The following is a 141,380-nucleotide window of genomic DNA, read 5'->3' as shown; positions in this document are numbered from 1 at the left end:
CGACCAGGGATCGAACCCACGATCCCTGCACTGGGAGCACAGAGCCTTAACCACTGGACCACCCAGGGAAATCCCTACTTTATATTTTTAACAAAGCATTTTATGTACTTTCCTGCTCCAAAGTTTTAAGATGTGAAACCTCAGATCTGCGAATTAAGACCCCTCCCTACCACTGATTTCAAGGGCAGAAGTCAACAAGACACACTGTAGAAATATACATTCAACTTTATTTCATCAGAAAAATTTATGTAAGCCACACGGTGGCCAAAATGCCCATGTCCTGAGCAGGTGCTGTCATCCCACTGCCCTCTTCAGACCAATACACACACACATACATGCTATGTTGGAGGAGTGACTTAAAAATGTAAAACAATGAGAATGGGACATAGAATACTCCACCTTCCCCCTTCCTATAGCCAACCCACAAACCTCTTCAACTGTTATCCGCACACAGAGGAGCTCTCATGGAAGAGAAACTTAACACCAAATAAACTGACCATAAGACACCCAAGCACAAAGGAACTCTTGGCAGATGCTTAGAAAGTAGGGTTGAAAATAACACGATCTCCCAACAGCGGAAGTTGCAGCACAAGTCCCCATCTAAGAGAAGACAGAGCCATGCTGCCAAGGACAGCAAAGCATATGGTGGACTGGGGAGAAGAGTGAGATCACTCCATTCCACAGCCACAGGCGACCCACTCATATCTGTGTATTAAACAGGCTTTTTCCAGAGCAAGGAGTATGCAGGTGGAGAGGCCCTTCAAGGGCCTAGTAACAGTTAGTTCTCTGATAACACTGATGCTGAGCTTGCCTATCCAGGAACTGGTAGAGCTGGACGTATTTAGGCCAGTGTTCCAAGGTTACAGCCGGTGGAGGGAGGTCTTATCACACCCCTCCGGATGGATGGTCTGGAAGGCCCCTGGGGACTCTGTGTTGGCTAGTTGACCTCTGGTGGTCCAGGAGCTCCCAGGAGATGGGCTCTCCAGTAAGCCCCCCAGGGACTCCATCAGTCTAACGAAGATGGAGAGCAGGGTCAGCACCACACCTAAGAGATAGAGGTTCAGCATATGCTTCATGGCTCAAAGGATCCCACTCCTTTGTAGAGCAGTAGAGCTGCCTTCTGCTTCTGGAAGGCCTCTGGATCCTGAGGAAAGAGAGCGAGGTTAATCTCCAGCCTTTTGGGATATGCGTGCCTCTGACCTTGACCCTGGAGCTAAGCAGGAGGCTCAGCCAGCCAGGGGGACAAGGACCACAGCAGAATCTCCAAGTATATTTACACTGTAAACTCCATGGCTGGGGAACTAGTCTAGCTTCTTGGACTAATTCAAGAGCATTCCTTAAAACTTTTACTTCTCCTGTCGGGTATGCACAATCCCTGTTCCACAGTCCAGGGACCAGAAACCTTCCTGAAGTAAAAACCCAGTCCTTTTGGGTGAGGGTGGGCGGAGGTGGGAATATAAGACGACGCCCTTGAGAAAGCAAAAGCAACCTGCCTCGAAGTCTCCCTCACACCTCAGTCAGGTTCGAGTTAACCATAAACTTTTTGAAAGTCAAAATAATTCTAAGGGAGTCAAATCTATCAAGTTCACCTACTTAACAAGCACACCTTGAATACCCACAACGTGTGAGGCACCTTGGAAGGTACTAAGGCCACCGGAGGAGGCCCTGCAGACACGAACCCGGCCCTCATGCGCCTAACAGTCCAGGGGCGACAGGCAAGAAAACAGGCAGTTACTACAACAACCCGCCAAGGGCTGTGACAGTAAGGAGATGCTAAGGGTGCTCTGGGAGGGCATGGCATGGGGGCCTAACCCAACGCTAGCGAGAAAGCAGGGCTGGGCGGCTGAGTGGGGCCCCGGGTGGCGGCGAAGCGAGGGGGGACGCTCCCGGCAGCGTAGTCCCAGGCGGGGATTGCCAGGCGGCGCGCGGCGCAAGCAGCCTAGGGGATGGGGGCGGGCAGCCGGGAAGCCCACAGGGCCTCTCACCTCCAGGAGGAAGGGCCGTGAGTGGCCCGCTCGCTGTAATATCTGGTAGTGCGGAGTCGGAAGGAAAGTCGGCCAACCAGCAGCGCGAGATGACAACCCAAAAGCCTCTCCGAAGACAAAAGCTCAGCCCGCAGCAAAGCGCGGAACAGCACGCACACCACGCACTTATAGCCGCGGTACGACCCGAAGCCCGCGCACGCGCACTGGAACCCTGACTCACGCAAGACCGCCGCCCCGCCCCTAGGCGAGGGCGGTCTGGGGTCCGGGGCTGTTCTTTGAGCTTGTGGTCTGGGCTGTTTCGAAAAACACACGTCCTTCGGCTCTGAGTCATTGAGGTGGGCAATGGGACTAGACGTGTGGGTTAACTTCGACTGTCTTTTCTTGCTGCAGGAAACTTTTGAAGGAATCAGAAAGGTCATTTTTCCCTCATACCAAGTCGGTGGAAAATACACCTGAGACGCCCCAATCCAAGGGCCCGCATATTGTATGGGATGAAATCCGGGCGGCGGGGGATGGGTTCTTCACCGGAGATTTCAACAAAGCACAGATTGTCAGAGGGCCTCAGACCTCCACCCTACCCTCTGCTCCCAGTTTTCTCCATTCCAGGGACTGAAAAGCCGACTTTGTTTCACTTCCTAGAGGTACCAGGATTCCAGACGCCACCCCCTCAGCCTCCAAGCCCTGAGGTTTAATTTGCCATTGATATCTCTGGAATGGTGAGACCTTTTTACAACATAAATTCCGTTTTCTATGAGTTTGTCACATTAAGAAAATGTGAATTACTCACCTGGCCCTGGTGCCTGCGCTTAATTGCATGTGGCTGAGTGAGTCTGTTTGCACGCACTGAGTCTCAGTTTCCTCGTCTAAAATGTGGCCACTAAATTAAGTTTGAGGATGCTTTGCGATTGAACCAAAGAGCTAGGAGGTCACAGTCCAACTTTATGCCCAGATTTGGGGGCAGGGAAGCCATATTAAGCACCACCCTCCCAGCCCAAGAAATGTCGATGTTCTGTCGTGAGAGCACCCAATGGTGGATCTCAGGAAATAGAGTGCTGGGGACACGCTGGGAGTGGGGAGGCCCCTGGGGAGGCACGTGCACGCGGAAGGCTGTCGGTGGTTTCACTGCCTTCCTCCTGGGGAGGAGGAGGGGAGAGGGCCAAAGCTCGGGGGCTGGTGACTCTAGCAGGTCCCCTGAGCTCTAGGACTGTCGGTTCCGCGTGCCTGGACTGGACGAGTGACAATCCAGGAGCTCCCTCGTCTCTGCGGGCTCCGCGGGCTCTGCGGGAAAAAGACGGAACGAGTCGGCAAGAGCCAAATCCCGGCTGCGACCTTTAACCTACTTTCCTGGCTCTGTCTGCTGTCAGAGGAGGAGGGGCTGGAAAAGCGGGAAGAGAGAACGTTGGAGATGGAGACGTGCAGGCAGGCAGGCAGGCACTTTGAAATTAACTTTTCTACTCAGCCCGCAGGAATTTTTGGCTCTTCATTGTACTAGAGTTTCGTCTCTTTTTTCGCTGGACTCAGTGGCTCTTCTCTTGCACTGTTATTTAGGAGAGGCTCCAGCTCTGAAATCACATTACCCGGTGTCCCCCACCCTTGCTAGTTAGGGCCCTTGGGCGAATCCTTTAACCTTTAGGTACTTTAGTTTCCTCAGTTATTATATGGGATAATAACAGTCCTCACCTGGAAATTAAATGAGTTAATCGACATAAAGCACTGAGAATGGTGCCTGGCACATAGAAAACATTGTGTATGTGTTAAAATTATCTGTATCCTGTACTGCAAAACTCCCAGTGAGGGACTTTGCTCACAGTAGACTATGTTCAGTGAGTGAAAACAGGAATTCCACAATAACCCTTTGGGCTCTGCTTATTGGGAGCTCTAAAATTTTATTTTCACATAACTCAAAGGAAGAGATGGGCACCTCTCCAACAATTCCGTCCCCCATATTCACTGCCATTGTCTAAACATTATGCCAGATGGAAACAACCAGAGTTTGGGTGAATGTAGCCCAGTGCTTTCCCATCTATCAACTACAAATATTATTGACCATCATCTCTGGGTAGGTATCGGGCCTACCTATATCAGGATTCTTGTCCTGTCTCCACCACCTTGGCCAAGTTAATTAATCCCTTTGAGCCTTAGTCTCCTAATCTGTAAAATGGGGGAAATAATATGTAAAAGAGTTGTTGTGAGGATTTGAAATAATGCATGTAAAGTATGTGTCACATAGTAGATGATTAATAAATATTAGCTCTTGCTTTACTAAAAAGTATAAAGGCGGGTTCTTATCCTAAAATAAGCTTGTCACCTAGTTGGGTAAACAAGACCTAAGAAAGATAACTAGCAACCCAAGTCATGGTAGGGTAGTGGTTAGAAATTAGTCAGACTTGAGTTTGAATCCTGCTCTGCAATTTGCTAAGTATTGTCCTTGGGCTCTGCTTGCCTCGGTTTCTTCATTTATAAAATGGGAGTAGTAATAGTTCTTACCTACTAAGATTGTTATGAAGATTAGCTTAAATAATGGATGTAAAGTACTTAGTGTAGATTAGGGCAAGATAAGTGGTGGTTATTAATCTTATTAGCTTCTAAGGTGGACTGTTATAGATGTACTGCAGTGCTTGGGAGCCCAAAAATGGAGGAAGAGAGAGAACTGGCTGGTTGAGAAAAATGAAGAACATAATTAGGGTGGCAGTGCTTTGCTTGGGGGTCTGGAATTTTAATATTCCTCATGACTGAATGGAACAGTGGGAACAAAATAAGCATTCTCCAAGTAACAGACATGCTAAGCATTTTGCTAAATACAGCACATAAATTATTTAAGTTAATTTTCATAACAACCCTATGAGGTTGGTATTATTACCTCCTTTCTTTATGTGTTAACCATGCTTTTTCCACCAAAAGAAAAAGAGACTTCCCTCTAGCTAGTCTTTTATTCATCCTTCATATCTCAATTCAAACCTGTTTCCTCTGGGAACACTTTGCTGACCCTCAGACCCTTGCTACAGGCTCCAGTAGCATGATATACATTTCACTCACTGTTTGTTACCTTACTCTTAGTTGTGTTAATGTCTGCTACCCTTCAAGAACCTGAAAACGTCAATGCAAGGAGTATCTGGTCTGATTTTGTTTCCATTCCATCCTAGCACCTAGCACCACGTTGGAGGCTTTCAATAAATATTTGTTGATAGAAGGAATAAATGAACAAATGATTATATTGCCCAGCATCTTCAGGGAGTCCCCACTGTTCCACCAAGGAAGGGTGGGTAGAGCTCCAAGACAAACCCGCTTCAGGGTCTACCTCCTCCTTGGGAACTGCTAACCAAGGAAAGCTCCATATGAGGTGTGTCCTTATCCCCAAGCCCCTCAAAAGAAGTGATTCAATAGTTGGCCAACACAAGAGTACATACCAAGAATACATTAGCTTCAGAAATTTGATCTTATGATCCTGGGTCCATTTAAAGAACATGTGCCCACATTGCTGATGAGTATAAATTGGTACACTCTCTATGGAAATCAATTTGGCAATACCTATAAAAATAAAAGAATGCACATGCCCTTTAATCTAGAATTCCACTTCTAGGAATGATCATTACAGGCAACTCCTGCATGTGAAGAAGAGAATATGAGGCAGCCATTGCAGCACTTTTTGTAATAACAAAAGATTGGGGAAAAAAAATAGAACAGCGAGCTTATCAGTAGGGGACTGGTTAAGTCTATGACCAGTAGCAGAATTGCACATTCATACAATGGGTTACCATGAAGCCAGCAAAAAAGAATAAGTAGTTCTGCACATATGAACATGATTTCCACAAAATTAAATGGATAAAGCAAGTGTATAGTGGGTGTAGAGTATGCTACAGTTTGTGTTAAAACAAACTCACAAGATAGGATGTACAAAATGAGATACCACCTCCTACCCAGTAGGATGGCAGAAAATAAAATTACAAGTGTTGATGAGGATGTGGAGAAAATGGGACACTTATACATTGCTCTTTGGAATGTAAAATGGTGCAGCTGCTGCTGAAAACAATTTGACAGATCCTCAAAAAGTTAAACATAGAGTTACCGTATGAGCCATCAATTCCACTGCTAAGTATATACCCAAGAGAATTGAAGACATGGGTTTACACAAAAACCTGTACACACGTGTTCATAGCAGCATCATTCATAATAGTTAAAAAATGGAAGCAACCCAAATGTACATCAACTGATGAATAGGTAAATAAAATGGTACAATGGAATATTATTTAGCCATAAAAATGAAGTATTAATACATGCTACAGTATGGAGGAACCTTGAAAATGTTATGCTACGTGAAGAAGTCAGACACAAAAGGACACGTATTGCATGATTCCATATACATGAAATGTCCAGAATAGGCAAATCCATAGAAACAGAAAGTAGGTTAGTGGTTGCCAGGGACTGGAGGGAGAGGGGACTGGGAAGTGACAGCTTTTTGGGGATGATGAAAATGTTCTAAAATTAGACCATGGTGATGGTTGCACAACTCTGTAAACCACTGAATTGCACACTTTAAAAGGGTGAATTTTGGCATGTGAATTATATCTGAATAATAGGTGTTATTCTTTAAAAAGAAGGACAAATTAAAGACATCTTCACAGACTCAGATACAGAGAACAAACTAGTGGTTACCAGTGGCGGGGGTGTGTGTGCAGTATAGGGGTTGGGGAGTGGGAGGTACAAACTATTGGGTGTAAGATAGGCTCAAGGATGTATTGTACAATACGGGGAATATAGCCAATATTTTGCAATAACTGTAAGTGGAAAGTACCTTTTTTTTTAGCTTTTTATTTTATATTGGAGTATAGCCTATTAACAATGTTGTGATAGTTTCAGGTGTACAGCAAAGGGACTCAGCCATACATATGCATGTATCCATTCTCAGAAAGTAACTTTTAAATTGTATAAAATTATTTAAAAAGATATCTTCAGATGACAAACAAAAACAGAATTAACCATTATAGAGCCTTTAAAATTTATTTATTTATTTTGGGCGCGCCACACATCTTGTGGGATCTTAGTTCGCGCCTTCACAGGGAAACGCGGAGTCCTAACCACTGGACCACCAGGGAATTCGCTATAGACCCTTATTAGGGAAACTTTTGAAGCATGTACCTAAGAAGAAAACTGAACCTTAGAAGGAAATAGTCAGATGCAAGAAAACGTGAGTAGTCATTTAGAAAACATATGAATAAATCTAAACAAATAATGACTACTTAAAACCATTTTTAATGATAATGATTACTTTGGCAAAATAAAACCAGCAAGATGAACTAAAAAAAAAAAAAATGGTGAAGGTTTAAGATAGGACTGGTGAGCAGAGAAAGTTGAGCATGTCTTCTTATATAAGAGGAAGGTAGATGTTGATTAATTTTAGACCTTTGAAGTCTTTATTAAAATGTTAAGTGTGGCTTTTCCTTAACCTTCCCTTCCTGAACAATTCAGTCTTCAAGCCATTGGGTAGAATAGAGCAGGTGTCTTGCAGTAAAGAGAAGGACCATGGCCCAGGGTGGAAAGTCTCTCTTATTTTCTGCTGTATACTCAGTGTCTAAAACATCATTCGATGTATATCTGTTGAATGCATGGACTCACTCTCTCCCTCCCTTCTGGACCCCGTCAAATGTCATTTCTCAGGGAGGGCTTCCTAATCACCCTACACAAAGCAACACCCCTCACCCTCTCCATCTCCCTGACTCTGCTTCATTTGTTCTTCATAGTACTCAACACCACCAAACCTATTTTATATTTCCTAGTTAATCGTCTATCTTCCCTCACTAGAAGGTAGCTCCTTGAGGACAAGGACTTGAACTATTTTGTCAGTTAATATATACCTAAACCCAGAGCAGTGTCTGGCATATAGTAGGTGTTCAATAAATATTTATTGAATGAATGAATAATAATTTTTGTATATCAGATATTTGACATTTTAAAAAAAAGAACAGCTTCTCAATGATTGGTTCTATTTATTTGTATTTATTGTGCAACAACATTTTAACAATGATCATTTCTGGATGATATGGTTATGGGCTTCTTTTTTCTTTTTTTCCTCAAATTTTCTCCCATATGCAACTGTTATTTATACCATTAGAAGAAAAATTTTAACCTACTAACATTTTGTAAATTAATTGCTTATGCAGCATTGTGACAATGACACATATGCAATGAGGGGAAAACAGCTGAGTGAATTTGGATGGGGAAATCAGGGCAAGAGCCCCGGGAGCTGTAGGAAGTGGGAGGGCATGGGAGGGCTATGGCAGTGCAGAGCACCAGAGCAGGGTGCCCATGGAGGGGAGAGCCAGCCCTGAAACATGGACAGAGGGCACCCGAGGCAAACAGTGGCTTCTTCACCCCTATCTAGGCCAGGGATCTCAATTCTGAGTCTGCTTCTGGCACTAACTACCCACTGACCTGGGGCAAGTCACTTCACCAGGCCTCAGTTTCCTCTTCTGTGAAATGCAGGACTAAGGGAAATGAACTATCTCTACGTCTTTCTACCTCACAGGTTTGTGGTTCCAGAACCTGCACTCAGAGGCTGCAGCCTGGATAGTGTGTGTGTATGTGTCTGTGTTATATATATAGAGAGAGAGTCCTGAAGGCACAATAGACCTCTGTCCCCAGTCTCCATTTGGGAAATGCTGGATGAACCATTCACAGTAGGAAAAACAGTATTTAAAACTATAGGACTTCCCTGGTGGCGCAGTGGTTAAGAATCTACCTGCCAATGCAGGGACACGGGTTCAGCCCTGGTCTGGGAAGATCCCACATGCCACGGAGCAACTAAGCCTGTGTGCCACAACTACTGAGCCTGCACTCTGGAGCCCGCGAGCCGCAACTACTGAGCCCACGAGCCACAACTACTGAAGCCCGCGTGCCTAGAGCCCATGCTCCACAACAAGAGAAGCCACCACAGTGAGAAGCCCATGCACTGCAACGAAGAGTAGCCCCCGCTTGCCACAACTAGAGAAAGCCTGCGCACAGCAATGAAGACCCAATGCAGCCAAAAATAAATAAATAAATAAATAAATAAATAAATAAATAAATAAATAATAGAATTTATTAAATAAATAAATGAATAAAACTATAGGACTTCCCTGGTGGTGCAGTGGTTAAGAATCTGCCTGGCAATGCAGGGATGCTGGTTCAATCCCTGGTCTGGGAAGATCCCACATACTGTGGAGCAGCTAAGCCCGTGCGCCACAACTACTGAGCCCACGTGCCACAACTACTGAAGCCTGCGCACCTAGAGCCCATGCTTCGCAACAAGAGAAGCCACCACAGTGAGAAGCCTGCACACTGCAAGATAGAGTAGCCCCCGCTTACCCCAACTAGAGAAAGCCCACACGCAGCAACAAAGACCCAACGCTGCCCAAAAAATAAATAAATAAGCAAACAAATAAATAAGTAAAACTATATGGGCCATATAAGTTAACAGTGAAAAATTTATATATATTGAGAGACTGATAGGATATACTCTTAAATATTAACATTAACAATATTTTTCACTAAGCAGGGCCTTGTATCCATTAGTCACAACAGGCACAGTGCCTGCGGCCTATAGACTTTACAACAACTCTCAAAAATATTTCAGATGTGAAAATTGGTTCAAGATGGTGGAGTAGAGGGACATGAGCTCACTCCCTCTTGTGAGAGCACCAGAATCACAACTAACTGCTGAACAATCATTGACAGGAAGACACTGGAACTCACCAAAAAAGATACCCCACATCCAAAGACAAAGGAGAAGCCACAATGAGACAGTAGGAGGGATGCAATCACAATAAAATCAAATGCCATAACCACTGGATAGGTGACTCACAAACTGGAGAACAATTATACCACAGAAGTCCACCCACTGGAGTGAAGGTTCTGAGCCCCACGTCAGGCTTCCCAGCCTGGGGGTCCGGCAACAGGAGGAGGAATTCCCAGAGAATCAGACTTTGAAGGCTAGCGAAATTTGATTGCAAGACTTTGACAGGACTAGGGGAAACAGAGACTCCATTCTTGGAGGGCACACACGAAGTAGTGTGTGCATCAGGACCCAGGGGGAAGGAGCCATGACCCCATTGGAGACTGAACCAGACCTACCAGCTAGTGTTGGAGGGCCTCCTGCAGAGGCCGGGGGGTGGCTGTGGCTCACTGCGGGGCAAGGACACTGACAGCAGAACCTTTCAGAAGTACTCCTTGGCATGAGCCCTCCCGGAGTCTGCCATTAGCGCCACCAAAGAGCCTGTAGCCTCCAGTGCTGGATCGCCTCAAGCCAAACAACCAACAGGGAGGGAACTCAGCCCCACCCATCAGCAGACAAGCAGATTAAAGTTTTACTGAACTCTGCCCACCAGAGCAACACCCAGCTCTACCCACCACCAGTCCCTCCCTTCCTTGTGCAAGGAAGCGTGCACAAGCTCTTAGATAGCCTCATCTACCAGAGGGCAGACAGCAGAAGCAAGAAGAACTACAGTCCTGCAGCCTGTGGAACGAAAACCACATTCACAGAAAGATAGACAAAATGAAAAGTCAGAGAACTATGTACCAGATGAAGGAACATGATAAAACCCCAGAAAAACAACTAAATGAAGTGGAGATAGGCAACCTTCCAGAAAAAGAATTCAGAATAATGATAGTGAAGATGATCCAGGGCCTCAGAAAAAGAATGGAGGCAAAGATCGAGAAGATGCAAGAAATGTTTAAAAAAGAACTAGAAGAATGGAAGAACAAACAAACAGAGATGAACAATACAATAACTAAAATGAAAAATACACTAGAAAGAATCAACAGCAGAATAACTGAGGCAGAAGAATGGATAAGTGACCTGGAAGACAGATGGTGGAATTCACTGTTGTGGAACAGACTAAAGAAAAAAGAATGAAAAGAAATGACGACAGCCTAAGACACCTCTGGGACAACATTAAATGCAAAAACATTCGCATTATAGGGGTCCCAGAAGGAGAAGAGAGAGAGAAAGGACCAGAGAAAATGTTTGAAGAGATTATAGTCGAAAACTTCCCTAACATGGGAAAGGAAATAGCCACCCAAGTCCAGGAAACGCAGAGAGTCCCAGGCAGGATAAAACCAAGGAGAAATATGCCGAGACACATAGTAATCAAATTGACAAAAATTAAAGACAAAGAAAAATTATTAAAAGCAACAAGGGAAAAACGACAAATAACGTACTAGGGAACTCCCATAAGGTTAACAGCTGATTTCTCAGCAGAAGCTCTACAAGCCAGAAGGGAGTGGCACGGTGTATTTAAGGTGATGAAAGGGAAGAACCTACGACCAAGATTACTCTACCTGGCAAGGATCTCATTCAGATTTGATGGAGAAATCAAAAGCTTTACAGATAAGCAAAAGCTAAGAGAATTCAGCACCACCAAACCAGCTCTACAACAAATGCTAAAGGAACTTCTCCAAGTGGGAAACACAAGAGAAGAAAAGGACCTACAAAAACAAACCCAAAACAATTAAGAAAATGGTAATAGGAACATACATATCAATAATTACCTTAAACGTGAATGGATTAAATGCTCCAACCAAAAGACACAGGCTTACTGAATGAATACAAAAACAAGACCCATATATATGCTGTCTACAAGAGACCCACTTTAGACCTAGGGACACATACAGACTGAAAGTGAGGGGATGGAAAAAGATATTCCATGCAAATGAAAATCAAAGGAAAGCTGGAGTAGCAATATTCATATCAGATAAAATAGACTTTAGGGACTTCCCTGGTGGCACAGTGGTTAAGAATCCGCCTGCCAATGCAGGGGACACGGGTTCGATCCCTGGTCCAGGAAGATCCAACATGCCACAGAGCAACTAAGCCTGTGCACCACAACTAGTGAGTCTGCGCTCAAGAGCCCGCGAGCCACAAATACTGAGCCCACGTGCCACAACTACTGCAGCCCGTGTGCCTAGAGCCTGTGCTCCACAGCAAAGAGAAGCCACCGTAATGAGAAGCCCGCACACCGCAACAAGGAGTAGCCCACGCTCGCCAGAACTAGAGAAAGCCCGCGCACAGCAATGAAGACCCAATGCAGCCAATAAATAAATAAATAAATAAATGAAAAGAGGGAGAGGACTCAAATCAACAAAATTAGAAATGAAAACGGAGAAGTTACAATGGACACTGCAGAAATACAAAGCATCATAAGAGATTACTACGCTCTTATGAGCGTTGCTCATAAGCAACGCTATGCCAATAAAATGGACAACCTGGAAGAAATGGACAAATTCTTAGAAAGGTATAACCTTCCAAGACTGAACCAGGAAGAAATAGAAAATATGAACAGACCAATCACAAGTAATGACATTGAAACTGTGATTAAAAATCTTCCAACAAACAAAAGTCCAGGTCAGATGGCTTCACAGGTGAATTCTATCAAACATTTAGAGAAGAGCTAACACCCATCCTTCTCAAACTCTTCCAAAAAATTGCAGAGGAGAGAACACTCCCAAACTCATTCTACAAGGCCACCATCACCCTGATACCAAAACCAAACAAAGATACTACAAAAAAAGAAAATTACAGACCAATATCACTGATGAATATAGATGCAAAAATCCTCAACAAAATACTAGCAAACAGAATCCAACAACACATTTAAAGGATCATACACCATGATCAAGTGAGATTTATCCCAGGGATGCAAGGATTCTTCAATATATGCAAATCAATCAGTGTGATACACCATATTAACAAATTGAAGAATAAAAACCATATGATTATCTCAATAGATGCAGAAAAAGCCTTTGACAAAATTCAACACCCATTTATGATAAAAACTCTCCAGAAAGTGGGCATAGAGGGAACCTACCTCAACGTTGTAAAGGCCATATATGACAAACCCACAGCAAACTTCGTTCTCAATGGCGAAAAACTGAAAGCATATCCTCTAAGATCAGGAACAAGACAAGGATGTCCACTCTTGCCACTATTATTCAACATACTTCTGGAAGTCCTAGCCACAGCAATCAGAGAAGAAAAAGAAATAAAAGGAATACAAAATGGAAAAGAAGAAGTAAAACTGTCACTCTTTGCAGATGACATGATACTATACATAGAGAATCCTAAAACTGCCACCAGAAAACTACTAGAGCTAATCAATGAATCTGGTAAAATTGCAGGATACAAAATTAATGCACAGAAATCTCTGGCATTCCTATACACTAACAATGAAAGATCAGAAAGAGAAATTAAGGAAACAATCCCACTCACCACTGCAACAAAAAGAATAAAATACCTAGGAATAAACCTACCTAAGGAGGTAAAAGACCTGTACTCAGAAAACTATAAGACACTGATGAAAGAAATCAAAGATGACACAAACAGATGGAGAGCCATACCATGTTCTTGGATTGGAAGGATCAACATTATGAAAATGACTATACTACCCAAAGCAATCTACAGATCCAATGCAATCCCTGTGAAATTACCAATGGCATTTTTTACAGAACTAGAACAAAAAATCTTAAAATTTATATGGCGATATAAAAGACCCTGAATAGCCAAAGCAATCTTGAGGGAAAAAAGCGGAGCTGGAGGAATCAGACTCCTTGACTTCAGACTATACTACAAAGCTACAGTAATCAAGACAATATGATACTGGCACAAAAACAGAAATATAGTCAATGGAACAGGATAGAAAGCCCAGAGATAAACTCAAACACCTATGGTCAACTAATCTATGACAAAGGAGACAAGAATATGCAATGGAGAAAAGACAGCCTCTTCAATAAGTGGTGCTGGGAAAACTGGACAGCTACATGTAAAAGAATGAAATTAGAACACTCCCTAACACCATACACAAAAATAAACTCAATATGGATTAGAGACCTAAATGTAAGGCCAGATACTGTAAAACTCTTAGAGGAAAACATAGGCAGAACACTCTGTGACATAAATCATAGCAAGATCCTTTTTGACCCACCTCCTAGAGAAGTGGAAATAAAAACAAAAATAAACAAATGAGGCCTAATGAAACTTAAAAGCTTTTGCACAGCAAAGGAAACTATAAACAAGACGAAAAGACCACCCTCAGAATGTTGGAAAATATTTGCAAATGAATCAACAGACAAATGATTAATCTCCAAAATATATAAACAGCTCATGCAGCTCAATATTAAAAAAACAAACAACCCAATCAAAAAATGGGCAGAAGACCTAAATAGACATTTCTCCAAAGAAGACATACAGATGGCCAAGAGGCACATGAAAAGTTGCTCAACATCACTAATTATTAGAGAAATGCAAATCAAAACTACAACGAGGTATCACCTCACAGCGGTGAGAATGGGCATCATCAGAAAATCTACAAATAACAAATGCTGGAGAGGGTGTGGAGAAATGGGAACCTTCTTGCACTTTGGTGAGAATGTAAATTGATACAGCCACTGTGGACAACAGTATGGAGATTCCTTAAAAAACTAAAAATATAATTACCATATGACCCAGCAATCCCACTCCTGGGCATATACCCAGAGAAAACCATAATTCAAAAAGACACATGCACCCAATGTTCATTGCAGCACTATTTACAATAGCCGGGTCATGCAAGCAACCTAAATTCCCATCGACAGACGAATGGATAAAGAAGATGTGGTACATATATACAGTGGAATATTACTCAGCCATAAAAAGGAACGAAATTGGGTCATTTGCAGAGATGCTGATGCACCTAGAGACTGTCATACAGAGTGAAGTAAGTCAGAGAGAGAAAAACAAATATCTTATATTAACGCATATATGTGGAATCTAGAAAAATGGTACAGATGAACCAGTTTGCAAGGCAGAAATAGAGACACAGATGTAGAGAACAAATGTATGGACACCAAGGGGGGAAAGCGGGGGGAGTTGGGGAGGTGGAGGTGGGATGAATTGGGAGATTGGGATTGACATATATACACTAATATGTATAAAATAGATAACTAATAAGAACCTGCTGTATAAAAAAATAATAAAATAAAATTTTACAAAAGAAGAAAAAAATATTTCAGATGTGGAAAACACAATATATTGCCTTCAAAATTTTTAAAAAGGCAAAATTAAAATGAAAAAACATTTAATCAAAAGTCTCCAAAATATGAAATTATCTCAACTAGACAATTTCAACTCATCTCGATAACCATCAATGTGGGATGTGGGTGTATTTTAATGTGATGGGGCATCATATGAAAGGCATGTCGAGGGCCTGTGGAAGTTCTTAAAGTGGGTGGATGGTAGATTATGGATTCATTTTATAGTTTCCTATAGTTTCCAATTTTCTACTATAAGCATATATTGTATAATAATAAGAAAAAAAATCAATGCATGTTTTGAAAAAATGTTAATGAAAAAGCTTAGGAAGGATTTGGGGTGAAGAAACCCTGTTTCCTCATCTCAGTAAAAGCTTGTGGACGGTCTAGTCTTCTCTTCTGCAGGTAATAAGCATCAAAGGGGAAACTCACTCAAAACATGTATTTAAAAGTGTTTTCTCTTTCTGTGCTATCTACCAAACTATGTCCATCCAAGAGTTTGGGGCAAATCTGTGTGTTGACACTCTGCTCTCGCCTTCCTTCATAGAATCATAAAATTATTACGCGTTAAGACGAAGTCTTTCCCCCTCCTGTCCTCTTGTCTTGCGATCAAGGTGGGCTCTCTGAGAGCAGGGGAGCCCAGGCCAGCTGTGACCAAGCCAGGCATGGAGTGAGCTTCATGCCACCTGGCAAGTGGCTGCGGGAGCTACAGGAGGTGGCAGGTGTCCTGCCATCTTATCAGGGAGCTGGCAGTTGGGATAGAGAACTTGGGAGGCAATGGGGTTCTCCTGATTTCTGTGCTGTTTTCATTCATAGTTACAATAACACTTCCCCCTCTTCTGGGTGTGGCTACACATACATGCCCTGTATTGCCATATATGTGCACCCATGGGCGCATTCTTCCTCTTCCTGGCTGGCTGGCACCTTTCCCCCAGACACAGATGCCCAGCCATTTCTGCTGCCAGCTGACTAACTCCTTGGCTCTGTTCCAAGTCGGCTAGTGAACATGTGGGCTGCCCTGCCGCCTCTTATCCCAGCCAAGAAGGGCAGAAGCTGCCGTGGGGAAACACTGTCCAGCCAGAATCTGCCCCTCCATTCCCCTCAACCAGGATGGCCCAGTCCCTCCTGAGCCTGCCCCCACCAACCCCCTGGCCTGACGGATCCTGAAAGGCAACTAAAACTACTCAGTATCTTAGGCTCCCAGCTCTCTTCTTTGGCCCTGGAAACGTCCCCAGACCGTCACCAGTGGTTCTTTTGCATATTCAAGTATTGCTTCCTGATGTCATAGCATTCAGTGTTTATGCCTCTCAATTGATAAGCATGTTCTGTCTAGAGAACCTCTTGTACTGTTCCTAAAAATTATCACAAACATTTTGCTTATTCATTTCTCTCCACTGATAGATTGTAATCACTTTGAGAGGAAGAGTTATTTTAAGACTTAAAGATGTATTATCTCCTTAGTCTATGCCTTGTGCAAACCGGATGCTCAGTGGTTATCTGTTGATCAATCTCCTATCACATGCAAGCACTGAAAATCAGTAAGCCCCCTGAGCTCACCAAACCCTTTAGCTAGACTGAACCTCTACTCTCTCTGCCCATCCCACGCATGTCACCAAACTCAGGCTCAGCCCTGCCCAGCCCAGAGCAATGGGCCAGTCTCTTTCTCCTTGCAGCCTCAGGGTCCTCACCAATAAAACAAATGGACCGAGCTCTGTAATGTTCCTTCCAGCTGATTAGATTCTATAACTCAGTGCTTTTATGAGGTCCTGGCAGCCTCCCATTCTCAGCCTTCTGGAATGAATTCATAGCTGTCCCCTGCCTCTTCGCTCTCTGCTAAACAGGGAGAAGTCAAGAAGAAAGAAGAGTAGAGGGTTGTGGAGAATCTCCTTTCACAGCAAAAGAACCAAGCAGCTTTGGGACTTGCTCAAAATGGGGGCCACCCAAAAGAATGAGCTTGGTGTGTAGCGGGATGTAGAGCTCAGGGGGCTCTGAGTGTGCACACCAAGATGGGTGTGTGTGCTTCAGGGCAAGCGTGTGCACACTAGGAACCTTTGCACTGTCAGTGGCTCCAAGCCTGTGGATGTTTTCATTGTCAGTGTGACTCCTGATGCCCGGAGTGCCTGGGCGTGTAGCTTTCGCAGCCTCCTTGTGCAGGTCACTTAGTCAAGGGGAATGTGACTATTGGTGATATGTGTACCTGAAACTATGTGCTGGGCTCATCACTGCAGGAAGTTGAGGTTCTTTAGTTGGATTAGTGAATCACCTGATAAATAGTGGACATGGGCTGCCTGAAGCTCCCTTACTTCTTCCAAGCCAGGAAAGGAGGGAAGTCCCCCAAGCTCCAGAGGCCAGCACACCTGAACAGCCCCTTTCCCACAAAGGGTGTGCACTGTGAAAGTCACCCTTATCTCCTGGGGATGAGTTCTCAGTTATGAGACCCCTAATGGGAAGGGCATAAAGTCAAAGTCATTCCAGGATCTGGAGACAGGACTAGGGCCTGGAAGCAAGCTCAGTAACCAGTCCTGCACTTGCTAAGCCCCTGAGTCACATCGCTTCACCTGGTTTCTCACAAGGAAAAGACATTTTCACATGCCAGACACGTTGCTACTATCATCAGAGCCCAGGTTCCAACTCACCCTGCTCCCAAGGCTGGGCTCCTGTGACCTGTCAGGGCAGGACAGAGCTGGCCCTGCCCCTCCCCAAGCACTCTCCCCAAGACTGCTGTCCACCTGCTAGAGTTGAATTTCGTCCCCGGAGGGTGAGCTCAGCCTCCAACCCCTTCCCAGTAAAGCCACATTCCTGCTTCCAAATATCTCTGATTTTTCTGGCTGCTTTCCCCAATTTGGGACATCTATTCACCCTGTCAGTCCCCAGAGCAATCCCTCTCCTGCTCTCTCGCTTGTCTGAAAGAGGTCTAACCCAGCTCCCCTGCTAAGCGCCATGCATTTTCTGATTACTTGCCTCTTCTCACATTCCTGAAGTCCACTTGTCCTCATATGGTCCCCAATGCTCTCTTGCAAAATTAAGGTGCTAACTTCCAGGAGAGGCATCTCTCCAGTAGCTCCAAGCCAACCATTCATTCATTCTTCATTTATTTGGTGTTTTCATTTTTCTATTAAAGATTTCATATTTTTTGTATCAGTTTTCCAAGTTCTTGATATATTTTCCAAGTTCTTGATATATTTGAGCCCTTCTTCATATATTGAGCCCTTTCTTATTGTATTTATGAAAATATTTCCCCATCTATTTGCTTTTAATTTTGTTTATGATTATTTCCTCCTTTTTACATGCATTTATTCAACAACTATTTATTAAATGTCACTACGAATAAGCATTAGGTGAAGCATTTTGGAGACTAAACTACTTGCCTTTAGGACTCTTCCTCCCTCCTACCACAGTTATTCAACTTATAGATCTAGAAGTTTAATAGTATAGGCATACTTTTAGTTGATAAGGCTCTGATTTTCTTTAAGGTTTATCACTTAAATTTATATATAGCTCACTTATATCACTAATAAAATTTTGGAAAATTAACTTAAAATATAGAGTTAGTTATTATAACTCAGTATTAGTAAAACTCACACGAAATTGACATAAAAATACTTATTGATTGACTTCCATTTATTAAATCACAGCGAGGAGTGCTTTCTTTCCTCTGTACGGAAGTCTATTTGGGGATCCAAAACATGACAGATGGTAGCTCGGGGCAGTAGAATCAGAGCTGGGGGAGCTGGTGGGGCATCTCGGAGGTGAGCATCGCCAAGCTCCACTAGCCTGCTGTCCTCACTGTGCCTCCACGAAGAGATACAACAGGACTGGATTTCTCATGTAGGTGTTTCAGGGTTAAGAGCAGTGGCCTCCAGGAAAACTGGACCTGAGTTGAAACTCAGCTCCACTACTCAGTGACTAGGTGACGTTGGACAAGCTCCTTAATCTTTCTGAGGCTCAGTTTTCTCATCAGTTTTCTCTCAGTGGGATTAATGATGCCTACTCCAATAAGACTGTTTCTTTTTGTTTTTCTTTTTTTTTAGGCCGCACCATGCGGCATGTGGGAACTTAGTTCCCCAACCAGGGATTGAACCTGTGCCCCCTGCGTTGGGAGTACGGAGTCTTAAGCACTGGACCGCCAGGGAAGTCCCATGTTTTGAAGAATAAATGAAATTATGCAGGCAAAGCATTTGGTACAGTGTTTGGCACTGATGTGCTCAACTGATGTTAGTTATATTTTGTTATTATTATCCTTATGTTATGTGCCTGAGGCTGTACTGGGTGCTGGGGATGCAGCAATGAACAAGACAGGGTCCTTGCCCCATTCTACCCACAGGGATCTAATACCCTGATTCAACTCCCACTGCCACACTTGATCAAATGAGATTTGAGTTTTCCACACCAAACTCAGATAGCCTCAATTATACACGTGGCCTCGTATCCCTTCCTGAACTGCCTTGTTGAGAAAAGTAACTTTAAATCAAGTAAAATCTTGAATTATAAGTTCTTTGAGGGCAGAAATTTAAATTACTTGTTCCACTGAAGAGCACAACAATACATGTTTGGAAAATTAATGAATTGTAATCATCCCTTACATATGCAGAGGACTGTTAGTTGTCAAAGCATTTTCTTTTAATTTTTAAAAAAAATTTATTTATTTTATTTATTTATTTTTGGCTGCATTGGGTCTTTGTTGCTGCGTGCGGGCTTTCTCTAGTTGCGGCGAGCAGGGGCTACTCTTCGTTGCGGTGTGTGGGCTTCTCATTGTGGTGGCTTCTCTTGTTGCAGAGCACGGGCTCTAGGCATGTGGACTTCAGTACTTGTGGCACACAGGCTCAGTAGTTGTGGCACGCAGGCTCAGTAGTTTTGGCTCGCAGGCTCTAGAGCGCAGGCTCAGTAGTTGTGGCACATGGGCTTAGTTGCTCCGCGGCATGTGGGATCTTCCCGGCCCAGGGATCAAACACGTGTCGCCTGCATTGGCAGGCGGATTCTTAACCACTGTGCCACCAGGGAAGTCCTGTATCAGGGTTTTTGAAATATTAAAAATAGCCCTGGGGAAATTTTTAGTGTGGATAAGGCTGATTTCCTAATTCTGAAGGGTGAACAGAGAGCAAATTTTTTTTCTAACCTTGTGACCCCTACACAAAGATCACAGACCCTATAATACAAATAAAATAAAAGCAAGATTTATGCCACTTCTCATAGACCTTCAGACCCAGAGGCAATAACAAAACAAAACAAAACAAAACAAAAAAGAGGATAGCAAGTGTTGACAAGGATTTGGAGAAATAGGAACCTTCATAAACTGCTGGTGGGAATGTAAGTGATGTTGCTTCTTTGGAAAAAAGTTTGCTAGTTCCTCAAGAAATTAAACACAGTTGCTGTACATCTGAAACTAAGACAACATTGTTAACTATACTCCAATACAAAATAAAAATTAAAAAAAAGAAGAATTACTGTATGACCCAGCAAATGTATACTTTAAAAGGGTGAATTTTTGTATGTTGTTGTACCTCAATAATAAAAACAAGGTTTCCAACCCATCTCTGTGCTCTATCCATGAATCTCCCATCTCCAAAGGCAACCACTTTCAACAGTCTCTTGTGCATACTTCCCCCAAAACCTAGATATCTATGGATATATAGATTTGCAAAGGTGTAATTTAAAAATTCTATTCAAAGGAATATTATTCTGGATATTTCATGTAAATGAATCCTGCAGTTGGTGATCTTTTGTGTCTCGCTTCTTTTATTTAGCATAATGCCTTCAAGGTTCATCCATGCTATAGCATGTATCAGAATTTCATATCTTTTTTTAACTGAAGTATAGTTGATGTACAATATTATATAAGTTACAGGTATACAATATAGTGATTCACAATTTTTAAAAATTAGAATTTCATATTTCTTTTAATGTCCAAATAATATTCCATTTTATGGATATACAACATTTTGCTCATTCATTCATCAGTTGATAGACATTTGGGTTATTTCCACTCTTTGGCTGTTATGAATGATGCTGATATGAATATTTGTGTACGGGTTTTTATATGGACATATGTTTTCAATTCTCTTGGGTGTATAACTAAGAGTGGTAACTCTATATTTACTATTTCCTGGAACTGCCAAACTGTTTTCCAAAGTGGCTGCATCATTTTACAACCCTACTAGCAATGTATAAGGGTTTCTCCATATTCTTGTCAACACTTTTTATTGTCTTCCTTTTTTATTTCCATTGCCCTACTGGTTGTGAAGTGGTATCTCATCATGATTTTGAGTTCCCTAATGACTAACGATGTTGAGCATCTTTTCATATGTATATTGTTTATTTGTATATCTTCTTTGGAGAAATGTCCATTCAACTCCTTTACCCACTTTTATATTGGGTTATTCGTCTTTTTATTGCTGAGTTGTAAGAGTTCTTTATATATTGTTTATACAATTCCCTTATCAGATACATGGTTTGCAAATATTTTCTCCCATTCCATGTATGTTCTTACTTTTAAATGCTAATTTGGCTAAGTATAAATTCTAGTTTGCTAGATATTTACTCTCAGACATTTAAAAATATTATTCCTTGATACAGAGAAGATTAGCATGGCCCCTGTGCAAGGATGACACGCAAATTCGTGAAACGTTCTATATTTTTATGACCCTAGAAGGCAGAAGCGCCAAAGTCAGCTCGGGGTCTTGGGAGCTGTAGTCAGCTGGGTCAGAAGGGACCCCGGGGGTCTGTGCTGCAGCTGTCTGTGGGGGAAGGGACATCATTAATTCAGATGTAAAATTCTACAACTCTCGGCTGGCCAAGTTACCCTCATTCTATCTATCAAAAAAATTTGCTAAAGCAAATTAATGCTATGAACAAAAATTACAGGGAACCAGCTTAACCAACTTAAGAGGACAAACTTTCCAAGTACTTTAAGTAGGCACCAGTTGTTTGCAAACAGTGTGCTAATATGCGAGTGACTTGTTTATTAAAGGAGACCCATAGGGCCTCTTACTGGCAATCCTTTGCTTTGAGTTACAGTATATATGTGAATGGTAGAAAGTGGCATCTTCTAGGGTTATTCTATTAGGTGTTTGGGGGTTTTGTAGTTCCCATGCTAGTTCTCCTGCACACCTACTCTCTCTCTCAACCCATTCTCCCTTCTGTCCCCCACTCCCTTGACGGAGCGGGATAGATAGATCCTGGAATGGGATCTCCCAGAGCCTCTGTCCAGGCGGTCTGAAAACCTTCCCCAGCCAGCCTGGTCCAGGCAGGGACTCCTTGGGTCCTGGCTGTGCAGGTGCCAGGAGGGTGGGACGAGGTGTGCACACCTGCGCACAGGTGAGTGGGCGTCCTTTCCGCCCTGTCCCCGTGGGGCCCCGGGGCTCTTGGGGTTCAACACTGCTCAGCAGTGGAGGAGGTTTCTCCACTGCTTGTCCCAGATGTGCCTTTAGTGTCATGTAAGAAGTTTTTAAGTTGTATTTATTTTGTCGGGTTTTTTAATTGCACAGAACACTAGGTCTGAGAGGCTGCATTCTGTTTCTCCTTTAAAGCTTTGCCTTCTTTCTGAACTTCCTTTTCCACCCAATGGAAAGAGCCCAGATGCAGCCCTGGCCACTGCCACCCCCCCTCCCCTCCTCCCCGCCCCGCTCCAGGGACTCTTTCCATGGTTAGCTGTATTTAGCTTTGAGTTTCTCTGCGTCTGGTCAACCCCCGTGTGTATATAACCCGGGCCATTGCTTGGGAAGAAGCAGGGTGCTCACCCCCTGCCAGTGCCTTTTTCTGGAGGAGAGAACTCCCCTGAGCATCCTCCTTCCTTCTGCATCCCTCTCCCCACTACACCTTTGGAGAAAACTGAGCTGTTACAAACCCCTGCACGGTGCCTGTCAAACAGACTGCAGGTGCTCTGTACCTTCCTGAATAAAGGCCCTGGAGACCACGGTGAAAAATAATATATATATATTATTCCTTTGTCATCTAGCTTACATTAATCATAGAAGGTAAGGATTCATGTCATTCATTGCTTCTGGACAATCCTCAGCCACTATCTCTTGGCCTCTTTTTATTCTATTTTCTCCTTACAGAATGCCAGTTCGATGAATATTAGTCCTACTCATTTCTGATCGTCATGTCCCTTAATTTTTCCTTCATATTTTCCATATTTCTGTCTCTCTCTACTACATTCTGTGTAATTTTTTAGATTTTTTTTTTTTTTTAGTTCACCAATTTTGTCTTCCATTCTATCTAAATCTTCTGTTTAACTTGCCCATTTAGTTTTTTTTTAATTTATTTTATTTTTTAATTTTTTTTTATTTTTTTCTATTTCAAACCCCTGTGTCGAGGGCTGACTTTCAATAGATCGCAGCGAGGGAGCTGCTCTGCTACGTACGAAACCCCGACCCAGAAGCAGGTCGTCTACGAATGGTTTAGCAGCCCATTTAGTTTTTAATTGTGATTATTATGGCTTTCATTTTTAGATGTTCAATTTGATTTGTTTTTCAAACCTCCTTCATCTTTTTTTGGTAGCATATGGTCCTTTTCTCATGTTTTCAGTTTCTTCTTAGTTTTCTTTAAACATTAAAAAAAGGTTTGTTTTTTTTTTTTTACTCTGTACCTAATAATTCTATTATCAGAGTTGGAAAGGCTCTCATGCAGCTATTTATTGGGTCTGCTGACATTTGCTCATGGAGATTTTTTCTATGTTTTTATAGATTTTTTTTTTGGTTTTTTTTGGCCGCGCCTTGCAGCTTGTGCGGGATCTTAGTTCCCCAACCAGGGATTGAACCCTGAGCGCAGAGTCCTAACCACTGGATCTCCAGGGAATTCCCTAGATTTTTTTTTTTTTTTTTTTTTTTTTTTTTAATTTGAGCTCTGCTTGTCCAAACTTTTTGTGTGGGAATCCTATGTAGCCTGGGGTGAGGGGGAACTCCTCCAGAGAAGCTTTGTACAAAGCTCCTTCAAAGAACCACCAATCCATTTCCAATTTTTGTTAATGTTCCCTTTTGTGTCTTCCCAGACCACAAGTAGTATACATTTTACTCTCAAATTCACCGGAAGCACAGAATCGCAAATTCTCACTGGAAACTGTTTATTCAAGTCAAGAATGCAGGTAGAGACAAACACATATCACTGACCCCTCCCTTTGCTGGTGGCCAGATTTCTCCGGGCCCACCCTTCCTGGAAAGCATAGCCTTGAGGGCCCTGCTGTACACCTTTCAGGATTGGTCAGCACCCTCAGGACAGCCACAGCTTCACTGACAACACCTACAACAGCACACGTTTTGTTCTTTGCTTTGTATGTTTGTTTGTCTTTTGCCCCTATAGATTCCCCCCCCCTTTTTTTTTCTTCAAGCTCTGCTACGCATGTAAAAGAATCTTTGCTATGTTTTAGGTGTTTTGTATTGGGAAGATTGTCCTGTTATCTAATTCTTATGTTTTCTGACATAGAACTCCTAGGGAAAAATGCACAAATTGACAAACACGTGATTTCCAGTGTTCACAGCCCCACCAAAGCCCTTTATGGACCCATTTGCTCCAGAAAATGGGTTAATCAGATAATGGAATTCTCACTGCTATTAAATATCTAATGTATGATCTCTCTGGGTAACCTAGAACTTTGACCCACCAGAATGCATCACCCTTAAGAAGGGTTTGAAGAAGTGAAATCAGTGCTAAATCTTTCAAGCAGTCAGGAGGAGAAAGATTGGAGACAAAGGTTGATCTTTCTGAGACTCTTAAATCAATCACCCTCCACCTAATTCTCCTGTGTGGGACTCTAGGGGAAGGCGCGTGAAGCATGATGCCTGGCACATAATAAGTGCTCGATAAATACTTGCTGACAGAATGTTGAATGTATAACTGAGTCATTGTGTCACAAGACAGCTCATTGATTTCCTGCAGTAAACTTCCTTCGCTATTGATGTGACCAATTCCCCAGGGTAGTGTTAGAGAATGAGTTTGTTAAAATGTTGATATCCAGAAATGAAGTGCATTTGGGTGGTATGCAACATATAGGCATTTCAGATTAATCAAAGAAAGTTTCTTGTATAGGGTGTACTTGGGTTGAATGGTGAAAGAAAAAGGTGGGCTGCTCCAAAGCTTACATATGAATTGGGAATAGTAACATCTAACATTTATGAAACACCTACTATGCACCATCACTGTTCTAAGTTCTCTCCATATATCAACTTATTTAATCATCCCAACAACAATAGGAGCTGGGTATTATTACTATGATTCTATTTTATAGATGAGGCACAAAGAGCTTAAGTAACTTGCTAATAAGTAATAGAGCTGGAATTCAAACCCAGGCAGTATAGCCCATGAGTTCACGTGCTAAGCTCTTATGCCATAGTGCCTCAGCCGGGACCGAGATTCCTTTACACAGAGCCGCATATTATTCCACAGAACATGTCCTGGGAAGCCTCTGAGCCTTGCCTGTGCTCGTCTCAATACTTGAAATGCCCTGTTCTTTCTTCATCTGATGAACTCTTATTTATCTTTTCAGACTCAGCTGAGATTTTTCATGCCTCCAGAAACCAACTCTAGATTAGACAACGGTAAGTTACAAGGACAAATGGGAGGGGAAGAATCTATACTCTATGATTAAAAACCAAATATCAAGTTCTCTGTTGGCCTAGTGGTTAGGATTCCAGGCTTTCACTGCCATGGCCCGGATTCAATCCCTGGTTGGGGAACTCAGATCCCGCAAGTGGCGTGGCAAAACAAAGCAAATAATAGACTGATTGTATGAAGCCAACATGGAGACATCTACATTGCCTCTTGGCTTGTGGTTCTGGGGGACTGGGCTGAGACCTTGTGTGGGGCGGAGGGCGGGGGGTAGGGGTGGGGAGTGGCAGATGGGAGGATTGGTCGTTTTAGGAGTTTTAGGAAGCACTCTTTGCTTCCTAGTTCCTAGATGCCTTTAATTAGGACTGTTTTTGTTACCGAACCAAACTTAGGTTCGCTTGCCCGCGTGCAGTAAAGCCAATCTACTGACCCCGGTTGGTGGTGTAGGAAACTGCAGTTTATTGCAGGGCACCAAGCAAGGAATCCAGGGTCGCTAGTGCTTAAAAGACCTGAACTCCCTGAAGGCTTTCAGGGAAAGGTTTTTAAAGACAGTGTGAGGGAGGGGGATTGTGGTGTGTGTGATCAGCTCATGGACATTCCTCTGATGGGTTGGTGGGAGTGGATATCTTCAACCTTCTGATTCCAGCTGGTCTGGGGTCTCTGTTCTTGTGGGTGGCATACAGTTAACTTCTTCCACAAAGAAGTTTCAGTATCAGCAAAACAGCTCAAAGGACCTGGCTCAGAATATTACCTATTGCCCTTGAGGAGGAACTAAAGGTCCTTGACTTTGTCTTGCTTGACTGTTTTTCTTTCTTTCTGCATTTTCTCACCTCTCGGATTAGATTTATTCTTTGACTAGTTTTTCTACAGACGAAAGTCAGGCAGAGGACATGGGGGGAAAGAGGGGGAGTCCTGTTCTGGGAAGGCCCCATAGGGTCCTGCTAGCTTACATTTCATCCAGGACGGAAACTGAAGTGGCTGGTGGGAAACATGCTGTAGTCTACTCTGTGATTTGGGCGGCCATACAAAACCTGCCTGCTCAAATATATTTTCCTTTTGTGTGAAATCCCCACTCTTTGGGATGAAGTGCTGTCCAATAAAAGGCACATTTTACAACCACGTACTGAGTTGGTACTATGTGCCAGGCACCGTGCTAAGCGTGTTCCACGTTTGTCTCATTTAATCCTCACAGCAATCCTAAGAAACAGGTGCAATAAGAATTATTATACATTTTGCAGATGGAAAAACTGGCCTCTGAGAAACAACAGAAACTCACCTTGGGTGACACGGCTCAAAAAATGGCAAAGTCAGGACTCAAACCCAGGTCAGGATGCTAGAATCCATACTCTTAACTATTCCTTACACTCCCTTTCATACTTAAGCCTCAGGTGTCTAGATATCTTTTCCTCGTGCTTCTTGAGAGTGGAAGGGGCCATCAGAGGCAACAACTTCTTCCTTTTAGCAACAATAGTTACTTTACTAGGAAAGTCCTGACCGGGGAAATATCACTCTTTAACGCAAGCGCCTGGAGGATACTAAGTTTGTCCCAGGTGGGAAGGGAAATCTAAGCAGGGCCCCGACTTGCTGGCGTCAAGGAGTCCCTTCTCTGGCTGGACAGCGCCCGCTTCCGGCAACCCGAGGGGCCCAGGACCCCGCACTCGCCCACCTGCTCCCGGCTCCCCTCTAGCAGGCTGGTGCTCGGGGCTCCCCCGCGGCCGTCTGTCCATCCGCCCATCCACCGGCCAGGGGCCCAGGGGCGCGCCAGGGGCTGCCCAGCGCCGGAGGAGGGGAGTGGGCAAATCCCTGTTGGCGAGCCGAGCCCTGAGCTGGCCTGAGCCGCTCTCCCCGCGAAACTGACTCAGCCGGAAACTGCTCTGGGCTGCCCTAAGGGGAAGGAGCCTGTCCTCACCTTTACCCTGAACAGAGACGTCGAGGCGGGGAGAGTCCCGCCGTCACCGATCTACCCATCTACCGCAGGAACCAGTATTCCTGCTCGCTGGGCGGGGCAGGGTAGGAGGGTTTGGAGGTTGTTTGGGGGCACCAGGTCTGCCCGGGTCCTGTAGACAGGGACTCCAAGGCACCTCAGAGGCCACCCTCTTCTGGGTCTTAGCAGAGGGGTCTGTCTGTGAGTGCCTTTGGGTGCAGTCTTAGACTGTCCTTCTCGTGGAGGGGCCTCCAGCAGGCAATGGTCCCAGAACCCAGTGAGGCAGCTGCTCCACCTTCCTGAGGATGGCCACACAGCTACCCGTGCCCTAGGGAGCCCCCCCAAACCTGGGTGGGCCAGAATCATAAATCTCTGTAGGGTGGCAGAGTCCTGTCAAACTCCTGTCCCCGGTCCAGCACACCATCCTCCCCTCCCCCTCTCCAACACACATCAGAGGAGTCAGGCTGTGTGTGACAGGTGTCTGCCTGCACTCTGTAGGGACCTGGCTGCAGCAGGGAAATGAGTGGGCAGGAAGGAGGTGAAAGGTCCTCCTAAGCCTCCACCTGCACCCATGAGGTCAGCAAAGCTGGGCTAGGCAGGCAAGGCCAGAGTGACTGAGTCTTTCCAGAAGCTGGGAAGGGCATAGGTCTTGCCTGGCTACAAGTAGGTCAAGGACTGAGCAGCCAGGCCTGAAGCCTTCAGTGGCTTCTCAGAAGGACTGTCTCCTTGGGGACCATTTCTATCCTGACTGATTTTGCTTATAATTTTTTTTCTTTTTAAAGATGGTGAGTTTGGTGTTTTACAAAAGTGGTGAGGTGTGTGTTTTAGGTACTTGGAGTCGAGGGTGGGGTGGACATCAGGACTGGCCCAGGACATCATGCCAGAAGCTACCACGTGGACATGAGTTAGCAAGCATGTTGAGATTGGCTGTTCTGACAACACCCCAACCTTCTGCCTTGCACAACCTGGGAACTCCAAAGTTTTAAATAGAATAAGCCAAGTCCTCTCCTCAGCTGTGGTCAGACTGCTGGCGTCCAACCCTCAGCTACTTTTGTAAATATCACCTTTGCCACCTTTCCCTGTGTTTAAGTTTCTTTTTTTTTTTTTTTAATCAGTCATCAATTTTATACACATCACTGTATACATGTCAATCCCAATCGCCCAATTCAGCACACCACCATCCCCACCCCACCGCAGTTTTCCCCCCTTGGTGTCCATACGTTTGTTCTCTACATCTGTGTCTCAACTTCTGCCCTGCAACCCGGTTCATCTGTACCATTTTTCTAGGTTCCACATACATGCGTTAATATACGATATTTGTTTTTCTCTTTCTGACTTACTTCACTCTGTATGACAGTCTCTAGATCCATCCACGTCTCAACAAATGACTCAATTTCGTTCCTTTTTATGGCTGAGTAATATTCCATTGTATATATGTACCACATCTTCTTTATCCATTTGTCTGTCGATGGGCATTTAGGTTGCTTCCATGACCTGGCTATTGTAAATAGTGCTGCAATGAACATTGGGGTGCATGTGTCTTTTTGAATTACGGTTTTCTCTGGGTATATGCCCAGGAGTGGGATTGCTGGGTCATATGGTAATTCTATTTTTAGTTTTTTAAGGAACTTCCATATTGTTCTCCATAGTGGCTGTATCAATTTACATTCCCACCAACAGTGCAAGAGGGTTCCCTTTTCTCCACACCCTCTCCAGCATTTGTTGTGTGTAGATTTTCTGATGATGCCCATTCTAACTGGTGTGAGGTGATACCTCATTGTAGTTTTGATTTGCATTTCTCTAATAATTAGTGATGTTGAGCATCTTTTCATGTGCTTCGTGGCCGTCTGTATGTCTTCTTTGGAGAAATGTCTATTTAGGTCGTGTGCCCATTTTTGGATTGGGGTGTTTGTTTCTTTAATATTGAGCTGAATGAGCTGTTTATATATTTTGGAGATTAATCCTTTGTCGGTTGATTCGTTTGCAAATATTTTCTCCCATTCTGAGGGTTGTCTTTTCGCCTTGTTTATGGTTTCCTTTGCTGTGCAAAAGCTTTGAAGTTTCATTAGGTCCCATTTGTTTATTTTTGTTTTTATTTCCATTACTCTAGGAGGTGGATCAAAAAAGATCTTGCTGTGATTTATGTCAAAGAGTGTTCTTCCTATGTTTTCCTCTAAGAGTTTTATAGTGTCCAGTCTTACATTTATGTCTCTAATCCATTTTGAGTTTATTTTTGTGTATGGTGTTAGGGAGTATTCTAATTTCATTCTTTTACATGTAGCTGTCCAGTTTTCCCAGCACCACTTATTGAAGAGACTGTCTTTTCTCCATTGTATATCTTTGCCTCCTTTGTCATAGATTAGTTGACCATAGGTGCGTGGGTTTATCTCTGGGCTTTCTATCTTGTTCCATTGATCTCTGTTTCTGTTTTTGTGCCAGTACCATATTGTCTTGATTACTGTAGCTTTGTAGTATAGTCTGAAGTCAGGGAGTCTGATTCCTCCAGCTCCGTTTTTTTCCCTCAAGACTGCTTTGGCTATTCGGGGTCTTTTGTGTTTCCATACAAATTTTAAGATGATTTGTTCTAGTTCCGTAAAAAATGCCATTGGTAATTTGATAGGGATTGCATTGAATCTGTAGATTGCTTTGGGTAGTATAGTCATTTTCACAATATTGATTCTTCCAATCCAAGAACATGGTATATCTCTCCATCTGTTGGTATCATCTTTAATTTCTTTCATCAGTGTCTTATAGTTTTCTGCATACAGGTCTTTTGTCTCCCTAGGTAGGCTTATTCCTAGGTATTTAATTTTTTTTGTTGCAATGGTAAATGGGAGTGTTTACATAATTTCTCTTTCAGATTTTTCATCATTAGTATATAGGAATGCAAGAGATTTCTGTGCATTAATTTTGTATCCTGCAACTTTACCAAATTCATTAATTAGCTCTAGTAGTTTTCTGGTGGCAGTTTTAGGATTCTCTATGTATAGTATCATGTCATCTGCAAACAGTGACAGTTTTACTTCTTCTTTTCCAATTTGTATTCCTTTTATTTCTTTTTCTTCTCTGATTGCCGTGGCTAGGACTTCCAAAACTATGTTGAATAATAGTGGTGAGAGTGGACATCCTTGTCTCGTTCCTGATCTTAGAGGAAATGCTTTCAGTTTTTCACCGTTGAGAATGATGTTTGCTGTGGGTTTGTCATATATGGTCTTTATTATGTTGAGGTAGGTTCCCTCTACGCCCACTTTCTGGAGAGTTTTTATCATAAATGGGTGTTGAATTTTGTCAAAAGCTTTTTCTGCATCTATTGAGATGATCATATGGTTTTTATTCTTCAATTTGTTAATATGGTGTATCACATTGATTGATTTGCATATATTGAAGAATCCTTGCATCCCTGGGATAAATCTCACTTGATCATGGTGTATGATCCTTTTAATGTGTTGTTGGATTCTGTTTGCTAGTATTTTGTTGAGGATTTTTACATCTATATTCATCAGTGATATTGGTCTGTAATTTTCTTTTTTTTGTAGTATCTTTGTCTGGTTTTGGTATCAGGGTGATGCTGGCCTCATAGAATGAGTTTGGGAGTGTTCCTTCCTCTGCAATTTTTTGGAAGAGTTTGAGAAGGATGGGTGTTAGCTCTTCTCTAAATGTTTGATAGAATTCACCCGTGAAGCCATCTGGTCCTGGACTTTTGTTTGTTGGAAGATTTTTAATCACAGTTTCAATTTCATTACTTGTGATTGGTCTGTTCATATTTTCTGTTTCTTCCTGGTTCAGTCTTGGAAGGTTATACCTTTCTAAGAATTTGTCCATTTCTTCCAGGTTGTCCATTTTATTGGCATAGAGTTGCTTATAGTAGTCTCTTAGGATGCTTTGTATTTCTGTGGTGTCTGTTGTAACTTCTCCTTTTTCATTTCTGATTTTATTGATTTGAGTCCTCTCCCTCTTTTTCTTGATGAGTCTGGCTAAGTGTTTATCAATTTTGTTTATCTTCTCAAAGAACCAGCTTTTAGTTTTATTGATCTTTGCTATTGTTTTCTTTGTTTCTATTTCATTTATTTCTGCTCTGATCTTTATGATTTCTTTCCTTCTGCTAACTTTGGGTTTTGTTTGTTCTTCTTTCTCTAGTTCCTTTAGGTGTAAGGTTAGATTGTTTACTTGAGATTTTTCTTGTTTCTTTAGGTAGGCTTGTATAGCTATAAACTTCCCTCTTAGAACTGCTTTTGCTGCATCCCATAGGTTTTGGATCGTCGTGTTTTCATTGTCATTTGTCTCTAGGTATCTCTTGATTTCCTCTTTGATTTCTTCAGTGATCTCTTGGTTATTTAGTAACGTATTGTTTAGCCTCCATGTGTTTGTGTTTTTTATGTTTTTTTCTCTGTAATTGATTTCTAATCTCATAGTGCTGTGGTCAGAAAAGATGCTTGATATGATTTCAATTTTCTGAAATTTACTGAGGCTTGATTTGTGACCCAAGATGTGATCTATCCTGGAGAATGTTCCGTGCGCACTTGAGAAGAAAGTGTAATGTGCTGTTTTTGGATGGAATGTCCTATAAATATCAATTAAATCTATCTGGTCTATTGTGTCATTTAAAGCTTCTGTTTCCTTATTTATTTTCATTTTGGATGATCTGTCCATTGGTGTAAGTGAGGTGTTAAAGTCCCCCACTATTATTGTGTTACTGTCGATTTCCTCTTTTATAGCTGTTAGCAGTTGCCTTATGTATTGAGGTGCTCCTATGTTGGGTGCATATATATTTATAATTGTTATATCTTCTTCTTGGATTGATCCCTTGATCACTATGTAGTGTCCTTCCTTGTCTCTTGTAACATTCTTTATTTTAAAGTCTATTTTATCTGATATGAGTATAGCTACTCCAGCTTTCTTTTGATTTCCATTTGCATGGAATATCTTTTTCCATCCCCTCACTTTCAGTCTGTATGTGTCCCTAGGTCTAAAGTGGGTCTCTTGTAGACAGCATATATATGGGTCTTGTTTTTGTATCTATTCATCAAGCCTGTGTCTTTTGGTTGGAGCATTTAATCCATTCACGTTTAAGGTAATTATCGATTTGTATGTTCCTATGACCGTTTTCTTAATTGTTTTGGGTTTGTTTTTGTAGGTCCTTTTCTTCTCTTGTGTTTCCCACTTAGAGAAGTTCCTTTAGCATTTGTTGTAGAGCTGGTTTGGTGGTGCTGAATTCTCTTAGCTTTTGCTTGTCTGTAAAGCTTTTGATGTCTCCATCAAATCTAAATGAGATCCTTGCCGGGTAGAGTAATCTTGGTTGTAGTTTCTTCCCTTTCATCACTTTAAGTATATCATGCCACTCCCTTCTGGCTTGTAGAGTTTCTGCTGAGAAATCAGCTGTTAACCTTATGGGAGTTCCCTTGTATTTTATTTGTCGTTTTTCCCTTGCTGCTTTCAATAATTTTTCTCTGTCTTTAATTTTTGCCAATTTGATTACTATGTGTCTTGGCGTGTTTCTCTTTGGGTTTATCCTGTATGGGACTCTCTGCGCTTCCTGGACTTGGGTGGCTATTTCCTTTCCCATGTTAGGGAAGTCTTTGACTATAATCTCTTCAAGTATTTTCTCTGGTCCTTTCTCTCTCTCTTCTCCTTCTGGGACCCCTATAATGCAAATGTTTTTGCATTTGATGTTGTCCCAGAGGTCTCTTAGGCTGTCTTCATTTCTTTGCATTCTTTTTTCTTTAGTCTGTTCCGCAGCAGTGAATTCCACCATTCTGTCTTCCAGGTCACTTATCCATTCTTCTGCCTCAGTTATTCTATTGATTCCTTCTAGTGTAGTTTTCATTTCAGTTATTGTATTGGTCATCTCTGTTTGTTTGTTCTTTAATTCTTCTAGGTCTTTGTTAATCATTTCTTGCATCTTCTCGATCTTTGCCTCCATTCTTATTCCGAGGTCCTGGATCATCTTCACTATCATTATTCTGAATTCTTTTCTGGAAGGTTGCCTATGTCCACTTCATTTAGTTGTTTTTCTGGGGTTTTTTCTTGTTCCTTCATCTGGTATATAGCCCTCTGCCTTTTCATCTTGTCTATCTTTCTGTGAATGTGGTTTTTGTTCCACAGGCTGCAAGATTGTAGTTTTTCTTGCTTCTGCTGTCTGCCCTCTGGTGGTTGAGGCTATCTAAGAGGCTTGATGGGAGGCTCTGGTGGTGGGTAGAGCTGACTGTTGCTGTGGCGGTCAGAGCTCAGTAAAACTTTAATCCACTTGACTGTTGATGGGTGGGGCTGGGTTCCCTCCCTGTTGATTGTTTTGCCTGAGGCAACCCAACACTGGAGCCTACCTGGGCTCTTTGGTGGGGCTAATGACAGACTCTGGGAGGGCTCACGCCAAGGAGTACTTCCCAGAACTTCTGCTGCCAGTGTCCTTGTCCCCACGGTGAAATAGAGCCACCCCCCGCCTCTGCAGAAGACCTTCCAACACTAGCAGGTAGGTCTGGTTCAGTCTCCCCCAGGGTCACTGCTCCTTCCCCTGGGTCCCGATGCACACACTATTTTGTGTGCGCTCTCCAAGAGTGGGGTCTCTGTTTCCCCCAGTCCTGTCGAAGTCCTGCAATCAATTCCCACTAGGCTTCAAAGTCTGATTCTCTATGAATTCCTCCTCCCGTTGCCGGACCCCCAGGTTGGGAAGCCTGACGTGGGGCTCAGAGCCTTCACTCCAGTGGGTGGACTTCTGTGGTATGATTGTTCGCCAGTCTGTGAGTCACCCACCCACCAGTTATGGGATTTGATTTTACTCTGATTGCTTCCCTCCTACCGTCTCACTGTGGCTTCTCCTTTGTGTTTGGATATGGGATATCTTTTTTGGTGAGTTCCAGTGTCTTCCTGTCGATGATTGTCCAGCAGCTAGTTGTGATTCTGGTGTTCTAGCAAGAGGGAGTGAGAGCACATCCTTCTACTCTGCCATCTTGGTTCCTCAGGCCTGTGTTTAAGTTTCTGATAGGAGCAATGAGATGTCTCCAGGCCTCTCAAGCTCAGAATGGGTGCAGTGCCACCTTGCTTTGTCCCCTCACTTCTGACCCACTGCCTCTGGAAGCTGAGGGGTGAATAAATACAAGCCCTGCCTGAGCCTGGAACTCTCTCATCAGGGCTGCCAGAATGCAAAACATGTCCATAGCTAGGACACATGAGAACCAAGACTCAAACCAGGCCTGCCATCAACGTAGGATGCCAGCCTGGGATCATGAGAGTCTTAAGGAGGTGGTGTCCAGACGTGGCAAGATGGGGAAGGTTAATGTGGGGCTCCTACTGTCGTGCTATGTAGGTTTCCTCACATACACACACCCTCCCCACATCAGCGGAGACTCTTTGCATGTGGTAGGAGTTCAGTAAATAGTTGTTACATGAAGATTTTGCCTGGGTTTGGACTTGAAAAGACTCAAAAGCAGGTCATAACCATGTCCCAACCCTTTGCACAATTGTAGGCACCTAATTCCCACTACGCTTTTCTATCCCTGGACCTTATCCTGTGTACTCCTGCTTTCTCTACCTGGAATGCTCCCCACCTTTTTCACTTGGCTAACTCCTTTTCATCCTTTAAGTTTCAGTCTAGATCTCACTTCTTCCAGGAAGTCTTTGCTGATTCTCTAAGTCTGGATTCTGTCCCTCTTATGTGCCCCCATATGCCTATACTTCCTTCCTGTATTAGCGTATATCACATGGGATTTGTAATTACCTGTTTCTTAGTTTGTGTCCTTTAGACCATAAGCCTTGAGGGCAATGACTGCACTTTGTTCATGCCCATGCCCCTGTGCCTACCACATAGTAGATGCTCACTAGATATTTATGAGATGAATGTGTTTGGGACACTGATTCTTCTTTCACTTCCTCCCCAGAAGCTGACCTGAAGTTTAACCACCTGCCAGGTGGGACATAAGAGTTACCTCTTACAGAGAGAGTTCTATTTTATAAAAAGCCTTCAAGCCCAAAGAAATAATATCGAAAGGTGAAAGCTCAGGTACCTTGGCTGGTTGTAGGGGTTTCCTCCTGTGAGTAACATGTTGGGAAGGTGGTCATCTGTTCTGGGGCTGACACTGCTAAGAACCAATGGCGGGAGGGTGTGTGTGTTGAGATGAAATGGAGGATGTTTTTAGATCCTGAGCAGCCCTTTGGTCCAGCGTCACGTACAGTGATATACTGGGCAACTGGAGAGGCAGGGTGGCGTGGATCTAACTGAGTCTGCACGATACCGTGGGGCTGGCAGAGGATCTCTCCATAGCAGTAGCTATCCATGGAGGCCATGCGGAGAAAGGGGAGTGAGTTCAAGAACTTTATTTGCTTCGTTGTTCTGTCAGTTTATTTTGTGCTGATTTAATCGCCAAGGTGCTGTGATTATAGGTATATATGTATGTATATACAATGTGCTTGAGGTTGACGATTGGGCACAGGCAGATGGTTAGATTACATGTGTGTGTTTCACACCTCTGGGGACACTGGTGTGTCCCTCTGCCTCCAGGTCTGTCATGGAAGTGAGGAGGGAAGAAAGGGAAAGAACATTTATTGAGTACCTGTTCTGTACCAGATGCTTTATGATTTTTATCTTGTTTAATCCTCACAACAACTCTGTAGTGTAGATGTTGCTATCCCCATTTTACAGATGAGGAAACTGAGGCTCAGGACATTCTGTAATTTGCCAAAGGACATGGTAATAATTTGTGGTCCTGATAGTAATGTTCAGTTTATGTCTGTTCTACCATTTCCAGGCTGACTCCTAACTCAGTGTTTAAGGTTTGGCATCTAGGACAGGACACAGAAGTAAAGCACTGACTGAGCCCAGTTAAGAGGAGAGGTTATGGACTTCCCTGGTGGCGCAGTGGTTAAGGCTCCACGCTCCCAATGCAGGGGGCCTGGGTTCAATCCCTGGTCAAAGGAACTAGATCCCACATGCATGCCGCAACTAAGAGTTAGCATGCCACAACTAAGGAGCCCACGTGCCACAACTAAGACTCGGCGAAACCAAATAAATAAATAAATAAATATTTTTTATAAAAAGAGGAGAGGTTAAGTGTTCAGGCTCTGGGTCAGTTCAGACTGACCAAATTCAAATCCTCCCTCTGCATCTTCACTGTGTGACTTTGACATTAGAGTGGATGCCCTTGGTGTGTCAGTGCCTTTTTTCCCAAAATGCCGCAAATTTCCCTTTATTAAGTAGTCAGGTCCGAACAACTTAATACATATTTTTGTCCTAACAGCATAGCCATTTGAAAAAACGACACAAAAGTTGAAAGAGAAAATATTTTAATTCATTCTTAAATTACCACAGTTACTAATGGGATATCTATGACTCTTGGGCATTGCCTTGCTTCTCTAACTTTGGAATCAGAGTGAACACCACCAGACTGATTTCCTGTTCCACACTGATTTCATGTGGAAAAATCCAGTTTTGCAAAAAAAGTGACGTCATTGGAAGGCATGTAGCGCCATCTACTGTAGAAGCGGTGAGTTGCCTTGAGCTAGTAGTGCACATGATGCCTGACAGATGACGAGTATTTATCCCTGAAATTTTTCAAATATCCTGTGGAACCTCACTGTGGCAACTTGGAGCACCGTGACACACAGTTTGGGAATTGTGGTAATAGGGACTATCCAAGGTGAGTTGGGCAATTGACTTATCCTTTCTGTGCCTTGGTTTTCTCACCTGTGACGTGGGTAACAATACCTAGCTGATGGGATTGTAATGAGGTTTAAATGAGGTGTTTATAAAGTACCTACACAATGGCGCGTGACACTCTACATTGGAGTCACCTGGGAGAGTTAATGAAACTCATGGATGCCTGGAACCCTACCCACAGAGTCTGATGTATTTGGTTGGGGTGGTGCCCAGGCATGGGAATTACTTTTTAAAGTAGCCCGGGGGATTTTAATGTTCAGCCAAAGCTGAGAATCACTGACCTGTCACATCGTAAATAGGCTATTTTAAAAATAAAAGTAATATTTTTATTATGGTTAGGCAGAAAGAACACAAACCTAGGTAACCAAAGTCCTGGATTCTAGAACTTTTTCCCATTTAGAGGTAGTGTGATCTTAGGCAAATCACTTGCCGTCTCTTAACCTCTGTTCTTCCATGTAAAATGACAAAAACTTTTGTCCAGTCTTAATTCACAGGGTTATCATGACGTGTGAAGTAAAGTGCGTGAAACTGCTCTTTAAACTGTACAGCACTCTACCAACGTATGGTGGGGAAGTAGAAAATGTGATCGCTTTCCTCAACGAGTAACAAAACCCCAGGAAACTTGAGGGCCACTGTGTCTGCTGTTCTGTGCAGCATGGTGAGACCTTTAGACCCACAGCTGAAATGATGGAAACACATGGGCCCCTTCTCAGCTGGGGTGGAAGGCCCACAGCCTGCCTCTTTAAGGAATCATTACAGTACTGGAAACTTCCAGAAGGGGGCAGCCTTGTCTCAGCCCCAGACGGGTTTGAGTATAACCATCAGACAGACCCATTTTGTTTTGAAAAAGTTGAAGTGAATGTTCACAGATTTTATTTATTTTTATTAGCCACTGTACCATAATATATAAAGTTTCAATAATTACAAACTCAAAAATTAAAACCTGAACAGCAATGTAAAAACTGTAAAAGACATGAAAGCTAATTTTTACTTGCTTAAGGCTCTTTGGCAGTAGATCTTAGAAAAAGTTTCTCTAGATTTCTTTTTAATCACCATTTGGACTTTTGCTAACTACATCTCTATTCATACTGGGCTTATAGATCAGCCATGCAAGTTAGGTGTGCACATGTAATGAAAACAATAACAGTGAAATAGTTATTTCAATAGTTAGGAGACAAAGCACTAGTTTTAACCAATTAACAATAATACTCCATCCTTTCACTCTAAGCATACCCCAAGGTCAAGGGAAATCAAGTCCCAGTCCCCAAGAACTCACTCACTGCAGCGTCTGACTGAAAATGCACAGAGCTTCTATTTAGCTCTAAGTATCATGGTGATAATAGCTACCATTTATTAAGCAAATACTATGTGCCAGATGCTTCATTTACAAACTGTTCCTCATAGCATGTTAACAGAGGTCATGATCTTCCTCATTTTCCAGATGAAGAAACAACTCAGAGAATTTCTGCTCATGGGCACACAGCTGATGTGGGGGGAATGAGGGAGGCCTTCTGTCTGCCCAGCTCACTGTAATTCACGTGAGCTGTTCTAGTACTCACACTCAGCTGTTCTAATCCCCGTAGCTTTGGCTTGGAGACTGTCTGAGGTCTAGTCCAAGGACTTAGGCAGGACCATGTAGAGGAGGTATCCTTCCCCACAGCTCCCTGCTCTAGCACACCTGAGCTGCCCTATAGCTTTATGACCCTGAGGCTCAGAGGGTACCTGGCAGCTACTCCCAGAATGAAGGGCCTTGCCCATAGTCACAGATCAAGGGGAATTAGGGAGTGGCTGGAATAACAATATGAATCTGAGAAACAAAGTAAGGGGCCGAAGGGTTGGATTTTCAGTCCATTGCTGGGCCTTAATGGAAACTATGTTTATAAGCCATGTGGGCTCTTCCTGAATCCAGGGAAAATATTAGCAGGAGGGCCTGCCTGTGTAGTGGCAGGGCCTCTGCACCCAGCGAAGTCTTTCTGAGGCAACTGTGAAAAACATGTTGAAAATCTTGGATAAGACTAACCTTTAGGGGCTTCCCTGGTGGCGCAGTGGTTGAGAATCTGCCTGCCGATGCAGGGGACACGGGTTCGAGCCCTGGTCTGGGAAGATCCCACATGCCGCAGAGCAGCTGGGCCCGTGAGCCACAATTACTGAGCCTGCGCGTCTGGAGCCTGTGCTCCGCAACAGGAGAGGCCGCGATAGTGAGAGGCCTGTGCACCGCGATGAAGAGTGGCCCCCGCTTGCCACAACTAGAGAAAGCCCTCGCACAGAAACGAAGACCCAACACAGCCATAAATTAATTAATTAATTAATTAATTAATTTTTAAAAAAGGCTAACCTTTAGAATAATGCGATGCTTTATATGAACCCCTTTTCATTTAGCGTTACCTTGCATCTTCTGAATGATCAACAATTATCTACAATACATATAGTAGGTATTAAGGCTGTTCACCAAATTTTTCCTCTTCTCTGCCTTCTGGCCACATGCTAGGATGGCATTGCCTGGTCCCTGGTCCCTAGTGATTGGGGGTGGCCATAGACTAGGTATGGCCAATCTGGTGGAAGTGGAAGTGATGGTATCACTTCCAGGCTGAAGCATTTAATCGTCTCTGTGAGCCCTTCCGAGCTCTCTTCCCCTCTGCAGAGCAAGTGGTAAAGCTCCAGCTAGTGGCTGCTCCATCAGCCTGAGTTTGGAGTGAGGAGAGCATGGAGTAGAGGTCCCATCTGACCCACAGAGGATACGCAGAATAAATGAGAAAGAAACCTTTGTTATTTGAAGTCACTGGGGTTTGGGTTTTGTTGTTGTTCTTACTGCAACGTGACCTAGGCTATTCTGACTGGCAGAGTGGGTTTACCAGCTACTTGCTCTGAGTCAAGGTAGAGGAACTGGATTATTTAAGGAGCAGTATGTGTAGAGGAAGGGAAATGGATTTTGGAGACAGATAGATTACAATTAAATATCAGCTCTGCCACTCACTATACGTATGATTTTAAGCAAATTTTAAAACCCTCTTCATACATACTTATTAGAATGGCAAAAAAAGCAAGCAAGCAAAAACCCCTGACCATACCAAATATTGGCAAGGATACAGAGAAACTAGAACTGGGGATGCAAAATGGTATGGCTACTTTGGAAAATAGTTTAGCAGTTTCTTATAAAATTAAACAACACTCGCTGTGTATCCCACTCCTATTTGCCCAAGTGATATGAAACCTTATGTTTACATAAAAACCTGTAACCCTCGTCCCTCAGTATCCTCAGGTGATTGGTTCCAGGACCCTCAGCAGATACCAAAATCCACAGATGCTCAAATCCCTTATGTAAAATGGCATAGTACTTACATGTAACCTAAAACACATCCTCCCATATACTTTAAATCATCTCTAGATTACTTATGTTACGGAATACAATGTAAATCGTTATAAATACAATGTAAATGCCATGTAAATAGACTCCACATGGCAAATTCAAGTTTTGCTTTTGGGAACTTTCTGGAGTTTTTTTTTTTCCAACCAAGCTATCTACCGTTGGTTGAATACTGTGGATACAGAGGGCCGACTGCCCGTGAATGTTTTTAGAGGTTTTATTCATAACTGCCAAACGTCCTTCAGATGATAAGTGGATTAACAACCTGTGGTTGAAGGAACTACTGATATAGGCAACAGTCTGGATGAATCTCAACTGCATTATGCTAAGTGAAAAAGGTCAGACTTGAAGGGCTACATATCGTATGATTCCACTTATAGGACACTCTGGAAAAAGCAAAGTTATAGAAACAGAAAACAGATTAGGGGCTGCCAGGGACCAGGGGTGGCAGGGGTACAGCTGGCTACAAAGGGGCAGCATAAAGTAATGCGGGGGCTTCCCTGGTGGTGCAGTGGTTTAGAATCTGCCTGCCAATGCAGGCGACACGGATTCAATCCCTGGTCCGGGAAGATCCTACATGCCATGGAGCAACTAAGCCCGTGCGCCACAACTAATGAAGCCTGAGCACCAAGAGCCCGTGCTCTGCAACAAGAGAAGCCACCACAGTGAGAAGCCCACACACCACAACGAAGACTAGCCCCCGCTCACCGCAACTAGAGAAAAGCCCGCACGAAGCAGTGAAGACCCAACGCAGCCAAAAATAAATAAATAAAATTAATAAATTTATTTAAAAAAACCCCTTCCTCAACCAGTTTCCTCATCTATAAAATTAATATTTCTGCCTGATAGTTTGTCGTGTGGAATGATTTAATATAAGTAGAGTATAGCATAGTGTTGGACGCTCAGTGGACACTTAGCTCCTGCCAGGACACTAGATCTGGCTGAACCCCTCCATGTGGTCTTGGGAAGACCACTTCACCCCTCACATTTTTCGTCTGCAAAATGAAAGAGCTGGATCAGATGAACTCTCAGATCCCTCTGAGTCTGGCAAGGACTTAACGACACTTCTTGATGGTTGGAAGCACTAAGAATAATAACGTGTATGTGCAGCTCTTGACATTTGTCAAAGCTCTTTCAAGTAACTTACTTCATTAGTTACCTCACCTTTTGTTTAATATCTTCCGTCACAATGACAATCAAGCTTCAGAAAAACAAATGATGAATTACCGGAAGCAGAAGCCAAGGTGTGATGGGCCGGGGAGTGGACACACACGTGCAGAGAGGCCCCGGTTCAGCGTGGCCGCAGCAACTCCCACCTGCTCGCGATGTTAGGGACACACTGCCCAGGGCTGGGGCCAGGTGCCAGGAACTCACTCCCCATGCCAGCCCCATGCCAGGGTGGCAATGGCAGAACTGCCAGTGAGCTCGGTGGTCTTCTCACAGACACCCCGCTCCAGGGTCCCTCCCCCAGCTGGCTCAGGTTTCTAGGCTGAAGGTCAGTGGTGATGTAAGCTTTCCGAACCACTTCCTAAATATGCTCTCGGTCTTGGGAGAGTTCTTTTTGTTAGCTGGAAGCTAAACAGGGCAGTATCTCCCAGCATTTTAGGACTGCAGATATAACGCCCTTTTTCCTTTCTTCAGTGTATGTAGGGAGAAGGAGCCTAGGGCATCCCAGCGCGATCTCACCCTGGCCTGGGCATCCCAGCGCGATCTCACCCTGGCCTGGGGTCCTCAGGCCCACCTCTGTACCTTTGAGGGGGAGAACTGTTGCCTCCCCACCTCACCCCCAAGCTGCCCTTTCGGGTACTTTGGTGCCTTAGCCTCCCCCAGCGACTCTGGGCTGAGGTCCAGCTGCACCTAAGGGAGGGGAAGCCAGTACTGTGGGTACAGGGCCTGCCTGCAGGTAACCAGGTAAGGCTGAAGCCTGCAAGGGGCCCTGGGGATTTGCCAAGAGGCCCAAGTCTCCAGCAGGGAGCCTGGGCAGCCCTCACCCTGAGGACGGAGTTGGGGTCGGAGCTGGAGGACTTGGGGGCAGGGGTGGAAACAGGAGAGCAGATGATTCCTCTCCAAGCATCCCCTCATAGTGTCACAGACTGACTGGGTGGGGCAGGAGGGAGTACAGCCTGTGGGAACCAGCAGGGTCTCAAGGCCTGGGAGCAGGGGGGAGGTGACACTCCCAGTTGTACCCTTGGACGGATTAGGCAAGTGGGAGGCTATGCCTGGGGGTGGAGGGAGGCTTGGGGAGGTGAGGTGGGCATGGGGCTATCACTCCTGTGACTGGGCCCTCCCCCTTGTCTCCCCCCCCCCAACATCCAGGCCTCCAGTCCAAGGAGGAGGTGGAGGCCCCATTCACCTCTCTCCACTGCCGTCTGTCCCACTGCCCACTGTGACCTGGCAGGAGGCAAGAGGCAGGGGCTGGCAGGCATGGAGGGAGGGGGGCTCTTTCCAAACTTGGGAAAGTTGATCCCCAATGACCCTCCCTCCCTGGATGGGCACATCATCCCCTTCCCGCCTTCAGTTCCCTCGGGGCACCCTGGGGACTGAGAAGCACCCACAGTAGCCACTCCCCAGGCCACACCATGCAGTGACCAGGGTGGGGGGCCTGCCCTGACACCCTGGGCCCAGACTGGCCCCACCAGTGCCCTGCGTCCCTCTGCTCAAGCCCCGGGCAAGAGGCAGGAGTGGGTTGGGGTGAAGGCCGGGGTTTGTTGTGGCTGTGATAATGTCAGGGCCTCCCAGGCAGGAGAAAAGTGCAGTCTGCACATTGCTTACATTTTTCTTATGCAGCCAGGCTGGGAAATGGTTGGAACTAAAAGCGTGGGAGGGTGGACAGACTGTTCTCAAAGACAGGATTTTGGTGCCACCTGTGCCCCTGGGGGTGAGGGGAAGGGCATCTCCGTGGGGATCCAGTGCAGAGGATGCTGTGGGCGTGGTCACAAGGAGTTGCTGTGGTCTTGGCATAGATGTTTCCTGGACCAGTGATCTCCACCCACTGCCCCAATCCATGCTCCACGCTCACCCATGCACCAACCCTACATGACCAGAGCCTCATCCTCACTGGAGATGCAAAAGCAATCAATAACTGGGTGACACATGGCAAAGCTATCAATCTATTTAAGCCCTGGAGGCCAGGGCTGGGATAAGGAGGGGTGAGGGAGAAGAGTCATGAGGCCGGCACCGGGGTCCCACTTCCTCCCATGGACCCCATCCTTGGATGTGGATGGCCGGCAGGCGTGGGAGTGAGACCCAGGTTTGGGGCTCTGCCTCCCGCAAGACCTCTAATCTAATCTCCAGGGTGCTCCTTCTCCTCTGACCTCACCCCCCTCCTCCTCAATGTTTAGGGCACAGGTGAATGATTCCTTGACTCTGTGAAGCCTGCAGCTGCCCCTGGCAATCCACTTGGTGCTTTTCCCAAGTCCCAGGCCCCGCATCATCTCAACTAGCCTAGAACACCTGCCCTTTGTTCTCCTTTTCACCCTTTTCTGACCCTGTTCCCAGATGCTTTGCCTCCGGGTCTTTTCTTCCCTAAATGTACACTGGAGAGGAAAGACTCCAGGTGGTCAGAACAGACTCGGGAAGGGGGGTTTGTGATGGTTCCCCAGGACCCTGGACCCTTCCTCCTCAGATCAGCATCGGCCTTTGTCCTCACAGCACCTTGGTCTAGTCTCCTCAGAGTGTCTGAGTGGGAAACTCCTGGTTCTCCCTTTCCCTCCACCAGGTGAGATTTTCTCCCCATTTCATCTGTTCTGGAGACCTACCTAAGACCTACCTGTCCCCGCTCCTCGCCCCCCCTCCCCCGCCCCCCCTCTCCCGGGCATGGTGACCATGTGACAGCACCACAGCCAGCCAGAAGCTGCTCTGTTTCTATTGAGCAACTGGCTGCTCTTCCCCCAGCTAGTCTGTTGACTGACTATTAATTTTGAGTTAGTGTTCTTTAGAACGTGATTCCATTTTCTACCAGCCTTTCTCTCCATTTCTGGCTTGAGAAGTGTGTGAGTGTGTGTGTGTGTTTAGATTTCTACAGGGTGTCCTTTCAAATAAAGAAATAGTGATCTTCCAGAGTAGGACAGCTGGATTCAGGACAGAAGGAAGCTTTTGTTTGGGTGATGCGTCTCATGGCAGATACCGGTCCAGGGTGGGACCATGGCTCAGGTGACAGGGACTACGGTGGAGAAAGCCCAGGGCCCGGGCAACAGGAGGACTGGCTTCTTCTCCAGCTCAGAGACCATCACAGGATCTGCTCTCAAGCTTTCTGTGCTTTGGTTTCCTCATCTGTCACCTGGAGATGTGACACCACCAGCCTGACCCAACCCACAGACTGTGGAGTGGAGATAATGCTCCATCCAGGATGGCCTGCTCACTGTTCCAGAAACCTCCTAGTTCACCTCACCTCAGCACTTTCGCCCATGCAATATTCCCTCCTCGGAATGTCCCCTCTAGGCCCCCTCCCTTCCTAAATCCTAACTCCTTCAGAGACCCAGGCAGGTCCTTTTTCCTCTGTGAAATTGTCCCTGATTACTCCAGCTATAGCATTGGGTCTCTTCTTGCAACTTCTATAAACATAGTTGGCATTACCAATGAGAACGTAATTGCTTTATATTGGGGATTCTCAACCTCAGTGCTATTGACATTTTGAGCTGGATAATTCTTTGTTGTAAGGGGTTAGCCTGTGCATTTTAGGATTTCAGCAGCATCCCTGGTCCGTACCCACTAGATGCCCGCAGCACCCGTCTGGTTGTGACAACCAAAAAAACCAATTGCAAAAGTATCATTTCAGAACACGCAGGAGCATCCCTAACCAAAAAAATGTCTTCAGACATCTCAAAATGAACCCTGGGGGCAGAATTGTCCCCAGCTGGGAACCATTACTTTATATTGTTATTTAGCTTTTAATATTTCATTTTCCAGGCTAGATTCCTTTGTGTGCCCTAATGTGCCTAGCACACTATTATACATGTCAAGTGCTCCATAATTATCTGTTGAACAAATCAATGCACACTTTACAAATGTTAGAAGTGCCAGTAGAAGTTATTATGATAGCTACCTTTGGGCCTAAGTTACGCTTTTATGGGTTGGAGATATTCATATTTGCTTCTAAAAGGTCAGTCCACTTTCTTCCCACCATCAGATCTTGAGGAACAATTGTTGGCAAGGAACTTTGCTCTATCAACTGCAGAAACTTTGTTATAATAAATGGAACCCACAATAAAAATATTTCCAAGCTAAACTCCACTTATTTCAAGTGATACTTAGATCAAATCACAAAATAATCTGAACTATCTTTTGAAGTCCCCTGCGATGGGCTATATACCTTGTATTAGATTCTCCGCTGATGGTGTCAGGTTCTGTACGCGGGAAGAGAAGATGAGAGTTACTAGGAAGATATTTAAAGACTCAGGTGTTGAAGGAAACAGGCCCAGGGCCTTTCCTGGGCCCCACCAATCATCGCTCCCTGCCTGTGGACAAGCTGCTTACCCTGCCTGAGCCTCAGTTTCCCTGCCTGAAAAATAATAAATAATGGGAAGTAGGATTAATGAGAAAAGTATGCCAAGTGTCTATCCTAGTATCTGATGCATATATACTCAATTAATTTTGGTCTTTGATTTGGTCTTATAGTTATCCTTGCTTTTTCCTCCCTCCTACATTGTAGGTAACTCTAGGGCAAGAGCTGTATCTAATTCCTCTTTGCACCCCTCTAACACCCAAGCACAGCACCTTGCCCATAGGTGTGCCATACATTTTTTATTTTTTATTTTTTTTGCCGCACCGCACTGGCATGCGGGATCTTAGTTCCCTAACCAGGGATTGAACTCATGCCCCTTGTAGTGGAAGCACAGAGTCTTACCACTGGACCGCCAGGGAAGTCACATTCCATACATTTTTTTTAAAGATTTTTTTTTTATGCGGACCATTTTTAAAGTCTTTATTGAATTTGTTACAATATTGCTTCTGTTTATGTTTTAGTGTTTTGGCCGTGAGGCATGTGGGATCGACCAGGGATTGAACCCGCACCCCTTGCATTGGAAGGCAAAGTCTTAACCACTGGACGGCCAGGGAAATCCCTCGTTCCATACATTTTCTTTAATGTAATTTTTAAAAATTTATTGATTTTATTTATTTTTGGCTGTGTTGGGTCTTCGTTGCTGTGCGCGGGCTTCCTCTAGTTGCGGTGAGTGGGGGCTACTCTTCGTTGCTGTGCGCAGGCTTCTCATTGTGGTGGCTTCTCTTGTTGGGAGCACGGGCTCTAGGCGTGCGGGCTTCAGTAGTTGTGGCACAGGGGCTCAGTAGTTGTGGCTCGCGGGCTCAGTAGTTGTGGCACACGGGCTTAGTTGCTCCGCGGCACGTGGGATCTTCCCGGACCAGGGCTCGAACCCGTGTCTCCTGCACTGGCAGGTGGATTCTTAACCACTGCACCACGAGGGCAGGGCAGGAGGATTCTTAACCACTGCTCCACCAGGGAAGCCCTCATTCCATACATTTTTGATGAATGGACTATGCACCTGACTTCAGGAAGTCTGGAAGGTAAAGAAATGCAGACACACTAGCACCTGGACTGACCACCATCCCTCAATCTTATAGCCCCATGTTAATTGCATCCTAATCCTATAAATGTATTTGATTCATAAACTTTCAAACTGGAAAGGACTTTCTACAAGATCAAATCCAATACTCTCATTTCTCAGATGAGGAGGCCCCCTGAGGATACATAACTCTTTCACGTACAAAAAACCAAAACAGTCCATTGTCCTGTGGCTTTAGGAAAATTAAGTAGTTTTTCTTTAGTTCCCATTTCTTCAAATAGTTCCTCTGGACCAGAGTCTCTCAATATCAACTACTGACATTGGGACTGGATAATTCTTTGTTGTGAAGGGCTGTCCCATGCACTGTAGGAGTTTAGCAGCATCTCTGGCCTCTACTCGCCAGACACTAGTAATATACTCCCTCCCCCCCCTTAGTTATGACATTCAAAAATGTCCCCAGACATCACAAATGTCCTGAGAACCACGGTCTAGAAATTACTACAGGTAAAATCTCTTCATATGACACACTGAGGCCCTCAGGTTATGTGATTGTTTTAATGAATAGTTTGCTGGTAAATCTCATTTGTAGCCAACAAACTCTGGAGAAAAGACAGAGCCACTCTGTAAGTGAGACCAGGTCTCAGTCACTGCTGGGACCCACTCACCATGTATGTGTGTGTCATTTATTTTTCATATTCTGCCTACCTCCAGGGACCTTTGAAGTGGACCCTGACTCATTTCTTTCTCAGAACAACTGGCTGTGTTCTGTGCGTTGCCCAGGAGTCTGGGCTGTGTGGAGAGGGGTCCTCCCCTGTCAGAGCCCTTTTCACATTGTACTCTCACTGCCTGTTTATCTTTCTGCCCCAGGGGACGTTAAGGTCCACGGCAGCAGAGACAATCACCATCTTGTTCACCATGCACTCCCAGTTGGCACATAGGAGGTGCCCAATAAGCATTTATTGAATGAATATGTAATAGAAATTATAATATATTGCATTTAGTTGCGGGTCAAAAGCGTAGAACTTAGCCACAGCTTACTTAGCTTAAAATAATCATTACTTCTGTTTATTAAGAGCCTACCGTGAGCCAGGAAGTTTACCTGTGTTATCTCACTAATGGCAAAGCAACCTTATGAGATACATATTGTAACTCCATTTGAAAGATGAGGAAACTGAGGCTCAGAGAGAGATTGTGACTTGGGTAATTATATAAGAATTATATATAATATATGTAAGAAGCACAGATTTGGACCAAGGCCCACCTAACTGCCAGTCCCAGTCCTCTTTGATATACTACGCCTCCTGTTTACAGTCATAAACCTGTGTTTTGGCTCTTTCTGTGTCTAGAATGATCAGTTCACAAATAGGGACCAGAAAAATGACTTCATCACTGCGTACAATTTCGATTAGTCTGCCCTTGCCTCTCTGCAATACCTGCAGGAACATGGTAATAATCTTGCTCTACAAAATTGTCTTAGTCCATTCAGGCTGCTATAATAAAAATACCTTAGACTGGGTGGCTGAAACAACAAGCATTTTTTCCTCACAGTCTGGAGGCTAAGTCCAAGATCAAGGCACTGGCAGATTTGATGTCTAGTGAGAGCTCACTTCCTGGTTCATAGGCGCTGTGTCCTTTCATGGTGGAAGGAGTGAGGGAACTCTCTGGGGTCTCTTTAATAAGGACACTGATCCCATTCATGAGGGCTCCACCCTCATGACCTAATCACCTCCCAAATGTTCCACCTCCAAGTACTATCACATTGGGGATTAGGTTTCAATATATGACGTTTTTTTTTTTTTAGAAGTGGATTTATTTAGAGAGAAACACACTCCACAGACAGAGTGTGGGCCATCTCAGAAGGTGACAGTGGCCTCAATATATGACTTTTGAGGAAACACAAACATTCAGTCTGTAGCAAAAATAATTGTCTATAATGGCATTCACGTGGCTGAGCTGTCAGAGAAATTGTTTTGATCTCGAATCTGGGGAGTGGGTGTGTACATGTATAGGAAAAGGTACCAGGCAGGATAAAATCCAAGATCTTGCCATTGCGTAAATTCAATTTCCTTTGTGAAATAGTTGCTGAAAAGTCTGACCCTTAACTCTGCCTCCTTAAAATGCATCTTAGCGCACAGTCGTTTAGTGTTTACCATTTGCTCCCTCAGATTGTCAGATTTTTGTGAAAAAAAAAATATATAGTATGAGAATTGTCAACTGTTTATTTTCTATCTATTCTGTTTCCTTAAAGAAATTGCCTGAGGGCAAGGACTCTTACTTGCCAACTCTGCTAGGTGCTCAATCACTGTTGCTAGTCATAACAATTATGAAAGAGGAAAAAGTATGCTTTCTAGTTAGCAGATAAAGAAGTTTGTGCACCTGTGTGCTCAACCCCACTCCCTGGTTATGGGGTACCCCAGGCAAGGGAAGACATGGCCCTTTTCCTTAAGGAGCCTGCAGTCTTATTTGTTCCTTCCTCAGGTAGTGGCAGGTAAGGGCTAAGGAAAATCTGTTTTCCTCCTGTCTAAAGGAGTGTGTTGAGCAGGCAAAGGGGGCAGTAGGCAAAGGAAGATGGATAATCTCCCCGCCTATCTTGCCCTAGCAAGGTAGGTCTGCCGCTGGCCGGTAGGAGGCGATTCAAAGGACCGTGCCTTCTTTCGCAAGAGGCAGAGGCCCCCACACAAGACGCGAAGAAAACTCCGGCCGCTGATAATACTCTGCGCTCTTTTCTGGTTTTCCTTAGAAGGGGCCAGGAGAAACTGGAAGGTCCGGACGGCGGGGAAGGGTGGAGGTCCTCTGCAGTTCCACTTCCGTCTCCCAGTATCCTGTGGCTGATCCGGGGATGGGAGAGACGGGCTGAATCTGGGCAGCCGCGTAGAGTGGCCGGTGGGAGAGCGTTGCCAGCGCGGAAAGCCCAGCGGACTCCCTCCCCCGAGCGACCCGGTACCCGGGACTCGAGTCCCGCCCCCGGCACGCAGGCCCCGCCTCGGCGGCCCCGCCTCTTCCCCGGACCAGACTGGGCTGCGCTCACTCCCTAGCCCTGGCCGGGGAGCCTCTAGGCGGAGAGGCTCCCGCCCACCCGCCCTGAGCCGCGGCGTCCTCATGGAGGAGCCGCGCGCTCCGCCAGCCGGGTCGGGGCCGCTCCCACCGCCGCTGCAGGGAGGCGGAGCCGCCGATGTTCCGGAGCTCGGAGCCCGGCAGCACCCGGGACACGAGACGGCGGCGCAGCGGTACAGCGCCCGCCTGCTGCAGGCCGGCTACGAGCCTGAGAGGTGACGCCCAGGGCAGAGCGCGCGGGGCGCATCCGGGGCGGGCGCGGCGGCTCTGGGAACCAGGCAGCGCTGCGGGGGAGGGGAAGGGTAGGTCCCACCACCCATGCCTTCTTACCGCCTCAAGCTCTAACTTCCTGAAACCGGGCTCAGACGCCCCGCACCCAGCTTTGGTTGGGGGATGCAGGCGGGCACTGTGGAAAAGGTTCAGTGCTGTGTTGCACCGGGGAGCAGGTCGGAAGAACGATCCCTAAAATTTTAGTCCTGGATCTGACCTCAACTACACACCCGAGCCAAGTGGCTCCAACTCCTGGGGTTCAAACCGAGCCTATTGGAGTCCATGTCCAACTTTGCTTACTCCTCCTTAGCCGTTTCCTCCTAGAACTATCTTCAGAGTCTTCCTGGCAGGTGTAGGTGACCAGATGGAGGGCCTCCTCGGAGTCGAGTGAGGACACCGTCCCCTCCTCACCATTCACTGAGGTCTGATGAGGCGGCCAGTGCAGCTCACCCCAGGGTCTCTCCTAAGATTCAAAACCCTCTCTGCCCTTACCCTGCTGGGGTCTGTTAGGGTCCCTGGAGGAAGAGTGGAGGTGTTGATCTGGATCCCAGGGGACTGACTGAAAAGGAGACAGTGGCTAATCTCTGGATTGTACCGCAGCTTGAAATGCAATCCCACTGTCCTTCCGGTCCAGAGGATTTGGACTTCTTTCCCTGTCCCATCTGTTGGTGCTCAGCAGCTTGGGGAGGTGACCTGGAAGCTGGGTTTGAGGGGGGTGGGGTGGGCGGTGGTCTGGGGGAATTAGCCCTGCAGCTCTGCCCAGGGGTTGGCCTCTTATGTAAGAACTTTTAACGGCTTAAGGGGCTGCTGGGTGAAGGCTGGCCCCTCCTGCCCCCGCAGGCTGGCTCTCTAGAATTGACTGTGGTTCTGGCAACTGTATCCTTCCTCCCATCCTAGAAATCCAGCTACTGGGGCTCAAGGTCCAGGGCAATAGAGAGAAGCTACAGGAAGTGAGGGAGTGTGCTGGGGCACACGGGGCCTTGATGGAAGCAGTGCCTTGGTTGGAGAAGGTATTGCAAAAGTATCGTTTCAGAACACCAGGAACATCCCTTTTCCAGATTGTACTTCTGCACCTGTACTATCCCCACACCCCCACCAGACTCTGAAGAGCCTGTGTAAAACCTGAGACCCAGCCAGGTGGTGTAATGAGATTCAAAACCTGCTGGCTAGACCTCTGTCTGCCATCACTAGCTTAAAGCTGTGGGAAGAGGACAGGGTTCCATGAGAAGTCTAGGTCTGAGGCCAGAGTTATTGCTCTCTGGCTTGAACTTGGGCAAACTATGTCCCCTAACCCAGGTCAACAATGTTATTAGCACTCCCCCACCCCACCTCTCCCCTCGGAAGTGTTTTGAAATCTTGTCCTTTCAAATAGCCCCAGACTAGAAAGAGACCTCTGGGCTCCCTGCCTGGATATGGGTGCACCCCCCCCCCCCCCGTCCTAAGGAAGGGGCTTGAGTCTGTTCTGTTCCGTTGCCCTCGCAGCTGCTAGGTGTGGAGCCTCAGGGGACCAACAGCCCTTCCTCGATCTGAGGAGGCCACTGGTTGCCTGGTGTCTCCTCCCCATGGAGGAAGCAGTGGGGGGAAGATCAGGAAGAGGGAGGAGGAAAGCTGGGGGGGGGGATTAACAGTTTCTGGAAGAGGACAGCCTAACGCAGGGCTGAGCTCAGCAGCTTAGAGTAATGAGGAGCCCTGACACAGGTCAAAGCAGGAGGAGGTGTGGAGCAGCAGGAGACGGGAGTGGGGCTGTGAGGTCTGTGGCCACCGGGAAGAGGACTCTCCCCACAACTCAGCCTGGCAGCCTCCTCCTCTGGTTCTGAGTTCTACGCTGGGGCAGGTGTCATACTAAGATCAACTGAGATGGCAGAACCCAGCTGCTGTCCTGGGCCCCAGCCCTGGTGGAACCTTGAATAGTACCCTAGTTGCAGGAGATAGTGACCCAGAGCAGGTCCCTCAGAGACCCAGGGAGACCACAGGGGCAGCCCGGGTGCTGTGCCTGCAATGCTTTCCTAGCCCCATCCTTCTATGGCTAGAAAGGTGCCCAGGACAGCCCTGAGTGGCCAGGTGCTTTCTGTGGCTGGTCTCACTGCTCTGCCTCCAGGTGGCCAGTAGGAGGTCCTAGTGCTGGTCCCCTCAGGATGACCCTCCTCCCCATATGGCTCAGGCCCTCTGGATGAGTCTGTGAGTGCTGAGGGATCAAGTACGTCCCAGGCATCCCTAGCAAGTTGGCCCCAATCCCCACTCAGCAAAGAACCCCAGCAGGCCCTCTCCCCCACTTCTCAACACCAGAGGGCCTCCAGAGGCCCCCATCAGGAGCCTCCTTGGGGCTCCCTGGGTAGAGAGGGAAGCTTGGGCGCCTGTGATTTTTCTGGTCCCCCCACAGTAAGAAAGAGGGCACTGTGGACATCTGTGAGGCCCCTGCAGCACTCTCAGCCTCATGGGCCTCATCACCCCAGCTCTGTGGGAAGCCTCCCCTCCCCTCTGCACACAGATGGAACAGGCTGTGTTTTCCTGGCAGGGTCCCGGGGCGTCACTGGGGGGGCTGGGCATCCCAGGGAGTTTCCCTTGGGCCTGGCTGCCACCACACTGGTGAGAGGTAAACAGACCCAGCCTCGAGGGCTGGGGATGGAGGGAGTACCACAGACAGCCACCTTGCCAGGGAGAGGACTGTGTCCCTGGCCCAGCTTTCCCTCACTTCACCAAGAAATGAGCCATAGGGACCATAGGAGGACAGAGGGAGGAGAGCGTGGCATTTGGGCCTGGGGCAGAGGGTGTAGGGGAGGGGTGGAAATCCGCTTTCTGGCTTCTGGTCAGGCAGTAGCGTTAGTAGTTCTGGTCACGCAAAGGGGGAGGGTCTGCCCCCTGACACCCCACCTCCTCCCATGTGAATCAACTTGCTACCTAATCTTACTACCTTCATGTAGAAATCTGGGTCTTGCTGGGCATCCAGGGCCACCAAATGTCTGCTTTGGGAAATTCTCAAAACTTCCCTAGCCTCTGCCCTAATTTATATGTATACATACTTGCCTAGGCCAGGCCTGTGATCCTCCCTCACCTTCCCACCATGCTACCCTCCCAAATAAAAGCAAACTTTCCCCTCTGGGGTTAAAACCCACGGTATCCACACTACTTTTTGAGCTGGGGATGAGACAGGATGTAAGACTGAAGCATTGGATCAGGAGTCAGGTGTAGTACCTGTCTCCAACCCCTCCTGAACTGTAGGTTTTGCATCTGTAAAGCAGGGGTGGGGTGGGACACCTAATAATTGGCAATTAATAGATTGTAGAGTAAATGTGATCATTTATGAAAAACGCCTGCAAACTGCAGAGGGCTCCAAGGCCACCCAAAGGTCAGGGATTGTCATTGTTAAGGATGCCTGACCCCTAGGACTGATGCCCGGTTGTGGGGAGCGCGGGCAGGTGCACTGCCCAGAGGGTACAACCTCAAACTGCTGTGTTGGGGAGCTGTCAGCCCAAACCAGTTCCTCAGGGCTCCAGGCCCTGGTTAAAGTCTGAGCCTTAGTCTTGGGAAAGGTAAACCACGTGAGAGGTAACCCTGGGGCTGAGGAGTAGGGCCAGGGGAGACTCAGGCCGGCGGGGTCGGATGGCTTGGGGTGGCCCAGTATGCTGGCGGGCCTGGGGGAGGCGCTGCGGGGAGCCTAGGAGGCGGGACGTGGAGCGGCGGAGGGGGCGTGTCCCGGCTTGGCTCAGCCCCCTCCTCGCGTTGGATCCACACGTCCTCCCCGGCCCCGGTCCCGAGTTGCCGCTGTGCCACTGCAGGCGGCCCTGGGCGTGCGCGCGGCGGCGGCGCCTGGGCCGGGCTCCGCGGGGCTCTTTGTGCTGTTCCGGGCGGAGGCGGCGGGCTCCCGGGGGAGGGGTGGGAGGGGAGGGCGGCGCCCTGGGCCCGCCCCGCCGCTGCCGCAGCCCCCGCCCCCAGCCCTCCCAGCCCGCGGCGGCAGCGTGGCCGTGGCGCGGCGTCAGCAGTAGCAGCAGCGGCAGCAGCGGTAGCGGGGCGGCCCGCGCGGGTGTTTATGTCGGGTCGCGGTGTCTCCTGGCAGCATGGCGGACTACCTGATCAGCGGCGGCACCGGTTACGTGCCCGAGGATGGGCTCACTGCGCAGCAGCTGTTCGCCAATGCCGACGGCCTCACCTACAAGTAAGCGCTGGGGGCCTCGGCCCTACCTGGGTGCGCGCACTAACGCGCCGTGACCCCCCCCCCCCACTCCCGGCCCCGGCCCTGCACGTGCACAGCTCCCCCCTTGGTGACGCCCGCGTCCCCGGCCCGATTCGAGCGACTCGGGCGGGGGGCGGGGGGGGGAGGGCTGGGCAAGGGAAGGAAGGCGGCCCGCGCCGAGAGCAGACGGACGTGGCACAGCGACATCGCGGCCCTCGGTGCCATGCCCCGTTTTTGGCTAGATCCGGGTCCTGCCTGCCCCCTTCCTCCTCTCACGGGCATCTTGGCCGCATGGAGGGGCCTTGGGGCGTGTGGGAACGCGAGATGTGGGAGTAATGGAGACTTTTCCCAGACCTTGGTCCACGACACCCTCTCAACTCCCAGCGTCACCACGAGGGCCGAGGGGGCCCTGGAGCCCAGCTAAGGCAGCTGCTTGGGTGTTGCCCCCAGGAGATGCCCAGCTAGGGAGTTGGGATGGCTCTTTTTTCCCACCGTCCAGTCCAGTCTTCTTTCCACTTGTGCCCCTGACTGCCTACAAGTTAGTACTGGTGCCCCCCGGGCATGAGTATTCTTTGACTATCACCCACCCAAGCCCACCTCACCCAGGAGTTTTGAGGAGGGCAAGACCTATCCATTTGCCTCTGGCTTAATGTGCTTTTCCGTGGGCCCTGGGCCAGTGTCCTGTTGGCTGCAGGCCTGGCACTAGCTCTTCTTTTGGCTGCAGGACTGTGTCCATGCCAGGAAAGAGCATCAGGACCTGGGACTGGGGTGGAGTGAGGATGCTGGTGAGCCAGGAGCATCCCTGCCCTGTCTCCTGCTAGTTCCTGTCTTTGCCTGTAAGCACTCCTGCTTGGCAGGCGGTTTCCCTGGACACCAGGATACCCAGTCAGTCCTGAGGAGTGTCTCCTCTTCCTTGTCAGAGTAGCTGGGGTGTGGGCCAGGTGAGGGGTGTATATAATACCTAGAAAATGCCAAGGGGCCCAGACTCCAGCATTTCTTCCCTGCCTCTAAGTGAGCCACAGAGGCCTCTTCACTGTACGGAAGAAGGGCTGCCAAGGGACAGGGGCAGTGAAGATTCTTTATTTCTTTGGTGGTCTTTGATGAGGGGGGATGGAGTATCTATGATATAGTTTCCGTGGAGTCTCCCAGGGAAACTTCCTAGGGAAATTGTTCTAGGCCTTGGGGCAAATTAAAGACCCCACCCCTCCCATCCACCCTGTAGCTTTTCCTTCCTGCCCTGGGGTGCCCGATGGCTTTGCTTAGTCTGGTTGGGGGTGTTCCTGAACACCATGGGGCATGTGCTTTTGGTTGTGTCTGTCTAGGCCCTGTGATTTCAGGGAGATTGAACCCGTCGGGGCTCCTGGGCAGTGGCACTGTGCTTTGCCTTACGCATGCAGGCCTGCATTCCCTTTCCGCGCTAGTGTTGGCCACTACCGTGCTTTGGCTGGGCCCCCAGTGTCCTGGTCCTAACTATAAGGCCCCTTCCTCCCCTTTCCCATCCCAGGCCATGTCTGTTGGCTGCTCCCGTCCAACTGGGCAAACCTTTACCAATGCCTGCTCTGTCAGAACATGCCCCGCACTCAGCCCCCTGGGGTCCCTCTGTGCTGTTCTGAACCCTGTGTGACTCAGCAGCCCTGGCACTGGGCTGTGCAGCTTGTCCTGTGCTGTGTGGTGTTCATGCCATGCTGCCCTACTAAACTGTTCTCAGGTGTATTCTGTGTTTATTTATTGTCTACCCCTCTCAAGATTGAGAAGTTTTCAAGGGCAGGCACTTTATCTGCTGTGTGCTGCATTATGGGAACGTCTAGGTTCCTAGACGAACTCTGAGCCCTGAAGACAATGGACATTTGGGGCCAACTGCCTTGGTGACGCCCTAGGACCACAGAGCTTACGCCACCTTTGGCTCTAGCTCTCTGGGCTAAAGTCGACAAGATGCTAGTGAGGGGCATGAGGGTGGTTCAGTTCTGACATGGCACAGGGCTCAGAGGCTCTGCCCATCTCCCCACCCCCGTGCTGCTTCCCCTGGCGTGGCAGGCCCTGCCCTTTTCAGGGACCCCTCCTCACCCAGGAACAGTCACTTTCCTCTCTTCACAGCGATTTCCTGATTCTCCCAGGATTCATAGACTTCACAGCTGATGAGGTGGTGAGTACCTCTTCCACTGATGGGGTAGAGGGGCTGTGTATGTGGTGCCAGAGGCTGATCTCTTGCTCAAGGGCAGGGTGTGGGAGAGACTTTTTCTTTCTTTCTTTCTTTCTTTTCTTTCTTTTCTTTCTTCCTTTCTTCCTTTCTTCCTGTGTTGGGCCTTCATTGCTGTGCGCGCAGCCTTTTCCTAATTGCGGCGAGCAGGGGCTACTTGCAGTGCAAGGGCTTCTCATTGTGGTGGCTTCTCTTGTTGCGGAGCACAGGCTCTAGGCGCACGGGCTTCAGTAATTGTGGCACGCGGGCTTCAGTAGTTGTGGCGCACGGGCCTAGTTGCTCCGCGGCATGTGGGATCTTCCCGGACCAGGGCTTGAACCCGTGTCTCCTGCACTGGCAGGCAGCTTCTTAACCACTGCGTCACCAGGGAAGCCCAACTTTTCTTTTTTTTAAAAGCTACACCTTGCCTCTTTTGCGGCTTGTGGGATCTTAGTTCCCCAACCAGGGATTGAACCCGGACCCTCAGCAGTGAGAGCGCAGAGTCCTAACCACTGGACCACCAGGGAATTCCCGGGAGAGACTTTTCTTGGGAATGTGGTGGATGTAACCTTTAGTGCTGTCAGAGAAACTGGCACAGTCAGTGGATTATGCCTAATGGGTTAGAGGCAGCTATGGGGATTTGGGGGTATCCTGAGAGGGGGGCCTGGCCTGAGGCCAGAGGGCTCACTGACAGAGCCTGAGGTGAGGTTCAGAAAGGCCCAGGGAGGGGGTGGGCATGCACGTGGGTGTGGCTGCTTTATTACTTACTGGATTTTGTCTGAAGTGCTAAGCAAAGACATCATAGAAGCCAGTAAGATTATGGAGACTTTGGAAGAGGTGGACAGACTTGTTTGTGGATCCATGATATATAAGAACTGGCAAGAGGGTTTGAAGAAGTTAGATTATGGGGGTTCCCTGGTGGCACAGTGGTTAAGAATCTGCCTGCCAATGCAGGGGACACAGATTCGAGCCCTGGTCCGAGAGGATCCCACATGCCATGGAGCAACTAAGCCCGTGCGCCACAGCTACTGAGCCCATGCACCACAACTACTGAGCCTGTGCACCACAACTGCTGAGGCCCATGTGCCTAGAGCCCGTGCTCCGCAACAAGAGAAGCCACCGCAATGAGAAGCCCGCACACTGCAACAAAGAGCAGCCCCTGCTCACCACAACTAGAGAAAACCCGCGCGCAGCAACGAAGACCCAACACAGCCAAAAATAAATAAATAAAATAAAAAACATTAAAAAAAAGAAAAAGAGATGAGGTTTAAAAAAAAAAAAAAAGAAGTTAGATTGTGGACAAATACAAGGAAACAGTGCCTCCCTTAACTGGAGGGGCTCAGCAATAAACCAGGTGAATGACCAATGTCCTTTACACAATTAACATATGACAAACCTACAGGAGCCCAGAGGCTAATGCTGATGGGTGTAAGTCATTTCATGGAAAAGTTAGATTATTCTATCATGAATTAATACACATTAAAAAAAAAAAGTGTTTCTGTTGCTGTTATCATTGATATGTATTCAGGTCTGATTCTCATGAAATGCCAGAGGGCCCGAATGTCCCTGGACCACTTAAACGTTGGGGAAGCTCATGTCCAGCCTGTGTAGCCAGTGCTGACCCAGACAGATTTTTCAGGGGGAAATTAGGACTATTCTGGATATTCCCCTTGTGACAGCAACCAGGAAACCTTCTTGGTTTGGCTGTTCAGTTTCTGAGCACCCTGGCTTTGTGCCAGATCCTGGGCAGGGTGCAAGGAAGAGAGGGATGGGAGAAGCCCCCCTTGATGTCAAGGGTCTCCCTGTCCTGTGGCCTATGTCAGGAGGCTGTGGCTCTTCTCCTGTGCTAGGATCAGAGGGGAGAAGGGGTAGTTTTCTAGGCTGCAGGGCCAGGGTTCTCAGCCAGAGTCTGGGAATGGACTGCAGGGGCCTTTGTGTCTCCAAAAAATTATATAGCAAAGTCTGTGTCTGAGGGTTTTGTGGGCTAGGATCCACAGCTGTTGGCCTGAATCTCAGAGGAATCTGTGATCTGGCCTTGGCTGCCACTCACAGGCAAATGCTTCCTGAATATCCTTGCAGTCCTGAGCTCTCCCTTGAGCTGCCGACCCTTAGTCACCTACTCCCCTGGATTGGATGTCTAATAGACTGCTTCCCACGCCTCCACGTTCCCAGTGCCCAGCATCTCCCACCTAGACCTGTCAGCAGCCTCCCTGGTGGTCTCTCTGTTTCACGCCTTGTCACCTAGAGTCCCATCTCCACATCGGAACCCGAGTGACCTCTTTAAATCAGATCATGTCTCTCCTCCGCCTGAGGTCCTCCAGTGGATTCTCATCTGAAAATTGAATGCAAGCTCCTTTCAAGGCTGCATATCCTTGACCCACCCCCTGCCGCTCAGCCCTCAGCTGCTGCCTCTTTCCCTCCCCTCCGCTCTACTAGCTTTTTCTTTCTTAAACGCACCTCAGGGAGAATTGGAATCAGAGGCGGGGTTTCACACACAGCTCCCTCAGCCTGGAACAACAGTCCCTCTTTGGGGACTTTAACTTGATTAGTTTTCATTTGTCGCCTCCCAAGAAAGAGGTTTCCCTAATCCCCACATTCTTTCTCCAGTGGTCACTTTGCCTCATTGGTTTCCTTTGGAGCCATCATCCCAACTGGAATCACCTTGTGCACGTTTCGTGTGTGTCGTTTTTCCTTCCGAGTATAAGCTCTGGAAGAGGTAGCAGAGACTCATCCACCTCGCTCACTGCTGTATCCCCAGGGCCTGTCCTGGTGCTAGGTACATGTAGCAGCTCAGTAAATGTTTGTCGAGTGAATGATAAAACTTTTCACATAGCCTGTGTCTCCATCTTCAGGACCTGACTTCAGCCCTGACTCGGAAGATCACGCTGAAGACGCCACTCATCTCCTCCCCCATGGACACTGTGACAGAGGCTGACATGGCCATCGCAATGGCTGTGAGTTGAGCACCTGGGTGGGGACCCCAGGGCCAAGAGGACCGAGTGGGGTGGGCATCAGGAGGAATTGGAATCAGAGGCGGGGTTTGCAGAGTGGAGGGCTGGCCCCCTGGCTCTGACCATTCTTCCCTTCAACCCCAGCTGATGGGCGGTATCGGTTTCATTCACCACAACTGCACTCCAGAGTTCCAGGCCAACGAGGTGCGAAAGGTCAAGGCGAGTACCAGGCCCGTCCTGAGAAAGAAGATGCCCTCTGGCAGCCTCTGCCTCACAGGCCCTCCCAACCTCCCATTGCCAGCTCTGCGGGCCGGTGCGCTCCCTGGCTGGTGGCTGTGGAGTCTTGTCTGCCCTTCTCCACAGGGGGAGCGCAGGGCTCAGCCCTCGTTTCCCCACTGGCCTCTTGCCCCGTGGCGGACCCTGGCTCCCCTGTGGCACAGCCAGGAGACCCTCGGCCCCCTGTGGCCAGACTGTACACACCTCCAGCTTTCTTCCAGCCTTTTCCTTCCCCTGTCTCTGCCTGCAGAAGTTTGAACAGGGCTTCATCACGGACCCTGTGGTGCTGAGCCCCTCGCACACCGTGGGTGACGTGCTAGAGGCCAAGATCCGGCATGGCTTCTCTGGCATCCCCATCACTGAGACGGGCACCATGGGCAGCAAGCTGGTGGGCATCGTCACCTCCCGAGACATCGATTTCCTCGCCGAGAAGGACCACACCACCCTCCTCAGTGAGGTACCCGCGGGGCAGGGAGAGCATGGCTGGGGCAGAGAGGACCGCACGTCCCAGGGCCTCAGGCCGGTGCCTGTGACCAGGGACCAGAGGGAGGCCTGGCTCCCTTCTCTCTCACCTGCCAACCTGCAGGCAAATGTTCCTGGCCCCACAGGTGATGACACCGCGGAATGAGCTGGTGGTGGCTCCAGCAGGTGTGACACTGAAAGAGGCAAACGAGATCCTGCAGCGCAGCAAGAAAGGTACCAGGGAGGAGGCGGAAAATGCAAGAACCCCCCCCATCCCCAGCCCGGCTCCCTGTACCCCAGAGCCCCCTGTTCCTTCACAGCCTTGCAGGTTGTCCCTGCAACTAGACTGGGCCTCAGGGAAGGTTTGAATAACGTCAGGCTGGAGCGTGACTTCTGAGGTCTTTTTCCTGACTCAGGAAAGCCCATCCCTTATTTGGCATCTTCACAGTATATTTCCCCAAACGACTAGTCCTGTGAAACACTCATCATGAAAAAAGGGCTTCGTGTTCTTACAAGTCTGAAAAACGCTGCTTTCTGTATTCCCCATCTTGCGTAAAGAATTGTATGTTACTTTATCAAAGGCTCTGAGAAGTCTTGCGGTTAAATTTATTTGACATTGAGGCTGTTGACATAATATTCATTAGGTCCCTGTGGGACCCACTGGGAAATGCTCCCCTGGCCCGTACTGGATTGTTCTCTGGGGTGGTGTTGGGCAGGACACATGTTTCGCCCTGCAGGATAGCCTCGTGTTTGTGCCCTAGCTACGAGTTTTTTGACCACTGTGGCCTGTGGCCCTTCAGGGGAAAGGCTGCCAGTGCTCAGGGGCTGCCCACCAAGCCTGGCCAGGCCACAGGGCAGGAAGAGCTCCAGGAACTGGGTTTCTTTGCTTCCTGTTCCTTGGGCAGAGAGCCAGGTCCCTAGGAGCGCTTCCTGGGTGGGTGCTGTCACCTAGTGGTTGGTTTGGGTACTGCAGTGGAATCTCTGGCCTGGTCCATTTTCATTCTCACTACCCCCCTACCCCACCCTCAGAAGCCTGCTCCTTCAGTTCACCCCTGCGTTCCTTGTCAGGGAAGCTGCCCATTGTCAATGATCGAGATGAGTTAGTGGCCATCATTGCCCGCACTGACCTGAAGAAGAACCGGGACTACCCTCTGGCCTCCAAGGATTCCCACAAGCAGCTGCTGTGCGGGGCGGCCGTGGGCACCCGTGAGGATGACAAGTACCGCCTGGACCTGCTCACCCAGGCGGGCGCCGACGTCATAGTGCTGGTACGAACACTGCCCTGGAGCAGGGGCGGCTCAGTAGAGTTGAGGCTTATGAAGACCAGGTTCACCTCTAATTAAGCCCGGGGTCAGAATTGGGAGGGTCACTGGTACTCTGACAGCTCAGAACAAACTGTGGACCCCTCTGGGGGCCCTTCGCACTCATAACTTGACCCTAACAGTTACCACTCACGTGCAGTGAGCACCTCCCACTTGCCAGGCGCTGCACTAAGGCGTTTATGCAGATGAACTCAGTCCTCACAGCAGCCCCCTGAGGTACAATCTCCATGCCCACTTGTCAGAGGGGGAAACCGAGGCTCAAGAGGTTAAATAATTCTGTTTGGTTCGTGAGTTGGTGGCAAGTGGATACGACCACAGGCAGCATCTCTCTGCTGTGAGAACCAGTCCATATTGTGGGTCTGCAAGGGCTTTGTCTGCTCTGAGACTCTATGTTAGTGGTGCTTAACCTTTGGGGGAAGGCAGGCCCCTTTGAGACTCTGCCGAGAACTGTCCAATGCCTTCCCAGAAAAAGACAAAGGCGTATCCTCAGACATCTTTGATACAATTTCAGGATTTGTCCACTTAAGACCCCCTGCCTCAGTGAGGATTCTCAGCCTCCAAGCCTAAGCTTTCCTGTCCCCCTTCTCACAGGACTCATCCCAAGGGAACTCTGTGTATCAGATCGCCATGGTGCACTACGTCAAGCAGAAGCACCCCCGCCTCCAGGTGATCGGGGGGAATGGTGAGTGCTGGCCCTGGCCCCTCACTGTGTAACCTTTCTGTGTCCTTCGGCATTCCCTGGTGATGGCATCGCTCTTGGCATGGAGGGGCAGGGAGCTGAATGAATGGGCTTTGGTCACAGCAGGTGAAGGGGAGGTGTAGACTGGGGTCCCAGGAAGCCCCCGGGCGGGGCAGGGCCAACCCATCCTCACACTGTTCCTCCTCTCCCACTCCCCCTCCCCCCCAGTGGTGACAGCAGCTCAGGCCAAGAACCTGATTGACGCTGGTGTGGACGGGCTACGTGTGGGCATGGGCTGCGGCTCCATCTGCATCACCCAAGAAGGTGGGTGTCAGTAGGAGAGTGAGTGACTGCCACTTAGAACGCCCCAGTCGCCCTCCACAGGCCCTGGGGCCTCAGTCTCGCTCCACAGATGCATGCAGAGTGCTCACTCAGCCAGGCGCCTTTCTGGGATGGTGGGTTCAGGGGTGACCCAGGCTCAGACTCTGCCTGTCTAGCCCACTGACTTGGGGGGAGGCAGGTGTAAGATGAGGTTACCGTGAGTTTGGGGTGTGTGCCAGTCTGCTTCTCAGATTCTGGTCAAGGAAGTCCAATCTGCAGGCCCAAGACTGGTGTATCTGGCCCCTTGGTCATGTCTGGTCATGTCTCCCAAACGCTGAATGACCCATTTGGTCTTCTCTGCCCAAAACATCTTCCCAATTTGGTCTCTAAGCCTCTGCTTTTAACTGTCTACCTTCGCATTAGCTGACCGCTGAGGTGAGATGTGGGCCTTCTCCACAAATTAACAAATGTTAATTGAGGACCTACTGTGTGTCAGGCATTGTTCTAAACCTTGGGGTGCAATAAGAACAAAACAAACAAAGGTACCACCAGAGAAGTCTTCTTTTCTCCTTTATCCAGCCTTGCGTCCATCCTTAGATAAGTACTGGTTCCTTAGAATCCTCACTTAGAAATGTAACACTTAAGGACCTTGGACAATTAAACTTAAAGAAATGCAAGCCAATATCCCAAAGGAGGCTGTGAGTACCTAACTCTAGTAACTTTGTAAGGGAACTAGTGCCTGGAGAGAGGTGAGGCTGAGGCCAGTACTGATGCTGCCCCCGGGGTCCCCGTAGTGCTCTTGTAGGTGGGGTGGTCCAGGTTCCTGGAGTGCATTCACTTAGTGTTATTTGCTGCCACTTATTTTTTTGCCACATTAACATCCAGCCCTGTCCCTTTTCCCAAGTGGAGGTAGGGCACAAGGAGAAAGGGGCCTGTACTGCACCTGGCTCCCGTTGCTGTTGACGCCTTTATCTTGTGTACTGTCCCCAGTGATGGCCTGTGGTCGGCCCCAGGGCACTGCCGTGTACAAGGTGGCCGAGTACGCCCGGCGCTTCGGGGTGCCAGTCATAGCCGATGGTGGCATCCAGACCGTGGGGCATGTAGTCAAGGCCCTGGCCCTTGGTGCCTCCACAGGTGAGGGGGCAGGTCTGCCGGGGATCGGGCAGGCCGGTGGGGGGCAGTGGGAGGGCCATGGGGCTAGAGGCACTGACGCCCCCGACCACTGCAGTGATGATGGGCTCCCTGCTCGCTGCCACGACGGAGGCCCCCGGCGAGTACTTCTTCTCGGATGGTGTGAGGCTCAAGAAGTACCGCGGCATGGGCTCGCTGGACGCCATGGAGAAGAGCAGCAGCAGCCAGAAGCGCTACTTCAGGTGCCTGCCCCCAGCCCTGGCCCCAGGCAGAGCAGCTCCCAACCCCTCAGGTCCACCCGAGCCTTTGACTGCCCAAGGTGGCACCCAGTCTCCACATTACAGTTCTGGAACCCAAGGCACAGGGCCCAAGTTGCAGACCTGGGATGGTGCCGGGGCCACCTAACTCGGAATCCATGCTTATTTATGCTGTAGCCCAGGGAGTGGCGGCTTTGGGGGTCCTTCTGGGTGGTAGCCCCTCTGCTGGTACTCTTGAGAGGTGGGGTGGGGTCCCCTGAGCCATGGGTGGCGGGGCTCAGTCTTCCCGCCTTCCGTGCAGTGAGGGAGATAAGGTGAAGATCGCGCAGGGTGTCTCGGGCTCCATCCAGGACAAAGGCTCCATTCAGAAGTTCGTGCCCTACCTCATAGCGGGGATCCAGCATGGCTGCCAGGATATTGGTGCCCGTAGCCTGTCTGTCCTGCGGTGAGTGCTGTGACTAGAGGGGCAGCAGGTGGGGGGCATCAGGGAGGCTCCTGGCGCCCCCATATTTCCCATTTCCTTTCTCTCTCTCTCTCTCTGTCTCTCTCTCTCTCCTCCACCCTTGGTGCCCCTGACCTGCACCACTTCCCTGCCTGCAGGTCCATGATGTACTCAGGAGAGCTCAAGTTTGAGAAGCGGACCATGTCAGCTCAGATCGAGGGTGGTGTCCACGGCCTGCACTCGTAAGTGTGGCAGCCTCCTTGCCCCAGCTGGCTGGCACTGGGTCAGGCAGGTGGGGCCATGGTTCAGAGGCTGAGCCGAGGTCTCAGGGACCCCAAGGACCATCTGCACCAGGGATGGAGGCTGCTGCAGGATGACCCCCATCACCCTCTCCTACAGGGCCCAGCCCACCCTTGAACCCTGTCCTTTAGTCCCCACGCAGGCAGGCCCTCCCATCCCCTCGGGCATCTCCCCCGAGCCGGGCATGGGAGATGCGGCCTCTAGCCCCTCCTGGGCTCCCCAGCCCTTGCTTGCTCAGAAGCTTGGTGGCTGGTGGCAGGGGCTGGCGGTGCTGGGCTCTGGCTGGTGGCGGCACCAGGCAGGCAGGTGGAGGCTGGGGGCATGAGCCCTTGGCGGGGAGAAGGGCAGAGAGACAGATGCCAGGGCCGGCGCTGGGGCGACCGTGGGCGGGGGCAGTGCTAGTTGGCAGCAGTAGTTGCAGGCATGCGGCCCCGCCCTGGTCGAGAGGGCCTGTCCCCCCAGGCATAGGCGGGCATCTAACCTGTGTCTCTTTCTGCCCCATCCTCCCGTAGCTATACCTTTCTGCCGTGTAAGTAACCGCGCTGCCCGGGCCAGGCGTAGAGTAGAGCAGGGGCAGTCTGGGTGGGGCCTGGGCTGGGGCGGGGCGTTGGGTTGGGGGCGTGCTGGGGTGTAATCATGGGACATGGGCCCTAGTACTAGCATCATGCTGGGGGCAGCTGGCGGTGGCCCCTCCTCCAGAGGAACCATCCCCTCCTGGGGTGCAGAGAGATGTCCCTGACCACAGGCCTCAGGCTGTCCTGTCTTGGACTGGACCCAGTGACCACAAGGGACCTAGGCCACAGTGCCTTCAGGGGTGGGGTGGAGACGTGGGAAGCAGAGGCTCAGATTGGCCTGACCTTGCTCTGTGAGGATGGGCCGTGCCTTCCTGAGCTGTCTCTCCACCCCGGCACTGAGGACAGTCCACCAGCTGCGGCTGTGGCCAGAAGGAGCATGGCTGTCCCCGGGCCTGGGATGGTTCTTCCGGGAGCCTTGGCCTGAGGCGGACAGAGGCACGTGGCCTGCTTCTCATTCCCTCCCGCCCCCGGTGGCTGAGAGGCAGAGGCTTCTGCAGCTCACTGCCTCTCCTGAGTCTGGGGGCCGCCCGGCGGCCCAGGGCTGGCCTGGGCAAGGGGATCTGGGGAGGTGAGGCCACCTTCCCACATACCCACTCTCAGTTTCCCTCTTGCCTTGTGCCCACAGTTATGAGAAGCGGCTGTACTGAGGATGGTGGTGGAGGCCGAGGCGGCGGAGGGGTCATGCCCCAGGGTCCCCCTTTGGGTACAGCCTCCCTCCATAACTGAGTGGTCCACAGATTTGCACTACTGGTTCCCCAGCTCCTTTCCAGGGAGAGAGGAGGGGAGGCCCTGAGGGTCTGCGGCCCCTCCCTGGGCTTCCCCCGCAGAGTCAGGACTGCTCCCAGGCCGGGCTGCCCTGGGAGCCCCCCGGGTTCCCCCTTCTTCAGTCCCCCTGAGCCCAGCCAGCCTGGGCTCTCAGGCCCTGCGCCTGCCTCAGGTCTTTCTTGCTGCAGCCTGCTCCGGCCCAGCTCCCACCCCTGGGACAGGTGGCCCCTCCTGGCTTCTCCTGTAGGGCACCTCCCTCCCTAACCCCCATCCCAGAATTGGTGCTCTCCTGGCCCTGCCTCTGGCCCCTTCCCGGGCTGCTGCCCCCTCAGCCATGTGGCACTTCTGGGCTCCTGACCTAGGCCAGAGGGAGGTCTCTGCCCCCTACCCCTGGCCCTGGACTATCCAGGCCCTGCTCCTCAGGCCGCCCCATCCCTGGCCCTGGGGAGGAGGCTGCCCATCATTCCTGACTCACCCCCATCCCCAGGTGTACCGTTCCTGCCCTCTCCTCTCAGCTGCAGTTGAAGGCTTTAACTTTGCACACTTTGGGGTCACAGTTGCGTCATTGTATGTTAAATAATCTGAATAAATCAAGAGGTTTCAACGCCTCCGCCATCCTGTCTCTGTCCCTTGTCCACTGGACAGCTAGACCCTCTCCTGGTGTAAGCTGGAGCCCAGAGCCCCATCAGAGCCGGGCCGCGGGGGGCGCCAGGCCAAGCCTCCCCGGGAAGGTGGTGAGAGTGCTGCGGCACTCCAGGGGGTGCTGGCGCAGGTGGGCCGCGTGGCGCGAGGTCTCCCAGGCCTGCGCCCACACCGGCTTGCCCAGCTGGCCAGCAGCTCCTGCAGGCAGGCCCTGTCGCAGAGGGGGTCATTGTGGCTGTAGAAGACTAGCATCGGGGGCCTCACAGGCGGCTGCCAGAAAGCGCTCACCGCAGCCTCGTGATGCCAAACGGTGCAGCCCGCACACAGGTGGAAGTAGAGCATGGCTGTGGCCCTGACCACCGGGCCCAGGGCCTGCGGTCTCGTCAGCTGAGACACACCTGTGGGTACCAGGGAGAGGGGGCTAGCGCCCATTGTCATGTGTGGCTCAGGACCCGCCTCCTGGTGGGGACAGCACTGACACATGGGCTGCTGAGTATCCCTAGAGTTGGGGGTCCTGGGATGTTCACAGTGCCTTCCCTGCCTCTGTTGTAGTTGGGCAGTGGGCACCCAGCTGTCCCACCAGGTACAGACACCATTCGGGGCAGAAGCAAGGAAGATGGCCTGGGAATGCTCTGGTGGCAGGAGTCAGAGGGGGCAGAAGGCCCTAGTTTTGGGTAGTGAAGAGCTGGAAACACCCCCATGACTGCCAGGGAGGGGCTCCCTCAGCCTACTCTTGGCATCCTGGGGCGGTAACTGCCCTCTCCCAGGCCCTTCCTAAAAGAGCCACGTGGTCTGGAGTCAGCCTCTCTCTGTGGCATTTTCTAGCTTTGTGGCATCTTCAGGGACGAGACGGAAAGTGCTGGACTGTTGGGTGGGTTCAGAACTGGTTCAACAATGGCTCCAGGAGTTGTTGCCAAGTGACTGGGTCATCGAGAGTCCCCAGAGGCCTTGTGCCCTGGGATCTGTGGCCTTGGTGAGCACCTAGGAGTCTGAGGTGACCCAGCTGGGTGGGAGAAGGATGTCTGGATACCAGGGGATTGTAAAAGATGAGAGGGGATGGACCAGAACGAGGCCATGTTTTATGGTTTGCCTTGCACACTGCTTTACAAAAACCATACAGGAAGCAATTTGACCAGCAATTGAGATGGAAAAGATCTAAGGATTTTTAGAGAAATGTGAAGTCACCCTGCATGAGTTTTCCTTTTGAACTAGACGTAGTTGGTCAATTAGAGCTGAGGAATAGAATGGGTTACTTTGTAACAATGACCTTCCTGTTACTTGAGGTATGTTAGCATTAGTTTGGTCCTTCTAGAGGAAGTTACAGCACAGTGGTCCTCAAATTGTTGTGGATATCAGAATCACCTAGAGAGTTAAAAAACCCAGAGGCCCAGGCTCACTGAAATAGGATAGGGTCTGGGCCTCTGAATCATCACTCAGCACCAGGTGATTCTGATATTTACCATAGTTCGAAAATCACTGTTTTAGAGGAAACCTGTGCATCCAATTACAGTTGGCCCTTGAACAACGCAGGGGTTAGGGGTGTTGACCTTCCACGCAGTCGAAAATGGCATATAACTTTACAGTTGGCTCTCCATATCTGCATATCTGTTCCACATCTGCAGATTCAAGCAGCCTCAGATCCTGTAGTTCTATAGTAGGTATTTACTGAAAAAATCCCCATGTAAGTGGACCCGCGCAACAGTTCAAACCCGTGTTGTTCAAGAGTCAACTGTACATGATTTCTGAGACTCTGCAAAGCATGTGTCCTAAGAAAAGAATTTCAGAAGGCACAGCACCTACTTCATGGCCTCACTGTGGGGATTATGTGAGTGAGTATGGAAAGTTATAGGCGCTTAGTAAATTAGCCTTAATAGAGGCTGCAGATAAAGGCATGCCAGGCTGGACCCAGACAACACGATCACTCTGGGTTGTAAATTCAGCCACAGTGGGGGAGGCCCAGATGGGACAAAACAACAGATGCTCCGGGTAGGAAGGCCACATCAGGTGGACGGTCAGATGAAACCCAGAGCCACATTTGGGACAGACACAGATCGCAGACCCCTTGGTCGGCAGAAGTGCCTGTCCGCCTGGAGTCCAGCCTGGTTTGTGTAGCCCAGGTGCCCCCTCACCCTTGCCCCGCACACTCACCCAGCGCCACGCGGTCCAGGCTGCCCACCACCAGGCTGTTGAAAATACGGCACCTCAGGCACTGGGCCACGCTGCTGTGGCGCCCCAGGTCCTGGCCCGTGAGCAGGAGCGTCTGTGCGAAGGTGTAGCCACCCAGGGAGAGCGCGTGCAGCACCAGTGGGCGGCTGCCCAGTGCCCCAGGCCCTCACAGCAGCGCCAGCACTCGGGCAGCTTGCCCCAGGCCCCGGCGCGGGCACAGGAAACGGCGCAGCATGCTCTCCACGGCCAGCACGTCGAAGCCGCAGGCCAGGTAGAGCTGCAGGTACTTGGCCTGGGCAGCTGGCTGCGCCCCTAGCCATAGCAGGAGCAGGAGCATCGGGCAGGGCCCCGGGGACCCTGGGGGGCCCGGCTTGCAGTACAGGTGGATGGAGCAGGAGAGCTGGGTCGCCGTCACATCGGTGGGGAGCAGCGGGGCCGTGGCTGGTGCACCCAGGAGGACAGATGAAGAGTGGTGGGTGGCCCTCAACTCTGGCTCCACCTTTCCCCAAACATCCGCTCTCAGATGGCACGACTGGGTAGCTCAGGAGAGGTCGGATTAGCCCTCTGAGGGCCCTTTAAGTTTCTGTGGTTCTAATGCCAATCAGGAACTGGGCAGCCAGCCCAGAGAGGAGGGGTCAGCACCCCAGCTGCGTGCGACTCAGCTGCCCTCAACCTTTCCCTCCACCCGCTCTGCTCACACCCGGAAGTGCAGTCTGGAGAGGACACGGGACCAGCCCCGGGGGCTGGTGGGGAGGCAGCGCCCCCTTCCACTCTTATGAAGAGCTTTTTGCTCCTTCAGTATCCCTCCAGGCTTGTAGGGCCACACACGCCCCAACTCCCGCATCTCTGGTCCCCCCTCTGCTTTACCCATAGGCTGCCCCCCATCTGGAGGCTGAGGGGCCAGTTCTATCCACCCCAGTGCACCCCCAGCAGCCCTTCTGCCTGCAGCTGAGGGGAGTTTGGAGTCAGGGCATCTGGTCAGAGGGTAGTGCCAGGGTCAAAGGATGCAACCTCTCCCGGGCTCCTGCCCTACCATCCCGCTCGCCGTACCTGTTGTCCTCAGGGCAGTGCCCCTCACCTGCAGGGTTCAGACTCACCTCCATCAGCCTCCTCCTTTACCTTCCTTGCAGCTCAGCTCAGGAGGGAAGATGGGCGGGGTCAGGGAGACCTTGGTCCCCAGCCTGCACCTCCACGCCCTCTTAAGCCCATTGGCGACCTCAGCTTCTGGGCTGGGAGCCAGGGTGTCTGGCTCCCAAGGCATCCACATCCCCAGCACAGTTGAAGTCGGGGAGGAGGCATGTGGGTTGCAAGGTGCAGTATTACCCTGGGACGGGTAGAGACCAACCTTTCCCTCTCCGTGTGCCTCTTCCTCGGTTTCTCTACTTGTGATCCTAACCGGGGAAAGAGGAGCACCCCACCCCCCCAGGCACCCCAACAGCTTCCTGTCTTTTGACCCCACACGTCAGCTGCTTCACCTCACCCTTCACCTTTCAGGGCAGGATGACCTCAGGATGGCCAAGCACAGGGGCTGCCTCAGGCAGGAATCCAACCCAGAAGACCTTGTCTGTCATAGCAGAGGGCTTTTTGCTTCTCCCTCTTCTGCCCCTCGCCCCCGGGAGTTCCGTTGGAGGCAGGATGATCTGAGGCTCCAAGGGGTTTGTCTGACATGCTGTCAAGGTAGGTAGGGAGGTTCTCCCCAGAGAAGAAAAGAGAAGTCAGGACTAGGGCATCAGGGGCTGAGCCGCTGGAAAGGAGGAGGGAGCCAGGAGGGGATGTTGCGTAAGGACCTGGCTGTGACCCTGCACGTCACTCTCCCACCCCCAATTTTAACCTCTTCCTCCCCACTGCTCCCTCTTGGTGGAAAGTGGACTAATGAGAAACAAAACGTGTGTCTGCACTGCTGAGTCCGAGCTTCAGGAAATCAATTAAGGGGAGGGACTTCCTTCGCACCCCACACTACCAGAGCCCTCCGCCGTCCTCGTCGTTCTCCGGCAAGGACGTTGCTCCCACTCCTCCCTGTGGTTCACAGTGCTTCCAACTCCTTTCCATGCCTCTGGTCTCTGGGAAAATCTAGGGACAAACAGTAAGAAGGACCTTTTAATGGTGGAGATGCTGTGAGGAGAAGAGGGGCGGGGCAGAGAGTGTTCTCTGCTAGGGGATGCAGGACTCCCGGGTCTGGGTGCTTTAGGAGCAGTGCGGCACTGCATCCAGCAGGTGGCGCAAGAACCCAACGACCTGTGGGACCCCAGGGAACCCTGAGTGGGGTAGTTTCCTGGGCGACCGGCAGCCTTTCTAAAAGCCCTGCCCTTGGCAACCATTCCCTGGTTGCCCGCGTCCACAGTAAAATTTGGCTTCTGAAGGACAGGATGGGGGTAAAATAATCTAATCTCTCAGAAAGGAGAGAGGCTGGCTGGGGGTGGGGAAAGGAGTCTGAAAGACCCGCCATCTGCTGTCATTTATTACTAAGCAACAGCCACTGTGGTAGGTGCATCTTACCCTCAGCGACCCTCTAAGGCAGTCACACATATCCCTTTGTTATGGATGGGGAAAATGAGGCTCAGAGAGACAAAATGTCCTGCCCAGGTCACCAGCTGATAAGAGGTACACCCAGTTAGGAAGCTGGGCCTGCCTGGATATCCCTCTCCATTCCACTGCACCTCCTGGTGGGTGTGAAGTGTCCAAGCCCCCAAGGGAAGCTGGCATGGGGGGTGCTGGGGGCCAGAACTTGTTGGGAGACCAGGAGAGCAGCAGTGAAGACAGATCCACCCCTGCTAGCCCGGCTGTCCTTTCCTGGCCTGGGTGGGGCACCCCTCTGCTCAGGGCTCCCCTCACCTTGCAGGGGCTCTCCTCTGTCAGAAGACCACAGCGTTGGGGAGGGGGAAGGGATTTAGGGCTTCTGGAGGTTATGTGAACCCTCTGGAGAAGCCAAGGACAGGAGAGCTCACCAAGCAAATCACAAAGCTGGAGCCTGGGGCTATTCTGGGGAGAAGAAGCAGGAAAGGATTCCACTTCAGCAGATGTGCAGGGGAGAAAACTGGCTTCAACTGGGTCAAGGCACAGAGACCGGGAGGATTCAAATTCAGTTCAATGATCAAATCTGCTCTCAGTCCCTTGTGATCTCATATCTCTGCCTATTCCATGTCTCCGCCAGGATACTGGGTAGGATCTCGTGCTGAACATAACCAGCACCCGACTTCTGGCTCCCTGTGTTAGTCCTCCAGAGAAACAGAACCAGTAGGAGGTAGGCACACAATATTTATTTCTGCCTGAGAACAGGAGAGCCGTCCAGTCTGAGTCCAAGTCTGAAAGCAGAAGATCCATGTCCCAGATCAAAGACTTAGGCAAAGAGAGCAAATTCTCTCTTAGCCTTTTTTTGTTCTCTTCAGGCCTTCAGCAGATTGCCCACATTCGGGAGGGCAATCAACTTTACCCAGTCTTACAGATTCAGATGTTAATCTCATCCAAAAACACCAGCACAAATACCCAGAATGTTTGACCAAATATCTGGGCACCCCATGGCCCAGTCAGGTTGACACATAAAATTAACCATCACACTCCCTCACTATCCTCCCAGACCTTTCCTCCTTAAATCTACCCTGTCTGGAGAATAGCAATTCCATTTCATAGTAAATTTCCATAGTAAAGCCTGGTAAAATCCAGGCTTTACTATGGCCTGCAAGGCCCTGTGTGATCTGGCCCCAACTATGTCAGACCTTGTTTTCTATCCCTCTCCCCTCACCCATTCTGATCCCACCACACCAGCCTTGCTGTCCTTGAATGCTTCCACCAGGCCTGAACCCTCCACTTCCCCAGAAATCCACAGGGCTCACTCCTTCACTTCCCTTGGGTCTCTGCTCCAGCAGCATCTTGTGAGACAGACTTTCCCTGACACCCTGTACAAAATAGCAAACCGCTCCCCTTCCCCCTCCGCTGGCACTCCCTCTTCCTGCTTTGTTGTTTTTCATAACACATCACAAACATACTCTCTGTTTATATGCATACGGTATGTTTTCCCTCATATGTCTTCATCATTGAAAGCAGTGTTACACATAAGTACTTGTTGAATGAGTGAATGAATAGGTAAAACACATATTCATCACCTAATACACACCAGTAATTGTAGCAATGCTGAGATGCAAAGATAGGCAGGACACCATGTTCCCTGGAGGAACTGGGCACCTAGCAGGGCAGATAAACTTGATGTTCTATCTGTGGGCAGTGGCGTGTATACATGTGATAACACAAAGACCAGCTGCACTTGGAGGGTTTACTCTATGCTGGGCACTGTATTGTGTCATTTAATATAGCCCCATGAAGTGGAGACTCTTTCCTCAATTCCAGAGGAGATAACAGGCTCAGAGAGGCAACGAGATTTGCCCTAGGTCACCCAGCTACTCAGCCACTGAGCTGAGATTGTGACCCCATCACTTGCTCTCTACCCCCAAGTCCCTCCTCCTCCCACTTTCCTAGGGGAGCCCAGGGGTGGAGAGGGAAAAAGAAGAGAAAAAGGGAGTGCTTTGTGCCCCAGAGGAGAGAGGTAGACCAGGACGAGCTGGCAGGGGGCCCTGGGTGACAGGGCACCTTGCCAACCCCTGCTGGCCTCCCCCTCCACTCATGTGGCCTCTGCAGCCCCAGGGGCTGACTGGGCTCCCTCCCCTGGCACCAGCCTTCTTTGCCACAACCCCACCCTTGCCTGGGGCCTGGCTACCCGGGGATCCCTTTCTGGCCCAGTGAGGCATATAACCTCGGGTTGACAGGCGTCCGGATGCCAGGGCAGCCTGGCTGGCCAAGGGTGAGGTCACGGGCTGAGCACTCCATGCCCAGCCCCTCCTCCCTCCCAACGCAGTCTCACTCCTTGCCCTGCTGGCTGCAAAACTTCCCCTCTGGCCTCCCTCCTGCACCACAGCCTCGCCCCAGCAGGCTCTGGCCTCCCCTGGCAAGGCCTGGTGTATTAGTTTACTGTGGATGCTGTAACAAATTGCCACAAATTTAGCCTCTTAAAACAACACGAATTTATTATCTTATAGTCTGGAAGTCAGAAGATGAAAATGGGGACTTCCCTGGTGGTCTGGTGGTTAAGAATCGGTGCTTCCACTGGGGGCGGGGTGCGGGTTAGATCCCTGGTGGGGGAACTAAGATCCCGCATGCCACGCAGTGTGGCCAAAAAAAAAAAAAAAAAAAAAAAAACACCAAACAAAAACAAAAAACCAAAACAAAAAATGAAGATGAAAATGGATCCTCCAGGCTGTGTTCCTTCTGGAGGCCCTAGAGGAGAATCTTTTCTCTTGCTTTTCCCAGCTTCTAGAGGCCACCTGAATTCTTTGCCTCTGGACCCCTTCCTGCATCTTCAAATCCAGCAGTGCATCATCTTCAAATCTCCCTGCCTTTCTGACCTCTGCTTCCATTGTCACATCTGCTCTGACTCTGACACTCCTACCTCTGTCTAGCAAGGACTCTTGTGATCATCGGGTCCACCTGGATAATCCTTAGTAACGGCCCCACCTCGAAACCCTTAATGTGCTCTCATCAACAAAGTCCCTTTTGCTATCTAAGGTAAGAGAGTCACAGGTTCCAGTGCTTAGGATATGGGCAGTTTTGGAGGGCCATTATTCAACTTACCATGCCCAGCTGGGCCAATGCTAGAGGGAGTGTTTATGGCACGTTTACCTGAGCCTCGCTCTGTGCTAAGTACCGTTGACACTATCCCACGCCATCCCTGTGAGGTGGTCATTGATCTCCACTGTATAAATGAAGATCTTGGCCAACTCCAGAGCCTGTGGGCTTGCTGTGATCCCAAGGCTGCCTCCTCAGATTGGAAGTGAGCCCCTCCCTCCTGGGAACTCCCACATGGGCCCCTCTGCTTTTGCTTTGAGTCCCTTGGGTGTGCATCTTGGTCTGGCCTGCAAGCTCCCAGAGGCAGGGCTTGTGTCTTAGCTCCTGGGGCCCTGGCATGGGGCGTGGAGGAGTAGGTAGGTGGGCAATATCGGGATGGGAAGATGAGAGAGGATTTTGTGGGCTGGGGTTCATGCATGGGCTCTGGCGGACCCCCTGCCATGCGTGTCAGGTTGTGTGTCTATTTTTCTGGGCAGCGGGAGCAGAATTTCCACCAGATTCTCAGAAGGAGTTCGACCTCCAAGGATCAAGAAACCCTACTCTGGGGCTAGCCCTCACCCCTCCTTTCCGGGGCTCCCTTCTCTGAACCGGCCTGTTGCTGGCGCAGTCGGCACCAGGGGCCGAGGCCAAGAAGGCTGTGAGGAGTCGCTGGGACGAGGGGCTGGTCCACGGTGCACACTGTGAACGGCACGGGTTTAGAGGATGCACCTGCGGTCCCTTCTCCCCGGCGTTCAGTCAGTGATTCAGTATTTTTTGAGCTCTCACAGCAGGTCACTCTCTGCCCTCCTCCCATGTCACCCCCTGCCCCTCCCTCCCACTGGCTGTGAGGGTCTGAGCGGGAGCTGCCCTCCCCTCAGGGCAGAGCACGGCCTTGCCCAGGGGCCGGGATGAAGTGGGCTCTCCTCCCCTCAGCAACTCACTGCCCACCTCTGCCTTCCCTGATCGCCTCCCAAGTGCCTGCCTGCCCTGAATCTCCCGGGGGGGGGGGGGGGGGTCTCCGCCCTCCAAGCTTTTCCTGTTCTTGCCCTGCAGACGTGACTTCACCCTCCTATGGGCAGCGGTCAGGCCCTGAAAGAAGAAGGGTGAACTTTCTTCTCAGCTCTGCCCCAGACAGGACTGGGACACAGGTCTCCCACTTCCCAAGTGAGGCTGCTTCAGACACATTATTATTATTACTATTACTGTTATTGGTAGAGTTTGATGAATGGCTTATTTCACGTAGTAAAACAAGAAGCGTGTTATAAGCAATCTGCTCCAACCGCCTGAGGCAATAGTGTTCCTGGTTCGCTCCCTCACCCGTGCCCTTCCTCCTAGAAAAGTTTTACAAGGGGCTCCGCCAACCCCCCTCCTACAGGCAACCAGATCAGGTGGGAGTAGGGCCCAGAGCGCAGAAACGTGTAGAACACAAGCCACTGGTACCCATGGCCTGCGCTCCAGGGGGAGGGGATGTGAGGGCGAGGGAAAGAACCTGAGGGCATCCAGAAGGGCAGCCCAGGCAACAGAGCCCGTCCCCTCCCTCATTCCCCGCCCAGCCCAGGTGCTGTGGTAGGTGAGGTAGAAGCGTGTCCCCAGCATCAACTTTGCCATTTACATAACGAAGGCATCAGGTCTCAGGAAACTGGGAAGAGGGCTGAGATGAGGACCGGAGATTGCTGTGAGGTTCCTCCCCAGCCACAGGAGGAGGGAGGCCTGCACGGGTAGCTGGGGGAGCCGGCCCCTCGTTCGGGCTGCTGGCTTCTCCTCTGGCGATAGACGGAGAGGGGGGTGCCTACCCCCACCTACACCCTGACCAGGCCGCTCATGGGTGCTGCTGCGGTGGCTCTTGTCATCCTCCCTCAGCCCCGCAGGTCCCTCAGCTGCTCCAATCTGTCCTCCCAGCACCTGAGGGCTGGGGGCATCACCAGGAGGGGGAGGGTCGTGGGCAGAAGCACTCGGGGCCGCGGGTCTCCGCTCGGCTGCTGCGGGAAACAGCTGGGTTCTCTGGGCACTTGTGGGAAGACGTCAGGTTGTCAAAAGCCAAAGCCCAGCTGAGCTTTGTGTGGGAGGAGGGGCAGGGCCCCCAGTGCAGCCCTCAACCTTTTGCCCCATTCCCCTCTTATCCTGAACTTGGGTGGTCCAAGGGTCTGGGCAGGATGGGAGGGGCAGATCAGGGACCTCTGCTCTAAGCAGGGCATGTGCTTTTTCACCGGGATGTGAGAACCAGGACACTTTTCCCTGGGGCCGACTCTGTCCTATAAAACTTAAACAGATCAGCCTTGCAGATGGTATCACAGCTCCTACCAGCCGCAACCTCTTTACCTCTACCTGCTGGCTAGAGTGCACCTCGTAGCCCATCCCTGGGTAGGAATCCTCCTCTCCTAACCACTTCCGTCTCTTACTTATCCCCACCCCCTCCTGGTACCGCATCCCCTACCAGCCTCTTCTGTACACTGCCCCCAAACTTCACCTCCTCCACTCACCCCAGAGGCCTTATTTGTCACTCCTGGAACCATAATACCATAGTAATACGGTAGCAAACACTTCCATAAGTATTTCAATGTGCCATTTCTACATATTCAAAGCATTTTGTTTATATGGGCTCATCTAGTGGTCCCAGTAACTCTTTCGAGGAAGGATTGTTATTATCCCCATTTTGCAAATGAGGAATCGGATACACTGGAAAACAGTAAGGTAGAGTTAAGTCTAAGGACTGCAGAAAACAAGGAGATAGAGGCCCACAAAGCAGGCATTTGGGAACAGCTGCCTTGTCAATAGATTAAAGCACCGTTCTTCTTTTTTTAAAAAATTACACAGCAGTGTGTGCAGCAGACCTCCCTGACCCTTGCCCTGTTCACTCCTAATCTTTGAGCTAAAGCTTTGTGTCTCTGAGCTAAAGACACAAAGAGATGAAACACAGGGCCTCCTGGAGGGACCCTCTGCCAGCCTGCCCCAGTTCCCGCACCCCAGGAGCCATCAGCAGGAGGGTCCCCATCTCCGTTGCTCGAGTCTCCTTCCTCTCACCACTCTGCTTCTCATTCACCCCCATTTTTCTTCATCTCTTTTGGAGAGAGCAGGCAGTCACCGGTAGGCACTGGCCTTCTGGGTGCTGGGGAGGTGTTCTGACCTCATGGGAGAGGGCAGCCCCACCCAGCTGGACTGAGGAGCCCTCATCCCAGACCTGACGCCTGACTCTTCTCATTGATTCTTACCGTGGCCCTTCCACGCTGCCATTCCCCTCCCTCTGCCTCTCAGGACCAAACCAAACTCCACTCTCAGGTGGCTGGTTCTTGGCTGCTAGGAGTATCACTGGAATATGGCCTCATTCTCAGACCTGGGAGAAGGGGCAAGAAGCCTCAGAGCATGGTTGAGAGGAAGTGAGAGAGAACAGCTGAGCTCAGGAAGGCTAGACAGGGCAGTGGCTGAGGGAAGATGTTAGCCAGGCCACTGGGAGCAGGTGAGGGGGATCCTAGTGTGGGACTCAGGGAGATCATAGGATTCTTGGGTGATGGAGGTGTTTAAGGTGTTGAGGCATTCGCCTGGGTGATGTGTGTTGTGTTGGATCTGAAGAGCTCTTTTTTTCTGATTAAACAGTAGTATTTGGACAAACCACAGACAGAGAGAAAATATTTGCAAAAGACATATCTGATAAAAGGACTGTAATCCAAAATATACAAAGAACTCTTAAAACTCAACAAGAAGAAAATGAACAACTCAATTTTAAAATGGGCAAAAGATCTGAAAGACATCTCACCAAAGAAGATGGTAAATAAACATAGGAAAAGATGCTCAACATCATATGTTATCAGGGAATTCCAAATTAAAACAACAATGAGATACTATTATACATTTATTAGAATGGCTAAAATCTGAAACACTGATATCACCAAATGCTGGCGAGGATGTGGAGCAACAGGAACTCTCATTCATTGCTGGTGGGAATGCAAAACGGGAAGATAGTTTGGTGGTTTCTTACAAAACTAAACATACTCTTACCATATGACCTAGCAATTGTGTTCCTTGGTTTTTACCCAAAAGAGTTGAAAACGTATGTCCATACAATAACCTGCACATGAATTTTTTTTATTGTCCATTGGCTGGTTGGTTGGTTTTGGCCACGCCAGGCAGCATGCAGGATCCTAGTTCCCGGACCAGGGATGGAACCCGAGGCCTTCTGCATTGAAAGTGCAGAGTCCTAACCAATGGACTGCCAGGGAAGTCCCTGCATGTGAATGTTTATAGCAGCTCTATCATAATTGCCAAAACTTGGGAAGCAACCAAGATGTTCTTTAGTAGGTGAATGGATAAATAAACTGTGGTTCATCCAGACAATGGAATATTATTCAGCACTAAAAAGAAATGAGCTATCAAGCCATGAAAAGACATGGAAGAAGCTTAGACACATATTACTAAATGAAAGAAGCCAATTTGAAAAGGCTACAAACTATATGATGTCAACCAATTGACACTCTTTTTATTTATTTATTTACTTATTTATTTATTTATGGCTGTGTTGGGTCTTCGTTTCTGTGCGAGGGCTTTCTCTAGTTGCGGCAAGTGGGGGCCACTCTTCATCGCGGTGCGCGGGCCTCTCACTATCGTGGCCTCTCTTCTTGCGGAGCACAGGCTCCAGACGCGCAGGCTCAGCAATTGTGGCTCACGGGCCTAGTCACTCCGCGGCATGTAGGATCTTCCCAGACCAGGGGTCAAACCCATGTCCCCTGGATTGGCAGGCAGATTCTCAACCACTGCGCCACCAGGGAAGCCCCAATTGACACTCTTGAAAAGGCAAAACTGTGGAGACAGTGAAAGGATCAGTTGTTGCCAGGGGTTGGGAACAGAAAGCAGTAATCTAGGTGAGACAGTGATGGTAACAGAGAGCAGTGAAGAACATTGAAGTGAGAAGTCTTTTGGAGATAAAGCTGCCTAGATTTCCTGATGAATTAGATGTAAGGGTGAGAGCAAGAGAGGAATCAGAAACAACAGCTAGATATTTGGTTAGTCAACTGAGTAGGGAAAAGTAGTAGTATTACATAAAATAGGAAAGAATGAGGGAGACTGAAGGAAAAGTTCTTTTGGTGAAGAGGTTGACTGGTTTTTCGTGGGAAATGATTGGGGGAAAGGGTTCTTTTTTGGACATGACAAGTTTGAAGCATCTCTTAGCTAAGCAGAGAAGTCAGGTAGGTGGTTAGATAATATGAGACTGAAGCTTAGAGGTCAGAGTTGGTATTTAAAACCGTATTACCAGGTGAAATTGCCTAGGCAAGACTATAAGTGGAGGAGGCCAAGGGGCAAAGGAGGGGAGCAAGGCAGGTGCAGTGTCTCCAGAGCCAAGAGGAGTGAGTGATAGAGGAGGGGTAAGTGATGGAGGGTATCTACTGCTGCAGGAAAGTCAAGGAAGAAGATTCAGGTCTAGTGCAGTTGGCAACCTAAAGTCATCGTGACTTGACACATGGCTTGACAGGAGCTGTTTCAGTAGAGCAAGGGGATGGAAAGCCGGGCTGGAGTAGGAGGTAAAGATGTGGAGATGATGGTGCAGACAACTGGGGTTCTACCGTGAGGAGTAAAGAAATGGGCCAGTTGCTTGGCTCGTGCTTCTTCCCACTGCTTTCCCCTCCCCATTGATTCTTGTGCGAGAATCACAGTTTAAAAAAATCATTGTGTATCACTTATATGTGAAATCTAAAAAGTACAACAAACTAGGGAATATAACATAAAAGAAGCAGACTCTCAGATATAGAGAACAAAATAGTGGTTACCAGTGGCGGGAAGTGGGAGGTACAAACTGTTGGGTGTAACATAGGCTCAAGGATGTATTGTACAACACCGGGAATACAGCCAATGTTTTGTAGTAACTGTACATGGAAAGTAACCTTTAAAAATTGCATAACAATAGGGACCTCCCTTGTGGTGCAGTGGTTGGGAATCTGCCTGCCAATACAGGGGACACAGGTTCGATCCCTGGTCCGGGAAGATCTCACATGCTGCGGAGCAACTAAGCCTGTGTGCCACAACTACTGAAGCCCGCACGCCTAGAGTCCGTGCTCCGCAACAAGAGAAGCCACCGCAATGAGAAGCCCACACACTGCAACAAAGAGTCGCCCCCGCTCGCCACAACTAGAGAAAGCCCACGTGCAGTGACGAGGACCCAATGCAGCCAAAAATAAATAAATAAATAAATAAATAAATTTATAAAAAGAAATCATTGTAGCTTTGTACTATATTTTAATATTTATGTAAATCAATACACACTACCCAAGGAGCAAGTTTTTGCCATACATCCTGTTTGCCACTCTTCTTTCTCTTTTTGTGCCTGTTATTCTTACAGATGAGCTATGGAATAATTATTTCAAATTTAAAAAAATCTCATTGATATTTTAATTGGAATAGTACTCAACATACGAATCAAGTTGGAAAGAATTAATGATCTTATAAAATATTGAGAGGTTCTATCCAGAAACAAGGTTGGTTTCTCCATTGATCAAGGCCTCTTTTATTTTTTCAGCTTTATTAAGGTACAAATTGACAAAACTGTAAGATATGTAATGTGTACAATGTGATGATTTGACACATGTATACATTGTGGAAGGATTTATCAAAGTCTCTTATACCTCTCAGTACAGTTCTGTAGTTTGCTTCACATAGGTTCCTTTCATTTCTTAATAAGTTTATTTCTTTCTTTAATGCATTTTGCCTATATCGAATGGGATATTTCTCCCCATTCTTTTTATTTATTTATTTTTTATAAATTTATTTATTATTTATTTTTGGCTGCATTGGGTCTTTGTTGCTGTGCGCGGCTTTCTCTAGTTGCTTCAAGCGGGGGCTACTCTCCATTGTGCAGCTCGGGCTCTAGGTGCGTGGGCTTCAGTACTTGTGGCTCGTGGGCTCTAGAGTGCAGGCTCAGTAATTGTGGCGCTTGGGCTTAGTTGCTCTGCGGCATGTGAGATCTTCCCGGACCAGGGCTCGAACCTGTGTCCCCTGCATTGGCAGGTGGATTCTTAACCACTGAGCCACCAGGGAAGCCCTCCCCATTCTTGTATAGAAAAACTATTGATGGGGCTATTTAGCTTTAACCTAATCACATTTTTTTTTTCTAATGGCTTTCCAAATGTTTCACAATATAATGATATTTTGGCTTCTCCTTTACTCTTTTTTTTAAATACATTTATTTATTTATTTTTGGCTGCGTTGGGTCTTCATTGCTGCGCACGGGCTTTCTCTGGTTGCAGCAAGCAGGGGCTACTCTTCGTTACGGTGCGCGGGCTTCTCACTGCAATGGCTTCTCTTGTCGCGGAGCACGGGCTCAAGGGCTTCAGTAGTTGCAGCACACAGGCTCAGTAGTTGTGGCTCGCAGGCTCTAGAGCCCAGGCTCAGTAGTTGTGGCACTCGGGCTTAGTTGCTCCGCGGCATGTGGGATCTTCCTGGACCAGGGCTTTGAACTGGTGTCGCCTGCATTGGCAGCCGGATTCGTAACCACTGCACCACCAGGGATGCCCCTCCCCTCCTATATTTTCTATCTCTTTGTATATTTGCTTTACTTTCCAGGGAGATTGAATCAACTTTATCTGCCTATCTCTGTGTTGATGTTTTTGTTTCTGCTGTCATGATTTTAGACATAATTGTTGCTTTTGCTACAAACATCTCTGGATGTTCCTTTGTATAGCATCTTGTTACTGTTTCATGGATGCAGTATCTTTTATCTCTCTAAGGATATTAACCGTGGTCTTTTTGACACTTTCTTCTTCCTGTGTAACCTGTTTCCTCCAAGTTACTTTTTTCTGATTGTTTTGTGGCTCTCTTCTGCATTAGAAAATTTCCTGGATGTCTGGTAACACTTGGCTGTGATTAAGGTTGTGTAGGTGGGAGGGAGGCTAGTCAGAAACTCTGAGCTCAGAGGTTGGGTTTGCCACAATAGGGTGGGCTGGCTGGGCTGTTTCTTATGTCAGTATCTTTAGGTCTTTCCTCGTGGACTGGTGAAATACCCTAGAGTAGTGTCTTCCAGTTTCCTGCCTAGGTCCTGCTCCCAGCACTTGGGGAGCCTGATGGTGGCAGAAAGCTCAGCATTTAGCATTCCGCATTCCATATGGCACGGTCACTTAATCCCTTTGTTTTCAGTATTTTTCAGTATGGTATCTCCATTCACAACTGTGCTCCAACACAGACACCTTCTATCTTACATTCTTCAGAGGAAAATCCCCCAGACTCTGGCTGCCATAGGGGAGGGACTGTTGCCCAGGGGCTTGGAGCTGGAGGAGAGATGGAGGATCTAACTCCTCATCCTGGTCCTTATCTTAGCAACCTCTTCCACCTTTCACCTCTGGGAATCCAGAGGTACCTTGGACTCCCAATTTCTGTGCCTCTGAGAACCTTGCCATGTAGATCAAGTTGGCTCTCAATTTTCGCCACTGCCAGCTGAGATGTCTTTTTCCTTGGGGCTGGTAAGTCAGTAAATAACCAGATGGCTGGTCTGCCATGCTGCTTCAAAAATTTTGTGACTGTTGTCTTTTTCCCTGTTCTGTCTATCCTTGTAGGTTTATCTCTTGATTTAAAAATCTCTTTATGGAAGTTTTAGTGGGGTTTTAGGAGGGAGTGAAATTAGATGTACACATTCAATTACCATCTTAACCCAGAACCCTAACTTCCCTTTTTAATATATTTTTAAAAATATAATTCCTGGGAGGATTGTTATTGGTCATGGAGGATTGTTATTTTAATGTACTGGGGCATGTTTATTTCTGTCTTTCCATTTAGAAGTCTTTAACTGAACATGATTAGCAGGAAATGAGCCTTTCTATGAGGAGGATTCAAGGAAAATGTCTCTAGTGGGATAACTTTTATTATGTATATGAGAGAAACCCAGAGGCTGGATCCCAGTATGCAGCCTCCAGGAAGCCCCTAAATGACTAGGGCGGATTCCTACTAGAGGAGGGAACCTATAGTGATCCCTGAGGGTGCATCCAGGGAATGCCTTTGGCAATATTTTGTTTAGAGACCCAGAATAAATCCCAGACTTCATCGTTGATGTTCCCTGGAGAGGGGCTCAGTTAGTGGCCTGAGTTTATCTTACATCAAATGGGGGAATTCTGTGATAAGAAAGTGAGTTCTGGATGCCTTTCTGAAATGCAACCCATTGCCCATTTGGGCCCTAGAATCATTCATTCATTCGTTCTTCACTTTGCTAATATTCATTGAGCATGTGCCTGGGCCAAGTGCTATGCTAGCCATTCTTGAGACAGATCTGCCCTAGGCAACTCTTTTTTTTTTTTTAAATGCGGGCTCTAGAGCGCAGGCTCAGTAGTTACGGCGCTCGGGCTCAGTTGCTCCGCGGCATAGTGGGATCTTCCCCGACCAGGGCTCGAACTCATGTCCCCTGCATTGGCAGGCGTATTCTTAACCACTGCCCCACCAAGGAAGCCCCTGGGTAACTCTTTAAGCACCCTCTCCCCAACCTTGCAGAACAGCGAGGTCGGGGGATCAGGGTAACATCCAAGGCTGTTACCTGGTGACACTCATTTTTCTCTCTGTGTGGCCTATGATGAGGACTAAGTGAGGAGACACCTAAGCATCCAGCATGGTGCTCGGCACACAGTAGGATGTCTGGATTTTTTGGGACAGCTTTGTATGGTGCAAGGAACCTCCTGTGTTTTATGTTCGCCTGATACTTTCAAATACTAACATTTTGGGAGGGACTTATTTATTTATTTATTTATTTATTTATTTGAAATTATTTATTTTTGGCTGCATTGGGTCTTCGTTGCTGTGCGCCAGCTTTCTCTAGTTGCCACGAGTGGGGACTACTCTTCCTTGTGGTGCGCAGGCTTCTCATTGCGGTGGCTTCCCTTGTTGCAGAGCACAGGCTCTAGGCACGTGGGCTTCAGTAGTTGTGGCTCGCAGGGTCTAGAGTGCAGGCTCAGTAGTTGTGGCTCGCGGGCTTCAGAGTGCAGGCTCAGTAGTTGTGGAGCACTGGGCTTAGTTGCTCCGCAGCATGTGGGATCTTCCCGGGCTCGAACGCATGTCCCCTGCATTGGCAGGAGGATTCTTAACCACTGTGCCACCAGGGAAGCCCTTGGGAGGGATTTAGAGATTCAAGTCAGCGTAAACGAGCCAGTACTACTTAAATCAGTCACTGTGACAGCATGATAGGGTCCATGAAATATCCACAGTGACCGCCCTGCTCTTTAGTTACCTTCAACACTGGCCTGCGCGCTCTTATATTCCTGGACTGCACACTCTTTGACTTCACTGTTCTCCTCTTGCCCCTTATTGGAAACAAGTTGTAAGCCACCCAGAAGGTGAGAGACATTTCTGAAACTCTTCAGTATTTTGAGAGATCAGTTTTAGCAAAAAGAAATGTTACACACGGATTGACACTTGGTGGTTCACCTGTGAAGTGTTGGAGGCACTTCCAACTGTTGAAAGCCACCAGGTGACGGAGAAAACAGCAGAGGGACTGGGTTCAGGTTGCCCAGCTTTGTAATCTTGGGCAAATTCGTGAGTTTCCCCACCCACCCGGGCCTTAATTTACCTATCTGTGAAATGGGGACACCCACAGGGTTGTGGTGAGGACTAATGAAATAAGGGGTGCAGACGTGCTTATTACACTTTCCACTCACGGCTTAATAAACATAGTGGTTCTTCTTGCCGGGAGTGCCATCCTGGGCAGGCTGCCGTGTGTGCGGGCGCGCGCGTGTGTGTGCACACGGGTGTGCGCGTGGTGCTCTGGCCCGCTGTGTTTCCTGGGGAGGGCGTACGAGTGGATGTGTGTGATGGGCCGCCCTGGGAGCGTGCGGCTGCGGCGCCAGGCTGAGAACACGGTGCCCGCGCCCGCCGCGGCTGGGCGGCAGCGCCGGGTGAATGAGCGCGCGTGGGGACGCGGGCACAGAGGCGGTGGCGGCTCAGCGCTGCGGTGCGCGCCCGCCTGCCTGCCGGCCGGGTTGGGGGCGGACCGCGAGCCGCGGGCCGGGGGAGGAGGAGGGGAGAGGGCGGGCGCGCGGGGCGGGCGCGCGGGGTGGGAGCGCCGGAGGCGGGGAGGGCGGGCGGTCAGAGCGCGGCTGCCGCGGAGCCCGGCGCGCGGCTCTGCCGGGGAGCGAGGCTCGCAGCCAGGAGGCGGCGCAGCGGGAGGGAGCGCGGAGCCGGAGCCGGGCCGGGCCGCCTGCCTGGGACCAGCGCTGCGGGCCGGGGACGGGCCGCGCCAGACCCGGGGAAGCGCGTCGGCGAAGCCGCGGTGGCCGGGACGAGCCAGGGGGGCGTCGGCCGCAGAGAGAGCCGACCAGAGTCGGCGGAGCGTCGCCCAGCGGGGCGCCTGGGCCGCCGCGACCGCCCCTTCTCGGGGGACTTGTCGGAGGAGACCCGCCTGCGGGAGGGAGCGAGAGGAGCAGGTCTGCCGTCAGGGCAGCGGGAGAGGGAGGTGTGTGTGTGTGTGCGCGCGCGCGCCTGCCTATAGGGGTGGGTGGGTGGGTGTGTAGGAATGTGCATGTCTGGGGATGACGGTGTGTGCTGTGTGTCTGTAAGGAGCGTGCGAATGTGTGTGTAGGGGTGTGTATATACCTCTGTGTTGGTATATACTGTGTGTGTCTGTGAGGTAGGGGTGTGTGTGTGTGCCTGTGACACAGAGCAGGCTGGGAGCTCACAGAGCTTGGGTCTGAACCCATGTAGGAGGGAGGGGGCTCGGCAGGACCAAGTGTGTGTGTGTGTGCGCGCGTGTGTGCACACTTACGTGCAGGGGTGTGTGAAGGGTGAGTAGGTGAGTGTGTCACGGGTGCTAGGTGTGGCCGTGTGTGTGATGTCAGGGTGCCGGGTGCACCTCCATCCCTGGCTCACCCTCCCCTTCCCCTACCAGAGGTAGGTGCCTGGGGTGGGGGCCGGGGAGTTAGGAGTCTACTGCAGCAGCCCCTGGTCCAGTTTGCCTGCCTGGCCATATTCCCCCCCGGAAGCCAGAGATGGCCAAGCTGACCCTCCCCGCAATACTTCTAGGGTTAAGGGATGGGGAGCCGGCCAAGCTGCAGGAAAGAGGGAAGAGACTGAAGGGACAGAGCTTCTGCCAGACCAGGGCACCCTGCTTCCCTGGCCAGAGCTGCCTTCTCCATCTCTGCCAGATCACTCACCCTGTGCTTCATCCCTCCAGGGACCAGGGCTCCCCGGGTCTGAGTGAGAAGACAAACATCTTAGAGGGGGGCCGGAGCTGGGGTGGGAATATGTTGAGACTCATCTGTGAGGGCTAGCTTGTTCACAGTTGTATTACCAGAAGGGTGCTCAGCACATAGTAGGCCTCAACAGATATTTGAGGGAGGAAAGAGAGAAGAGAGGGAGGGAAGGGATCTGAGTATGGGAGCCATGTCCACCCGCTCTGCTGTCAGTCAAGGATGAGGGCAGCTGGATGCAGTCAGACCCGTCCCCGTCCCCGGACTGAGCAGGTGGGGGAGGCAGGGGCTTAGGGAGAAGGAACCTTGGCTGGAAGAGAAGGGAAACTGCAGGGAAGAGATTTGTGCTGGGGCCTGAATGTTCAGGAAGAAGCTGGCAACTCTACTTGGGCAGAAGCCTTTGTGTCCTATCCCCACCACCTGCTTCTCTGGGATCAGAAGCCTCTCTGGGGCATCAGATCCCAGGCAGCCAGAGCTCATAGCACCTCTCCTCTCTCCAGGACCTTCGTGCTCAAAGGTGCTGAAGACCTGAGTCCCCTGCCTACCCAGGCCACCTGAGGCCAGGAGGGGCCATGGCAGGGTATGGCTGTCTGGGGCTGGGGCTGTTCTGCTGGGTCCTGCTTGCTGTCCCTGTGGGCTCCCAGCCTGCCTCCTCTGTCCCAGGTGCCCATGTCACCACTTTGGCCCCGCCACCTCAGAGTGAGGCCTCTATGCTGTCTCTCAACCTGGGACTTAACTTCAAATTCCACCTTCGGGGACCTGCTGCTGCTTGGGGGAGCTCTGTCACAGAGACCCAGGCACTTTCTCCTGGGCCAAGCCGGGAGCCGGAGGAGGAGGTGGCTGGTGGGCTGAGGACTGACCCCCTTTGGGAACTACTGGTAGGCTCTCTCGGGAACTCCCCCCCAGAGCGGGGCTCTGCTGAAGGCAGCTCTACTCCCTGGGCCTCCTCCTGGCCTCTGGAGTCCACATCCCTCCTCGCTGGGCCCACTGACCGGCCCACTGCTCCCTACCAGCCCAGGATGGGCACCGTGACCTGGGATACTGCTCTGACGGCTACAGCACCTCCATCCAGTGCTCCCAGGCTCCACCAGAGCGAGCTGGAGCTGAAGTTTGACATGGCGCTGAGAGCAGGCGTAGCCCCAACGCTTGGACATCGAACACTGCCCCTGCTGCCCAGCCTGCGGGCCAGCCTGGCAGAGATTGCTGGGCGCCTGGGACCCTTTGGTAAGTACCCACCCCAACCCAAGGAGAGCCTCTGCTGGGCAGTCTGGCAGGTAGGAGGAAGCTTCAGCCTGGGCTCCTTTTGCAGGGTTCTTTGGCACTACTGTGTCCCCACTCCGGAACTTATCAGGCCCGAGCCCCCCGGGCCCAGTTACATCCCCAAGCTCTGCCTCTGGAATTTCGGATTCTCCAGGTGAGTGTTTATTTCACTGCAACAAGCATTTATGGAACACCTCTAAATGCCAGCACCTCCTTTTTCCCTTGACTCAAGGGCAGCTCGCATTCCTTCTCCCAGGACCTGGGATACCAGCCACTGCTCTATGGGGAAATGCCCTCTTTGCCATACTAAGTCTGGTTTGGTCCTTGTAGCTTAGCTTCTGGTATACATGTGGCTACAATTCCTGGGACAGTGGCTCCCATAGGTCAAGCTCTGAGAAAGGACAGGATTTTCTCCAAAGCTCCAGAGGCCAACGCCGGCTGGTAGGATGGCAGTCTAGCCCTATGTGCTCCCTTTGCAGGGTTCTTTGGCACCACTCTATCCCCGCCCCCATCCCCCCAGGAGAAAAAACTCCCAAGTCCAAGGCCACTGGACCCAGCTGCTTCCCTGAGCTCTGCCTTGATTGCAACAGCATCACTAGGTAAGTATCCAATTCATTTAAACTTGACTATTATTTATTGAGCACTTACTACATGCTAGCCACTCATCGGCATTCTGGGATCCTTTTATTTCACTGTCATCACCATTCTCTTCATCACCACTATGGAGATATATATTAATGGTCTGAGAACAAGTGTTGCTGAGGATGGTCCCACACAGAGTTAAGTAATGGTCCTCTGGGAGTTTTGCAATCATAGACAGAGCAGGATGTAGACAAATGTATCAGGGGCAAACGGACACAGGAACTCCTTCGTGATCTCCACAGCCTCAGCACTAACCCCACCCTCTACTCCAGTCTGCCTGGCCTGCCTCCCCACCCTCCCACTCCGACCTTGGGGCTCTGTCCTTTGCCGTCTGATCTGACATGACATGCTGTCAGATATGGGCAGAGTTGGGCCCCTCATTGGGAAGACGTTGAAGAGAAGACCTTGTGCAGACAGATGCCATCCTTGTTCCAGGGAGCCTTTCAGAACATGCACATAGACAAGCTGGTGGTGCAGAGGAAAGACCAGGGGCTCTAGAATCCTGAGACTTGGCTTTGAGACTTGAATCCCAATCCACTTCCTAACTGGCTGGTGACCTTGGACAGGCTATTTAACTTCTCTGAGCCTAAATTTTCTCCTATATCTGGGGTTTAATAATAGTGCCTGTTTTGTTATTGTAAAGCTTCCACATAATGTAATGGGCACAAAGTATTAGCTCATTAAATAGTGTCTGTTAACCTTGCTTCTTTCCCCGGTGTGTCCCAAGTACATTCCAGATCTACCTCTCAGATACGGCAACCGTGGCCCCTAAATGTGATAGGACAACACATACCACAAAAGGCAGAGGGCACGCTGCTTGGGGAGAGGTTCTGGCAGGTGAGGCCAAGGGAGACATGCAAAGGGTTAACTGTGGCTGGGCACCCTCTCAGCCACCCCACACTAGGAACTGGTGCAGCAGTGGAAACCGCTGGTCCCCGAGCTGCTTCCAGCTCCAGACTTAACACAACACTTGACTGTCGCTTCCTCTCAAGCGGACTCGGCACTCCTGGGCATGTGGGTGGGGAGCCTGCCGTCTCCTCCCCATCCAGCCCAGTGTGCAGCAGTGGCAGGATCTGCTGTGGAGTTGGGGGCAGGCTCTGTGGCCTCAGGGGAAGGATGCTGGGTGGCGGTCTGCCAGCCTTAGTGACAGCGCTGGCCAGGCAGGTTTAATGAGTCTGGACAATATCAGAGGCAGCCCAGCCGGCTGGTGGCCCCGCCCTCCTTCCCCCTCCTCTCCACGGCTGCAGGAACCCAGCCTCTTCCTGGCTGTCCCTCTTGGATAAACCCCGGAGGGCTGCAGGCCTCCTGGAGAGGGGAGAAGGTGCCAGCACCTTCTGCGGGGAGTAGTGGCAAGCAGTTAGGGGATAAAGGGAGTCTCTCTGTCTTCTCTAGGAACTTTCTAACCTCGGTACAGTTAACCTTTGGGCCTAGGGCTTCCCTTCTCTTGCATTAGGTCTGCTTCACCTCGGACAGAGCTTGCATTCAGCCAGTAAGCGCTGAATAGTTGTGCAGGTCGTTAACATAGTAAAAGACTTCCATACCAGTTGATAACTATCCACTCTCCTTAGCCTCCTGAGCACCACTCCCCGCCCTGACCACCTGGCTGGCAGCTGTTCTGATTCACCTGAAACAGTGGTCAAATATTTCGAATGTCACCCTGACAAGGAGTACCAATCCTCTGTGATCCTGGAGGTGGGGCTGGGGGGAGGGATGGGGCCAGGCCACTGATCGGGCTGCAGCTTCCGGCATCCAGAGTAGAGAGTGATTCCCCAGCCCTTTGATCTGGGCAGCTAGTGGACTTTTCCATAAATTGAGCCGGGCCCTCTTCCCAACTCCTCCCCAATCGGCTCTGGCTTCACCAGTTACTCACATTGTCATCCCATCTCCTCTCTTGCCTCTGAGGTCAAGAGGAGCCACAGGGCCAGAGTGGGACCACCTTGTAAGGGAGGCCTGCTCAGGAGAGGGACCCTAGGAAGTCACTACCTTCTGGGGGAAACCGAGGGCCCCTTCTGTGGAAGCCTCAAATGGGGAGACAGAGGATGAGGTCAAGCGGACCCGTCAAAGGCAGAGGCTGGGCCTTCTTCGCCTGTCCCCACCCATACCTGGCCTGCCCTGCCCCCTGGGAGCAGTGCTCCTAGGTCAGAGCTCTCTCCTCTGACACTTGAGCTGGGCCTGTACTCTATTTCCTGGTTTTCATTCTTTTTCTGGCTTCTTAGGAATATTGCAGTTTGCTCTAGTTGCCATAATGCTTTGGGCCAGAGGTGAAAGATGGGGTCTTCTGTGGCCATCGAGTGAGAAGTGGCGCTGGAAGAGGGTGAGGCGGAGCAGCTCTCTGAGAGCTGCACTCGTCTGTACAGTGAGCGAGGAGGAGGCATGAGGGGCGACAGGTTGGCGCAGGCTGTGGGCTCCTGGCTGGGGTCTCCCTGCCTCTCTGCAGAGCCCACCAAGACCGGAAAGACCAAGGAGACTCATCCACTTTGCAGAAGTGGGTTGTGCAAGGGTATCTGAGGGGACCAATAAATGAGGGGTGAGGGAGAATGTTTGTGTATTTGATCCCACTGGTGGTAGACTGACACTGCCCCCCACCGAATCAGCAAGCCGTCAGTTCCCAGCTGAATGATTCCTCATTTAACTCACGGCTGTGTCTTCAGTAGGTGTTTGGGGATGGTCAGTCCATCCAAATGGTGTTCTTTAAACAGGGTTCACAGAGTGAGACAGTGCGTTGATGTTCACTCATTTGACTAATAGTTGACTTTCTAAGGGAAAACAGCCTTTTGTTAGTTAAATCGAGAATTAGTTTGAGGCCAGAAATGGTCACACTCACACAGACACACACCGATGACTGACGGGTGATAAACATTAGCCCATAATGATCAGACCAACAACAGTTGTATATCAAATGCTTATGATGCACCAGCCTCTCCAAAGAGCTTTGCACACGCTGGCCATGTATCCTCATAACAGCCCTGTGCAGTAGGTACTCTTCCCCATTTTAGACTTGAGGCATATGATGGGACAGGAACCAGGGAACATGCTGCCATTTGCAGTAGGCAGCCAGCTGTATATATGTAATTTTTTGGCAGCTCCCTCTCTGCCCTCCCAGTTGCCCAATTCTACCTTCCCCTCCCCTCTCTCCAGGGCTGCTTTCTGGCCCGCTCACTCCTTTTCCTTGTTCTTAGGATTGCTCTGTTTTCCATGTCCCCAGCACAAGCTGGCACTGCCTGGGGTAGGGATGGGGGTGCGCCTGGAGTCTTCCTGTTTTGTCCTGCTGAGGCATGGCTGGGTATGTCCAGGCAGTCGGGGCAGGAGTCTGCTTGTCAGGAGATCCTCCCCGCCTCATTCTACATCTGTCTCCCGTGCATTTCCCCATCGCCGGATGGCTCCTCCCATCCTTCACCACCATCTTTCTCCCTCCATCCTTGCCTGCAGCTGCGGTTCTGCTAAGCCTGCTAGATGGGGGAGGGAGGTTCAGCGTGAAGCATCTTCCCTTGCTGCCTGGCCATGGAAAATCCTTGGGTCTAACTCTTTTTCACCCCTCTCTAGCTCCAGGAGAGTAGAATTAGGGATCTTAGTCCTCACACTCTCGTTACTTGACTTCCCTTTCCTCAAGGGATGTGGGGAAGATGTTAGAGCACAGGATGGGGCTGGGAGCCTAAGTTAGCAAACCCCAGAGCACCTGAGGGGCTCACTCGCTAAGCTGTGATCCCCCCAAATGTTCCTTCCTCAGAGTTCAAGGGTAGTCTTGAGACCCAGGGGAGTCCGTCTCAATGTCACCTTCTGTAAAAGGGGGTGAGAACCAAAGGGGCACTGTATTAAGAGCCTCAGACCAATGACTTTGTAGTTGAGTTAGGATGGGGACCATAGCCATGGGTAGGCCGAGGTTGGAGGTGTAGCAGGCAGGAAGGCCAGTGGATAGGGAAGATTGTGTTTTCTCAGGGTGCTGGGGATGGGAGGGTCATATCACTCCCCCTGCTGTGTGTGGGGGGGGCGGGGCGGGGGGGCTTTTCCTGATGAGACAGGGAGAAGGGGGGAGCAGCTGAAAAAAGGCAGGGCAAGCTTCTTCTAGCACCAAGGTGGGAGTTGGGAGTCAGGGGTGCAGAACAAGAGATAAGCAAACTAGTATTATGAAGTGCCTCTGAAATCAAGGAGAGGGGCTCAAACTGGTGCTCAGATCTGGATTCTAGTTGCAGCTCTGCCAATTTGTAACCTTGGACAAGACACTTGGCCTCTCGGCAGAGCCTCAATATCTTCATCTGGCAAATAAGAGGATTCATTTCTTCAACGAATATCTGCTCAGTGCCCACGCTGTGCCAGGCACTGTTCTAGGCATGGGTATTCAGATGTGAGCAAAGCAATCCTTGTTCTCACGAAGCCTCCTTCCTGGCGGGAGGATTGAACTAGAGGGGGCTTCTACAGCTCCTTCCACTTGTAAAATTCTGTGACTTCTTAAGAAAAACCCTTTTCAGTGGAATCACAGGGTAATGAACAAAGCAGGGAGCTGGGGGTGGATGGGGTGGGGGGAGGGCATGAGAGCTGAAACTGCAGCCGGAGGAGTTTGATGTGGGAGGGGAAGGTGAGGGGCTGCAAGGTCAGTGAGTCTCAAATTTAAGACAAGTCCTTCCTGGAAGCTATGAGGACTCTCCGATTGGCATACAGGCTACTGGCTGTAGGGTGGGCAAGGGGAGGGCTGCACGGAATGCCTCAGACAAACGTTCTTTTCCCACAGACTCCACCACCTCCACCTCTGGCCTGGATGACCCCTCTCCCGCCAGCCTTGGGAACCTTTCAGTGCAGCCAGAATGTGGGCCAGGATCCTGCAGTATCAGAGAACTGCCTGAACGCGAAGCGCAGCCTCCTGCGGCCCCACTGCCCCTTTTCTTCCTGACCCTGGAGGCCGACTGGACAGAGGCCAAGGCTCGCTGGGGTTTGGCCTGGGAGGCCCATGTGTACGGGGTAGGCGCACTCTTCGGCCTGGTGGCCCTGCTGGCGCTGCTGGCTCTAGCCCTGTTGCCCTGGCGCTGCCCGCCCGGCGCCCCCTGCCTGGCGCTGCTGGACCTGCTCCTGCTCTCCGCCGGGACCACCCGGGCCTTCCCGCTCTTCTACGACGCCTACGGGCACCGCGACCGGTTGCCGGCGCTGGCCTGGCTGCTGCTGCAGGACCTCCCGCTGCCCTGCCTGGCCGCCGGCCTGGGCCTGGCCTGCCTGCTTCTGGCCCGGCCGCGCCCGCCGCGCTGTCCAGCCGCCCTGGCCGCGCTGCTGCTCCTGGGGCTGGGGCTGGCGGCCGCCGCCGCCCTCGGGAGCGCCGCCCATCGCCCGCTGCGGGCCCTGCGGCTCGCCTCCCGCGGGCTGCACGCCTTCCTCGCCGCCCTCCTTTCCGGGCTCCTGCTGGCGCTGTCCTGCTGGGGGGGTCGGCGGCGGCGGGCCGGAGCGCCCCTGGGAGCGTCCGGCTTCAAGGGCGCCACTCCTTTCCCGCAGGCGCGCAGCCCCTTCGGCCCGCTCGAGTCCTGGCGGCGCGCGGCGCGCACGGCCCCGGTGGCGGGCACCTTCGGGCTGCTGAGCGGAGCCCTGCAGGGCTACGAGGTGCTGCACGCCCTGGGCTACGGCGGCCAACCTGGCCTGGAGGGGCCCTGGCCCTGGTGGGCCTTCCAGCTCGGCCTGCGCCTGGGCGAGGTGGGCGTCGCGCTCCCGTTGGCGCTGCTGGGCCTCTACCCGGCGCTCTGCAGCCCCCGCGTGCCGCCGCGCTGCTGGGCCAAGCTCTTCCGCTTGTCCCCCGGCCACGCCGCCCCTCTGCTGCCCGGAGGCTGGGTCGCCGGGCCCCCGGACAAGAAGCCCCTGGGGAGCGCCATCGCGCGTGGCGACGCGGAGCTGCTGCAGCTGTGCGCCCTGGCAGGGCCGGGTCCCGACCTCCTACTCCAGGGAGGAGGCTGCCGGGGCTTCGACGGCGCGGCCGCCAACCCGGCCCCTTCCCCGGCCTCCTCCCCCTGCAGCGATTACACCGTGGACTTCCGCCCGCCCTCCCCCATCAACCTGCGGCGCAGCATCGAGGAGGCCCTCTGCAGCGAAGCCCTGCTGAAGCCCGGCCTCTTCCAGGGCCCGGCCTTCGGGGAAGCCCTGCCGGGGATCGGCCTCTACCGCACCGCCTCGCTGGGGGCGCAGACCGGGGCCGGGCCCACTGGGAGGTGTGGGGAGGCCCCTGGTTCCCCCGCGCCCCCCGAGCGCCCCTCTCCCGGGGCCTGGCCCGCGGGCAGCAGCGCCTCATCCGGCTCGCTGTGCGGACTGTCGCGGGACAGCTCGTCCATGCTGCTGTGCTCCAGCCCGGACAGGCCCCCTCGCTGTCCGCTGGTCTGCGTCCTCAGTCCCCCGCGGCCCTCAGGAAGCAGCCCTAGCCTCCCGGCCTCAGGATCCTACCAGGCCCTGTCCCCACCCTCCCGCGACTCCCCAGAGCCTACTCCTGAGCTGCAGGCCGAAGAGGCCTTGCTGCAGGAGCAATTCCTGGACGCCTGCCGACAGATTGACGAGCTGAGCATGGGCAGCGACACCATAGACCTGTGAAGATGTGGGCCCCTCGCCGCCCCGACAATACGCCCCCTTCTGGCGCCTGTTCTGCCCGAGACCTGCACACTGTAACCCTTCCCCAATCCCGCCTGGCTCAGATACCTCTCCCCGCTTCCTTTCCCATCCAGGGACCCCTGGATGGGTGGGTCAGCAGCCAGGCTCTGTTGATTGGGAACTAGTGCCACCTTCTCTGGAGCCCTGGGCACTGATGCCCTCAGCTGCAATTCTAGGCTGGCAGGGGTCCCACTTTCCTTGGCATTCACCAGCAATAAAGCTCCAAGGTGCTCCACTCCAGACCACCACTTCCCACTGTGGTGCTGAGTGAGAGGGGCTGTCCTCAGCAGACCTCAGGACTGGCCTCAGTCCCCACACCCACCTCTGCCACGCCCAGGAATCCCATCCCTGCGTGACTGAGACTCCGTGTCCTCCGCATGATCCTTCCCCATAGAAGGGTCCATGGCCCATCTAGGAGACTCTACAGCAGTTGGGTGGGAGGTGAGCGCTTTCAGAGTTAATTTATCAATAAAATATTTTCAGAGGAGAAAGGTCTCACCTTCTTGGAAAAGCTTAGATGAGGCAATAGCAGCAATGGTTCTGCCAGAACTGGAAGAGAAGCAGTGTTTGGGTGGGGTGGGTCCATCTCAGACCCCAGTGACCTTCACTCCTGACTGCAAGGGGTCTTGTCCTCCGCATGACCTTTCCCCATAGACGGGTCCATGGCCCATCTGGGCTGCGTGAGGGTCCTGGGAGTGGCCCCTTGAAGACCCTTCTGACTCCCTGGGAAGTGGCTTTTCAGAGTTGGATCACTGCCCTGAGAAATGAGGCGGAAACTCTACAGTCGTTGGTGGAAGTGTCTGCATTCCTAAGAAACTGGCTTCAGGTCCTGATGGACAAGTGGTTAGGGACTAGTTAGCGTCAAAGTCCTCCATGGAAATGTTGATACACATCTCAAGGGCTTGATCACTTTGAGCTGGGTTTCACAGCAATCTCCCTGCCACGTACCCAGAGGAATTCACAGAGGAAACTACTTGCTCCACCTACCAACAGGACCTCTTCAAGTTTGGACTAACAAGCCCCTTTCCCTGGAGAGCATTCATCTCCCACAGGTGCAGATCCTCCCTGGAGAAAGCCTGTCTTCCCCAAACCCCAGCCCCATCCTACCCACCAAAGCAGAACTCACAGTGCAGAGACCCATGAATACATCCAGCCACCAGGCACTCTGTAATCCCTCCCTTGTCCAGAGCATTTGGCTCTGAGCTCTGTAGTGTGCATTTGTCATTTGGCTAAAATGCAGTAAGTTCAGAGTGGCACTAAAACAGAGTCATAGATTTGAAAACTAAATTCTGGCAGTGTTTTGGCACATCACAGGGAAGCCTACAGGGGCACACATACTAGGCTTGAAGTGGAAAAACAGGAATAGGAATGGTTTTTCTTCCAACTCTGCCCATCAGCGTGTGGGGATTTGAGAAGGGAAGCAAGGGAGCCAAGAGGGAAGCAGGGAGGCCGGGAGGGGAGGGGGCCCTCACCAGACCAGGTCCAATGCACTAGTGGAAGAATTAAAGCACTGCTCTCCTCACCCATGAAGCTCTGTCTTGGCTGAAAGGAGCGTTCAGAGCCTGGAATCTCAGAAGGAGGAGGGAAGCCAATGATGCTTGGGGCAAGTGAGGGTCATCACAGGGAAGGAAATGAGAGGAGGGTGGGGCAGGCACAGCTGAAGAGTGGGACTGGAGTGGTTCTGACTGTGTCTTCTCCATCACCTGGCTCAGCTTGGCTCAGAAATTCTTGCTGCATCGTCACTCTGGGCTGAGGCCCAGAGAACTGCCATCCTCCTAATTACAGGCATTTCTCACTGGTGCTGTAGTGGCTGTAGCGGCCCCAGCACCAGAGCTGCTCCGAGAAATTGTTTCCTTTCTTCCCCACTTACCCTTCCATCTGCCTCTGCTCACACTCGACTCCTCTCTGCCATCTCTTCCTCGTCCTGATCCTTGCCAGCTCCTCTCACTCACTCACTCTCCCCATCAAGGGTCCTTGGGTTCAGGCACACACCTCTCAGCAAAGCAGTCCAAGCGCCACATACCCCCAGTCAGTCTCTCTGTATGTTTGTCTGTCCGCCTCTCTCTCTCTCTCACAGAAGCGGGCACGCGCTTGCGCACATACACACACACACACACACACACTCCTTTTCTGTTTGGAAGCTCTGAATGGGGCTGGTGAGATGGGGAGGGGGCAGGGGAATACAGCTTGTTACTCACCAGCTCCAGCACTTCTTTGATTTGCCTCAGCAAGAATCGCCTAAGCCCTTTGACTTGATCAAGAGGCTGAGACTTTGGTGAGACAACCCTTCCCTTTTGTCTCATGCCTCAGCCCTTCCTTACCCAAAGCAGTTTCCCAGAAGAGCCCGGGTAGACCAGGGTGTAATATATACGCCCTCAGTTCCAATTCTTAGTACTGTAGGAGACTGAGAAACACCTTCATTCGTTCAATCTCTTTAAAACATTTTATTGGATGCTTACGATGTGCTAGGTGATGGGGGTAGACAGGTGCGCTAGGTGGACAACAGCCCTGAACTTATGAAGTTGAAGGTCTTTTGGGGAAGGCAGACATTAAAGAGTTAATCATATAAATAATTACAATTACACAAGTAATTAATTAGCTTTGCGAGAAGTGCTAAGAACAAGAAGTATGCGGTATTATAAGAAGGTTTGGCTTGCAAGCGGGAATGGAGCCAGAGGGATGGGGCTTGGAAGAGGATGGCTGAGCACAGCCCAGGCCTCTCTTACTTCCTTTCCAGGCTCCTGCAAGTGATGGATGAGAAGAGGCCAGCAGTTTATTTCCCCTGGAAGCCACGTTGCTGATGTGGTGCAGGGTACCACGACTCCTGCTATTTAATAAAGAACCCTGCATGTGTCCTGGTTAGATGGATGAGCAAATATTCCTGATTGAAGAACCACATGGCTTCCCTGTTACAAATGGATAGGAGGGGATGGGGCTGAGGCTGAGGCTGGGAGACTGAGATGGGGAGCCAGGTCTGAAAGTTGGGAAGAGTACAAAGGGTCAGCTGCATTGTTATACTCCCCTAGGGGCACAGAACTCCTCCGTACTGTGGGTGGCTGCTGCCCTCTGATGGGCACAAGGACACAGTTTCCTTTTGTTCTTTATGGAAGGTTTGGGTCCAAAGTATTTCCAACTGAGCATTGTAGGGTGTGTCTCAAAGGGATGTTGGAGCAGCCTTCTCAGGATTCTTTCCCCAGTGCACACTGCAGCCAGGACTGGGATAAGCCTCCATATAGCTAGGGCCCTGAAGCTTGCAATTTAGACTTTGGGTATGAAATTTTGATCTCTAAGGTGATGAAGGGGCAAGAGAGGAGGAGAAAAAAGAGAGAGGAATGTGGAATTCCAAACCAACTGTATTCAAATGATCCATCCCATTTCCTTTGTCTATTTGTCTCTCTTTATCCTGGAAGGAATTAACCCATGGCCTTAAAAATCTGTTTTTTATTTCAATACTTCCTCTGCTGAGTTGTGTGTTTAAAAATAACTGTGACATTTTCTTTTAAGCATATAATAAATGCTTAAAAGCTAGGGTTTCATAAATCTGATGTTAAACATTCTCCCTTTCCCCCTATCACTATCAACCAGTCATCCATCCAACCAAAATGTGCTGAAAGTAGATGGGGTTTGAGGAGAAAGGGAAACACTTTTCAATGTACCTTTTGTACTTTTTGAATTTTCTACCTACCCTGTGTTCAGGTTATGCCACTTAAAAGTAATTATTTAAAAAATGCATTGGGTACTTTTGTTCTGTACAAATGTTCTTCAGGGTGCTGCAGTCCTGCACACAGGTCAGTTCCTGGGCCCAATGGGATGGCAAACACTGTCTGTGTTCCAGGATCCAGGAGCACCCAGATCTCCTGGCCAGTGAGATTCCTCAGCCTTGGCTCTGTCTGATATGCTGACCTGAGGAAAGATCTCCTGTCTCTGGGAGGACCTGGGTACTAGGTCTGTGTGTGCAAGCTGGATGTCATGTTTGTTCTGGGTGTGTTCTCACGTGATCTTGCATGGTGCAGGCTATGATTTATTTGTAATTTTTTTTTTTTATAAATCTATAGTTTTACTAAGACAAAAACTGACAGTGTTGGTATGAAGTTTAACATTTAAACGAAAGTTTTCACAGAAACCTAACACGTGCCTAAAAAGATTTTACAAGGGAGTTCTAGATGCAGGTCTAGATGATGTCAAGAACTGATGGATCTCATGATTCAAGACAGCATTTTGGGTTCTAGTTAATTCTTAGGATTAAAAAAATTTGTTTTGTTTTAAAGTGAACCACTGCCCCAGTATGAAAATTTAATCTTCTCCTGAGATCAGGACTTCTGAAATCATTCAATTCTTGAAGTGATTCACTGAACTTGTGTTCAGTCAGTGACTGAACCCTGCCACCAATGGTTTCAAAGTTCAAAAAACAGAGGCTCCAAGAGTTTTCCACCTAAGAGCACCAGCCCTTGTCTTTGCCTACTCTCCCACCTCCTATACCACCCTCTGCCCTTCCCCAAATACTTCAGCCAGTGGCTTGATGGATAAGCTGATATTTATAACTTCATAATTGGAAAAAAAAGGGTCTGCTTGTCAATTTCAAGAATTAGCACCTCTAAGACACAATGATCTGCCTGTGTATACACTCCAGTAAGACTTTTCCTCCTCAACCAGTTTCCATCCCTCAAATGGCAGCTTTGGTAACTTCTTAACTGGCTTAGTCCTTTGTTGGGAATAGCATTAAGCTCAGGCAGGGAACACCTTGGCTTCTAAGTTTCAGGCATTCACAGCTTTTTTTTCTTTCTATTTTTTTTAACATCTTTATTGGAGTATAATTGCTTTACAGTGGTGTGTTAGTTTCTGCTTTATAACAAAGTGAATCAGCTATACATATACATATATCCCCCTATCTCCTCCCTCTTACGTCTCCCTCCCACCCTCCCTATCCCACCCCTCTAGGTGGTCACAAAACACCGAGCTGATCTCCCTGTGCTCTGCAGCTGCTTCCCACTAGCTATCTATTTTACATTTGGTAGTGTATATATGTCAATGCTACTCTCTCACTTCGTCTCAGCTCACCCTTCCCCTTCCCCGTGTCCTCAAGTCCATTCTCTATGTCTGCGTCTTTATTCCTGTCCTGCCCCTAGGTTCTTCGGAACTTTTTTTTTTTTTTTAGATTCCATATATATGTGTTAGTGTATGGTATTTGTTTTTCTCTTTCTGACTTACTTGACTCTGTATGACAGACTCTAGGTCCATCTATCTCACTACAAATAACTCAATTTCATTTCTTTTTATGGCTGAGTAATATTCCATTGTATATATGTGCCACATCTTCTTTATCCATTCATCTGTCGATGGACACTTAGGTTGGTTCCATGTCCTGGCTATTGTAAATAGAGCTGCAATGAACATTGTGGTACATGACTCTTTTTGAATTATGGTTTTCTCAGGGTATATGCCCAGTAGTGGGATTACTGGGTCGTATGGTAGCTCTATTTTTAGTTTTTTAAGGAACCTCCATACTGTTCTCCATAGTAGCTGTATCAATTTACATTCCCACCAACAGTGCAAGAGGGTTCCCTTTTCTCCACACCCTCTCCAGCATTTATTGTTTGTAGATTTTTTGATGATGGCCATTCTGACTGGTGTGAGGTGATACCTCATTGTAGTTTTGATTTGCATTTCTCTGATGATTAGCATTCACAGCTTTTAAACAGTCTCTCACGTCCTCATTTAGGTTGCCAATGACATTTTTTGAAAGGATGAAATATTCTGGACACAGAACCAAATCATCATTAGTTGTTCTTTCCTTTGTGTCACCATTTCCCCCAACAGGCCCCAAATTTTAACAAAAATAATCCTAACCCATCTCCCTTCATTCCCACCCCATCCCTCCCACCCCAAATAATACACCACTAATAGCCAAAAACTACATATATGCTACGCTGTAAAAATGCAGAGTTAACACTATTGGGAAGAAGGCTGTGGGTTGTGGAGATGCTCTTTGAAGATCTACAGTATCCTTTGCTCTCCCACATCCCATTCTGCAAGTTTTGTCCTTCATAGAAGGCCCTTTGCTTTTCTCAGCAAAGTTCAGAATGGGTTGCCTTGAAACACTGACCCTCCTTCCCCTCCACTGGGATGGGTGTGCAAACTATACAGCATGGAGTGACTTTAAAGCACTTGGGCTGCTGTAGGGCACAGAAACTATACTGGCTCTTCAAAAGACATCTTCTCAAGCCAACTCTATGCTGTCAAGACAAGTAGAACTCCTTCTTTCCCCACTTGAAACCCACAGTCATATGACAGGGGCTGGTACTCAGGAGAATTAATTCTTGTCATCTTTTTTGTCATCATCCTCTGAGGGGTAGGAATGCCACATCAGCCTTTCCTCATAGAAGGATATGACAACCTGTGGGCACTTGACATTGGCCCTCTTGGCAGGGACCAGGTCAACTTCATCAGAGTTTTTCCATTTCATCAGGAACATGAGTTCTCCACTGGAGCCTGTAGCTCCAATAATCCGCTGCGGTTCCAAACCCCGGGCAAAGCCTCGTGGCTTTTCTGACTCTTCTTTCTTCTTCTTCGGTTTGCTCTCCTCCCCCCTTATCTTCCGAATCAGAATCAGCTTTGCGCTTGCTTCCCTCTGATTTATCTGTCTCGTGTGCTGTTTTCTGCGACTGCAGGAACTCAGCAATGAGGTCGGGGCAATCCAGGTTTTCTTCTGGCTCCCATGTGTTGTCCTCATCTGAGAACCCCTTCCACTTCAGGAGGTACTCCACTTTGCCCTTTACCACTCGACGGTCGAGAACTTTTCCCACCACATATTCTTCTTTCTCTTCTTCTAGCACCTCCTCCACTTTCTTCTTGTTTTGTTTTTTCCCCATAGTGCCCGCCAGCTTTCTGGTATAAAGGGTGGCGCTGCTCAGAGCAGCGCCCACGAGCCCGAGAGGAATCGGTGCTGCGCTACAGGTGCGTCTTGTCGGGCCGGCCGGGGGAGTGGCGACCAGTAAAGCAACAAGACAGTTGACCGCGGTTGAGCCCCTCACTGAAGCGGCGTACTGCAGGCCCCGGGCAACGGCCCTCCTTTTTTTTTTTTTTTTTGATTGTCTGTCTACCCCCACGAGACTGTATACCCCATGAGGGTAGGCGCCCCGTCTTTTTTTAGCTCACCAATTTTATCCTTAGTGCCTGGCACATAGTAGGAGCTCAGTAAATATTTTTTTGAAAGAATGTATGATCTGTGCCTATTTGTACTTTAGTAGCTATAATTTGTCTGCGAAGTGTTAAAGGCACAGTTGTAGTTATCTGTTATAGTGTGACAGATGTCTCATATTCTCTGAGAACATGAGAATTGTCCGAATGATGTATGTGACGTACTTGTGTTGATGTGCATTCTGGCTGTGTTTTATGCACGTAATCTGGGAGTCTGGGGTGGCACTTCAGAAAATATTTATTAAACATCCATTATATGTTAGATCCTGGGTTAGGGCCAGAGTAAAACCAACTTCTCCGGCCTGCCCTGCTGAGTTTGGTATCGATCTCCAGGAGGTTACATTGCAAGCAGTGTAGGAAATAGCGAAGCCAAATTTCTCTACAGCGGCGGGGGCGGTACTTGGATTAGGGGTGGAACCCCGCTCAAGAAGCTCCGCCCCCGGGCGTCATGATTTTTTTCCTTCCGGAATGTTTTTTCTCCTTTTACCACGTTTTCCTCCGGAGTCTTTTGAGTGAAGAGCACTTCCGGAGTCTCCCGGCAACTTGGCGTGGTCCCTCTTACTAAAACCTGTTACTTGACTCGCGTGCGCGACGCCGCGTGCTTCTGTTTCTCGGCCTTATGGCCGGGCTGACCCTGTTTGTGGGCCGCCTCCCGCCCTCGGCCCGCAGCGAGCAGCTGGAGGAGCTGTTCAGTCAGGTGGGGCCGGTGAAGCAGTGCTTCGTGGTGACTGAGAAAGGTAGGGGGCGGGGCGGTCGAGGACAAAGTTGGGGTTCCTGGGAGCCGGGTGGGGGCGAGGACACCCAAATTTAAGCGACCCGTATAGTCCTTTACCTGCCGCATAGTGAAAGGACTTGGAAGTTGAATTTCTTTTCTAAACGGACTCTGCTTTAGATGAATCCATACGGGCCGTTTCTGAAAGTCAAATCAGTCCCTTAAATTTATGTAGCGCTTTCCGTTTATTATGCGCGCTCACATATAAGATCTTATTTGGTAGTAAATAACTAACTTTTAATAAAACACCAGTAAGGCTTATTGAGAATCAGCTGATAGCCAGGTGCGGTGCTTGAGTTCCATGTGTTATCTCATTTAATTTCCCCATCAGTCTTGTTTGGTGGAGAGTTAACTCCATTTTACAGACGAGGAATCTAGGGCTTAGGGAAATTTAGTAATTTCAGCTTAAGTTCATACAGCTAGTAAGTAGTGAATTCAGAATTTGATCACCAGACCCGGAGCTCTTAACCAGTATGTTATTCATTCACCCAATTATTTATTCCGTAAACATTAATTGAATGCCTATTTTGTGCCAGGCAACTATTGTAGGTCCTGGGGATACAGCAGTGCACAGAACCAAACCAAAAACCTTGCTCTTGTGTTCAAGATGGGGAAGACAGCCAATAAGCAAATAAGCAAAATATGTAGTGTTAATGGTGATAAATGTTGAAAAGAAAAATAAGTCAGGGAAAAAGGATAGGGAGTCTCTGTAGATGTGTGTGTGTGGTGGTGGGGAAGCTGTAGAGGAGTGAGCAGTAGCCAGGGAAAGCCTTTCTGATGTGAGAGAGGGAACATGTGTTTCTCAGTGGGAGGAGCAGCCTAGGCAGAGGAAGCTAAAGGATACTGAAGAAGAGTGTGTATAGTACATTGGAGGAATAGTGAGGAAACCAGGGTGACTGGAATGCTGTGAGTGAAGGGAAGAGAATTAGCAGATGAGATCTGGTGCTACCAGATCATGTAGGACCTTATAGGCCATTGCAAGGACTTTGGCTTTTACTCTGAGATATGAAACCACTGGTTTTGAGCAGGGAGCAGTAAATATGATCTGGCTTGCATTTTGGAAGATTCTCTCAGGCTGCCGTGTTGAGAATAGGCTGCTAAGAATAGGACAGAAGCGGGGAGACCAGTTATTAGGCTCTTGTGGTAATCCAGGTGAGAGAGAGGTCATGGTGTTGGACCAGCTGTTGTAGCAGTGAAGGTGGTAAAAAGTGATTGCAATATGGATATTTTTGAGAGTAGAGCTGAAAGAATTTGCTGATGGATCAGATGTGGGGTATGAGAAAAAAGAGAGTGTCAAGGAGTCAAGTCTGACTCCAAGGGTTTTGGCTTGAGCCGCAGGAGATATTTACTGACTTGTGGAATACTTTGGGTAGTAAGCAGACTACTTGGTCTGTCCTTTCCTTTTTTGATGCAGTAAATTACTTAAAATTTTACTACACAAAAATATTAAACTGAAAAAAAAATACCAAAAAGGGCAAAGGTGGGTTACAGTTGATATTTGCAACTGTTTGTCTTAAATGATTCGTTTGGAGAAAAGCGATGATGATATTGGCTTTTCCCTTCTTGGTGTGTTCTGACAAAATGAGGTAAGAGGTTTACAGCCACTTTAGAAAGGTTTAATTTGATATTGATTTCTAGGGCTTGATAATAATGGTAATAGTGTCTGCAGGCTTCTGAAGCAATGTTTATTGTTTGAGGTTCTTTTTTCAGGGCCCCTGGCATTCATTGCTGATCTGTTCTGTGGAGCGGTGGCTGAATTATTTCTTTGTAATTTTTGAAGCTACCATACTTACCTTTCCTACCTTCTCTGGTGATGTTTTGTTCTGTTTGATGTTGAGTTCTTCTTCGGGGGTGTAATGCATATCATGGGTCCTCCATATTCTTGAAATTATCAGGAAAGAGGGAAGAAAGGGAGCTAACAGCAAAGACACCACATTAGAAGAGGAAGCCTAACAATTTCTGAGCAAAGAGGGGACGGGGGCCACTCATGCTGACCTTGTCTCTTTCTCTTTTGAGAATTTTGGCAGACTGGCTGGCCTGGCTGTATATTTGCTAGTTTAGGGCTGTGAGAATACTGGTTTAGGGATATTGGCTTACTGTTAATCCCCCCTTCCCCCATCCCCATACTGTTCCAGGGAGTAAGGCATGTCGAGGCTTCGGCTATGTCACTTTTTCTATGCTGGAAGATGTTCAGAGGGCCCTCAAGGAGATTACCACCTTCGAAGGCTGCAAGATCACCGTGACTGTTGCCAAGAAAAAACTGAGAAATAAGTCCAAGGAAAAGGGGAAAACTGGTGAGTTTCTAGTAGCAGAAGGGAGTTTTCCCCCAGGATTGACGGGACAGTGGATTGGCTCTGGGAGTAGTGTCTAGGCCTAAAAGCTTCCTGAATTTCCTCTTGATGTCCAAAATCATCCAATGTGTTTTGTTACTCGTTTTAGTCTTTTGTTTACTTCTGAGTCTGGAAAACCTGGTGTTCCTGGGCATTGCCATACTTAACCTTGTGTTAAATGCCATCTGTTGCTAGTAGCTTCTTTCCTGTGATGTTCTGGGCCGAGGGGATCACAGATTTACTTCATTGCCATTTATTTTTTAGAAAATTCAGAGTCCCCAAAGAAGGAGCTGCAGCCTAAAAAAGCCAAAGTGGCAGATAAGAAAGCCAGATTAATTATTCGGAACCTGAGCTTTAAGGTAAGAGACAGAGAAAACTAACAGTGAGTGTTCTGAAGGCTGTTGGAGCCAAGGCATGCTCATTGGTCGAACTCCTCACCAGGATGGTATAATTGGGCTTAATTCCTTCTGGGAACGAACTTTAGCCTTGTTGAATTCAGAAAATGGGCCTGTATAAACGAGAACTTATTAAGGACAGAGACTGTGAAGATGCCTTGGGGAAACTACTGCTGAGAAAGGGAGGGGAGGAAAAGCTCTCTGCTATCTGTCCTTTCTGCCTGTGTAGGTACAAAGCAAGATGTCGTCTATTTTGAAATGTTTGGTGTCCTGGTCTCAAAATTTAAAAAGGAGTACAAATATTCAAGCTTTTCCTGGTGAACTAATTATTCTGAATAGTTGATGTTTTGTGTTTATTTGCTGTGATAATATCTCTTTTTCTTTCTTCACTTTTGGCTTTAGTGTTCAGAAGATGACTTGAAGACAGTATTTGCTCAGTTTGGAGCTGTCCTGGAAGTAAACATCCCTAGGAAACCAGGTACTGGCAAACCTTTATTTTGTGTGGATTAGATTAAGGTTATTTTACATAATGGTCTTTTTCTGTATCACCTTTGAACTAAGCAGAAATACAAGGTTCAGGTCATACTCTGTGAGCCCCAGATGATATGATATATGTAAAGTATCAGGCACAGTGCTTGACAAATAACAGTGTTTAGTCCCCTTACGGTATTGTTAGTTAGATCAGAACTACTTTTAGAAGGCAAGTTACAGTTTGAGAAAATGCATTGCTCTCCCCAAGCCTGTGTCAGGGTAACCTCAGCAGGATATAGGCTTTTGCTTTGGGCAAGGGGCTGACTGGTTGATAGGATTTGGGTCTTCTTGCCAGTCCAGGTTGCTGTAACATCTTCTTAGTGTCCGTTGGCTCCCTACCTGCTACCTCTAACTTCTTTGTTGTGTTTGCACACAGATGGAAAGATGCGTGGTTTTGCTTTTGTTCAGTTCAAAAACCTCCTAGAAGCAGGAAAGGCTCTCAAAAGCATGAACATGAAAGAGATAAAAGGTAAGTTTTCTATGCCCGTACCATTGACTCAGATATTTCTGCTGTTTAGGCAAATTAGCACAGTAACCCACTTTCTACATTTTCAAAAGGTGTTTGCCTTGTTGAGAGTCTCATTGCTAATATAGAAGCTGTTTTGGTGAAATATTCCTAGTACTTGATCTTAGGGTTAAACTTGAAAGGACCCATGCTGTCCTTCTCTTTTCTTTTTTTGGTGATGAGTGTCCTTTTAAATCCCTAATGAAAAACTGTCCCTGACTGATAGAGGCAGGTTGCTGTCTAGAGGATGTGGGATAAGCAGGTTCCTGCCTCTTGGTTATGATCACTATTCAGCATCTGTGGGCTTTTTTTTTTATTATAAATTTATTTATTATTTATTTATTTGGCTGCATTGGGTCTTCGTTGCGGCGAGCGGGGGCTACTCTTTGTTGTGGTGCGTGGGCTCTAGGTGCGCAAGCTTCAGTAGTTGTGGCACGCGGGCTCAGTAGTTGTGGCTCACGGGCTCTAGAGCACAGGCTCAATGCTTGCGGTGCACGGGCTTAGTTGCTCCGTGGCATGTGGGATATTCCCGGACCAGGGATCGAACCTGTGTCCCCTGCATTAGCAGGCGGATTCTTAACCACTGCGCCACCAGGGAAGTCCACCTGTGGGCTTTTAAACTGACCTTGACGTTACTCTGGGTATTGATTTACCAGGTACAGTGCCTAAAGAAGGGATTGGCTTGGAGACTTCCTAACTTCTGAGTAACGTGCAATTATTCCAGAATGTCTATTTTCCCTCTTGCTAGTATAACTGGAAACTTGGTCTAACTGGAAGCACTGTTCTGATTCTTACTCTGTCTTGTTCCAGGTGTAGTGGCTGTGTAGAAAGGCAAAACTTCTGTTTATTGATAAAAAGGTTAAGGGTTAAAAGAGTAGACACCTACCAGGAGTTTTATTTTAGGACCAACAGTCTCTGAATCCGCAGTTTCTTTATCTCCTTTGGTTCCATTACTGTCTTTGACTAATAGGAAGTCATTTATAGGAAATAGGAATGTTAAAGAGAAGGCCTTTCTGATGCTACTTTTCTGTCTGATAGGGCGGACAGTGGCTGTGGATTGGGCTGTGGCAAAGGATAAATATAAAAATACACAGTCTGCCTCTGTCGCAGGTAAGATGCAGTGGTGTTGGGTAGGAGGGGTTTTATGTCCTAACTGTCAGTCTGTATTGTACCATCTGGTGATCTGGTCCCAAAACAGGATCTTTTGAATCTAAGCCCACTCCTTGATGTGGATGTGAAGAGTGGGGCCCAAGTTCATTGTCCCTACTACTTGCTGTCCTTTCCCAGCTTTCATAATAGGGAGTGATGGAACATTAAAAATAGGGAAACTTAAAACTTGAGTTTTATTTAGAAAACAATTGGCTTTTAAGCCACCAGGAGCTCAGAGAACAGAACTCACAGAGATTAAATTTCATGGCTGGGCTCCAGAGCATGCATCGTGCTGGCCATGGTGCACGATGATAGGCTGTTTGTGGAGGCTCAGTTGCTGAGCCAGGTTAACCGTAAGGCTTCTGATGAATGGGACAGCCTCCGAGGGAATCTCCGTGATGAGGGGTTTTTGTTGTTTGCTTTTTTGCTTTTTTTTTTCTCATACTTTTTCCTATTATGTACAGTAAGAAAAATATATGAGCTTCTGTAAAACCAAAGGAACCGGGAACTTGAGGTATTAGTTACTCTTGTTTAAATAACCTTGTTTTGGATACTAAATGAATTCCTAACTTTCTTTACCAACTATATATTTAGGTGAGGAGAAGAGGCCTGAACCTAAATGTCAGGAATTAGGTCAAGAGAATGGCAGGGAAGAAGAGGATGTGGAGGAGGAGGAGAATGATGGTGATTATGATGATGAGGAAGATGATGAAGAAGAAGATGAGGAGGAGGAGGAGAATAAAGAATCAAAGCTGACCAAGTCTGTGCAAATTCAGAAGAGGTAAGTGGCTCAGTGTGTTCTGAGGCAACAGAGGAAGATTCAGGGTTGTCCCTGAGAGGAAAATGATATCTTTCCCTGCCCCCATCATTGCAGAATTGACATGTGTGGTGAAGTTGGATAGGCAGGCCCCTCTCTCATCCCAGAACCTTAGTTCTGATCTGTGCCATTGCAGAGCAGTCAAGAGGGCCGCACCTGCAGAAAGCAGTGAAGAGGAGCATTCTGATGACAACAGCGACCTGGAGGAAAGAGACAGTACTGATGGTGGAGAGGACCTGGCTCAGAGTGATACCAACACTGAAGAGCAAGAGGAGGAAGGTTTGCCTTAAATTTAAAATAAGTAACTGAGAAATGTGCATCAGTTCAGCTCAGTCCTCTTTTTAAATAGGACCCTAAGGTGTCCTGTCAAATTTATGTTTAAATGCTGAAAATGAAACCTTTATATTCCTTTCTTTTTTTTTTTTTAAATAAATTTATTTATTTATTTATTTTTGGCTGCGTTGGGTCTTTGTTGCTGCGGGCGGGCTTTCTCTAGTTGCCGTGAGCGGGGGCTACTCTTCGTTGCAGTGCACGGGCTTCTCATTGTGGTGGCTTCTCTTGTTGTGGAGCATGGGCTCTAGGCGCACAGGCTTCAGTAGTTGTGGCATGTGGGCTCAGGAGTTGTGGCTTGTGGGCTCTAGAGCTCAGGCTCAGTAGTTGTGGCTCACGGGCTTAGTTGCTCCGCGGCAGGTGGGATCTTCCTGGGTCAGGGCTCGAACCCGTGTCCCCTGCATTGACAGGCGGATTCTTAACCACTGCGCCACCAGGGAAGCCCCTATATTCCTTTTTTTTAAAGATTTTTTTTTTTTAATGAGTTTGGAATAGTGTTTGAGGATTAAGATTCTTAGGGAATTTAAAACCTAGCTTAATGCTGAGGCACTGCCTCTGTCTCTCTCAATTACCCAAATTGAATGAATAACTGGATAAACAGGATATTGCATCCTACCACTAAAATGGGTTCTATTCAATTAATTTAATTTAATTTATTTACTTCTGTACTAAAATTACATTTTATTAAATGTAACAAACTCAGGAAGGGAAACACTTGTATTTTTCCATCCATGCTGTTGTCTGTAAACAACAGATTATACGGAGTGGATTTGAAAGCCCAAAGATGGTGTTTTTTCCCCTCAGTGATTAGAGGTATTATTTTAAGTATGTCTGCAGTGTTAGCAAACCCCAGAACATCAGCTTAGTATATTCTACTCAGAATCAGAGGTACTTGAATCACTGGCACCTTCCAGGATGAAGACTGACAACAACAATAAAATAATCCATTACGATAGTAACACTACTGAACTCAGAATTTCTTATCTGGAAAAGCTCAGTTCTTTTAAGCAGTCTTTTTTGCCTTTTATCATGGGCTTAGGAGTCAAATCATGTGGGTTCAAGTCCTGGCTTTTCCATTTCTAGTTGTCTGGTTCTGGTCAAGTCCTTGCCTGTAGTTTCCATATTACTTCATCTGTGATTGGATGTTAGAGGTCCCCATCTCCTGACATTGCGGAGAGTACCTTCCCAACAGTATTAGTTGCCTTTGTTGCTACTAATCTTATTTTTATGTGCCCCCCCCCGCCCCCGCCACCAACAGTCTTCTAAAAAATGTGTGAGTCTCATTAAGTTAGATGTAAGATGGCTGCTGATAAAATCTTCTGCCTTTAGTGGTCACTGGGAGGGAGGCGGAGGCAGTCTGAGCATTCCACTACTCCATTCAGTTGAGCAAATCAAGTCTCCTTTCCTCATCATTTGCTTAAAAAGAAACGTTTACTGAACACCTACTAATGTTAAACTTTGGGCTGAACAGAAAAAAAAATCCTTGTTCTCTAGGAGCTTTTGATCTGGCTCCACTACTTTCAGTCACAAAGGGTTGGCAAGAAAACAAGCAAAGACCAACAAAAACACTTCTGCACTTTCATCAGAATTTTTAAAAATTGAAACAATTTGGAACTGATGAATGAACACTTCTGTGCACACCCTTCCCATGTTGTATGTAAATGCCCATGTGTTTGCTCTTTGGAAAGGTTGGAATAGATGCTTCATGTGGCAGTGATTTTTAAACCTGTCATGAAAGAAAAATGTACTTTTTTTTTTTTCACTATTACCACACCTTCGTTTATTCAGACAACAAATATTCAGAGTGCCTGCAGTGCTAGACACTGGGTGAACAGGAGTTAAAAGAAAATAAAACGCCACATTTCCTAGAGATCACAAGAATAGCTTGTTTGGCAGAGGGTTTCAAATCCTGTCTCTGCTCCTTTCTTAAGGTATGACTTTGGGGCAAGTTACTTAACCTCTTTATACCTCAGTTTCTTCATCTATAAAATGGAGATAATAACCGCATAGGGTTGTTGTGAAGATTAAATTATTTGTGTGACTAATGCCTTGTACTACTAGTATTGTCACTGTTACTGTTCTGTGGCAGTCGCGGAGTATAAACAACAATTTTGAACTGAAATGGGGATAAGGGACCTCCTGGGGCATTTTGTAAAACTGTAACCAAACCATATTGCTACTTTTATCAAGAATGTTGGGTTTAAACTCAACTAGTTCATTGAGGGAGGCAGGTCATTACAGAATGAGGAGCGGTCAGTAAGTAGTCCTTTAGTTTGTCTGGGTGGAGGTTTTTATTCACTTATCAGGTCTCCCTTCTCCCTTTTCTGTAAGTCTGGCGTTGATTTGACCATATGAGAAATCTGAGGAAATAAGCTTTTTCTGTGAGGAGAGAATAGTAGACACCTTAGAAGCAAAGAAGCTTTTATTCTGAAGGAACTGAGAGACCTTGCATTCTACAACCAGATTCAGCTGTCTCTTACCATTCTTTCACTTGAAAAAATTATAAGACTGATGGATAATAATGGGAGAAAATTAATTAAAAATACAGTACAAAAAATATAAATAGTGCAGAAGGGTGTAATATAGAAATTTATGTAAGATCTTAATTTATGTAAGATCTTTAAAAGTTCCTCACGGGCTTCCCTGGTGGCGCAGTGGTTAAGAATCCGCCTGCCACTGCAGGGGACATGGGTTCGAGCCCTGGTCCGGGAAGATCCCACATGCCGCGGAGCAACTAAGCCCGTGTGCCACAACTACTGAGCATGCGCTCTAGACCCCGCGAGCCACAACTACCGAAGCCCGTGTGCCACAACTACTGAAGCCCGCGCGCCTAGAGCCTGTGCTCTGCAACAAGAGAAGCCACCACAATGAGAAACCTGTGCCCCGCAACAAAGAGTAGCCCCTGCTCACTGCAACTAGAGAAAGCCCGCGTGCAGCAGTGAAGACCCAATGCAGCCAAAAATTAAATAAATGAATAAATAAATAAATTTATTTAAAAAAAAAAAGTTCCTCACCAATCCTCCCAGTAGTCCCCCAAAATAATCTCTGTTATTTCTTTTGTATCCTTCCAGAAATTTTCTGTGTATATATAAGCATATATGTCTATTCTTAAAATCAATGAGTCTCCCTTAAACCCAAATCCGCAGCCACTGAGGGCCCCTCCCCAGAGACAACCAGTGTTTCTTGTGTATCTAAGGATAGTTAATGCTTTTATAAGCAAAAACGTGAATGTATATGCACTTATGTAGAATATAATGTATATTTGTGTATGCGAATGTAGATATATTTTTTTCTCCTCAAATTTTTACATTTTATATTTCCAGAAAGTTTACACTGTCACAACAGTATATGGGAATCTCTTCTTTTCCCCACACCCTTACCACAGTGGATTTCATCTGTCTTTTTTGTTGTTTGCCAATTTGTTGGTGATAAATAGTATCTCATTTCTTGTGCTGTGTTTTTCTTTAATTATGAGTGCGTTTGAGCATTTTCGAATATTTAGTTGCATATCCTTTGTTCATTTTTAATTGGAGTTCTTAATTTATGTAAGATCTTTATATATTTAAAAGCCTTTGTTGTAAGGCTTGTACTAGTCTTTTTCAGTTGGTTGTTTTTCTTTTTACTTTGGATATACAAGTCTCGAAAAAGAAGAAGAAGAGGAAATTACCCTCTGATGTGAATGAAGGGAAAACTGTCTTTATCAGGTATGACTTTCTATCTTGAGAACTGCTGTTTGTGTTGCCTTCATAGGTTTCTTTTCTTCCCTTCTTCCTCCCTCCCTTCTTTCCTTTCTTCGTCTTCTTCTTTTTGCAGTAATTCTGTTAGCTAAGCCAAAAAGTTAGATGCATCTAAGACCATTAGCACATCTGCCTAGGAACATAGCACACAATGAGAAATGTGTAGGAGAATCAGAACTATACACAGAAGATAAATAGCAGGGGTCTTTATATCTTGTCCTCATTTAGATTTCATTCTTTGTAATTGGGGTGGGATCATTTGGAACAAATCAGTTTTTCAACTATTAGAACCATCTTGCTTCTGGCCTTTGTTTTAGGGTGAGTGCTGGGGAGGGGTGATACCACTTATCCCAAACGAATTCTCTCTTCATGCCTAACTTATCTTCTAAAGTCATGTCCAGAGTATAGTGAGGCATCCCATCTGTTTCCTGGAAAACTGAGGGAGGGAGATAGGTGTTGTATCATGTTGCCATTGCTGTTTTAGTCCTACTGACTGCAATAGGTTGGTATTTTCAGGAGGTTGGGATATCTTCGGCATACCTCAAGCATGCCTTCTCATCCTTTCTTAAGTACCATTGTGCTAGGGCCATTTGGGTCTTATTTTAGAGATGCCTATTTTATTCTCCTGTATAGTCTTTTAAGATTGTTTTCATTATACAAGTAATTTATGTTTATTGTGGGAAATATAGGAAATGAATAAGCAAAAAGTTAACCTTAATCACTGCTTGGGGAACACCCACACACATGTTCATAATATCATAAATATTTACAAAGATGATTTTAGCCTATACATGCTGTGCTGTAGCCCATTTTCTTTCTTTCTTTTTTTTAATTTTTGAATTTAATTAATTTTTTTATACAGCAGGTTCTTATTAGTTATCCATTTTATACATATTAGTGTATATATGTCCCATTTTCTTTCTTTATAGCATGTCTTCCCAGGTTTTTTTTTTACTGTGTTATTTGTAATTTCCATATAATTTTGTATTTGTAAAGGATTCTGTGTAACAGGAAAGAAGGAATGTCACACTTAGAAGCCTGTGACCTCAATACCAAGGATACCATTCCTTATACATCTTTTAATTAAAAAAGAACTTAGGAAAGTAAAGGATGGAAGAAAGAAAACTATGTCCACGATGAGGCAAATTAGAAGAAATAATGTAGCTAGCATATGTCTTATTCCAGAACATCTTTTTTATCTTGGTTACTCCATAAGATAGAACTGTTTATGGGGTTGTTAACTAGCATAAGAGAAGTAAAATTGTAGATATTTATTTGGGACTGTTTTTCTTAACCCTGGAAGGCTGTGCATAGCTGGGAAAAGAGGAATCTTTACACTGTGTTGAAATTTAGTAGAACAAAATCTTCTTCCAACATTTTTTAATCCCATCGAGAGAAATAGTAGTTTTTTTTTTTTTTTTGCACTTAGCTAGTAAACTTTACCATGTTTGGTTTTGAGTTATTATTTTGAAGGATTTTCTGACTTCTGTAAAATTTTAACTGAAACCTGGATTTCATAGGAGTACAGAGGCGACGTTGAGTGACATTTGACTTTTCATTAGCTGTCTGTGAGTCTTTTGGTTGTAGTAAGGGAAACTAATTTTGGCCAGTTTAAGTGAAAAGGCTGGTTTGTTGGACATTAGGGTGGCTCACAGAATAAAAGTTGTCAAAGAGCACACCTCAAGAAGGGGATGAAGATCTGGGTGGTTCTGGGACCCTGGCTGCAGAAGGCTATGTGTTCTTTTCTCTGAAGACACCCATCCTTTTTTCTATCCATTGTTAAGGTATAACATGTATTCTGTAAAGTGTGTTAATGTAAGTGTACAATCAGTGACATTTTTCATGTATATAACCATCTATATACATATACCTTTATACATGGATATATGTATATCCATGTAACCATCACTCTGATCAAGATATAGAACATTTTCAGCTCCCCATAAGTTTCCCTCAAGTGGGACACTGCTGTTTTGAAGTGAATCTATATCTACAACTTCTGGTCTTTGTATATGTCTGTTCAAGTTTTATATTCCTGGGAAGGAGAATTTGATTAACAGAGGAAGGTCAGTCGGTTACGGCCGATAGGCAGAGTCATACACTGGAGGCCTGGCTAATGGGAGCCACCCCCTGGTGCTGTCCCTGGGAAGGGTGGTTATAAGCAAGGGAACCACTCCAGTTGATGTCTAACTCACTCACCTTGTACTGGAACGCAGGATCTCACTTTTGTAATTGACCTTTCTTGTGACCTGATTGTCCTCCATAGAAACCTGTCCTTCAACTCAGAGGAAGAAGACCTTGGAGAGCTCCTCCAGCAGTTTGGAGATCTTAAATATGTCCGCATTGTCTTGCATCCAGACACAGAGCATTCTAAAGGTATTTGCTGTCAGCTGGTCAGACCCAAAAGGGTTGAGACCACTGCCATGGGCACTGACTAGGTTACATGAGAGCATAATGTGTGCCATTCTGAGGGGTCCACCATTATCCAAGTTTCTGTGATCCATAGAAGCACCAAGGACATTCTGAGGTTGTCTTCCATGATGTCAAACTCAGCATCTGTAATGGTGCTGCCAGCCATAATTTTGTCTCAGCTTTTTAAGCTCTTGCTTATTTACTTTAGGGTAATGAATTTCATTTGTTGTTCTTTGAATTTCAGATGTGATAGCATCTCACCTGTATTAATCATTCCACATTGCTTGAAATTGCTGGGATATTTTTCAGTTGCTTTTGTTCGAGATGGAAACTGACAGAAACTTTGTTGCAGTGGCAACAGTCAGAAGGAAAACTATGTAGCAGGAGTGCTGCCTTAGTTTTTTTTTTTTTTCCCCCTAAAGCTATTTCTTTTGAGCTTTAAAGGTTGACCACTCCTCATTCTAATATACTGTTGTTAGGTAAGCACCTTTTCAACCCATTCATAATCTTTGATTTTATCAACTGCAGTCGTTCTACTAAAGCAGTGAATTCTTAATTCATTCTGGTTCTTGATTCCTTTGAGATCTAGCAAAAACTCTGAACCCTGTCCTCAGAAAAATGCCATTTCTGACTGTTTGGGGGCTCTCTGGAGCCTATCTATGGATTAATTGCCTCCATTCTGAACCTTCTTATTTTCCAGTTTGATGAAACTTGATCATTTTTGGTTTTTACTCAGCTGTGAAGGATGTAAATGAGGTAGTATAATGGAAAGAAAACTGAACTGCTTCCTGGAGATTAGGGATCTAATCCCAGCTAAACCATAGACTGGCTGGGTGATTTTTGGCAATCATTTAACCACTGTGGGCTTCAGTTTCTTATCTGTAAAACGAGTGGGCTCAACTAATCACTTAACGTGCATTCAGCTCTGATATTCAATTATGCTTCTTGGACCGTCTCCATTTCTAGTATATTTTTCTGAAAATGGGCAACTAGGATTGCATAAAATGTTACAAGTACTGTAGGATATTGCTTGACTTTGATGATCTCTTTTGTCTCTTTCTGGGTGCGGTAGTGTATTGGGTTGACATTTTCAGAATGGAGTCTGTAGTTGACTTGCTCAGTCTCTTTCTTGGTCTGTTAATGTTAGCTGAGAGTTAATGGTCTTAATAGGCATAGTTTCCATTATTTTTTTTTCATAATGCATTGTCTTTCCTGAGCTCATATTAAAATTTTCTGGCACTTTTTCTGCCTCCTCACACAACCTCCTCCTGTACCTCATCGTTGTCAGCGTGTTATTTTGCTGCCTGGAAGGGCTAAGTATTGTCTGAAGACTTTTAGGAAGGTGGTAGGATTTAACCCAGTAGTTACCCTGGAAATTCCAATGGTAAAATTCTTACCCATTCAGAGAGAAGAACTCATCCTATTTTCTTCATATTGGACAAACAGGCTAATGTGCCTGTTAGAAACATTTTTCCCCCATATTTCTTTCTATATTACTTGTTTCTTCCTATTGAGTATCTACTAATGCTGAACATTATGGTAGGTGCTACAAATGTAGAAACAGCCAAGAAACATGGCCCCTCTTCCAGAGACATTCAAGTCTTTTGGGGAAGATGCCACCTGACCAGTGCTGTAATAGAGATGAGAGTGGAGGACCGGTGGGGGGGTTGGGGGGGGCACTTGGCTCTGCCTGGAGGAAGCAGGGAAGACCTCACTAGATGGCGACCCTTGGGTTGGCCTGCCACAGGTGTCCTTTCAGTTAGTCTGCTGCCATTCATTCTTAGAGGGGCAAAAGATCAGTGCTCCAGTAGCTCCAGGAAATATGGCATTATTTTCATATATGAGGGAATAATTAAAGTTTAAAGGAATACTAACAAAATATTATGGAACTTAATTTTTTTTTTTGAGTTTACTGTAAGGTGAACTTTTTTTTCTTACAAAAGCTGCTTTTCATCAAGAGCAGAAAATTAGGATGGGTTGATTGGCCCTGCCTCTAACCAGTGAAAGGTGTGGAAATTCTCCAGCATGAGTCGAGTTGAATTCATGAAAACAAAACAAAACAAAAAAGAGTTGAGCTCGCGGCTTTCTGGTTCACCACTATATTCATGGGATAGAGGCCAGGGACTTTTTTTTACTCCAAGAGCTAGATCTGTCCTTGTATAATGCCTTCCAGTGACTGTGATGACAGTGAGATCTGTAATTTAATTTCAGGCTTAAGTGGTTGTTTTTTTAGTCCTCTAATAGGCATGGCAGAGAGTGATGCTGAATTAAATGTTAGGCTGGAATTTCTTTAGATTTCTTGTGGATATTTCTTATTAAGGAGTGGGATGGTGAGACTAAAGTTTCTAAGAAGCCTTAGAAAAGATGAAGGAAGTAATAATAAAATTTCATTGTGAGCAGGTGTGCTATCTTACCTGTCTTTGAACCTCCAGTGCCTGACACAGTGCTTCTTAGTTAAGTCTCGTAGTACTAAACAAAAGGATGCTACTACCCCTCCACTTTGTGTCAGGCTGCCACCATTTGTAGTGTTGTCTTTGGATTCCTGGTGGGCCATGGGTGTTTGGGATCTACTTAGTTTTGTCTCTCTGTGCAGGTTGTGCATTTGCCCAGTTCATGACTCAAGAAGCGGCTCAGAAATGCCTCGAAGCTGCCTCTCCAGATACCGAGGTAAGGAAGACATTTCCTTTACTCTGTAACTTAGGCAGTAGTGGCTCCCAGGGGCAACATCTGATGTTTACACAAAGCTTTATTATTATTGTCAATGATATAATAATAATAAAGCTAACACTTGTTGAGCACGTAGTGTGTGTTAGGCACGGAGCTTTACGTGCATTACTTTATTTAATCCTCACATCAGCCCTGTAGGTGTATATAAGGTAAGTACAATCATTATTCTTACTTTACAGGTGAGGAAGCAGGTATAATAATCTATTTATGGTTCACTCTCTGTATGTCAGTCTCTATCCTAGGCTGATGACATGAAACTGGGACAAGAAGGGATTAAGGCCATCTGTGAAGTGGAGTAAATGTTTGAGAGAGAAAGTGTGTAGGTGATGGAGAATTTTTCTGTGTATTCTATAACCAAGTATAAATTGTTTTGAGATAAGTTACTCTGTATTGCCATTGTCTCTTAAATTCTCCTGAGTAGAGTTAATACTACCATTTCATTAGCTTTCTTTAGAATACTAAAAATTTGCCAGTTTACAGATCATTTTCCTCAATTTGGGCCTACTTTGGGACTAATCAGCTCCCTTAAAACAAACGAACATGTGGCCTTTGCACAGCTGTGCTAAATACTGTTAGGCTCAGTGATCTACTTGCAACCAGCTGGGCTAAAACATCCTGGGGGTTGGGTTCCACAGCATAATTGGGGTTTGCTGTTTTCCCTTTCCTTGGTGTTCCTTGTCAGGTGCTTAGTTTCTACTCATCATGAATTTTAAGAGAGGTTGCAATCTGTTACAGAGTGGTGGGCTTAAACTGGATGGCCGGCAGCTTAAGGTTGACTTGGCAGTGACCCGTGATGAGGCTGCAAAGCTCCGGACAAAGAAGGTGAAGAAGCCGACTGGGACCCGGAACCTCTATCTGGCCCGAGAAGGCTGTGAGTGGTGGCAGGGAGATGGGAACCAGGCTTCTGAGTAGCTGGCCCCTTGCTGTGACAGTGACCTGGCAGTAGTATGTTTGGGGCATGTTTCAAATTAAAAACCCTACATCCTCTTTAACAGTGATATATTGTTAATCCACTTTAGTAGATGTGGCTTTCTGTTCGGAAGGCTTCACCCAGTTCATGGATTAACGAGTCCCGTTCTCCTTTCTGCCTGCTTGCCTTTAGACCTTTTTGTCAGAGGATTAGCAGGGCAAAGAGGGAGGAAAAACTCAAATTACCTTTGCCTTTTGTCATCATTCCTGATAGGTTTTCTGAAGAAGTTGAAAATTATGACTAAAATTACTCTTTTGGATTACTCATGGATTTTAAATATGCACTGAGTACCTTTCCCTTAATGTCAGAAAGATAATCAGGAATTAGCTTTAATTAAGACAAAAGAATCCTTTCCTCTAGGTCACACAATATTGCCACCTGCTGCACAGCTGCCCAGCCTGGACTAGCAAATGGGAGACCATTAGCCTTTGAGACTAGGCCCTGTGTTACGATGTAGCTGTTTTCTAGGTTGGCTTATCTCACTGCTTAGTAATGGCTCCCAAATACATGCGCAGTGAAATTCCAAGGACAGGTTTTAGGTAGAGCATTTTTGCATTCTAGATGCCTAAAATGTACTTATTTCCAGAACTTCCTCTAGGTCTTTCCATCTGACTTTGGGCATGTGCATGAAACTCTTTGAGGGAAAGGAAGGAGAGGAACAAAATCACAAAATGTTCAGAGTTTTAGTCCTTGAGAGCAGCTCATAGACAAGAACTTAGCCCTGTAGCCTATTTCTGGACCTACCCAGATGCCACTATGTCCTGGCCAGCATAGTCCTCAGGGCCCTGTACAGAGAGCTTGCATCATTCAAATCACATTCCTCTTATTGCTCAGTGAAAATTCCCTTGCTGATGTCTTGGCCTTTTTCCCTCTTTCTGCAGTGATTCGTGCTGGGACGAAGGCTGCAGAGGGTGTGAGTGCTGCTGATATGGCCAAAAGAGAACGAGTGAGTAGATTAGGCACCAGTCTTCATGTTCTGCATGACTTAATAAAATCCATAAATAATAATAATTGAATGCTAGAGATGCTCATCAAAGAGCCAAGCAAGTATTGATCACAGGTGCTGCTTACACTGTTGTTAGAAAACAAGCACACAGGTGAAACAGCAACTAACCCAGCATTATACATAATATCATGTCAGCATTATATGCCATTATAAGAACTGGGTCTTATTCTTTATTTTCCTAATGCTCAGCAGTAAACGTTTGCCAGATAGTATGCTTCTGGATCATGGAGTAGATACCTAGAGGCTCGGGCTGTATATAATTAGGTGTCAGTATAAATGCAGAATAACATAAAGGAAGGTCAGGGTGGCTAGAGTTAGTAGGGAAGGAGGTGTAGATGTGGGTCTTGGAAGGGAGAGTTAAGATGTCTGTTTTGACGGGGGGAGGGTGGTGTCTCCAGATTATAAAATCATTTTAGGAAAACTCTATGTTATGGGATTTCCACTGATAACTGATACTATTGAGTTCCTTTGCTGCTCGGCAATATTTGTTCCGGTAATTTTTACTTTTGCCCATATAGCTTACTTTCAAAAAGCTAAGCCAGCCTAGAATGGTAAAGATGCATGATCATTAACAGAATTAACTATGGAACCTGAAAGTGCAGAAGATGATGGACAGAGATGAGAATATAGTGACAGCAAGAGGCAGCATGTCTTTTCTCTGTACAGTTTCTAGACTAGTGTTCTCAACTTCTTTTGGTAGTGAACATCTGGAAATCATGGTTATTTGGAGGGCATTGTATGCCCTTTTCTGATCACAGTGTGATAGTGACACATTTAATTCTCCCTTAGAGTGAATTTTTCTAGCAAAAAGCTCACTAGATTATACACATTGTAATTCACAGCAGGCACAGTTTTTCCTAGGAGAAAAATTAGACTGTTGAATTTAAGCATGATAACCTCTTCAAATAGCCCTTTTAATATTCATTTCCAGGGTATTTGTTTATTTTGTGATTTGTTAGTACCTTTACCAAACAAGAAGCAGCAGGAATGGGACTTGATAAAAGAAAAAATTTAATTTAAAACTTTTTTCTACTGAGCTAATTTTAACAAACAAATCAGGAGAAGAATGTCATCCTTTCACTTTAGAGACAGGTTGCCCTGGAACCAGTGCTTTGTGCAGCATAGTTGAGGCTCTAGATGCAGTTTGTTTCTATGGCCATTGACGTTTCTTTGCCTCAAGGTGGCAGAGTTGAGATGAGACAATATTCTGTCAAGAATTCTTTAAAGAAATTCCATTTCCTTTTGGAAGGACTAAGTAATTAGTTTGAGTTGATGGGTAGGTAAGGGCTTGGCATAGATGTTAACTACAGTATTATTTTTTATTTGCTCTGGGCCAGGTTTGAGCTTGGGATTTTATGTTTATTACCTCATTGCAGCCTCACATCAGTACTGAAAGATTGATCTTATATTTTGATCTACAGTTCTACTCTGTAGGTGAAATTATTGAGGCTTAAACAATTTTATGTAGCTTCTCCAGTTAGAGATGGATTTCTAATTCAGTCTGACTCCAGAGCCCATGATCTTATCACCTCCCCACCATCATCTTGCTTCCTTGACCCTTTCTTTCCCTGTGCTGAGTATCATAAGGCTGCAGGGTGGGTGGTTTCCCTTCTTTTTTCTAGATGTGTGGTTATTGGATAGGGGTCATGATTCTTACCTGTTGGAGAATTATGAACCTATATTTTTAAAGGGTGGATCGTATTGTTAACAATTTGTTGTTCTTTCAGTTTGAGCTGCTGAAGCATCAGAAACTCAAGGACCAGAATATCTTTGTCTCCCAGACCAGGCTGTGCCTGCACAATCTCCCAAAGGCCGTGGATGACAAACGGCTCAGAAAGCTGCTGCTGAATGCCACTGGAGGGGAGAAGGGGGTGCGCATCAAGGAGGTGAGAGTTGGCCCTGCCCACTCGGAACTTAGGTATTCATCCTGGGTCAGATCGAGTATTTAGTTCAGGCTGTGGTGCTGGCAGATTGACAGATTTTCTTTTGGACACACTGTCAGCAGACAAGGCTGAGTTTGGTGATTTTTATGGTTTTTTGGGGTTGAAAATTTTTTTTTTACCTCTTCTAAGAACTGCCTTTCACATCTGACCAAATTGCAGCAGAATGTGAGGAAGTCTCTGCCCTCATGAATTAATTTAGCAAGCATTTATTGAATACCTGCTGTGTTCTCAGCATTATACCAGGTGCTGTAAGGTTAATTTTCTTGCAGAGAAAATAATCTGTGTGCTTTGCTCTTTAGAAGGGCATTTCACTACCATTTAGGCTCTTACCCTGTAGTAAGAGTCCTCAGTGCCCTGTGGTGAGCATAGGGAGCCACCCGGGTCTTCAGCAGTTGTGTTAGACAAACTCTGGATTCACACCAAGACTTGGTTAGGCTCTGTGTGCGTACAGAAACCTCTCCTCTGCTCCCACAACACCCCTGCGCACCTCTGTCATAGTGCTGACTGCTACATGTCCTGTGATGGTCTGCCAGTCATTCCTCCCCACCAGGCTGAGCTCTTGGAGAGCAGGCGTTATCTCGTTGTTCCCAGTTCTTGGCATAATACCTGGCACATAGTCATCTCTTGATTAGTGTTTATTGAATAAGTAACCTAGCCAATATTATGAATCTGCTTTGCTCTGATTCATCACCGTAAACTATTTTCCTACTCCTGGAAATCCTCTTCAAAATGTAAGGTATTGGTGTTCAGGGAATTCCAGGAGAGAATATGAACATGTCAGCACGTAGCCGACACCACTCTTGGTAAAACTTGGTAACTGTTCAGCTGTTACTGGCATAGGGGTGAGTTGTGTAATTTCTCATTAACATCCACAATACTTAGTAAGAATCTGCACATTTAACACCTGCCATCATTTAGAGAAATGTATGTGTTTTACAATATTTGCATTATATTGAATTTTCTCTTTAATTCTTTCATATGTGTAAATATCGTGTCTCAGTAAGATAGTAAGCCTCTTGAGGATAGGAGCCTCATTTTTTGCTTTCTTGATTATCCTACCGTACATGGCACAGTTCTAGGCACAGAGTAGATACCGGACACTCACCAAATGCAGCATCCATGTGTACCCAATACCTAGACTTCTCTGTTACATGACAACTACAGCTTCCAGGAGTAAAAGCATGTAAACAATCAGTTTTCCCAAAATATCCTACTGTTCCTCGGTGCCCCAGGATGCCAGTTACAGCTTAAGGATTTAGGGAAAAATCACGCCAGAGAGGATCTGAGCTCTGAGCAAAGACAGCTGAAGCTCCTTCCTGTATTTCTGAGGCTATATGTTGGGCAGGATCTTCCCCATACCTGAATTGTCTTTCTTATCTAAAGCCATCAGGCCCTTATCCTTCCCTTCTTCAGTAATTTCCTTTCTGAGTGGTTTCTTCAGTGAGGAGATCCACAGACGGCTTTTTAGCCTCAGTGCTAATTTATACAACCTCAAGTACCATGTACCTCTCAGCTTATGTGTATTGTCATGTCAACAGTTAGCTATTATAATTTTTCCTTGGGAAGTTTATTTTATTTACATGCTTATTTGTGGGTCTGTGTTGATGTCTGTAAGCTCTTAGAAAGCAAGAAAATATCTGTTTAACTTGTTTTGTGCTCTCCGTAGGTGTATTCTAATAAAACAGACATTCATAAGTGCTATCCCAATAAAACTCTTGTGATGGTGACATATATGAAAACTGTTCCAATAACCTGATTTCTTGTTGAAGCTGTTAAGGATCTTTATCCTCTAATTACTGATTCTTATTCTTGTTCTACTCGTAGTGTCGGGTAATGCGAGGCCTTAAAGGAGCTCATGGGAAAATTAACGGTCAGTCCTTGGGCTATGCCTTTGCAGAGTTCCAGGAGCACGAGCATGCCCTGGCAGCCCTACGCCACATCAACAACAATCCAGAAATCTTTGGGCCTCAGAAGGTGAGCCTCATCCTGTGGGGGGGGGGACATGTTCCTCTGAGGGCCATTTGTGGAAAACCCTCTGACGTTTGTATGGTGGGTAAGAGTGGCAAGGCGTTGGAGGAGTGATCAGTGATTCAGGTGATAAGATGATTAGAAGGAACACTAAACTGGATAGACTGCTTGCAGAACTGGCCCCTTGCATTTAAGTAGAGTGAAGTGAGCAGCATCCTCTGACTTGCAAGAAAGAGGGTAGTGGTGGGACGATATCTCAGCTCATTGCATGCAGAGATTAAGAAATCTAATGAATGACTTTCTGTCCCCTTCTGCCACAGAGACCAATAGTGGAGTTCTCTTTGGAAGATCGAAGGAAACTTAAAATAAAGGAACTGAGGATCCAGCGCAGCCTGGTACAGAACTGAAATGTTTTTTCTGTCTTTGTTTTTTAAATGGTAGTAGTATATACATAAACTTTACTATTTTTAAGTGTACAGTTCAGTTAAAACAACTTTTTTTTTCAGACCATATTTAAACTCCTGTTTTGTTCAGTTTGTGGTTCTGCCCCCTTAAAGTAGGTCTCTTCCTCGTTAGGTTCTTTGTTACCCTTTACTCTTAGTTCCCTAGAACTCTGCAGGCCATCTCTCTTCTGCTGGCCTGGCTTGTGATAGCTCCACAGAACGGGGAGGAAGGAGAGAGGAGAATCAGACTGATGTTATTACCAATCAGCAGTGCTTGTACTGCAGTGTTTGGTGATGGTACGTGTCAAAATTAATAGCCAAGGTTAAGCTTTACATTACCTGTAGATTTCAGCTATCTCTTCCATAATTCTGTTTTCTTCTTAGATGGCTCCAGAAGTGTGATGCCTGATAGTTTTAGTACTGTTTTTAATCTAGTGTAGTATAGAGGAAAGAACAGGGACTTTGGGAACAAGAATATTCATGTTCAAACTCAGGCTCTGCCCCTTTCTGAGTTCCTTGGCAAGTTATTACCTCTCTCAGCTTCAGTTTCTAGTTTGTAAAAATAGGATTAACATCATCTATGTTATATGGTTGATGAGGATTAAATGAGGTAACGCGTGTAAGTTGTCTCGCATACTACACAGTCAGCACACAATCAGTATTCATTCTCTTACCCATCTTGCCGCAGGACATAGAAGGCCAGGTTATTCTTGACACCATAACTCTTACAGATCTCATTGATATTATACCTTAACTTGCGTATATACCAAACATTTGCAGTGTTTTGGTGTCTTTATGGTGTATATCATGAGCATGACTTTTATAAATTTATTTATTTATTTATTTTTGCTGCGTTGGGTCTTCGTTGCTGCACACGGGTTTTCTCTAGTTGCGCCGAGCAGGGGCTACTCTTTGTTGCAGTGCGCGGGCTTCTCATTGCGGTGGCTTTTTATATTGCGGAGCACAGGCTCTAGGTGCGCGGGCTTCAGTAGTTGTGGCACGTGGTCTCAGTGGTTGTGGCTCGCGGGCTTTAGAGTGCAGGCTCAGTAGTTGTGACGCACGGGCTTAGTTCCTCCACAGCATGTGGGATCTTCCCGGACCAGGGCTCGAACCCGTGTCCCCTGCATTGGCAGGCGGATTCTTAACCACTGCTCCACCAGGGAAGCCCTGAGCATGACTTTTAGAGGAGCAGTATCAGTGGTTAATACAATGGCCCCGGGTTGGAAAAACCTGAGTTCTGGTTATTATTCAAGGCAGCTTTATTATTGTAGTTATAGAATTATTTACTGCCTAAGTCAGAGGTGATTCTGTAGCTACTGGCTTAAAAAAAAATTCAGGTTGCCTGATTTGTTGCCTACACTTATGTACATACTGATCTTTCTGTGTAAAAGTGTTCCTCTCCCCTGACTCAAGGATACTTCTACTCAGTTTCCATACTCATATTCCACAAGTAGCATTTCCCCACCTCTCTCAAAAGAGATAAGACTTTATTACTTGTACTACATGAAGTTCCTTAAACTTTTTTTTAGTTTTTTACTTTGTGGATGTCTCTTTTCTCCACCGGGCTGTGAGTGCTAAAAGGTAGACACTTCATTCTGTCCATCTGTACCCTTACCACTTAGAGACTGGCACATAAGAGGCATATAATAGATCTTTGTTGTGTCAGTGTGCCTATCTAGATTTCTGAGGTGAAAAGGACAAAATAACATCATTATTACTACATTAATTTCACATGAATCTTCTTTTTCTTCCCCCACTTCAGTGCAAAATAAATCTGTAACATACTTTATGTCTTCCTTCTCATGTCATCTTTTCCTTATCTCCATTTCATTTATCTTTTCTTTAATGTTTTTCCTTTCTCTATGTGGATTCGAGTTTCTGACCTGTCATTTCCCCTCCCTTAATACATTCATTTAGTATTTCTTGCAAGGCAGGTCTACCAGTGATAAATTTCTTTAAAGTTTTTTTTTTTTTTGGCCTCACTGTGCGTATTGTGGGATCCTAGTTCCCCAGTGAGGGCTCGAACCCGGGCCCCTGGCAGTGAGAGCACTGAGTCCTAACCATGGACTGCCAGGGAATTCCCAGATTTCTTTAATTTTTGTTTGTCTGAGAAAGTTTTTGTTTTTCCTTCACTTTTTTTTTTTTTTTAAATTTATTTATTTATTTATGGCTGTGTTGGGTCTTCATTTCTGTGCGAGGGCTTTCTCTAGTTGCGGCAAGTGGGGGCCACTCTTCATCGCGGTGCGTGGGCCTCTCACTATCGTGGCCTCTCTTGTTGCGGAGCACAGGCTCCAGATGCGCAGGCTCAGTAGTTGTGGCTCACGGGCCTAGTTGCTTCGCGGCATGTGGGATCTTCCCAGACCAGGGCTCGAACCCGTGTCCACTGCACTGGCAGGCAGATTCTCAACCACTGCGCCACCAGGGAAGCCCCTTTCCTTCACTTTTGAAGGATAATTACACGGGTAAAGAATTCTAAGTTGGTGATTTTTTTCCCCCAAACTTTAAATATTTCATTCTATTCTCTTCTTGCTTATATGGTTTCTGAAGGGAAATCCAATGTAATCTTTTTTTTTTAATCCAATGTAATCTTAACTTTGTTCCTCTGTAGGTAATGTATTTTCCCTACCTCTGGCTTCTTTCAAGATTTTCTCCTTGATTTTCTGTTGTTTGATATGATATCTAGATGTACTTTTTTCTTTTTCTTTTTTTTAAAAAGGAAGCAAGTTTTTTTTTTAATTTATTTATTTTTTATTTATTTTTATGGCTGTGTTGGGTCTTCATTTCTGTGTGAGGGCTTTCTCTAGTTGTGGCAAGCGGGGGCCATTCTTCATCGCGGTGCGCGGGCCTCTCACTATCGCGGCCTCTCTTGTTGCGGAGCACAGGCTCCAGACGCGCAGGCTCAGTAATTGTGGCTCACGGGCCCAGTTGTTCCGTGGCATGTGGGATCTTCCCAGACCAGGGCTCAAACCCGTGTCCCCTGCATTGGCAGGCAGATTCTCAACCACTGCGCCACCAGGGAAGCCCTTTTTCATTTTTTTTAATATCCTGTTTGGTTTTTGGCTGAGCTTCCTGGATCTGTGGTTTAGTGTCTGTCCTTAAGTTTGGAAATCCTTAGCTCTTATTACTTCAAATATTTCTCTTCTTTCTTCTCATTCCCATTATACATTTGTTACACCTTTGGTAATTGTCCCATGCTACTGGCCTATTTTCTACTGGCTTTTGCCTTTTGGACATACCTGTACTTTTCCCCTATTTCTGCATGTGGAAAGGGAAATGGTTGTTTTGTGTCCCCCACCCAGTAACCATCTGTTACTATTTCAGGGCCTGTGAACTACTTGCATTCACTTTCCTATAGTCTCTAACTGTTTGGGGGAAGAATTCCCCTTCTCTCACCAGCTCATTCCTCTTCTGAGTATTTCCAGCAAATAAACCTCACCCAGTAACTAAATGGCATTCTCTTGTCTTATATAGCAAAAAGTGAAATCCAAGTCGGCAACTGGTGAGCAGCCCCAGCAAGAACAACCAGAGCTTGGAAAAAAACAGCAACAGAAAACAGCTCAGAACCACATGCATCAAGAAAGCAAGGCCCCCGTGGAGCAGGAGGAGAAGGCAGGGTCTGTCCCATGGACGGGCTTCCAGACCAAGGCCGAAGTGGAGCGCGTGGAGCTGTCTGATGGGAAGAAGAGAAGAAAGGTCCTGGTGCTCCCCTCACACCGAGGCCCCAAAATCAGGTGAGATGCAGGATGGCGGCTCAGAGGGTTTGTTTTGTTTCGCCCTTTTTCCTCTTTGTGGCTTTGTTTGGATGAAAGGGAAGCTCAGCGTGCGCCAGTCCCGCGTGAAGTATCTCTACACCCGCAGAGTCACTCTTGGACCAAATGGAGGCCGGAACAGGACCGGCAGAGGGGGCCTCAGAGGAGCCTTCCAGTGCGGGCTTTCATGCGATTTTTCTCCTCTTTTGAAGAGCTTCCTTCTGTCCTGATGGCGGTCTCTGTCAGCTGAGGCCCATCTACTTGAGGTTTCTGTTTGGGACAACAGATTAGTGCTGTCAACAGAAGTCGATCTTGACAAAATTTTTGTTAAGTATATGAGGGTTTTTGAGATTCCCTTGAGGTTTTAAGCCAAAACAAAAAGACAAGTATACAGATGTTGAGCCATAGGGCATTCTGTTGCAGTATCCCTTTTTAGCATGATTTCTCATGGGCTTAGAAAGAGCCAGTGTAAGAAAAGGCATTTTATCTTTTGGGCTGAGAAAAATCTCAGGGGTCCCAATTAGAGGAGGAACACTTGACCATATTGTTTCAGGTTACGGGACAAAGGCAAAATGAAGCCTCTCCCTCCCAAGAAGCCAAACCCCCAGATAAACCACTGGAAGCAAGAGAAGCAGAAATTATCTTCCAAGCAGGTAAGTTCTGTAGGCCCTGAGGCTTCGGCATGGCACAGCTCTGCTGGGGTCGGCAGCCGCTTGTGCCGTGATTAGTTGTGCAAAAGGAAAGGGCTTCTAGATTGCAGTTATGTACAGGATTGCAGCTTTTTAGAGGATGTGGAGGTACACGGTCCTAAAAGTGGGGAGAAAAATAAAACGAACCCCATGTATTGGTTACCCTGCTTCAACAATTATCTTGTTTTACCTACCCCTCCACCCCACACCACCCTGTGAATATATTAAAGCGAATTCTACTTCACTTGTAAATGTGCCTCGTGGAAATGAGGTGTATTGCTCAGAAAAATACCTCAGAATTCATCTCGAGCTGATAAGGCCTTAAACACACATATACACAAACACATATTATGCCATCATCACATCTAATGAAATTAATAAGAAGCTCTTAATAGCTAATATGTAACCCGTATTAAAACGTTCCCAGTTGCCTCAAAAATACATTTTTTAAGTTGGTTAGTATGAATCAGGTTCCAAACAAAGTCCACATGTTATACTCGGAATTTTTTTTTGGCCATGCCCTGCAGCTTGTGGGATCTTAGTTCCCCGACCAGGTTTTGAACCTGGGGCACGGCAGTGAAAGCGCAGAATCCTAACCACTGGACCGCCAGGGAATTCCTTATACTTCGTTTTTAAATCTCTTAAATCTTTTTTTTCCCCTATAATATCCAGTCTTCCTTACATCCACCCCGCTTTTTTCCATGCAGTTAATTTGTTGGATAAGCCAGGTCCTTAGCCTTAGAATGTATTACATTTTGAATTTAGATGCTTTCTTCCTTGTGCTGTCATTTAACTTGTTCCTCTAACACCCCATGTTGCCTACAAACTGGTTGTTAGATCTAGAGGCTTGATTAGATTCAAGTTCAGTTTTCTTGGCGAGAGTATTTCATAGGTGGTGCTGTGTGCTTTCTGTTGCATTGCACCATAAGATGCGTAGTGTCTGGGTGCCCCATTTTTAGTGATGCTGTGATTCATCAGTAAGTTTAGGAATTGTCTACCTTATCCCTCCATTTGTAAAGTCCCCCATCAGCCTCCCACCTAAGGGTCTTAGCACCCACTGATGATTGCTATCTAGATCCATAATTCAATACGAGTTGCAGAATGGTAATTTTCTAATTTTATCAATGCTTTTGTGTTTTTTAAGAAGAATTCTAGAAAAAAGAATCTTCCCTTGTCAACTGTTTGGTTCCCATGAAATATCATTTGTGTAGGAAAGGCAGGGTAAATGCTTGATTTTGTTTTTTTCCTTTTATCAGTTTCCAAAGTAATGAGTTGTTGCCCTACCAACCTCCTCTGATGACCAGTAAGATTTTTTTTAGTATTGTGAATTCCTGAGTTTTTATGTACTTGATGTGTTTCAGTCAGATGCAGTCATTATTCTTGTCCCATCTGAGGCCAGCAGAAGCCCCTTCAGGTTGACTCCTGAATCCTTCTGACATGACCCTGTCTTTGATAGTGTCCTTACTTTCTAGTACAACCGGATGTCCCAACTTATCTATTTCTTCGTCAACCCTGGCATTAGCTTCCAAGGAGCCCTAGTTCTTAATAGAAAGTGGTAGTCCTGCATTCTTGATCATTTGAAGTCAAATTTTCTTTTTTTCCTTGCCTAGTTCCTTTCTTTAAAGGGTACAAAAGCATTAGCTTCTCATCCTACTCAGAAATCTGTGTCTCTGGGAAGCCTCTGACCCATCAGACTATCTTATAGAGCTCTCTTTGAAACCCTGTAATTCTTGGTGAGGGTAAGGGCAACAAGCAAGACCATCCAGACTTGGGGCTGACTCATCTTGGAGGAGATTCGTTTGAACATTTGGGAATTGAAGGGGGAGAGGCCTTTGAAACACAGTATTTTAGTGGGGCCCTTCTCTTAGGCACTCCTGGTCTGATTTCTTACCAATGGATGATTCTTGCGGGGTCACTGTCTGGAAGTCCCTCTTGTGGTGGACAGGATCTCTGAACCTACTTTCTCCCTTGGCTGGCCTAAGGGTAAGGTAATACTTAATACTTGAAACTGATTATCTTATGTTTCCTTACCTTTCATTTGTAGGTACCTAGGAAGAAAGCTAAGGGAAACAAGACAGAAATTCGCTTCAACCAGCTGGTCGAACAATATAAGCAGAAGTTATTGGGACCTTCTAAAGGAGCTCCTCTTGCAAAGAGGAGCAAATGGTTTGACAGTTGATGATGGTAGCAGACTGGGTAAGAAGCTGGATTGTGTGCTTCTTGGTAAAGCCTCCCCTCCTCACCCATGTCATTTACTGAGGGAAGGAAACTCCTTGAGTGCATTGCCACTTTGGGGCACTGCGACTGGGGCACATCTGAACTTTGGTCCCTCCCTCGTGTGTGGTTAGATAACCACAAAGAGGAATCTCAGAAAAACATGGTGATGCTTCTTGCATATTTTGTGTGAAGTTGTGCTTATAATTCTTATCCATTTTAATTCTTTGTTGCTCAAATGGGAACAATTATAAAAAGCATTCTTGACTGCTGAATTTTTAAGATGTATATTTTGTTAAGTGTCTTCTCTAAATGAGAGATTTTGTGGCTTTTTGAATAACAGACTCTCCTTTCTAATATATGGGAATCCTTTATTATTTATAAACGTTTTTGATATTCCTAACTCTAATTCAGGCATGTAGTCCTACATACTGCAGGAATCGATTAAGAAAGAGCAGAGAAACATGATTTCCAACCTAATCTTTGAGGGTGGGAGAAACTTGGAAAGTAATTGAGGGCATGGGGCCTGGCCAGGAGCAACACCTGAAAATTGTTTGCCAAATGAGTGGGTAATTGTTGGTAGTTAACTAGAAATCAGTTGGCAGTGGCCCACAGACACTAGCCTGGGTGGTGCTAACCTGCATTTCCTCTCTTCCAGCACCTCCTCCTGAGGACTCAAGAGAGGTAGTGGGTGGTGGAGAGAGCAGTGAGCATGGCCAGAGAAAGAGTTGGAAATACAGCACAAAGCTGTTAATTCCCCAGTCCAGTCTGGTGCCATAATAAGTGATGCTTTCTTCAGAACCATTGCTGACCTAGGGATATGGCTATTTCATTGCAGTATCTTGGGAAACCAATGAATGCTCAAAAATGCCCTTAATTGGTTTAAAGATGGGTAAAAGAGAGACCATGAAAATACTGAAACCTTTTGGAGAGAACTAAAGGACAGAGGCTGTATCTCCAGAGTTACCTTGAGACAGTGCGACTTGGGGAGTTCGAAATGTTCTGGCAGCAGCTTGGCAACCCATCAACCCTAGGATGGCCTGTACTCTGTGAGGGAGTCAGGCACTTTATTAAAGGTGTAAATAGAAGATCCACAGCCTGCCTGGCCTCTGATCTGTTTTCCCTTGGCCAGCTGTCTGCTCACCAGACACTTTTTCCCGTAGTGTACAAATATCTATAAATTAACATTTAAAAATAATCTTAACATTTAGGATAGATAAAAATTGGGGTTCATTTCAGATAGCTTTGCCAGATTTTCTTAGATCCAGATTTTTCTTCTGACAGGTATAGCAGCCCAGTATGTTTAAAACATCATTCAACTGCTCGAAAAGTTACTGCACAGTTCTTTTCTTTCTTTTTTGCCTTTATTTTATTTTATTAAATGATGTTTGAATCACTAAATTAAAAAAATATATATTGCTGAACGTTACAATGACAATTTTGCATTTCTCCATATACTTTATCATATAATGATGTCATATGTTTTCTAAATTTCTTAAATCTATATTTAAGATACAACTATATAATAAGAATCCCAAGGAAAACAAAACTTAAACCTCAAAATTATTGTTCATCCCATTACTATTTAAGCTGCTAATTTTTGCCCATTAAAACTCCTTTTTTTACGCATATTTAAAAATCCACATACTAGTATCATTGTCATTTAAAAAGTCGCTCTTTAATATATAACTTTCAGCATATGGTTATTTGTGAATATAATTTTGCAAAAAATTATCTTATGTCTGATAGTTTACTTTTGAAACTATTTAGAAAGCTTAAAGATGCAAAAGAAAAATAGCAAATTGGATTATATAATCTGCATACATAAAGGATTTGCATTGAACTAAATCACAGAGGCAGTTTTGGTGAATTCATATTTAATGTTGTCTTCAATTTATTACTCAAGAATATTTCTGAACTGGATAGTGTGCCAGAACCCGTATCAGTTTTGTCAGTGAAAAGAGACAAGAGAAAATGTAATTCTGCAGTCAATGTAATAAATAAATCTATACTTTTAAAGAAAAAGGACAAAGAAAATGTAAATTTGGTCTGTCTTCTTACCTATAAAGAAGGTAAGCACAGGAGTAAATTATTTTTTATGTAACATTTATTTCTAAAGGTTTACAAGGTACGATTTTAAAATGGGTATATTTTATGGTTTTTATATTAATTGATACAAACATAGCCAAATACCTATGTGTATAAATTATTTGGCCAGTATCCGCTCACTTCATACCTTTAAGAAAGAGAATATAAGGTCATTTGCAATAGTAATAATTAACTAGTTAATAACATAAAACAAGCTAAAATAATGTTTAAAGAATGTTGACCTGAAAAAGTGTAATGATTCTCAGTGAAGGCGTTCCTATGTGGAACAAATTAATGTGTGATTTACAATACAGTTTAAAAGTACACACACTGCACAGTTCTCTAAAAAAGTAATAAGATGAATCATCCACTTTCTCAACAACCAGATTGCTTGTATGGTGTCCTCCTCTGGGACACCTCACCATGGGTTATCTGGGCAGCTTCTTAACGCTTGCCTCGGGAGTATTGATGCAAGGAGAATCATGCTCATTTCTTCACTTCAGAGCCTGATGTTTCATGAAATGGAGTTTTCTGAATTAAACATGAAAGTGGAGTTACAGACCGCTTGGTTAAAAAACAACAATAACAAACATTTCATTAACATCCAAGACTGAAGGCCATTGATCAAAACTGTCAAGTTTCAGTAGATTTTCCTGCTTGGTTATACAGCAGCCTGACTCAGAGATACTTATTTTAAATAAAGAGTCTTAAGATTGTGTGCTGGCTGTTTCTTTGCTTTTTTGGTGGGGGGGTGTGGAGGGGGGTAGATGGGAGACTTGGTAGTTTTGAAGACTCTGCTTTGATCCAGGGTGTATAGTCCCTTGCTCTAGACTTCACCTGCAGCGAGGATTCTGCTTCAGCTGTCTTGAAGTGAGATCTGCAGCTTCCTCTGTTACAAAGTTAGTGCATGTGAATTGGTTCTTTGAAATACTTCCAAATGTCCTTTGCTATGTTTTTGCCTTGAAAAGAGGTTTTCCAGCTAAAAATCAGAGTGCAGAACCTCAAGGTTCCAGAGATCCCCTTCTCACCATGTATTTAATATTCAGTCATCTGAGGAAGCAGGAGGTCAAATATGCCTCTGTGAGTGCTGGCCACCCAGAATCTTCAGTCATAGGCCCTCTGGCTGATCCATGTAGCTAGTTCTTTGCTTAATATTCCTCCCACTCAACTTTTTGAGAAGTGACTGACAGGCATCTGGCAATTCTGTCATATAAGTGGCAACTCTGCCCACCCAACTTGGAAAGTTCCTGAAACTTCTCCATGGATTGCTCCATCATGGTAGTAGCCACATCATCAGACTGAAGATGCCCAGGATAAGTTTGTATTTCAGTTTGTCTCAGATGATGCTCAACTGTGCTTTCTCTCACTCAGTCCAAACTGGCGCTTAAAGGGCCAGGATGAGGCTGCTTTGATTCTCTCAGGCAGAGTGAAAATTTCCAGACCTCCCTTTGCCCAAGGTTGACCGATTTAGAAGTTACATGCATGCATTGTCTTATTTTGGTTCTTTCTTTCTTGTCCTGATGTCTCGTCCTTTCCAGGATTAATTGCAGAGTCTGAGACTGCTCATTGATTGGGGTGTTATTCAGTGGTCTAGACATGGATGAGTTATAGGTACATCTGCAGTTACTTTAGCTTTTGATTCTGAACTGGTGTTTGGCTGCAGACAGGCTTCTGTGCTTATGAATTAATATAGTGGGAAGAATGTGAAGGACACAGACTGATTGAGCCTGGTAACCAATTCTGAGGAGGAAACTGCAGAGTCACCAGAGTACCTTTTGGACAACCCCCAAATGGAGCATCTTGATAGATGGCAAATCCAGTTTTCCTTAGGCTCGTCCACGCTGCCCAGAGCCTGCTGCCTTTTGTCAGACGAATACTTCACTGCTGCAGAGTCATCCCGGAATCTCCTTCCCTGGCCGTTTGATGGAAGGAAAATCCTTTCTGTCCTTGAGGGCAGGGACTATATTTTACACTTTTCTATGTACCCTGCAATACTTAACAATGATTTACACATAGTAGGAGTTCGTTTAATTCCACTGAACTCACTGGAACAGAAGACCATCTGGTCCAGGGAGCTGCGTTTGTGAAGGACAACAGAGTCATTTCCTGAGGTGATGTATGTGAAAGGGCCCCAAAATACAAAGTGATAGAAAAAGAATAATAAACTGCTGGTCACAATCCCTTGAGCACACCACCTGTGTTCTTTTTGCTGTGCCTTGTCCACACCAATTTGTCCCTCTCCACTCACGTGCTATCCAGCATTTCTCCCTGGGAACCTCATCCAACCCAGGGCATTGTGGTCCCTCCCTTGGTCCCTGACACTTTCTGGTTGACGTCTACTCACTTGACAGCATATGCGACTGTGGCTTACTTGTCATTTCTTTAGATCTTACCTCCGCAAGTAGATGGAGCCCCGTGATGGCAATCCCAGCCCCAGGGCGTGGCCGATGGTGTCCTTAGTGATTGGCTGTTGAGGATGATGAAGATGAGGGGTGTAGCAGACAGTCACCTGCTGCAGTGAACTCTCCCCAGCCTATCATTTAATGTATTTTCTTTTTTCTTTCTAGTTCAGCCTCGTTCCTCATAGTAGGTGCTCAGTTAATGTCAGTCCCTGTCACTCCTTTTCTTTTCATTTTCCCTGCACTACTGTCTGGGCCTCAGTCTACCAGCAACTCCCCTCAGATATTGCTTAATCTGCCTTGTGGCCGGAACCCATCGCATTCCTGTCCCCCTCTGCCCAAGGGACTCCCAGCCCTTATGCACAGGGCTGGACGTTAAAGGCTGTATGTGCAAAAACCCTAGTAAGCAGCTGATTCTCAAGTGTTGCCTTCTCACTCTCAACTTCTCTCCATTTTTCCCTCTCCTCTCTCCTGGGTCTGACACTCCACTGTCTGCATGCACTTTTCAACCAAAAGATACTCAAATACTGGGCTTTTGATGAGGTTTTCCCTTTGGAAGCTACTGCAGGAAAGATGCTTTGTATTCTAGCCCGCACTGGGGAAGACCCTATCATGGCAGTTGGCACCTCAGATGGAGGAAGAAGTCCAGAACATTGTTCCTATACTACTTGCAATGAAAGGACGGGATTTAGATGCACCCTTCTTATAAGATAATGTAATATTGTGATTTACAATAAGAAATATATATATGGTCTTTGTCCCTGTTCCTGGAACAGAGCTCCTAAAGCCCTTGGAATTTCCTGTGCAGAGAGTAATAGAGGTCTCTTTTGTTATGTTAAGGTGATTTTTGGAAAGCCCCTAAGGATGCCAGTGGAGCCAACCTAGTGATTAGAGGGTTGGAACTTATGGCCCTCCTGGCCCCCCACCCCATCTCCCATGCAGGGAAAGGGGCTAGAGATTGAGTTCAGTCATCAGTGGCCAATGATTTAATCAATCACACCTATTTGAGGAAGCCTCCACAAAAACCCGAAAGAACAGGGTTCCGAGAGCTTCCGGGTTGGTGAGCACGTGGAAGGAGATCTGGGGAGAGTAACTCACTTGGAGAGAACATGGAAGCTCCCTGCCCTTTCTCCATACTTTGCCCTGTGCATCTCTTCCATCTGGCTGTTCCTGAGTTATATCCTTTCATAGTTAACTGGTAATCTAGTAAGTAAAATGTTCCTCTGGGTTCTGTGAGCTGCTCTAGCAAATTAGGAGGGTGTCGCTGGAACCTCTGATTGGTCAGAAGCACAGGTAACAACCTGAACTTGTGGTTGGCTTCTGAATTTGGGGGGTGGGGGTCAGTCGTGGGGGACCCAGCCCTTAACCTGTGAAATCTGACACCATCTCCAAGTAGGTAGTGTCAGCATTGAGTTGGAATGTAGAACACCCAGTTGGAGAATTGCTTAGTGTGGGGAAAAACACACACATTGGGGTTGGATGCAAAATTGTAATTGGTGTCAGAATTATAGATAATATTCTTTTAAAAGCACCCCAACAAACATCCTTCCTCCAGTAGTGTGGTGGCCATCAGTTGCCAGAGTATGTGAATTTGTCCAGCCCTCATGGCGCTGCTACCAGCTCCGCCACAGGGCCCTAGGGAGCAAAGTAGGCCTGTGTTACTTCAGAGGTGGGTAACGCCACGAATGAAAGGAGCAGCAACTTAGAGGCAGAGTGCTCTGGCTCCTTCCAAGCCAGCGGGGTCCGCTGGAAGTCCGAAAGCAACCTCCCTCGTCAGATCAGACCCCAGACCCACCTTATGTGTTACGCAGGTCAGAGACCACGATCTCTTTCAGAGACATGGCAAATTGAGGCCCAGACAAGGAAGATGGCACGGGATGAGGCTGGGATACAAGCCCAGGTCTTTTGACACCTGGGCCAGTGCTCTGTCCTCATCTGATCTCCGCTGCCACCTGGCCTGCCCCCCTCAGGGCCTCTGTTTCCCCCTTTGCACAAAAGACAGTTCCCTGAAGGAGTGTGGGCTTCCTTTGCCCTGCCTGTCACCAGCTCCACGATGTTGTGGCCTAGAAGAACCCATGGCTGTCGAGAGGGGCAGAGCCACAGCCATGGCCTCTGGATCAAAATAGCGGAGTGTGGGCAAAGGCAGGGCTGAGGGGCTGCCAATCAACTTCAGCCTGGGATTCCTGGGGCCGTCCACCCCATGGGAAAGGGGAGCCGAGACCCATGAGGGTGAGTAGTGGGGAGGGATGGTGGGCTCCTCCATCCCCTCCTGGCTTGAAGCTTTTCTCAGGATGGGAGAGACAGAATGAAGAAAAACATCTCTCCCCTTCTCATTTCCCTTCCTGATCCTTCCCAGGCAGGGTGGCGACAGCCTGGTCATTTGAGAAGTGGATGAAGCTTACCTGAGGGAAGGTGGTCTGGCTGTGACAGGTTTTCAATCCAGTTTTGCAGCATTGTGATCATGGTGCCCCGTTGGGGGCCGCTGGGTTTGGACATCGCTCTTTTCTCATGAAGCCTGGCTGGGCAGGGCCTTCCTATCATCTAAGGTGATCTTCACAACAATCCTGGCTTAGATCATTGAGGGGCAATTGTCCCCACCCTAGTCTCACAGCTGATGGAAACAGGATGACACTCCTAGGATCCCTTGGCCGCTGAGCTAGGACCAGGGCAGGGCTCCGACCTGGCCCAGGGCTCTATCTCTGGGGCCTTTTATGGAACTTTTATTTGAAACCGCTTTTTGCCAGGTACACCAAGTGTTTTTAGGGTAAAGAAAGGTTTCTCTTTTTCACATTACATAAGAAAAGGAAGGACATTTTCATCCTCACGTGGTCTTCGGATGGCAGTGAAACATTTTAAAACTTCTCGTAGAGCGAAACCAGCCGCTGCCTCTGAGCAGCAGCTGCGCTGCGGCCGCCCAGGGTTTCTCTGGCCAGTGTCGCTCCCACGGGTCTACAGCGTGGGGCATATCTTTGCAAACCTCTTCAAGGGCCTTTCTAGCAAAAAAGAAATGAGCATTCCCATGGTGGGCCTAGATGCTGCGGGAAACACCACCATCCTGTACAAACTGAAGCTGGGTGAAATCGTGACCACCGTTCCCGCTACAGGCTTCAACGTGGAGACTGTGGAATACAAGCACATCAGCTTCACTGTGTGGGCGGCCAGGACACGATCCGGCCTCTGTGGCGCCACTACTTCCAGAGCACACAAGCTCTCATCTTCGTGGTTGACAGCAAGGACAGAGAGCGTGTGAATGAGGCCCGAGAGGCGCTTATGAGGGTGCTGGCAGGAGACGATCTCAGGGACGCCGTTCTGCTCGTGTGTGCTAACAAACAGGACCTCCCCAATGCCGTGAATGCAGCTGAGATCACAGACAAGCTCGGGCTGCACTCCCTGAGCCACAGGAGCTGGTACATTCAGGCCACCTGTGCCACCAGCGGGGACGGGCTATATGAGGAACCGGACTGGCTGTCCAATCAGCCCTGGAACCAGAAGTGAGAGGTACTCTTCTCTCCTCCCCTCTCACTCCCTCCTTCTACCCTCGCTTTACTCTCATGTGGCAAACGTGCCCCTGGGGTGTGAGTGCCAGAAGCTGCCTCCATGGTCGGTCACAGTGTGCTTCACCATGCTGTAAATGTGCAGACGCAGCCTGCAACTGGGTTTTTATCTAATGTAAATAGTTTTTGTTTCCAATGAGGCAGTTTCTGGTACTCCTATGCAATATTACTCAGCTTTTTTTATTGTCAAAAGAAAATCGACCCACTGTTTAGTACTGAGAAGGGATTTTAGGCACACGGGTCATCCAGGAGTCACTGTGTCAGACAAGCCCGATGCTCCTCCCCTGGGCTTTAGATCTGTGTTGAGATCCATTTTGGTGGTTGGTTTTTAACCCAAACTCAGTGCATTTTAAAAAATAGTTACAAATACAAGATAAGGAGAACACTTGAACACACAGAAGGGAGAAATGTGCCTAGCGTAGGCTCTGCAGCAATGGCCTGAGTCCGGTCCACCAGTGGTCTGTTTCCTGTTGGGAACGTGAGACGGGATAGAACCAGCCATGATCCATCTGCATGGTCACAACAGGGTCCCTGTGATTTGCTCTGTCTTGAGTCATCCCACACCCCATAGCGTCTGTGTTTGTTTCTGTGCTTACATGGCCGCCCAGGAGATGGGCTGGAGGCTGCAGCCACCGCTCTCAGACCCCTTGGAGGAACCCCAGCCTTTTCTGGGGTCAGCATGGCACTTTGGTTGGGATTCTCTGGTTTGAGCGGGAGGCCTGCAGTCCCCTTGCTTGCCTGCTCCGGGCTCTCTGGGGTCTGACCAGCAGGAGCGCGGGTGGTCATCCTTGAGCCCCAGCCCCTCGGAGGCCCTGTCTACGTGTGCTTTCACTCCCTCAGCCTACAAGGGTCAGATTTGCCATCGAAAAATGATAAGCTCTACTGTTTTCTTTTGTATTTTGATAAACACTGAAGAAGCTGGAGCTGTTAAACTTTATCTTGGGAAAAACCTCAGAATTGGTTTATTTGGTGTCGTGGAACCTCTTACTCCTTTCAATACACAATTAGTAATCAACTGTTTTGTATACTTGTTTTCAGTTTTCATTTCGACAAACAAGCACTGTAATTATAGCTATTAGAATAAAATCTCAACTATTTAAAAAAAAAACTTCTTGTAATCAATAATGCCAAGTTTTTATGATAAAGTATTAACTTAAAAATTAAGTCCTTTGCTTGACCAGCTCCTTTCTCTCCTACCCCAGGGCAAAAGACATCAGTCTTCACATATTTTTGTAGTTGTTTTCCTCCCTCTCTCTCTCTCTCTCTCTGTTTCCTTGGCTACCAGAAGCCAGATGTACTCATGCACATCAAAATAGGTGAAGAAAGACTTTGAGTGGTGACTACATTTATTTTGTGATTTCTTTGGCAGTAGCCAGGACTCCACACCTTAGTTTTGCATTGGGGTTTGCAAATATCGAAAGGGTGGATTGGCTCTACTCGGTTTTATAACTGCCTTTCCTGGTATTCTGCAGACATCTCCATTCCCCTGGAGGTCAGATAATGGCTATTTATTTTCCATAGTCATGAAAGCCTCTGGGGAGAGACATGGCAATTTGACAAGGACTATTGAAGGGACATCAAGATTGAAGTGACTGCTCAGGAAATCACATACCCTTGCTCCTATCTGCGGGGACAGCTGCCAGCCGGGCTCTCCTGTCTACAGCCAGCTGTGCACGGGCGCAGCTGGCGAAGGGGAAGAACCCTTTGCCTCCCTTTCTCTCTGCAAGAGGATGGGTGCACTAAACTCAAATAGAATAGTTCATAACAGCAGCTGACAATTGCTGAGCACTTACTCTGTGTGGCAGGCATACGCTAAGGATTATCCCACTGAGTAAAATGCATATCCCATCCCTATCCCCACAGCCAGAGGCCAGATGAAGAGGACAGAAGGGACTTAAGTCCCTCTGTAGGAAGGCTAGAGGTCCCTTTCCCTCTGCTTGCAGACCTTCTGGGACAGGAAGCTCACCACCTGCCCCAAGCACACCATACATTTTCACACAGCTTGAAACACATGTCCACACTTGGCTAATTAACTGAGCACCCAGAGCGCCTATGAATCCTTCAATGGTGCCCTTGAAAGTCTATTACTGGGTGTGCCCTCCCTGCTAGGGCGTGAGCTGCAGGAGGGTGAGTGGGACGGGGTGTCTTTCCTTCCGTCTGCCGAGCCCCCAGCCACGCTTGGTAGCAAGCAGGTGCTTAAGAGAATGCATTGAGGGTGCTCTCCAGAGGTGGCCC

At 47.7% G+C, this 141,380-nt stretch overlaps 4 protein-coding genes and 3 pseudogenes across 5 annotated transcripts; 5 read left to right on the top strand and 2 right to left on the bottom strand.

Moving 5' to 3' along the window:
• Window positions 1–224: 224 nt before the first annotated feature.
• HILPDA (hypoxia inducible lipid droplet associated) lies at window positions 225–2,163 on the bottom strand. The gene is given in 3 exon segments (XM_061198026.1): window positions 225–926; window positions 929–1,144; window positions 1,986–2,163. Coding segments are annotated over 2 exon segments (189 nt in total). The 5' UTR covers window positions 1,077–1,144; window positions 1,986–2,163; the 3' UTR covers window positions 225–885.
• Window positions 2,164–21,541: 19,378 nt separating this feature from the next.
• Window positions 21,542–21,656, top strand: LOC133097124 (U6 spliceosomal RNA; annotated as a pseudogene).
• Window positions 21,657–50,080: 28,424 nt separating this feature from the next.
• Window positions 50,081–66,782, top strand: IMPDH1 (inosine monophosphate dehydrogenase 1). Of its 2 annotated transcripts, none has more exons than XM_061198698.1 (15): window positions 50,081–50,286; window positions 54,396–54,494; window positions 56,607–56,655; window positions 59,541–59,642; window positions 59,784–59,843; window positions 60,166–60,372; window positions 60,524–60,611; window positions 61,446–61,645; window positions 62,291–62,381; window positions 62,607–62,702; window positions 63,690–63,833; window positions 63,928–64,072; window positions 64,389–64,532; window positions 64,688–64,771; window positions 66,030–66,782. In XM_061198698.1, the coding sequence occupies exons 1-15, from the start codon at window positions 50,117–50,119 to the stop codon at window positions 66,049–66,051; spliced, it is 1,701 nt and encodes a 566-aa protein (XP_061054681.1). In that variant the 5' UTR covers window positions 50,081–50,116; the 3' UTR covers window positions 66,052–66,782. The 2 variants fall into 2 exon arrangements, with proteins under 2 accessions (XP_061054681.1, XP_061054680.1); XM_061198697.1 differs by having other exon boundaries at window positions 50,083–50,286; window positions 59,784–59,858.
• A 20,499-nt stretch (window positions 66,783–87,281) lies between these two features.
• On the top strand, window positions 87,282–95,163 carry PRRT4 (proline rich transmembrane protein 4). The gene is made up of 4 exons (XM_061198025.1): window positions 87,282–87,933; window positions 88,019–88,123; window positions 88,449–88,568; window positions 93,338–95,163. The coding sequence occupies exons 1-4, from the start codon at window positions 87,282–87,284 to the stop codon at window positions 95,161–95,163; spliced, it is 2,703 nt and encodes a 900-aa protein (XP_061054008.1).
• A 6,367-nt stretch (window positions 95,164–101,530) lies between these two features.
• On the bottom strand, window positions 101,531–102,136 carry LOC133096443 (chromobox protein homolog 1-like; annotated as a pseudogene).
• Window positions 102,137–102,938: 802 nt separating this feature from the next.
• Window positions 102,939–132,482, top strand: RBM28 (RNA binding motif protein 28). Its single transcript, XM_061198024.1, has 19 exons — window positions 102,939–103,154; window positions 105,325–105,483; window positions 105,784–105,878; window positions 106,317–106,392; window positions 106,822–106,914; window positions 107,989–108,060; window positions 108,694–108,880; window positions 109,053–109,195; window positions 112,884–112,950; window positions 115,250–115,359; window positions 117,989–118,062; window positions 118,858–118,993; window positions 119,974–120,038; window positions 121,826–121,984; window positions 123,866–124,015; window positions 124,330–124,404; window positions 127,924–128,183; window positions 128,755–128,854; window positions 130,935–132,482. The coding sequence occupies exons 1-19, from the start codon at window positions 103,037–103,039 to the stop codon at window positions 131,067–131,069; spliced, it is 2,274 nt and encodes a 757-aa protein (XP_061054007.1). The 5' UTR covers window positions 102,939–103,036; the 3' UTR covers window positions 131,070–132,482.
• Window positions 132,483–138,553: 6,071 nt separating this feature from the next.
• On the top strand, window positions 138,554–139,086 carry LOC133096441 (ADP-ribosylation factor 1-like; annotated as a pseudogene).
• The last annotated feature ends 2,294 nt before the right edge of the window (window positions 139,087–141,380 follow it).

This window comes from Eubalaena glacialis, chromosome 8, assembly GCF_028564815.1.
Source record: "Eubalaena glacialis isolate mEubGla1 chromosome 8, mEubGla1.1.hap2.+ XY, whole genome shotgun sequence".
Taxonomy (NCBI): domain Eukaryota; kingdom Metazoa; phylum Chordata; class Mammalia; order Artiodactyla; family Balaenidae; genus Eubalaena; species Eubalaena glacialis.
This window is presented reverse-complemented; position numbering and strand designations above follow the sequence as displayed.

Excerpts from the sequence above, each read along its gene's own strand:
- IMPDH1 (XM_061198697.1), top strand. The coding sequence starts at position 50,117 with ATGGAGGAGCCGCGCGCTCCGCCAGCCGGGTCGGGGCCGCTCCCACCG. Across the intron at positions 50,287-54,395 it reads GCCGGCTACGAGCCTGAGAG|CATGGCGGACTACCTGATCA; the intron begins GTGACGCCCAGG and ends GTCTCCTGGCAG. Across the intron at positions 64,772-66,029 it reads GGTGTCCACGGCCTGCACTC|TTATGAGAAGCGGCTGTACT; the intron begins GTAAGTGTGGCA and ends TTGTGCCCACAG.
- PRRT4 (XM_061198025.1), top strand. The coding sequence starts at position 87,282 with ATGGCAGGGTATGGCTGTCTGGGGCTGGGGCTGTTCTGCTGGGTCCTG. Across the intron at positions 87,934-88,018 it reads TGGGCGCCTGGGACCCTTTG|GGTTCTTTGGCACTACTGTG; the intron begins GTAAGTACCCAC and ends CTCCTTTTGCAG. Across the intron at positions 88,124-88,448 it reads TGGAATTTCGGATTCTCCAG|GGTTCTTTGGCACCACTCTA; the intron begins GTGAGTGTTTAT and ends CTCCCTTTGCAG.
- RBM28 (XM_061198024.1), top strand. The coding sequence starts at position 103,037 with ATGGCCGGGCTGACCCTGTTTGTGGGCCGCCTCCCGCCCTCGGCCCGC. Across the intron at positions 103,155-105,324 it reads CTTCGTGGTGACTGAGAAAG|GGAGTAAGGCATGTCGAGGC; the intron begins GTAGGGGGCGGG and ends ATACTGTTCCAG. Across the intron at positions 128,184-128,754 it reads CACCGAGGCCCCAAAATCAG|GTTACGGGACAAAGGCAAAA; the intron begins GTGAGATGCAGG and ends ATATTGTTTCAG.